The sequence below is a fragment of the Eucyclogobius newberryi genome, unplaced genomic scaffold, assembly GCF_026437365.1.
Source record: "Eucyclogobius newberryi isolate DKJ021-1_F unplaced genomic scaffold, fEucNew1.0.hap1 SCAF_10, whole genome shotgun sequence".
Taxonomy (NCBI): domain Eukaryota; kingdom Metazoa; phylum Chordata; class Actinopteri; order Gobiiformes; family Gobiidae; genus Eucyclogobius; species Eucyclogobius newberryi.
In genome coordinates, this window is record NW_027315724.1 from 23625267 (window position 1) to 23766439 (window position 141173).

General features: G+C 40.6%; 13 protein-coding genes across 16 annotated transcripts in view; 8 read left to right on the top strand and 5 right to left on the bottom strand.

Annotated features, from left to right (window-relative positions):
- Positions 1-2809: 2809 nt before the first annotated feature.
- LOC140378330 (SH2B adapter protein 2) lies at positions 2810-23233 on the top strand. The gene is made up of 9 exons (XM_072464100.1): positions 2810-2942; positions 9186-10139; positions 11803-11904; positions 11996-12087; positions 12364-12464; positions 18905-19066; positions 19135-19337; positions 19925-20099; positions 21521-23233. Exons 2-9 carry the CDS (start codon positions 9216-9218, stop codon positions 21835-21837), a joined length of 2076 nt encoding a protein of 691 aa, XP_072320201.1. The 5' UTR covers positions 2810-2942; positions 9186-9215; the 3' UTR covers positions 21838-23233.
- Positions 23234-24105: 872 nt separating this feature from the next.
- Positions 24106-25304, bottom strand: dnajc30b (DnaJ (Hsp40) homolog, subfamily C, member 30b). Its single transcript, XM_072464102.1, has 2 exons — positions 25094-25304; positions 24106-24994 (listed from the first exon to the last, which is right to left on the bottom strand). The coding sequence occupies exon 2, from the start codon at positions 24972-24974 to the stop codon at positions 24219-24221; it is 756 nt and encodes a 251-aa protein (XP_072320203.1). The 5' UTR covers positions 24975-24994; positions 25094-25304; the 3' UTR covers positions 24106-24218.
- Positions 25305-25526: 222 nt separating this feature from the next.
- bud23 (BUD23 rRNA methyltransferase and ribosome maturation factor) lies at positions 25527-28576 on the top strand. Its single transcript, XM_072464101.1, has 12 exons — positions 25527-25715; positions 25805-25842; positions 25985-26080; positions 26226-26308; positions 26450-26546; positions 26619-26715; positions 26782-26832; positions 26915-27000; positions 27772-27817; positions 27900-27961; positions 28217-28306; positions 28384-28576. The coding sequence occupies exons 1-12, from the start codon at positions 25671-25673 to the stop codon at positions 28436-28438; spliced, it is 846 nt and encodes a 281-aa protein (XP_072320202.1). The 5' UTR covers positions 25527-25670; the 3' UTR covers positions 28439-28576.
- Positions 28577-29241: 665 nt separating this feature from the next.
- Positions 29242-67813, top strand: stx1a (syntaxin 1A (brain)). 4 transcript variants are annotated; one of them, XM_072464106.1, is made up of 11 exons: positions 29242-29311; positions 38446-38523; positions 42532-42631; positions 58691-58765; positions 59058-59131; positions 59192-59300; positions 63360-63433; positions 63518-63652; positions 65733-65840; positions 65961-66071; positions 67448-67813. In XM_072464106.1, exons 1-11 carry the CDS (start codon positions 29282-29284, stop codon positions 67523-67525), a joined length of 972 nt encoding a protein of 323 aa, XP_072320207.1. In that variant the 5' UTR covers positions 29242-29281; the 3' UTR covers positions 67526-67813. The 4 variants fall into 4 exon arrangements, with proteins under 4 accessions (XP_072320207.1, XP_072320204.1, XP_072320205.1 ...); XM_072464103.1 differs by lacking the exon at positions 65733-65840; XM_072464104.1 differs by lacking the exons at positions 65961-66071; positions 67448-67813 and adding an exon at positions 66387-66550.
- Positions 67814-69184: 1371 nt separating this feature from the next.
- LOC140369581 (caspase-1-like) lies at positions 69185-75539 on the bottom strand. Its single transcript, XM_072456959.1, has 9 exons — positions 75488-75539; positions 74337-74618; positions 71096-71377; positions 70805-71013; positions 70556-70732; positions 70235-70484; positions 69753-69896; positions 69573-69682; positions 69185-69500 (listed from the first exon to the last, which is right to left on the bottom strand). The coding sequence occupies exons 1-9, from the start codon at positions 75489-75491 to the stop codon at positions 69387-69389; spliced, it is 1572 nt and encodes a 523-aa protein (XP_072313060.1). The 5' UTR covers positions 75492-75539; the 3' UTR covers positions 69185-69386.
- Positions 75540-85370: 9831 nt separating this feature from the next.
- rabgef1l (RAB guanine nucleotide exchange factor (GEF) 1, like) lies at positions 85371-90835 on the top strand. The gene is made up of 9 exons (XM_072464107.1): positions 85371-85516; positions 86624-86810; positions 87111-87286; positions 87880-88055; positions 88121-88202; positions 88276-88408; positions 88501-88592; positions 88675-88931; positions 89105-90835. Coding segments are annotated over exons 1-9 (1515 nt in total). The 5' UTR covers positions 85371-85515; the 3' UTR covers positions 89516-90835.
- A 369-nt stretch (positions 90836-91204) lies between these two features.
- Positions 91205-92642, top strand: LOC140371092 (high affinity immunoglobulin gamma Fc receptor I-like). Its single transcript, XM_072458393.1, has 5 exons — positions 91205-91266; positions 91342-91371; positions 91507-91800; positions 91962-92225; positions 92308-92642. Exons 1-5 carry the CDS (start codon positions 91242-91244, stop codon positions 92577-92579), a joined length of 885 nt encoding a protein of 294 aa, XP_072314494.1. The 5' UTR covers positions 91205-91241; the 3' UTR covers positions 92580-92642.
- A 672-nt stretch (positions 92643-93314) lies between these two features.
- otol1b (otolin 1b) lies at positions 93315-95360 on the bottom strand. Its single transcript, XM_072458405.1, has 5 exons — positions 95265-95360; positions 94652-95039; positions 94486-94575; positions 94335-94406; positions 93315-94269 (listed from the first exon to the last, which is right to left on the bottom strand). Exons 2-5 carry the CDS (start codon positions 95031-95033, stop codon positions 93386-93388), a joined length of 1428 nt encoding a protein of 475 aa, XP_072314506.1. The 5' UTR covers positions 95034-95039; positions 95265-95360; the 3' UTR covers positions 93315-93385.
- Positions 95361-101437: 6077 nt separating this feature from the next.
- Positions 101438-105036, bottom strand: sptssb (serine palmitoyltransferase, small subunit B). Its single transcript, XM_072458416.1, has 2 exons — positions 104874-105036; positions 101438-102653 (listed from the first exon to the last, which is right to left on the bottom strand). The coding sequence occupies exon 2, from the start codon at positions 102649-102651 to the stop codon at positions 102409-102411; it is 243 nt and encodes an 80-aa protein (XP_072314517.1). The 5' UTR covers positions 102652-102653; positions 104874-105036; the 3' UTR covers positions 101438-102408.
- Positions 105037-106245: 1209 nt separating this feature from the next.
- On the bottom strand, positions 106246-111558 carry nmd3 (NMD3 ribosome export adaptor). Its single transcript, XM_072464109.1, has 16 exons — positions 111484-111558; positions 111191-111272; positions 110947-111081; positions 110773-110869; positions 110608-110688; positions 109710-109838; positions 109254-109344; positions 109029-109107; positions 108843-108939; positions 108498-108615; positions 107851-107996; positions 107616-107728; positions 107460-107532; positions 106986-107092; positions 106772-106842; positions 106246-106660 (listed from the first exon to the last, which is right to left on the bottom strand). Exons 2-16 carry the CDS (start codon positions 111232-111234, stop codon positions 106527-106529), a joined length of 1515 nt encoding a protein of 504 aa, XP_072320210.1. The 5' UTR covers positions 111235-111272; positions 111484-111558; the 3' UTR covers positions 106246-106526.
- Positions 111559-112406: 848 nt separating this feature from the next.
- On the top strand, positions 112407-131174 carry ppm1lb (protein phosphatase, Mg2+/Mn2+ dependent, 1Lb). The gene is made up of 4 exons (XM_072464113.1): positions 112407-112855; positions 127717-127924; positions 129495-129656; positions 129924-131174. The coding sequence occupies exons 1-4, from the start codon at positions 112457-112459 to the stop codon at positions 130262-130264; spliced, it is 1110 nt and encodes a 369-aa protein (XP_072320214.1). The 5' UTR covers positions 112407-112456; the 3' UTR covers positions 130265-131174.
- Positions 131175-131720: 546 nt separating this feature from the next.
- Positions 131721-133340, top strand: LOC140371123 (ADP-ribosylation factor-like protein 14). The gene is made up of 2 exons (XM_072458421.1): positions 131721-132183; positions 132275-133340. Exons 1-2 carry the CDS (start codon positions 131869-131871, stop codon positions 132587-132589), a joined length of 630 nt encoding a protein of 209 aa, XP_072314522.1. The 5' UTR covers positions 131721-131868; the 3' UTR covers positions 132590-133340.
- A 602-nt stretch (positions 133341-133942) lies between these two features.
- kpna4 (karyopherin alpha 4 (importin alpha 3)) overlaps positions 133943-141173 on the top strand; it is a 7900-nt gene continuing 669 nt past the window's right edge. The window contains exons 1-17 of the mRNA XM_072464114.1: positions 133943-134172; positions 135169-135213; positions 135289-135378; positions 135669-135698; positions 135786-135838; positions 137074-137169; positions 137249-137334; positions 137574-137660; positions 137741-137910; positions 138001-138045; positions 138145-138276; positions 138360-138488; positions 138955-139059; positions 139133-139204; positions 139288-139450; positions 139527-139621; positions 139700-141173. The exon at positions 139700-141173 is cut by the window's right edge and continues 669 nt beyond it. Coding sequence (XP_072320215.1) covers positions 134104-134172; positions 135169-135213; positions 135289-135378; positions 135669-135698; positions 135786-135838; positions 137074-137169; positions 137249-137334; positions 137574-137660; positions 137741-137910; positions 138001-138045; positions 138145-138276; positions 138360-138488; positions 138955-139059; positions 139133-139204; positions 139288-139450; positions 139527-139621; positions 139700-139795 — 1563 coding nt within the window. The 5' untranslated portion in view covers positions 133943-134103 and the 3' untranslated portion in view covers positions 139796-141173. The remainder of the gene's footprint in view (positions 134173-135168; positions 135214-135288; positions 135379-135668; positions 135699-135785; positions 135839-137073; positions 137170-137248; positions 137335-137573; positions 137661-137740; positions 137911-138000; positions 138046-138144; positions 138277-138359; positions 138489-138954; positions 139060-139132; positions 139205-139287; positions 139451-139526; positions 139622-139699) is intronic.

Here is a 141173-nt window from a genome sequence, read left to right on the forward strand (position 1 = left end):
TTTGGTCCTCTAAAAACACTCACTGAGGGAGGATAAACAACTGTGTGTTTATTTTATCACGTCCCATTACCTTCACCGCCCCCTCTGTCGTTACCATGGAAACAGTTCTTTTGTCATGTGACCACAGGGGGAAGCGCCCCCGAACAACAACAACAACAACAACAACAACAGCAACAACAACAACAACAACAACAACAACAACAACAACAACAACAACAACAACAACAACAACAACAACAACAGCAACAGCAACAGCAACAGCAACAGCAACAGCAACAGCAACAACAACAACAACAACAACAACAACAACAACAACAACAACAACAACAACAACAACAACAACAACAACAACAACAGCAACAGCAACAGCAACAGCAACAACAACAACAACAACAACAACAACAACAACAACAACAACAACAACAACAACAGCAACAGCAACAGCAACAGCAACAGCAACAGCAACAGCAACAGCAACAGCAACAGCAACAGCAACAGCAACAACAACAACAACAACAACAACAACAACAACAACAGCAACAGCAACAGCAACAGCAACAGCAACAGCAACAGCAACAGCAACAGCAACAGCAACAGCAACAACGTGGAATTAACCACGTGACCCAGCATGCATGTCAGACGAGTCACCGTAGTTCAAAAGGCTTTTCAGGTCTAAAGAATAAAGTCTGGCAGTAATGTAACACTTGGATACCAGCCGCCATAAAACACCAAAGAAGAAGAAGAAGAAGGTATTTCTAGTATTATTTATTTATTTTTAGATTAATCAATGTATGGATTATTTGATACCTATTGGGTATTGCAAAGTTATTCAGTCTATTGGTTGTGTTATTTCTTTTATTTTTTTTAAACTATGTGTTCTTTAAGATTAATTTCACTTATTTTTTTATTATACGGGAATTAGAGCACCACCGATTCAATTTAAATAATTGATCAAGTGAAAGTTATAATTTTCATTCAACATCTGATTATGTTGTAGTAGCGTCATGTGCTGATTATAGTATTTAAAGAATAAACAAAGAATTCAAGTTTGAACAAGGAAGGATTAATTAATTTGCTTTAAGTAATAATTTAAGTTGCCTATTAATGTTACACTTTTAGTCCTCTTCATTTGACCCATCATTTCAACTGCTGGGGAAAGGAGTGTGTGACCGCTCATCAGATCTTTGTTTGCAACTTGTTATATCTTTGTACATGGGGAATATACCCAACAAGCAAGTCAAAATTGCACAACTTGATCTCTGAACATGTTGAAAAAATGTGTGTTCTCAATTCTCTGTAAGGCTTTAAGGGCCATGTGGAGCACAGGCCTGTACTTGGAAAGTGGTTACATGCTCCAGAGTTTTCCTGACACGGAGACGACGAGAGGCCGCTTCTATTAATGCCCATTGACACATTGACTCTCAAATGGCCCCATGAGGCCAATCTCCAAGTCCAGTTCTGTGAATGTGTTCAGCGGAAATCCACTCAAAAGCGTCTTTCTTGTCCACTTTGTCCCCAGGCCTCCTCCCTCCCACAGCTCACCCCTACCAAGTCTTAACCTGGGATATTTTTGAACTTGCAATCAATGCCCCCCCACGTCACTGGATGATGTTTGTGCTCCACCGCGATGGCTAGAATAGTGGGGGGTTATGGGACCAAAGCAGAGCCATGTAGAGACAAAAACATGAAACAAAGTGTGAATGAGCTGGAGACTGAAGTGGCCCCTGCCTCACAGGGCTCTGTCGATTCTTCCTTCCGACAGGAAATGTGTGGTGATCAATATAAGGTCTCAGAGGACAGTGTCGGACCTGTTCTGCCTCAGTTTCATTAGGAACCTCCTCACTGCATTTAGGCCTTGAGCTGACAATCACATATTTATCACACAATTGATTTGACTTTTTGTGAGAAAACAAGAGGTCTTCTTGAATAACTAATTTTGTAATATAATTAACTATACATCTCAACCCAGTCACAGTCACTGATAAAGTAGTAAATGAAAACAGTTGTGTCCCATATTGCCTCCTGTCCTGTAGCAGTGAAGTTATTACGTCAACCATCAGCCTTTGACCTTGTGTGTGGCCATAGAGTCAATCCATTCAAAGAGGATTATAGTAAAGGTGTTCACTATGCTGGGTGTTGTTTGGACGTGTGGGTGAAGCAGAAATATCACGGCTTATTATTATAATAAAACATCATCACTTTAGAGATAATAATGATATTTATAATATTTACACCGAGTGCTCAAACATATTTTTTTTTCAACGGTAGAACAATATGGGGACAATAAAAGGGTGTGGCTCCTTTAAGGTCAGTCGGATGCTGTTAAAAAGATCAGAACAAATGAACCACCGGAAGCTGAGATCAAGTCAGACTGCTATGGTCTTGCCTTCAAAATAAAAGCATTCTCACACTTACAGAAACATGCAAATTGTCGTCACCTTTTCTCTGGAAATCTGTCGTGTCACAACACAGATGTTAAGAAGGTCAGACATGTGGCCTCTGTCTAAAAATGCTCGCTTTTAGGTTGTTGGCCCATTTAACCAATCTCCTTATTCCTCTTTTAAATCACGATGGTCAAAATGTGAAAAGGCGGCTCATGTAAACAAACAGCCTTATTGAAATACATGTCCGCAGTATTCGAAGTATTGGTTAGGTATACTGTTAAAACATGGGAATTTGGCTCATTGCGAGTGCTTTTACTTTTGAAGTTCATACCGGAACCGCAGTCTGGGCTCACTTTGTTCTGCTTGTGTGTTGATTGGTTCACAACAGAAAGGAGGCAGCGGTGAGGCAGAAGCTGGGGGTCCAGAGCAGAGATGGAGGCACAGCTGACCACCCGACAGCGCGTCCAGAGCAGGTCCACGCGCACCAGCTGAGTGGCCCCGGAACCACGTCTGAGGAACACGAACCTGCCATGCTCGTCAAAACCGCGCCGTATTGAGGTGAGAAACCTGCTTCTGTGTGTGTGCTTTAATTTCTTTTTAAGGGAACATCTTTGTTTAATCGCACAATGTCAGCTCCGCCAGCAGCGTCGTTAGCCTTGTGTCCGTTTGTGATTGTGTTCGCGCTGCGCACAGTGATAGTGCGTGATGGGGACAGAGAGGTCCCGGTGCTGAGGAGAGAGGAGGCTGCGTGTGCCGTGCTCATCCCCCACTGTCTGCGTGCTAAAGTGCGCCTTCATTATGACAGGGATGTGCGCGTCTTCTGTCTCTGCTTTAACCTCCATTGGGTGGAGTCCGTTGGGAACATTGTGCCCTGAGCTCGTGCTTGGGCCTCTCCGATCATCTGTGTAATGGTCTTTGGGGAGTAGCCAGTGACAGTGACTTGGGGCCTTCGTCTGCGCTCGGGTGTGATGTAGCCACACTGTGTCTGCGTGGATGATCCAACAATGACACGGTACCGACGCACGCTCCATTCATTGGCCCTGTGCGGGGCTGGATGTGGGAGCCATTCAATAGCATTTCCATTCATGAAGTCCAGCACCAGACTGCACAACGAGACTCTGTTGCCTTCAAATAGGCCAAGCACCAGCTCTGTTTAGGCCTAATATTGACTTTTTCTCATATATCTCTTTATGATGCACACTGCACACTTCATGTATTTTGATAATGAAAGCTGATTTCACTTCCTATTGAATGACTGGAACTCACGAAACATTTGTATTAAAATTAGAGGCACAGATTTTCATGGCACGCTTTAAATATCAGTTTAAATATCAGATTGCTGTCTAAAAACTAAACAAATGTATTAAAGTGCATATGATGCAGAATTCAATTACAATAAAACAATAAAAAAATGACTCAGCAACTTGGAGCTAATGCAAAAATGTTTAATGGCAGGAGACTGCTTTGAAACAGTCTGGTTGTTATTTATTCATTACCATGCAATAATTTGATCCATCTATGTAGAAGCACTGTGTGTCTTTTTCTCTCAGCCAGACTAATGAGTATAGCCTAGTCTATCATTAATGCAACTGACAGGATAGAGTAATGCCTCCTTTTTACTCGGGAATTCTAAACCCAAAACATATGTCATATGGATCTAGAAAGTTTTAACCCAAGAAAGACAATGTGAGGAAATTCAAAGCGCAATCACAACTCCTGAGTTGATTAGTTTTATTTATCAGGGACAATGCACATAAAACATTGACCCACGTTATTGTAAAGTTTCTAATTTCTACCTGCAGTCTCTGAACAGGTTTGTGTAAAAAATATTAGTTCATTGAATCGAGTTAAAGGGAGGAAGAATGTATTATTTCGAACTTCATTAACATGACCTGTGTATGTCCCCAGATACAAGGTAAACATGTCCTAATCAAATATTTCTCAACTGTTATGTTCATTTATTCAACATCGGACATGATGTCCAAGTTGTTTATGTGTTCATTTAGTGTTGTGGTTCTCAAGATGATCATGTAATCAGAAGAGTGAGCCTCACACGAGTCTCTCTTATTTGTGTTGCCAGTTTCACTGCTGAAATCCAGTTGGTTTAAACCTGTGCGTCTCTCTGAGCTGAATGGTCACTACCTAAAGCCCAGAACCTGCAACAGTCATGAATAAGTTACACTTTGTCCATATACTGACAATAAGAAACACTTGTATGTGTCATTTATTGGCAAGTTAAGGTTCTGGCAACACAGTCAGTCACACGATCATTTGGGCACAGGCTACATTCCCTGCCCTCAAATCAAGTATTATCACGCTAATGAAACATGTAAGAATAACCTCAAAGGGTTATTAAAAAAATAATAATTAGTGACATAATAATAAGAATTGATTTGAGGGCAGTAACAAACATCAATATAATCATTAGAAAACATTAGCATCACAAGCACACTTGCCGCTCCTGTTGATGGCTCTGAGCGGGACCTGTGGTCGTCTGTAAAAGGAGTTAGACCTGGTGGTGGGTGAGAGACAGGAAATGGAACTCAGTGACGGAATGCACATCTCCCACGCGCTCCATCCTTTATCACTGGCTGCCATATGGATTTGTGGGCTCACACACTATTTACATGTTCACTGTTTAGCAGAGCTGGGGGACGAGCCACTGCTCTGAAGATGTGATTAAGGTCTTGAATATTTGTAAGCCCAAGTGACAAAACAATGATTTGTATATATGCAGATAATCCCATGCTGGCATCTCAACACATTTTCCATGCACGGTTTTATCATGCTTCTATAAATATTTGTATTGACAACATATTAATTATGCTGGCTATAGTTTTTGTTCTATACCTAAGTAGCAGTTTCAGTACAACTGAAAGCATAAACAACTCATATCACATGATACCTCACATGGTAAGTGAAATGACTTTCATTTCTGTTTTATTGGTTTTAAATATTTTTGGCTTATGTCCCATGATGTTTGAGTCATTAAGACAACAATGAAATGATCTTTAATTTATTAACATCACACGAGGAAGTAATTTTTAAGGGGCATATAATGTCTCAAACCAAGTATTTGCACTGTAGTATTAGCTATACTGTGTTCTGTAGCAGGGATAACTTTAGAAAACATGTGTCCAAAACTCCCAGGGGTGGGAACAAAGCATCACTAATGCTGGCACTGGCCAATCAGAACAAGCACACTGCTGTAGAGAAGAAAATAAGTCACATAGAAGTGTTTTTAGTGTAGGACACTGTGTAAACTACACAAAAAATGCAGTTTGTATACTGTAGCACTAGTTTATCCAGCATTCCTAGAGCTGTGATGGTATAAATGAAAAACAACAACATTATTTTCAACTGCCTTTATGTGTTTCTGATTGCAGCCAGTATATACTGAACATAGAACACAGAATTAACTGTCCATACACAGCTCCTGCTCAGCTCAGTCCCACACTGTGATATGATGTGTTTTGCAATCACTAACATCTCCTTCCCCAGTTTACTGTTACCATCAGAACCTCCAGCCATCTGACAGAGAAATCAACCCTGCTCCCCTGGGCCCTGTGCCGAGAGGGGGAAGTTAAGCATGGCGACTTTTATTTAAACCACAGATAGGACTAGATGCAGCACACACAAGAGCTTATGAGACCTAAAGAGCAGGGGTCTGTTTGGAGACATGATATACCGTCTTTATTCTGATTGTTTTAGCAGCTGCTCCAATAGGAGTAAAAACATCCCCAGGCATCCACTCGTTTACACACACCTACACAGTCCCTCCCTCCTCTTATGTCTGTCTTTTTGTTCATTCATTTCTTTGGTCTTGCCTTCACCCAGTTCCAGTGCAGCACTTTGCAGTTTGTACAGTAGAGAGACTGTGCTGAGCTCCAGAAAAGCCTGTCCACTTCCTCCCGTGTCCACGACTTAAGTTTCATGCTGACTTGGTGCTTGTGCCATGTATTTCTGTGTGTTAGCTCTGTGCGATATCCATGAAAAGACACATCCTCATCGTGAGAAGAAGGGTCACGTTTGAGACATGCACCTGTGTTGGTCCTTTTGCTGGATTTGTGTGGTGTGTTTCTGAATGGTTAATGACCTTAGAGTCACTGTGATTTTAAACAAATAATTATAGTTGTTGAATACATTTGGCTTTTATCACGTTTGTCTTTTATCAACAGTCAAGCTGTTTTTAATTTTAAGCACAAAGCAAATCATAATTGTATTGTTTGTTTTTAAAGCTTTGAACGAACTGGCCCAACAGTTAGAGGTGGGTGAAGTGAAGGGGAGCGTCCCGATAACTGATACTCATATTATGGCAATCCAACAGGAATATGTTAAAAGTGTCTTTAAAAGTATTAGTTGAGGTTGAGTGTTGACAAATGCTAAATTACACACAAAAGTACATGTACACGGTATTAAAAATGTGCATATTTTCAAAACAACATGTCACATATTACCAATATTTTGATAATCTACCCACCTCATAACACACAGATCCAAATTTACACACTACCATGTGCTCCATGGTCTGAGGGCCAGCTCCATGGTCTGAGGGCCAGCTCCATGGTCTGAGGGCCAGCTCATGATCTGAGGGCCAGCTCCATGGTCTGAGGGCCAGCTCCATGGTCTGAGGGCCAGCTCCATGGTCTGAGGGCCAGCTCCATGATCTGAGGGCCAGCTCCATGATCTGAGGGCCAGCTCCATGATCTGAGGGCCAGCTCCATGGTCTGAGGGCCAGCTCATGATCTGAGGGCCAGCTCCACGGTCTGAGGGCCAGCTCCATGGTCTGAGGGCCAGCTCCATGGTCTGAGGGCCAGCTCCATGGTCTGAGGGCCAGCTCCATGGTCTGAGGGCCAGCTCATGATCTGAGGGCCAGCTCCATGGTCTGAGGGCCAGCTCCATGTCTGAGGGCCAGCTCCATGATCTGAGGGCCAGCTCCATGATCTGAGGGCCAGCTGAGGCCAGCTCCATGGTCTGAGGCCAGCTCCACGGTCTGAGGCCAGCTCCATGGTCTGAGGGCCAGCTCCATGATCTGAGGGCCAGCTCCATGATCTGAGGGCCAGCTGAGGCCAGCTCCATGGTCTGAGGCCAGCTCCACGGTCTGAGGCCAGCTCCATGGTCTGAGGCCAGCTCAACGGTCTGAGGCCAGCTCCATGGTCTGAGGCCAGCTCCACGGTCTGAGGGCCAGCTCCATGGTCTGAGGCCAGCTCAACGGTCTGAGGGCCAGCTCCATGGTCTGAGGCCAGCTCCACGGTCTGAGGGCCAGCTCCATGGTCTGAGGCCAGCTCCACGGTCTGAGGGCCAGCTCCATGGTCTGAGGGCCAGCTCAACGGTCTGAGGGCCAGCTCCATGGTCTGAGGGCAGCTCCAGTTCGTGATGCTTAAGACTAAAAAACAGGGACTTTTAAAAATAATTTTAATACAGAATTGAGATATTTTATGTATCAATTTTATTGTTGATTCATTTATGAGGAATAGTAGATAAATTGTTTTGTTTTTAATTGTTTTGTGCAGTGCTTTGGAAATGTTCAGTTTGTAAAATGTGCTAGATATAAAGTGGACACGAGACATATGACCTAAGAAAGGACATGCACTAATAGATTTGGTTCTGCGACAAGTTGGCCACTGTCCAGGGTGTACCCCGCCTAAGGCCCGAAGTCACAGGGATAGGCTCCAGTCACCCGCGACCCCGAAAGGGACCAAGCGGTAGAAAATGGATGGATCTAATCAATTACAAGAGAGTCCCAACTTGTATATTCTATACTTTAAATGACGATTATAAATTAAAATATAAAAATTAGATTAGCATAGATCTGTCAGTAATGTCAGTTGAATGCGACACTAAACAATCTGTTCCAATTGGAGGACCTCCAGAATCCTGTACCATGTGTTTTACACACATGAGTAACTTCACATAGGGCTGTGAATATTTGATACTATTTCTAAGGCAAACAGGAGTTTGGGTTTCTAGATGTAGCTAATTGTGTTTTTAGTAGAATGACAAATAATATTCCTTTAAATCAAAGAGGTATTTACACATGAGACATACAGTACGTTGGCTTGCTTTCAAAGATTGTTGGGGGAACAAGTTTATAAAAAGTAAACAATAAAGACAACAGTGTTTCTCATAATCCACAATTCAGTTTGGAAGTCTACTTCAAGGATGTCTTTACACTGTCACATTTGATTGTCACAATGTTCTTACTTTATGGAGTGAGAATGTGGAATCTGTCACTTTGTTTGTTTTGTTTTCTTGGCAATGTGGCAACATTCAACATATTGCTCAATGAATTGACTTTATTTTATTTTATTTTAGGCTTTGTTAACCCTAAAATAAAACTGATTTCAAGCATGCAAAGTCTGTGCTTGCAAATACACACTACAGGATTAAGATAAGATAAGATAAGATATTCCTTTATTGTCCCACATGGGGAAATTTCATTGGTGCAACGCAGGTAGATACAGAGGTAGATACAGAAGAACAGATCACTTATAGGAAGTCTGAAAAACACTTTCAGTAGAAGATAATAAAAAAAAATAAAAACTCCCATAGACAAATAAATAAATAAATACCATTTCATGTGATCCCGACAGTAATTGCACATGAATATGTGTCACGACAGCACATAGATTGCACATGAATGACGGGTGAATTAATAAACACGAAACCAGTAATTGCGTTCTATTAAAATTAAATTAATTGCAGAAGCAGAGTTTGTTGCGTCTTGACACATTAACGTCTCCAAAAATCATGTACTTAATTGCTTATTACTTTCTAACAGATGTTTTTGTCTGTATGCAGCCTCTCCTGGTGGGTTGGCATGGCCCAGTGATGAACGGAGCCGTGGTGCCTGGTAGCCCGGAGCTTTCCTCCTCATGTCCACTGCCCGACTGGCGAGAATTCTGCGAGGTCCATGCACGTGCTTCTGCTGCAGATTTCGCTGACAAGTTTCAGCGCTTCCTTTCTGAGAACCCATGTTACGACTCGGTTGGTGCTGATGCCAGCTTCTCACAGCACTTTGCCCAACATTTCCTGGAGTGTTTCTCCTCAGCTCTGACCCAAGTCCGGGAAAACTCGACCTCCTCTCCAGGAGAAGACGGCTCCACCTCTGCTGCCAAATACAGCATTGTTCCCTTCCTGGGGATCCAGGGCTGTCCTCTGGCCTACGGCCAAGACCTTTATCAGAGACGCAAAGACGCTGGGGCCTCCAGTGAGTCCCTTGACAGTATGGACAGTGGGGGTGCAGGATTGGATTTAGGGGGAAGCACCAATACTCGAGGGTCCCAAATGACCCATAAAGTGTCTGCGTTGGGACAGTCGCGCAGCTCTGAAGATGTGTCAATCAGTCACCCAAAGGCCCGCTTCAAGAAAGGCTTCTCCCTGAGGAACATGAGTCTGTGTGTGGTGGACGGGGTCAAAGAGATGTGGCACAGACGAGCCTCTCCGGAACCGGATGCTCCCTCTGGGAACAGGAAGTCCAATGGGACAGTGGGAACAGGAGGAGCTGCTGGAGGAGTGGGTGAAGCCACTGGGGGTGAGAAATGGTCCCAGAAGTTACGTCTTCCTCGGGGCTCTCAGGGTCACAAAGCTGAACTGCTGGAGATTCAGAGAGAGGGTGCGCTCAAATACATGGTGGCCGATGACACAAACTGTATGGGGGCTGCACAGTGGCTGAAGTGTCGCCTGCTGCTCAGGAAGACCAAACGAGAAGAGGGAGGAGAGAAATTTCTGCTGGAGTTCTATGTCCCACCAAAGGTATTCTATAGGTTTGATTTGTTTTATTTGTTTGTGTTTTTTGCTGATGAACACAATTGCAATCAAACAGTGTTGATACATTCTTTCATAAAAAGCAGAATATACTGTCCTGTTAGGGGCTGTATCCAGCTGAGTGTGATAACTCTGTGACCCAGTATGCCTCACTCCGGAGCACTCCGCACTTGTCCGGATGAAGTTTCCAGATCAGTGCCTTGACCTTAAGGAGTTCATGCGGCTGTTCAGCTGAGTGTGTATAAATCTGCCACCGCACTTTGATCACGGTTGGTGGGAATGTGAGGATGAGTCTTTCGAGTGGGAGATACAGGTAGAGAGCAGGCTTTGAATGGAGGAGGGGCACAGGAAGTCAATGGGAAGTAGGAAGAAAGGAAAATATATTGATTTCTGTTTAAGCGAACCAATCACAGTTATCTCCTTTCAGACACTAAAAATAAATATTGATTAGTTCCCCTTATCTTTGACTAAATGACCACAGCAACAAACCGAAGTGGTTCAGCAAATCAAGAAACAAGAAATAAATGTCCACCACCAGAGAACGCACACAGTGCTGCTTTACTTGCAGATATGATTAATTGCTTTAATTTTGTTCAGAATATGTTCCATTGCCTTAAACGTTTGTGGTTCAATACATCACATATATCTCAGTGGCGGATAGTGCCCACTGCAGCGCTGTAACTGTCTGCATTATGACACAGCAGCACTGAACTCACAGCGAGCTTCAAACAACTGCAACTGCTGCACTCACACGAGCCTCATTATGACACAGCATCCTGTTATAAGCCACCACCGGACCATGACCACTAAGACCAGCAGACTGAGTGACATACTTCAAGCAAATAAAAAATATCATCACAAGATCATTGATTATTAAATTACAAATATTGTGGTGGTGGTGTTGTTGTCACATTTTAACTTTTTTCTTTCTCCCTGCTGTTGGACATGTGATCTGTTCAGCTCCAGGAAATGGTCAAACGGTTGAATACAAGAAGTGGTTTTTGACATCTGATCCTGGGAAAGGAGCGATGGGCGTGGACGGCAGCCAACACAGCAGTGTTACTCCAGACAGATGAGCTGATAAGTCTGGCCCAGAGCATCAGTTAGCTCCTGTCTCGCATATACAACAGTCTGAGGCGAACATCCAGTGGCACTCATTGGATTGGCTGAGGGCACGTAGGGGTCAGGCAGATTTTCACACAGGAAACACTTCTTCATCAACCACATTTTGTTTATACTTCATGGTCAAACTTTATCTTAACAAGTGATTCAAAACACTGTATTTAAGTCTAAGATAAGATAGTAGAAGATAAGCCTTTATTTGTCCCACAGTGAGGAAATCCCACTGTTGAAACACAAAATAGGTACAGAAATGAATAACAGAATAACAGATAACTTATAAAAACGTATTAAAAACACTCTTGTAGAAAAGCTTTATGAGAAAGTGTTTGGATCAACATTGTTATACGGTAGTCACACATCAATATATGAATGGTATAATATGCTATGACGTGACGGTAAAAGTGAATGCGTCTGAAGCCTTGTGATTAACTGAGCTTTTTTTCAGCAGTCCAGGCACATATTTACCCCTCTGTTATAATTTATTTATGTAGGATTTATATTGAAACTAAGATTTGTTGTTTTCCTTTAGTCTTCGAAGCCCAAAGTCAGCATACCACTGTCAGCCATTGTGGAAGTGCGGACCACTATGCCGCTGGAGATGCCTGACAAAGACAACACATTTGTACTTAAGGTAAACCTTTATCGTTTTCACACTATTTAGTTTGAATATGTATGCCGTGTTTCTGATGTGCAGTGCCATCACAGTCCGTTGTATCCTCTAGGTGGAAAACGGGTGCGAGTATATTATGGAAACCATCGACTCTTTGCAGAAGAACTCGTGGGTTGCCGACATTCAGGACTGCATAGACCCAGGGTAAACTCACTCATAAATATTTGCTGTTGGTTTTTGATGGGTGGAAAGAAGGGGGGGGACTGGGTGGGAAGGAGGCCTAACACACACAGTCATTAATCATTCAATTAGTGGATTTTTTGACAGGTTACTTTGCACAAACGCATCGACTGCTGACATTCCATCCCAGTTTTCCCAGAGATCATTGGTGAAACTTGTGGATGTAAACAGCTTATGTGTAGAGAGTGTTTGGCTGTGATGTTTGTTTGTGGTTCCTCTAACTGACTTATTTGTGTACAGGGACAGCGGTGACGACATAGAGCTGGCGTCCTGTCCCCATGGCCCGGCATCCAAGAACTGCTCCATGGTGGCCTCCTGCAGCTGTGAACTGCTGTCTGAAGGCAAGACTCTTGTTTTTACAGGCAGTAACTAACCTTTAACTAAAAGGAAACAATGTGTCAGACTATTGCCCTTTGCTTTCTGTAATTAGATAAAATCATTCAAACAATGGACTATGGGGTGACAGTGGTTGTTGATTAAAATTGCTTTTAGAGCCTATTTTGGTACTCACTCAAGGCCCATGCTGTCGTTATCAATAAGGCAGGGCCTTCGCAGGTTTGGCCTTCCCAAATTTAGCTTGCTGAACCCTGGTCCCTCCCTCTACCCCTTTGACTGTACCCATTAAAACTCCACATACCAACTATTAAGTACATAATAATAATAACAACAACAACAACAACAACAACAACAACAATAATAACAATAATAATAATAATAACAATAATAATAATAACAACAACAATAATAAATATAGCCGCAAGCGGCAATGATCGGCCCTCGCCACGCCGCCGCCACACCGCCGCCACGCCGCAAGAGGAGGGGGCGCTAACGCGCCCCAATTGTCCTTTTATTACGCCTACTGCTGAATCTGTGACGCTGTCACATCTTCTCCCCTTTGTTTTACCATCAAAAAGCTATTTTATTTTGAATTCTTGGCAAAATGTGCGGCTTTGCCGCACAGACACCGTGACTCTTTGAATGAAAATGTCGATAACTTTTGATGGTCCACCCCTGAAGATGAGTCCCACCAAATTTCAGGTTAATAGGGCTGACGCCCTGGGAGGAGTTTGTGAAAGTCTAAAGTGTAAACATGTTCTGGCGATTTCCCCATTGGAATAACATGAAAGGTTTCGGTCATCGTTGGGCAACGCCATAACAATTATGACATGGGTCTCATTGACTTTTTTGATGGGGATGCTAAAATTGAGTTGTGTGTCAAATTTCATATAATTTCGCAAAACTAAACATTTAACCTCCATATAAAATCTGTAGGGGGCGCTGTGGCGCCAAATGAATTTATTTCACTTCAAGTAGGTTTAGGGCAAAGAGTTTAACAACTGATTCTAATTTGACGCAATTCGGACTTTATCTGCGCAAACGGCAGAAATTTTAAATATGGGAGATTTCTGAAATTTTAGTTACAGTTTGCGGCTTCGCCGCACAGAGACCGTGAGAGGTATCAATGTAATTTGGATAACTTTTGATGTCCCACTCCTCAGTAGCATTTTCACCAAATTTCAGCTTTTTAGGGCCAACGCCCTGGGAGGAGTTCGTAAAAGTACGACGTTTGGAAAAACTCCGAAGTCATGTTTAGCCATTTTTGAAGCAATATGGCCGACATTTGGTTCGGGGGACGGCGTTGCCGTAATAATATTTTTTACTTCTCTTGTCACCATCTACCTCTGCGCCAAATTTCATGATTCTACGATCAGATTTTTTTTGGGTCATTTCCCATCTCTCAATGCATTTTTGGTACATTTGGTGGCGCTGACGCGCCAATTTTTTTTATTTTAGAAAAGGGAAATAGCCAGAATGTAGAGAGGCACGATTTTTAGAGGTGTGAACATTTTTGTGACTTTTCGTCAATGTTCACTGGGTGAAAAATAGGGGGGTTGGTCCCGAGAAGAAGAAAGAAAGAAAGAAAGAAAGAATAATATTCCGATGCGAAAACAATGTTTCCCATTTTTCAAATATCATAAACTATACATTTTCGGAAAGCGCTCGCGCTTTCCTACCTCATGGTGTGGGTCCCTGGTCACTGACGGGTACTTTCGATAATTTTGAGTGGGCTCCGCCCACTTTGTGTTTTTGGCCCTCTATACAGTAATAATGTTCAATTTTTGCATTACATGCTTATATGCACGGAACATGCAAGAGATGGGGAACGTATTCGTGAGCTACTTAGCGCAAATGAGTGCTTTATATGGGGATGACGACCGCGAAGTGTAAAGTGCTCGTTTAGTGCGAACTTTTGCACGGGCTTCGCCCGTTTACAACGGTAATGTTCCATTTTCCTACAACTAATTAGTATGCACGGGGCGTGCATGAGTGGAGGAGTGCGTTAGTGAGTGTTTGGAAGTGGGCGAGCGCTTCGCGCTCGATTTCGTGCGCACTACGTGCGCACTTTCGCAGCCGTGCTTCGCACGGCCTTACGAGATTAATAGGCCTCTCGCCAGCTTGTGGCGCTCGGGCCTAATAATAACAATAATAATAATAATAACAATAATAATAACAATAATAATAATAACAATAATAAATATAGCCGCAAGCGGCAATGATCGGCCCTCGCCACGCCGCCGCCACACCGCCGCCACGCCGCAAGAGGAGGGGGCGCTAACGCGCCCCAATTGTCCTTTTATTACGCCTACTGCTGAATCTGTGACGCTGTCACATCTTCTCCCCTTTGTTTTACCATCAAAAAGCTATTTTATTTTGAATTCTTGGCAAAATGTGCGGCTTTGCCGCACAGACACCGTGACTCTTTGAATGAAAATGTGGATAACTTTTGATGGTCCTGAAGATGAGTCTCACCAAATTTCATGTTGATAGGGCTAACGCCCTAAGAGGAGTTTGTGAAAGTCTAAAGTGTAAACATGTTCTGGCGATTTCCCCATTGGAATAACATGAAAGGTTTCGGTCATCGTTACGGCAACGCCATAACAATTATGACATGGGTCTCATTGACTTTTTTGATGGGGATGCCAAAATTGAGTCATTTAACCTCCATATAAAATCTGTAGGGGGCGCTGTGGCGCCAAATGAATTTATTTCACTTCAAGTAGGTTTAGGGCAAAGAGTTTAACAACTGATTCTAATTTGACGCAATTCGGACTTTATCTGCGCAAACGGCAGAAATTTTAAATATGGGAGATTTCTGAAATTCTAGCTACAGTTTGCGGCTTCGCCGCACAGAGACCGTGAGAGGTATCAATGTAATTTGGATAACTTTTGATGTCCCACTCCTCAGTAGCATTTTCACCAAATTTCAGCTTTTTAGGGCCAACGCCCTGGGAGGAGTTTGTAAAAGTACGACGTTTGGAAAAACTCCGAAGTCATGTTTAGCCATATTTGAAGCAATATGGCCGACATTTGGTTGGGCGGACGGCGTTGCCGTAATAATATTTTTTACTTCTCTTGTCACCATCTACCTCGGCGCCAAATTTCATGATTCTACGATCAGATTTTTTTTGGGTCATTTCCCATCTCTCAATGCATTTTTGGTACATTTGGGGGCGCTGACGCGCCAATTTTTTTTATTTTAGAAAAGGTAAATAGCCAGAATGTAGAGAGGCACGATTTTTAGAGGTGTGAACAATTTTGTGACTTTTCGTCAATGTTCACTGGGTGAAAAATAGGGGGGTTGGTCCCGAGAAGAAGAAAGAAGAAAGAATTAAAGCCGCAAGCGGCATCCAACGGCCCTCGCGGGCCGCCGGCCTTCCGACTCTGCGCTTTCGACTTGATAAAGATGGCGCCCTTATTGTGTGTTGAATAAAAAAAGAACTTGACAGACGGCGACACATTGGACATGGCCAATCCAGTGCAAATGAACACAAGTGTCAGTCAAATTTGCTGCGCCGCCGCACAGAGACCGTAGCACTTGGAATAAAAATATGGATAACTTTTGATGCCCCGCTTGTGTAGATGATATTTCCCAAAGTAAAGCTTGATCGAGCTATTGCCCACGGAGGAGTTTGTTAAAGTGTGAAGCGTAAATGTGAACATTTCAAGGATTTGGCGTTTTTCCCATTTGTGACAGTATATTTGCAGCTCCACGGCACAGAGACCGTACCACTTAAAATCAAAATATGGATAACTTTTGATGCCCCGTTTGTGTAGATGATTTTCCCCAAATATGAGCTTGATCGGGCAATCGGCCTAGGAGGAGTTCGTTAAAGTGTGAAGCGTAAAAATGTGGTGATTTTAGAGATTTCGCTGTTTTCCCATTTCTGACATATATTTGCGGGTCCGCCACACAGAGACCGTAGCACTTAGAATCAAAATATGGGTAAGTTTTGATGCCCCGCTTGTGTAGATGATATTCTCCAAATATGAACTTGATCGGACAATCGCCCTAGGAGGAGTTTGTTAAAGTGTGAAGCGTAAAAATGTGGTGATTTGAGCGATTCTACGATTTTCCCATAAGGATAACATGGGATGTTTCTGTCAACGCTACGGTTACGCCGTACAAAATATGACTTTGGCTCTCATACTTTTATGATCAGGATGGCAAATTAGAATTTTGTTCAAAATATCATGTCATTTGGAAAAACTCTATTGTTTATAGGCCACTCTGAAGGCCAAATAGTCAGAATTCTGGGAAACGTTTGCGGCTCCGTCGCACAAAGACCGTAAAAGTTATCCTTAAAATTTGGATAACTTTAGATACACCACTTGTCTAGAGGACGTACACCGATTTTGAGGTTGGTGGGCAAAACGCACTAGGAGGACTTCGTTAAAGTGTAAAACATAAAAATGTGGTAATTTGAGAGATTTTGTGGTTTTCCCATAGGAATAACATGGGAGGTTTCTGTCATCGCTACGACTACGGCGTAAAAATTTAGGCATTTTTGTGATTGGCTTTTGTGATCGGGACGGCAAAATAGAATTTTGGGTAAAGTTTAGACAATTTTGGTAAAACTAATTTTTGACCTTCAATGTTAATTTAAAGGTCACTCTGTAGGGGGCGCTATCACTGCCATTTCAATTTTGTCAGCCTAAACTGGTCCAAACTAGAAAGTTTAACAACTGATTCAAATTTGGTCCTAATCGGACTGGTTTTGATCAAATGGGAGCAATTTTTAGACCTGCAATATTCCAAAATAAGTTGTCCAACTTTGCGGCTGCGCCGCACACAGACCGTAAAAGGTATCTCAAAAAATTTAATAACTTTAGATGCCCCACTTGTCCAGAGGATGTACGCCGATTTTGAAGTCGGTGGGCAAAACGCCCTAGGAGGAGTTCGTCAAAGTTTGACGTAAACAAAATGGCTAACTCAGCTTGTTTTCATTTTCAAAGGAAGATGGCGGCCATAGGGTAAGTTTGGGGGCGTGGCCACAATGATTTTTTTTGTTTATCCTCACGAGAGGAATGTGTGTCCCGAATTTCGTAGCTTTACGCCAAAGTTGACCTCGGGGCGTCTCCCATAGGCGCAATGTATTTTGACTTTTGTCGGTGGCGCTGTCGCGCCATTTTTTAACGAAAAAAAAAATGGCCCAGAAAAAATAAAATTTTTCGCCGATTCTGAATTTTGGGCAAAGTTTGGTGAGTTTTTGAGCATGTTCAGGGGGTCAAATTAGAGATCAAAGCGCTGAAGAAGAACAAGAAAAATAATAAAAATAATAATATTTTTAGCAAAAACAATATAGCCGTTTCCACTATAACAACAAATTATACATCGTTTGAAAGCTCTAAGCCTTCCCGATGCCGCCATGGGGTGGAATCATCATTACGAGCGCTTACGCGCTCGTCACTCCCTATTCCGTCGGGATGCCCCGCCCACTCCCCATAGACTTCCATTGATTTGAGCAGATACAAGCATGGCCCATGTCTGCGGCATGGATTCTCGCGTACGGGACGATGCCAGGAGGGTTTTTGAAGGAATGCAGCGCTTCGCGCTGCTGTTGTCAACAATTAGTGAATGGGCTACGCCCATTCACTAATTGTTGACTATTTCTGTCATAGCAGGAGTAAGTATGCATGATCCATGCCTTCGGCATGGGCTAGTTCACTGTACTTGCCATGGGCGACGGGGCACCAAACATGCGGGCTGCGCCCGCATGTTTGGTAAGACAGTTGCAACGCTGCCTTCCGCAGCGTTGCGGGAGCAATAGGCCCTCCGCCCTGCTGGGGCTCGGGCCTAATAATATTCCGATGCGAAAACAATGTTTCCCATTTTTCAAATATCATAAACTATACATTTTCGGAAAGCGCTCGCGCTTTCCTACCTCATGGTGTGGGTCCCTGGTCACTGACGGGTACTTTCGTTAATTTTGAGTGGGCTCCGCCCACTTTGTGTTTTTGGCCCTCTATACAGTAATAATGTTCAATTTTTGCATTACATGCTTATATGCACGGAACATGCAAGAGATGGGGAACGTATTCGTGAGCTACTTAGCGCAAATGAGTGCTTTATATGGGGATGACGACCGCTTCGCGGTCGTCATCTCAATGTAAAGTGCTCGTTTAGTGCGCACTTTTGCACGGGCTTCGCCCGTTTACAACGGTAATGTTCCATTTTCCTACTACTAATTAGTATGCACGGGGCGTGCATGAGTGAAGGAGTGCGTTAGTGAGTGTTTGGAAGTGGGCGAGCGCTTCGCGCTCGATTTCGTGCGCACTACGTGCGCACTTTCGCAGCCGTGCTTCGCACGGCCTTACGAGATTAATAGGCCTCTCGCCAGCTTGTGGCGCTCGGGCCTAATAACAATAATAACAATAGTTGTTGTTATTGTTATTGTTATTATTAAGGATAAATTTATTTAAATGTGTGTTTCTGTACTAGGTATCTACCGTGCCCCAGAGAGAGCTTGTTCAACAGCTGCGGAGCACTACAGCGCCCCCTCTGTCAGATGCAGGGAACCCCCATTCACCCAGCACCCGTCACACGTGCCTTTAGAGCGCTTCCTCCAGTCCCCAGAGGCACAAAGCTCTCATAACGCTGCAGGTATGACAATCAAACTGTTATAGGTCCCTCACTAAACTGAATTTACTGATGAATCATGCGCTGTGTAGGTGGCAGTGAAGGAGCAAAAGAGTCTGAGGGGGATGCCAGTCTGGTGGGGTACCCCTGGTTTCATGGGACACTGTCTCGTGTTCGTGCGGCGCAGCTGGTTTTGGCAGGTGGAGCCAGAAGCCATGGGCTTTTTGTGATTCGACAAAGTGAAACCAGACCAGGAGAGTATGTTCTCACCTTCAACTTCCAGGGAAAAGCTAAGGTGAGTTAAATTAATAAATACATCAAAATCAGCTCTTTTTTTTTAACCATCACCTCCATCATTTGACTCTAACTTGCCCAAACTTCTATCATACTCTAATGTAATATTAGGCAACAATAAAAGCATTTTAATCGAAATGACACACCACTCACAAGATGTTAATCTAATAAAATGTTTTTTTTTTAATTCATCACTTAATAACACTTATCACCTAATATTCAACTTGTCTACTCATGTTTTATGAGATCATAAATCATAAGTCATTATCATTTCTGTGTCAACCAAGATATAACTTTCCTTAACGGTATGGGAAATGGCCATTTTAAATTAAGTAAAAGCAGTGTTTTGTAAGTAGTATAATTAAAGTAATTTTCTATGTATGCTCCACATCACATCCTGGAAGGGCTGTGCAGAGAAAGTGTCATCTCCCACCTCTTCCTCCGGTGTCAGCCTTGGCATTCATTCCCACAGAGAGAGGACCTTGAGAAGAGCCGACCTCTCACTGTTTTTTGTGTTTGGATTATTTCAACCTTCACAAAATCACAAGCTGTTCCTACCACGTCTCTTATTTACTGTCTCCTTTTCAGCATTTGCGCTTGTCAGTGAACGATAACGGCCAGTGTCACGTTCACCATTTGTGGTTTCACACGGTGTCGGACATGCTGAGGCACTTCCACGCCCATCCCATCCCCCTCGAGTCCGGAGGCTCCGCTGACATCACCCTACGCTCCTACGTGCAGGTGCAGAGGAGCAACAACACAGGTACGTGAGGTAATGCACAACAACCTAACCTAAATATACTCTACATTTGTTTATTTTAGTCATTATTTATTGGTGAATATTGTTGCATCTGATGAATATTTTTTTTGTTTTTTTATGTTTTTCTTGATGATGTGTTTTAAGGCTATATTCTGATTATACTGACAACAAAAGTATTTGTAGTATTAGTAGTGGTAGTGGTAGTAGTAGTAGTAGTCGTAGTCGTAGTAGTAGTAGCTATATATATTTGGACATAACAAAATAGTTTTTAATTTAAAAAAAAGCTAAACACAATAAATATTGAGTCCCAAAAAGTATTGTTCCGTCTTTGATTTATTGAACAATAGGTTGATAAACGACGTAGTTGTAGTAGTAGCAGGTTCAGTAGTAGTAGTGATAGTAGTAGTAGTAGTTGGCAATCATTTTTAAGTATGAGACCGTTACTCAATACAACTTCAAAATAGGAGAACATTTTAGGAAGAGTGCTGGCATGTAATGAATGCCGTCCTGTACAGGGGAGTGAGGGGGCGATTATACCACCACAATTTAGCATGCAGGCCCTGGAACTGGCCACAACCCACCCACAACCGCCCTGCCGGTCACAAAGAGCCCCTGTGTGCATGACCGCTGGACCTACACATTCACATGAGCATATAGCCTACGCATTTGATTCTGAGCTTAAAAGGCTTTTATTGATACACTTATGGCTTGACATTGACTTGCAATTTCCCATTCGGGGGAGATGGGACCAACAAAAATATGTTTGTACTTGTAAAAACATTTGAGTTGCATAATCTGTAGGGATGAAAAGCAAGCTCCGTTGCCATAGAAATGAACAATTCAAAATATATATTTTAAATGGCAAAAGTCCTCAACTTTTCAACAATAACTTTTTTTTAGTTATACCGTATTTTCCGGACTATAAGTCGCACCGGAGTATAAGTCGCACCTGCCAAAAAAATACATAATAGAGAAGGAAAAAACATAACATATAAGTTGCACTGGAGTATGAAATGCGGTTGCAAGTGTGAAAATAACAAATATCACATATAAGTCACTCCAGAGTATAAGTATAGATATATAAATAGTAATATATAAGTATAAGTGACACCCCGGCCAAAACTATGAAAAAACGTGTAGTCCGGAAAATACGGTAGTTTATATTTTTAGTGTTTAGTTAGTAGATAGTGGAATCTTATGCCTGTGTGATTCAACTAATTAAACTATTATATTCAAATGTTGTCACTTTTTTTTTTTTAATAATCCGGAAGCCATTGTAAATTTGCTATATCTTTTTTTTTTTACTTATTAATTCTTTTTAGAGCTACTTTTTACTTGAGTCAGTTAATTTTGCTGTAAAAGTTCTTGTATATTTTCGGCGACTCAACTTTACATTACTAAGGTGCCATTATTTCCTGCTACAGATGTCCTGACAACTACAGCCCCCGCTCCCCCCAGAGAGGCCCACTGCAGGACGGAATCATCTCAGTCAGCTGTCCACCTGTCCACCATCTCTACGGGACCGCCCCAGGACACTCCACTGTCTTCGAGCACCACTTCGTCGCCCACTGCCCACCCTTCTCTGTCCCGCAGCGACCCAGGGACAGGAGGGGGGCTCCAGAGTCGCAGCAACAGCTCAGAGCGCCTCCTGGATGGCTCTAGTGGGGGGTCCGACGACTATCACGACTCAGATGGGACACGCAGGGCCCGGGCAGTGGAGAACCAGTACTCTTTCTACTAAATATCTCACTGGCCGGAGGCTCTCACTTTACTCCCCTACTTGCTTTGTTTATTTGCTTGTGTTTATGTCAAGGCATTTCCTGTTTCTCTTATCGCAGAGTGAGGGCCACGCTGATAGATCACAATGTAGTGGGAGTTTAAAGAGAAGGGTACTTTAGAACGCTTTAACTTTAGATTTAGGAAGTTCATTTGTTGGGACATATGGATTTGATTCACTTGTCCGACCACTTCCTGTTCATTCTTACCCAGAATTCCCTGAGAGCATGAGCCTATGTCGCCACACATATCAAGGATCAAGAGTTCAAAGACTGTCTGTGCTCAGAAAGAGGATAAATGTTTAGAAAGCTGCTTCAAGTCTTTTACCGGATATCTTAAGTGTCCCTATAAGGCGTCCCTGCTCTCGTTCTGATGTCCACTAGCATCACTACCGCAATTGTTATCACGATAATGTTAGTTTCTTAAACATGTACAGCCTAAAATGTCCCAGTGCCTGTCAATTACCTCTGGACTTTGAAAGGACGAAGGCTTCGGTCCAATGAATATAATGTGGAAACGGCCCGTGATCAAATGCAGGGGATAATTTGTGATCAGTTTCCACCCACATTTAACTCTCTAAAATGGTTTAGTTCTCACCTTCGACGGTTGCAAGAGTGACATGGGTTCTCGGACGGTGTTACTCTTCAGAATGAGCGTATGAATGCCAAACTGTTTGTGTTGAGGGTGTTTGGTGTAGCAAAAGGTTTTGTTACCAAATCCAGCATTTATTAGCGGAACTGACTAGGGATCTTTGGTTATTTTAGATAGCAGTGTTTTAAACTGTAGATTCAAGTTTGTATCGCAGTAAATTAAAGGGCGGTGAATGGCCATGCTTGATAGGCTGATGTTCAGTTAACCTCGACTGAACTGATTTAAAAGTAAAATCACAGATAAACCATTATTTAGCAAGCAAACACAACACTTTTCTGCCTCCACATGAGCTGCAACAATGCCATTATCTGGAGAAACATAAACATATCCTATACATTGAGGTAGCACCTTTTGTCCCTACAAGCATGGCCATTGGTCCTAAAATGAGCTGATGTTTTCTGTTGAGGAGTAGAAGGAGCTAATGTGCCAATCTAAATCCTATTTTTAAATATGTTTATTTCAGTCGTTGTAAATTACATTTTCCTGTTGAATCTTATTTATGTACAAAATGGTTCTTGTTTATAAAGCCCCTCTGTAGACTCGTGAGTGTTGCTAAAGCCCATCTCACATATCAGCATTTGCTCTTTTATCCCTTGGACTTATTTTCCTGTTGTCTGGCTGAGTTTTGAAGAGTCTGTGCAATTTTGTACAAAGTGATGTACTTGACATACTACTTTATATTTCTGTCAATAAAACGTGAATAAATTGAACAGCCTGCAGTCAATATTATTTCATATGTAAAAACCATACTGTTTTTGGTTTATACTATATAACCACACCGAAAATAACAGAGAGAACAACTCTGCCACAGGAAAGTTAAACGGATAAAAACTATTCCCCCGAAGATAATAAAACTTGATTTGAAACGTTCAGTACATATACAGACTGGGTCATTAAGGTGATTTAGGCTGCCTCCTAGTGGTCAAATGTTCAACATTTTATGGCATTTTATATACATGTGCATCAGAGGTTCTGGATCTTTGTCTCACACTCCTGATTTGAGACTGTACCCCCTTATCTTGTGTAATAGGATCCGCAAATGTTTTTTTTTTATCAATTATTATTATTGTTGTATTTTCTTGTTTGAACCATTGTCCAAGTCCAAATCATCTTACAAAACATTCTTAAGGATGTAAATAGTCCTACAAAGTACATTTTAAAAGCTTACTTCAATTCACACATTATATGTACATGTAAATTGACATTGCCAATTCCATTTTAAACACTGTTTGCACAAATGAATACAATGCACAGCATTGTATTCATTTGTTTATAGCTTACAATATTCACCATTTTGCTTGGACTTGAGCCTTCACTCTTTGTAGTGAGCTTCTCACTCTCTACAGTAGCTATTGTTTTTTCACATCTGCTTTGAGGATGACTGAGAGACACACCACTAAGTCCAGTCATCACTCACTCACGCCACATTCACACAATGGCCTGTCCAAAGACTGTAGCAGGTTTGAACCAGCTCCCAATTGTAGAATATGAATCTGATATTGATCATATATATGACAATTTCCTACTGGTTAAACTTTAGCAATTGTTTATGAATGTATATAAAGGGTGTAAAAGGAACTGGATTATACATTTACTTTAATTCAAATGTGCATTAACTTAACATGTCACAGCACACAACTCAATTAAAGTTGAATAATCTGAATATTGAATTAGCTAAACCTAAATAAAATGATATCAGGAATTCTTAATGTTATAGATGATGAGCCCGGCTGATGCGAACAATGCAGTCACAAGAATTTCAAAAATCTTTTGCTCCTGCCATGCCTTCTTGTTCTTCTCTTGCATTTCTTCCATGCGCTGCTTCCTGGCTCTCATTTCTTGCTCCCTTTGCAGCTGTTCTCCATAGTGAGCTTTATAAAAGGCATCAAAATCAAAAAAGACCTTTCCTCTTCGTTGGGTAAACTGCCTGGCCCTCTGGTGTGATGTAGGTCCTGTCTGCCTACTGCTGGGACTGTCTTTGGACGGTTTACCTGGACTTCGAAGATCAGAATCACTCAGGATGCCCCGATCATATTTCCTTCTCAGGGTGAGGTTTCCCAGTACACTGTAGGCCTCGCTGATCTGTGAGAAAATCTGCGTTGCCTCCACGTTGCCTGGGTTCTTGTCAGGATGGTATATGAAGGACTGTTTGTAGTAAGCTGTTTTGATCTGAGACTGTGTGGCATGAGGGGTCACTTTGAGGACATCATAATAGGCAGTCCTGGTATTCTGTGGAAAAGCAGCATCCCTGTTGTGGCTGTCTCTTCCTCTCCAGTTGTAGTGCCTGGTGCCGCTGCAGGACTGTAATTTAGTAAAGAGCAGCACTCTTGGAGGTGTCTTGAACTTTTGCTCTGGCAGAAGAAATGCAAACGTGCAGAAAGCTTTGACCTGCTGGGTGTACCTGAAGGTGTCTGGACAGGCACAAACAACTCCTCTTGCCCAGGGTGTCATTCTGCCAGATATAGGCTAAGCTGAAAAATACAAGCCAATTTCATTTCCAGAAAAGCAAATCTACAATAAATGAGTGAAATAAGCAAGTGTCGTTTCCACTTCCCCGTTGAATTGCTTACAGTGGTTGGACTTGAGGTTGATTCCTTGTCGATTATTCTTCATTATATGTGCTGTGAGTCTGCAATGGACCCACACCTCGAGCAGGAGTAAAAACATGTGTCGTGTCTCTGCTTCTGAACGCTAACAACGAACAAATGCTCTGCTGTTCAGCCTGTCACCGACCTCTGCCATTTTACCGGAGACAGGAGAACTCGGTGAGGACGGAAGCTTATCTACGTAACTCAAAGAAGAACCAATCACATCCTTTGTTTACAGAAAGTAAAGAGACACGCGTTTGTTTACAACATTTTCAACCCACCAAATATTGTAGGCAGTTGACATACAGCCATAAAACATGATTTATTATATTTATTTTGAACCCACTGTTGTAAGTTTGAATGTTAGAGATTTCATAACTTGTATTTCTTTTATTGAACAGTAGGCGGCGATGTAGGCAAAGGTCCCCATAGAAGAAGAAACTCTAAAGTCGCGTGTTTTTGACGTCATATTTCTGCACGTGTAACAGCGAACAACATTTGTTTTTTAAACTTTGTTGGTGAATTTCTCTGCTTTTATTTCATCTCTCAGCACAGAGTCATGTCCAGTAGTCGCCGCCCTGAGCACACGGCTCCCCCTGAAGTGGTAAAGGCGTCTTTTGTCTGACAAGCCTAAACTGTACAGCACTGTACTGTAAACGCCTTGTGTAATGTTTTCTATTATATTTCCAACAGTTTTACAATGACGAAGAGGCAAAGAAATATTCTCAAAAGTGAGTGCAGACATGCAAATTATACCAAATCTCCGTGTTGTTTTCCATCATCACGACACCTTTACAAGATGCTGTTATTACATTATTGTTTGTTCCAACGTGCATTGTATAAATAAATATTTTACATTTTTGTTTCACTCAGCTCTCGCATGATAGAGATCCAAACACAAATGTCAGAGCGAGCTGTGGAGCTCTTGAACCTGCCAGAAGAACAGCCCTGTTACCTGCTGGATGTGGGGTAAGGTTTATCTTTTAAACGGCTGAGTGATCGTGGAAAAAATGGGCACAAGATCATTACAATAACACACAAGGCCATGGATGCTTCGGTACTTATATTTTACACACACCTAATTCATCTTTGAGGTTTATTTTGTGTGTGACAGGTGTGGCTCTGGACTCAGTGGAGATTACCTCTCAGAAGAGGGACACTATTGGGTTGGAGTTGACATCAGTACATCAATGCTTGGTGAGTGAAAGTATGTTCAGGATAAAAGACAAACATGAAGAAAAATAATTTTGTGTAAGTGTATCCATGTTTAGGTGCACTATCATTCTTCAGATAAATAAGTAAAGCAGTTAAAATGGTAAAAATGTTCTATGTTTTCAGATGTTGCTCTTGATCGAGATGTTGAAGGGGACCTCTTGGTGGGAGATATGGGGGAGGGAATGCCTTTCAGACCTGGCACCTTTGATGGATGTATTAGGTAAAGAATACTTTTACTTGAAACAAAACCTTGTATTATACATTATTAAGAATGTAATCTCTTCCCTGTCAGTATTTCTGCTCTTCAATGGCTCTGCAATGCTGACAAGAGGACACACAGTCCTCCAAAGAGATTATACACCTTCTTCAGCACCTTGTATTCCTCTCTGGTAAGTCTGAATGTTTGAATATGGTGAGTAAATGCATTCTAAATATATGTTAACTTTATCTGTCAGTCGAGGGGAGGTCGTGCAGTTTTTCAGCTTTATCCTGAGAACTCGGAGCAGGTAAAAACATATCTTGATGTGATGATTGTTTTTAACTGACATATTAACGTAAAATAACAAAGGTTTTCTTCCTTTTCTAAAGCTTGAACTGATCACGACACAGGCCATGAAGGCGGGATTTAGTGGAGGCATCGTGGTCGATTACCCCAACAGCAGCAAAGCCAAAAAGTCAGTTTTCTACCAAACATATTTTTCAACTATTTAAATATGTTTAATAATAATGTAAAAGGGTGAAGGTTACGCGTCTTCAAGGCTTGAGTGCTAAACCCCAAAAAGATAACCACTATTATTATTATTTAACAATATAAAATTGGGCAAGATACGTAACTTTTTTTTTTTTTTGGCTACAAAAACTGCTAATGTGTTTTGGCAATCGCTCTGAGGAAGGCTTCATGTGAGATAATCTTTTTTTAAAAGATGTGCAACCCCTAAATATTTGTAATAACTGTTTAATAGTTACTAATTGTTTTATCCCACCAAGTAATAATTAAGATAAGATATTCCTTTATTGTCCACACATGGGGAAATGTCATAAATTATAATACTTACAAAAAGTCCCTCCTAATCAGGAAGATGTTATGTAACAAAACTCATGAATATAACCAGCGTTCACTGCCCGTTTTATTATGACTGATGGGTCAAAATGTTATGTTGTGATATGTTTACATCTCTATACTAACTGGGCCTATCCACATGAAACAAACTGGCCCAAAGTTCAATGTCTTCTCTGTAAGCACAAACAAACTAATGGTATTTTAGTCAGTTGAAAGGACTAGGATTAATATGGCAAATTTATGTAGTCAATACCCAAGAAATATTGTGGATCTTAATTCTCTTTTCTTTCCAAAATAGTAAATTTGTAATAATCTACCATGTCTATCAAGCACTCAGTTTAATATATGTTTTCTTAGTTTGTCTTTTCATTAATGTCTTTTACAGATTCTTTTTGTGTCTGTTTGCTGGAGTGTCAGGAGTCCTTCCCAAGGTAAGAAAGAGCCCACACATTCTAAATACATGATATTTATGCTCCGCGCTGAATATGTGAAGTCTGGTTTATTCATTTTTAGGGTTTGGGAACAGAAACGTCAGATAAAACGGTGCCAAACCAAGTTCAGTTCACAGGACAAAGGTAACCGCTTTCATTCATCATTTAAAATAATTTTCACCTTGTTTTTACCATATTATACAAAGGTCTTGGTTTAAACAAAGTGCAGATTATTACTTATCCCTGCCTTTGGTGAGCCAGATGACCAAACATAAAACAAAGGAAAATCGTCCTGTCTGATTCAAAACCCTAACAGACGGGTTTTCCTGCCTTGAACATTTAAGATTCATTTTGAGTTTTCGGAGTTATGTTATTCTCACAAATTAATGTTTCACACAGGAACCGCTTCAAAAATATGAAGGGGAAATCAGCAAAAAAGGGTAAAGATTGGATCTTAGAGAAAAAGGAGAGGAGAAGAAGACAAGGACGGTTTGTATATTTTAGTAATACCGTTTTAAATATTTCATGGATGTTATTAATTGCTAATGTCTATTTTTCTCTTTCAGGGGTGTTCGGGCAGATACAAAGTACACCGGACGTCAGAGAAGACCTCATTTCTAGCTTCTACTCAGCTTTGCCTTTTTTTTTTTTTTTTTTTTTTAATAACTTATCCTTGCCAAGTGCGAAAGGCTGTAGAGTCAAACCATCTTCACTTCATTCTGTCAAGAAGTTATATAGGCCAAATAAATATTCAGGAAAATAATGTTTGCCATCTATATTAAAGTTCATCCAATGTACAGTGGCTTTTGTAGATTTCATGTGAACATTTTCAACATTTCAACATCAAAAGCAGCCATGCAAACTACTTTTTCTTAATCATACACTTGTCTTGTATTTATGTAACTTTTTGTGTGTGTGTCTGTGGCGTTTTTATAGCCTGTAGTTTTCACTTTGTCTCTGCTTTTGAACACCAGGGGGCGCCAGAGCCTGTGCATTTCCCATGAACACCGGGGCGTATCTGCTCTGAACCATCTGAACCTGTTTAATCGATAAACCCACCAGCAGTAGATCTGTGCAGTCGACCAATCAATTTCACTTTTACTCTTTTTAGTATTTGCTCGGTTTACACTTTATCTCAACGAGAGTGCAATGCATAGACTTAAATATATATATGTATATGAGCTTTTTGGAAAGAATCAGCCTCTGTTGTAAATTAAGAGGAAGTTGGCGGTGTGTCATGGGTTAAACCGCGGAAGGCGCCTCACCTTTCAGCACGCACGTCACCGGCGGCGCGAAGCTGCGTGAAGCGTCTCCAGCCTCATCCGCTGCATCCAGACCCCGCTCATCCAGACCCGCGGAGAGGAGGCGCAACACCGGGGGAAACAGCCGCGTCTCCAGCATCACGCCATCCTCCTCCACGCTCCTGGGAAATAAACGATCGAGGAGAGAAGAGTAGGGACAGACATGAAGGACCGTATGCAAGAACTTCGACAGGTAAGTTGCGGTAAACGCGCATTTTAACTTCAGCGAACTTGTGGCTTTCGCAAATCAAGAGGGAAAAAGAAGGACGTGTTCTGGATCAATTGGGTTTCAAATGATCCGAGACTAAGGCGGTTCATGCGCTGAGCAACAGTTGTGATTTGATTTGGCTTTGATGTTGGTGTTGGCGAATTAAAGGCATCAAGCATCTGGTTACTTTACATTTAGTGTCTGAGTATCATCAAATTAAAATAGTCTCATTTGTACCTGACTGACACAGTAAAACTTGCAAAAAACACGAGACACAGTTTGAGGTTTAGTGCTCGTGTCATTAAAGAGCAATTGTCTTAAGTGTCAGTTATTTATAGGCTTCAGATGTTCGGATTTAGACAGAAACGATGTGGGCGACGGGGAATCGATCTGTCCAAATATACTTGTTTGTTTATAGTCGGAGATCGGTCCCAGATGAGAAATGTCCCCTGTTCTGAGTGCGGGGTTATTTTTCTTTCCATGACAGGTGCATAAATAACCATAAATAAGAAGACCAAACTCGCTCATTATTCTCTATAGGAATTCCGGTGCGCCTGAGCGTGCAGTCTGACGTCTCGGATGCGCGTAATTGGCAATTAAGCTGCGAGAGGAGGAACAATTTACAGCTTCTCTGCTTTCAGTCAACTTCTATGAACGCGCCTCAAGGGAACAACTAAGCACTTATCCAACCTATAGCCTATATCCAACCCCACTCCACTTTTGATTTATTTCAATGTCTGCACAGATGTGTGGATCCTGTTTGACATCATGCCTTAGAGTTAAAATATTCCTTCATTTGCACATTGCTGTTTTATAAAACCAATTATTGAGCCACTCCCAAGCCAAGGTAATTGAAGAAGAATTTAACCCTGCCCTTTTTTTAATTCATTCACAGTTCTAAAAGGTCATTTCACTTCAAGATGAATCACCCTGGAAGCTAAATCGCAATTTCAAGCAGCAATTTTAGCAAATCGCCCCTGCGAACAACTAAACATGTATTAGTAATGTATTAAACCTGAGATACATGGGATTCTTGTGCTTGATATTTTAGTTCTCTCAGATGTTAATGCCACACTTAGTGCACTTTGAAATAGGGCTGGGTATTGCCCCACGATACAATACATTATGTCAACACACAGTCCACAATCTGGCATCCCACTCGGAGCTTAATAAACCTGAATTATGATTTGATCATGTAGAGAATAACTAAATATTTTTGAATTGTATGTCCACAGAATGTACCATTAGAATACAATTGTCCTGTGAATACGCCCTGCAAATTCAGCCCTAATGAAGCAGCCAGCAGATGAACAAGTGTATAACAATGTATAATTAATGTATGTTGTTTAAAGTATCACAAGTATCCTCTGTACTGATTTACATTTTACCATGAAGTCCATTGCTGTATTGTGACCTGAATAATGATATAAAATATTAAAAATCAATTAACCTGATAATCTTGCCTTCATTGAAACATGGATCACTAATCAAATTGTAGACACGATGCTTTTCAGATAAATAGAATGGCGCATAATTTATAGAAGGTAACAAATAATATCTGCAGGGAAATGTGTTGTGTGACCAGATGGCTCACTCACGGGTTATGGAAGGGCGGTGGTCCCAGGAGGGTCTCAATCAGGACCCATCATGGTCCAATTGATGCATTGTAAATTAAACATGTTTTCGCCAATTTGGATGGATATTTCTTTGAGCGTTTCATGTCGGACAGGCTGTGAGGATTCCCAAGGTAGTAGGCTCTTTTATTTGATGCAGTCTGATTGAAAGAGTTACATAATATCCACACAGCTCCCAGATAATATTCACAGCTCCGTCATCTCGTCTCAACACAAACACCTCTTCACGGTTATGGATGTGAACACACTGGATGACACTCAATCCAACAATATCAAATCTGAAGTTGCTCATTTTCAGCGAATGAACGCTGGTGTGTCCGTGAACGCTGGTGTGTCCGTGAACGCTGGTGTGTCCATGAACGCTGGTGGTGTCCATGAACGCTGGTGGTGTCCATGAACGCTGGTGTGTCCATGAACGCTGGTGGTGTCCATGAACGCTGGTGTGTCCATGAACGCTGGTGGTGTCCATGAACGCTGGTGTGTCCATGAACGCTGGTGGTGTCCATGAACGCTGGTGGTGTCCATGAACGCTGGTGGTGTCCATGAACGCTGGTGGTGTCCATGAACGCTGGTGTGTCCATGAACGCTGGTGTGTCCGTGAACGCTGGTGTGTCCATGAACGCTGGTGGTGTCCATGAACGCTGGTGGTGTCCATGAACGCTGGTGTGTCCATGAACGCTGGTGGTGTCCATGAACGCTGGTGTGTCCATGAACGCTGGTGGTGTCCATGAACGCTGGTGTGTCCATGAACGCTGGTGGTGTCCATGAACGCTGGTGGTGTCCATGAACGCTGGTGGTGTCCATGAACGCTGGTGGTGTCCATGAACGCTGGTGTGTCCATGAACGCTGGTGGTGTCCATGAACGCTGGTGGTGTCCATGAACGCTGGTGGTGTCCATGAACGCTGGTGTGTCCATGAACGCTGGTGGTGTCCATGAACGCTGGTGGTGTCCATGAACGCTGGTTTGTCCATGAACGCTGGTGTCCTTGAACGCTGGTGTGTCCATGAACGCTGGTGTCCATGAATGCTGCTGGTGTCCATGAATGCTGCTGGTGTCAGTAAACGCTGGTGTCCATGAATTTGATTAGAGCCTTACAAAATGTTAAATGTTTAAATATTAACAAAGATAACCTTGTCTTTTTTTTTTAAAAGAGTAAAAAATTGTTAACTTGGTATTTATTTATTTATTCGTCTATGGGAGTTTTTATTTATTTATAGGAGATCTTCTACTGAAAGTGTTTTTCAGACTTCCTATAACTGATCTGTTCTTCTGTATCTACCTCTGTATCTACCTGCGTTGCACCAATGAAATTTCCCCATGTGGGACAATAAAGGAATATCTTATCTTATCTTAGTGTATTTGATTTGATATTTTCATGCATGCACTTTGCTTTTATTTACATATTCGCTCTCTTGTTACATCATTGTGTACATTTGATTTTTATAATGATTTTTTTTAAATCGTATCCACCCGCTATATCTCATCTTCCTAAATAAGACCTCAGTATTGTGAAAGTGGGAAGACGAGGGCAAATATGGGATGTAATTTTATTGGTGATGCGTTGCCCGTGTGTATTCGTGGTCTGACAGGATATTGGGCCATACTGAGATATAATAATGTGAGTGCGGGTTTGTCACCTGCGCTGCCCATGTGCACATAAAGCCGCTTTATGAGCTGTGCACCTGCCCATGTCTGAGCACCTCCAACTGCTCATTAAGCGCTCCCATAGCTGCGCTCTCCAGAAGTCCACTCTGCTCGTGCACTGCATTCCCAGTTGAGAGAACACTGATTTACTGACAGATGGCACTGATCTGATGTTTGTCAGCTTCATCCACCTCTGAACCCAGAGGGAAAGTCACTGATGAGGCCATTTCACAATTCACACGTCACTGAGGGTCACGTTCATCTATCGCATGTTGTGTCCAGACCATTCCAAAAGTTTAGTCTCTATAATATCTGTTCTTCTGTTTCTACCTCTGTATCTACCTGCGTTGCACCAATGAAATTTCCCCATGTGGGACAATAAAGGAATATCTTATCTTATCTTATCTTATAAATCTTCCATTTGCAAACAAACATGGGTGATTGGCTTGAAAAAATAGGATAGATTTTGAATAATGAACTTTGAGATTATTCAGTTAATTGGTAATCAAGCTTATTCAGAGCACTAGATAATAAGATAAGATAGGCCTTTATTGTCCGCACATGGGGAAATGTTGGTGTTACAACGCAGTAGATACAGGGGGAAAGGACAGATAACTTATAGGAAGTTTAAAAAAACACTTAATAGAAGAACTCTTATTAACAAAAACTCCTGTAAACAGGTCATCTCATATCTTGGTAGGGAATGGAGGGAAGAAAACAAAATAAAAATAAAAAATAAGATACAATAAAATAATAATAATAATTAAAAAAATTAAAATTTAAAAATAGCTGGCATAAGACAAATAATACTAATAATAATGGTAAAGTAAACACTCTTATTTACATCAGTTGTATGCACATGAATGACATTAATTGCGTGTGAGTATGACAGTATGACAGTAATCGTAAGCACTAAACAATCGTGATCATTTTAGAAACTTGCATAAGTCATCTCAAGTGAACCTGTTCTTCAAAACGTAGGTCCAGTCGTGTTTTATGTCTGTCTGTTTCTTTACGATATCCTCCAGAAGCTATTGATTTTATATAGTCACATAGTAATGGTGATTTATTAGACCATATGAGTGAAAGAGAATTAAGGAGTCATTTTGAGGGCAGTTATCACAAAATCCGTTCAGCCTTCATTGAATAATCTGCTGGTCGTTCCTGGGCAGTGTTGCCGGGTGCAGTTAGTTGTGAGACTGTGTGTATGTTTGTGGTGAACTCTGTGTCACTGTGTGTTACTGAGAGTGACACATTAACTAATCGGCTGAAGCTCTCGTTCAAGGCCTGTAAGTGTGTGTGTTTGTTTTCTCCTTTCCATTTTCCTCTTTGTTTCCATTCAACCATGCCATATTTTCACTTTATTTATATGTAGTTTGATATTTCCTGCTAATGTCCTTATTGAGGACCAAGGGTTAAAGGTTATATTTAACGTCAAACTTCAAGCTTCTGTAAACAGTACTGGAGAAGTCCTTATAATTACAATATAATAAGTGTTTGCACCCATTTACTACTTCGTTGCTTAACAAATTAAAGACAAGTCTTTGTAAATTAAGAGTGTTTTTATAAGAGTTTTGTTTATAAGAGTTCTTCTATTTTTTAAACTTCCTATAAGTGATCTGTCCTTTTTCTCTGTATCTACCTGCGTTGCAACAATGAAATTTCCCCATGTGTGGACAATAAAGGATTATCTTATCTTATCTTAAATAGCTGGAAAATAATAGAAAATGTACTGACTGTCGTGTTTGCAGACACGACGTGATCCACCTTTACTCTGCAAAATTTACTCTCAAATCCTTCTCAGATTATGTTTTATACAAAAATATATTGTATTTCATAACTTTCTGTTGCCTATAAGACGGATCACAGAAAGTGTCAAGGTGTAACTTAAGTGAAATAAAAAGTTATTGTTTTATTTAAGGTTAAGTTACAATTAATCAAATAGGAACCATGTCAGGATTACCCAGATTGGTGATTACTCCACGACATGTTTAAAATAGTTTAATCATGTTTAAATGAGCGTTATAATATAATCTGATGGGTCCGAGGGATTGAGTGCGATTTACTGGTCATTAAACCCACGTAGCAGAATGTTTCGCTTTGCCGTGTGTGGAGAAAACACTGAGATGTCTTTTTCTTGCTCGTGTCTGTGGCACGGATGCATCTGTGGTGGTCTGCAGACTTGACAGCTGTGTGTGTATTGTGTGGGAAAGATGTATTAATGAGTGGAGGAGGCGAGCGGATGATGGACAGGTGAAAAAATGAAGATGATTAAAGAGGGTGGACACAGAGCCAGGCGATCAGGGAGAAACTTCATACACTCACACTGCAGTATCTATCACTCCCATTCTGAAAGTTACAAAGTGCCGTGTGGATTATATGTGTTACTGTCCTCTGAGCCATTGCTGAAAATCCTCTATATGTAATAACTTGTCACTTTACCTGTTGATTAGCATCTTGGTTCTCTCCATTTTTCAGAACATTGTGCGATATTATAATTCATTTGATTGTTTCATCACTATATTGATTTCAACCTCTCTCATTGGCATTATATTTCAGTCGGGAAATCCAAAGTCACAATCAGGGCTTTAAAAAGATACATCCATCCTTGTGCGTTGTAGGAATTCCCATACATCAAATTGTACTGTTATGGCAAAAATAAGGCAAGGAAGCGAGTTGCTTTGTCTCAATGTTAAGGTGATTTAATCAGGCGTTTCTCTCTCTCTGGTACATTATATGCTCAGTTCTGCCTCTCCCAGGTCCTCCTTATTTATACACATTAGTCACATGACCCAACACACACGGAAAGTTCCCGATCACTGGTCTCTCAGGTACAGAGGGACAAAGGAGCAAAAGGAGAGGAGGACAGTATATAACATTTGCATTAATTCAATTCACATGTCTTGCTGGCTTTGTCCTAGTGTGAAACAAAACGGGGAACTTCCTAGTCACTCCAGGAGGTCCGGACATGTACATTTTCAGGCTAAGAGGAGTTGTATCAGGCTGTTGACTGTGTGAACTAAATCCAACTGAAATGGAATTGAAAATCAAAAAGGAAAGGACCAGGTTATATTTTTCCACAACAGTACCTTGCTGTAATATCATAATTATAAACATATAAGTAATTATCCTATCTGACACACATTTTATGAGTCATTTCTGAAGGGAATGGAGGAAGCTGTATTAGCTGCTGTGTTGAGATAGAAGAAAAGTCTTTGCTTTAATATAGGAACACAGAAGGACAATAAAAGAGTTTCCCACTTGAGTTTATATCTTCTTGACCTGTCTCATTCCTTTAAAACATAGTCTGTGCCTGAAACCTTTGCTGACACACTTAAACCAACTGTTACCACGGCACTTTTTCTGTCTGTGTTGATTCTTTTATTTGTTTTGTACGCCCAAGACTGTTCGTTTTTGGAGGTTCACTGTCCGGACTGAGGACAACTCTCTTAATGGAGATTTAATTGTATAACCAAGCCAAGGGCAGACAAATACAGTATGAGCTCCAGGGGAAAATGTGTGTTGAAGGGTTGTGTCCCGATGATGACACACTGTGGTTAAGATGCTTGTGTCTACTCTTTACTAGATATGACAACCGTGGATCATTATTTTATACTTTGGACAGTTTAAATAGCTTAAATTGACCTTTAACAACGTAATTAAATAAACAACTCTGTGTAGACGCTTGTCATATAGGTAGATTCCATAGCAAAGAAAAGAAACAAGTTGAAAGCTTTAGGGCGGGTGGTCCATGTGTAGCCGCCTGCACTGGTTTTGCTGCGTGTCGTCCCTTCTCTCTCATCCCCATTTCACGCTAGGCTGTCCTGTCTAGTAAAGCCTACATGCCAAAAAAAGCAGTAGGTGGTAGGGGTGGGAACAATCGAGTCTTGAATACAGAAGAATAGTGATGACTCAAACGTGCTCGAATCACTCTAACTATAAATTCAACTGGGTAAATGAGAAGGGAAAACAATTATGACACAGTTAAAAGCTGCATTACATTTCTCCTTTATTAACCGCCCTGTAACATATACTGATAATCTATTCAGTTATAATCAAAAAGCGCTTGCCTGTTTAAGTACAAGCTATATTATTACGATCTAAAATGCACTTATTTTATCGAATGAATTCAACCCAGTCACAATTTAACCCCCGAGTACCCCTACATGCCCTTATAATCCGCCAGTGTCCATCGAATGCATTGCCTTTGACTTCCAGTGCGCCCGCTGTGTTTGTGAGCAGAAAAGAGCACAGAGGAAGAACGACCCGGAGTGGCGTTTGGTGCTCTTTGTGCAGACTCTACTTTCGATGTGTCTGAAGTCAAGCCTCTGCCCGTCTCCTGCGTTGCTGTGTGACCGCTCCACGGGAACACTCTTGAGGGCCGGAGCTTTTTCTGTCCTCCTCCACTCTCTATTCTTTTTCTGGTCCGTACTTTCCTGTGATCTCCAGTGTAACGCCAGCTCCCTGTGCTGCAATCCCACATGGTGTTGCAAAATAAAACACCCACTTTCAGCTGCTTGTAACGATTAACATGTGGGTTATTTACTCTACTTGCATCTCGCCGTATGGTGTACTTGGATGTGTAAAATGTGTGAGTGAATATGCAAAAGCAATTAAACCGTTCCTTTGTGACGCGTTCTCTGTTGTTCATTTTGATTTGGCCTTTTACTTTACAGCTGCATTACCCAATTCCTGCCTTGTAAATGTGTAAATGTTTCCCTATAAAGTGTATTGTAAAAGTAATCAGAGTAGCTCATCCCTATCCTTTGTTTTGGGCCTATTATTCATAAATACTGGCCTGAGATTAGTGAGGCACAGTCTTCAACACCGACATTCCATTTTACTTTAAAATAATGTACCTGTAAAACTCCCACAATGCAAAAACTAGATGGATACCTGTGGAATGTAGCTTTAGGGGGCAGGGACAAGGCTGGACAGAAATAACATTTGACATTTATAAAGTGGAAAGACCGACGTTTACAGTGAATTTCAAAATGGAGAAATGGGTACTTAACTGCGGACTGCTCTTGTTATTTTTAGTATTTTCATGTTCTTTTTCTGTTTATTTTTGGTTTGTTTTGTAAAAAAACTATAAATGGAGATAAAATGTATAAATGATGTAATTGTGAAACATGTGATCAATCAGAAACGCTATATAAGGCATTGGAATGAGAGCTGATTGGCTGTGCGTTGGTGGTCCTCCCGATTTCATTTTCCAAAAAACTTGTTCTAAAGCTGTGAATACTGCTGTGCCAAAGGGTTTATGAAGAACTAGTCAAACCGATTGAAATCCTTCCTCTTTTCACAAAAATAAATTAGCAAATCAGACACATCAGCTTTAAAACCTTGACTTACCTTTAGTGATTGGTTGGATTTTTTGAAAAGCTTGCATCCAAACAAGTCCCTTTGATCAAGTGCAACAGCATCGCACCATCAGAGTATTCATCATTTCTCTCTCTCTGCTTTATGCTAATGTCTATTACTGCTATCGCTAGTGTAAAGGCAATCGCACGTTTTCCTGCATATAATTAATTATCATGTGTGCGTTTGTGGAATGCGTTGCTTAAATGTCACTTTCTCCACGGTCCAAATTCAATAACAAGTCCTTAATCACTCGACCTGTGGATTTAATTACAATTGTGGTTTAAGTGTTTTTCTGTTTCTAATCCGCTGATGGGGGGGAGGTGAAACGGAGGGGCACGAATGCTGCTTTATTTAACCTTGAAGGAACCTCTTGTGAAATTCTGATACTTCTCTGATTTGCATTCTCTAATTGAAATTCATACGGATTTTCTCATGAGCTTGTTTTCCTTAATGCTTGTGGTTTGTTTTCTATCCAGGGGAAGGAGACGGCAGAGGAAGAGGATGAAGTCGCTGTGGGGATGGAGAAAGCCTTCATGGACGAGTTCTTTGACCAGGTAAAAAAGGCTTTATTTCCATCCATACATGAGGTCGAGATGATGCATTTATTATTAGTGCTGGGACTACTTTGGGCTTGAGACAATACTAAGGTCAAAAAGTAGCAAGATTTTTTGTGCAATCTCCAGAGCTGCAAAGATAAATCAATTCTCCAACATTATACTTTTAACATCCGCTCGAAAACTTTAAATATTGATGATAACATTAACCAGCGGAAAGAATTATTGCATTCTATGTTCTTTTTGATTTGGATTCAGACACAGGATGCAGCTTGTGGCAGATAGAGTTAGGCTGCCTGCAGTGCATTATATTTGATTCAGCACAGAATTCAATTGTATGTGGTTTTCACGATTGTTAAACAACATTTCATACAGATGATGATGATGATGATGATGATGATGATGATGATGATGATTAATGAATGTCTAATTATGCTTTGGAAGTGAAAAAGTGTAATATATAAAAGAAGTATCCGAACAGAAATCCTGTTAGAATCATCCTGTGAGGTTGAATGGCAGTTGCACTTTAATATGGCAATTATCCAAGGCAAGTTGTATTTGTAGAGCACATTTTGTACACAAGGCAATTCAAACAGGAAGGAAAAATACAATAAAATCACAAAGACATGACCAAAGTGTGACCTGTGAAGCAGATAAAACAATGGAATGTGTCAATAGGAGTGACACGTTTTGTTGCACTTCTCACCATTTAAAAACAATTGAAAGGAGCAATAGCTTTTTCATGTAATAAAGTCAAATCTCTATTAGAGTCGAAATAAGACTCGGCGGTTGGAAACAGGTTAAAACTGTGGAGAGCATTTTAGATTGTACACCTTTATACACTGGGTCTTATCCAAGTGTGTGGAGGACGGCCTAATGCCATGTGACGAGGAGGCTCTCACTCCAACTGTGTTGTTAATTACATTCTCAGTGAATGACTGACCACTACTGCAGCCACTGTCCTGGCTTTATTATGCATCAAGCTCATGAAGATGGCAGATAGGGCCAATTTGTTACTGATATGGAATGTATAGCATAACTACATCCTTATCATTTCAATTACAGACTATGCACTTTTTTACATTTGTTAAACCTTGTAGTTCAAATTCTTCTATAAGTTTAGTGTTATAGAAACAAACAAAATAATTCCTGTCTTGTATGATACATCTCCAATTGTGTTGCCTTTAGTCTCAAATCTGACATACCAAAGCTATCTTACAGTGGAAGAGAACGTGTGAATGACACTTTTAAAATGATGTAATAAGAGGTTGAAGTCTGATTTACAGTATCACAGTAATTTAAAAACTCACTGGTGATGTCATTCCTTCATGCAGACATTATTATGGACATAAAGCTCCACAGATGGAACCATAATAAACTCTTTTCTTGTGTCAGGGTGTTCAACAGTAGGTATGACATCTGATGGACCTGTTTACCTCTCAGCCTCCTGTCTGCATGTGTATAGGCATGACTTGGTACCATATGTTGTATGTTTACTTCACAGCTTTGAGCGGCAAGTGTGTGCGTGGACTTGTGTCTGTGTTGAGCAATATGTGCTGATCTGAGACCTTAATGAGTATAATGAATACTCAAGCTGTTGCACAAAGAATCAGAACACATGGCCTCTTTATTAAGGTGACATTCTGGCTTGTCAGTGGTTAAAATAGCATGCTGTTCTAAAGATAAAAGTGCTTCTATAATGTGTTCCTGTTATTAGTCTCATTTATCATCTCTTATGAAGCTTTTGAAGGCTCTTAAATGTTTCAGCTGATGATGCAAGTGTGAACAGAGCAGAAGCAAGCCACATTTTCCGTGGGCTCTTGTCCCAGGTTTGGAACTTTCAGAGCAGAACAACATGTACACATGCTACTCCCTTAAACAAAACAGTGTTGTATATATGACAATGTGACAAACTTGCATCATAAATGTGGATTTGACTGCAACACTCATTGAATAACTTGGTTTTGTGGTACTTTTTGACTGCATAGCTCACTCGTTGTCGTCTTCAAAGTGTCACGTGATGTTACTGTGACGTGTCTTGTCAGCTTATTTACAGAGATTTTGGTGCTGTCTTCCTTTTTTATTTCAATTGGCGCCCACATCACCAAATTAACCTCATTGGACCCAGTGTAAATACTTGTTGATGACCTTCCACTGTCCTAACTCCCTCACATATTTGATAGATTTTACACTCCTCTTAAATGTCTCTTAATATGATTTCTTCCACAGCAATAGAATTAGCCTGAAAAAGACTCTCCCACACTTTGCTCATTTACCATCTCTTCTCGTTGTATCTCTGCTGCTATATCTGCCGCTCCAACTTCGAATGCCATATGTTGTAGCTTGCGGCCCGCCACAGGGGTCTGTACGGTGCCCTACGTTATTCCTGACTGCATCCTGAAGTAAATTATGTTATTAAAAACGGATCCGATCAGTGGTTAATTTAAATTATTATGAGACAATAATGAGAAGGGATTGGCCGGCGGGTTTGAAGATACAGATGGAGCAGCGCTGAAGAGGATGTGGATACAGCTGGAGCAGGTGCAGAGGAGGAGACGGTGATAGTGAGTTATGTGGAGATGGATGGAGACGGATGTGTCCTACTGTTTGTCCAGATGTTTAACCTGGGACAAAATCAGCAGCTGGAGCAAGAAGGGGAAGAATGGTTAGTGGAAGAATAAGTCTTAAAAGTGGGTAAAACAGACCTGAGCATTATGCGACACAAGGAATACAGAAAATACCAACTAAAATAATATTATTCAAATAGAAGTACAAAGTAGTATAGAATAGTATAGTATAATCTGGTATTTTAAAAAGATGGACACAAAAATGAGATAAGCTAAATCATATCTGAAGGAGCTGTGCAAGAGAAACAAATCATTTCATTTTGTCAACCTAACGTTTTAGTAGGAGTAAAAGTATATTGTCAAAAAGTTATTCCAAGGATAATTTATTGAAAAAGTTACTCAAGTGAATGGGTAAATGTAACTGAGTACTGCCCACCTCTGGTCTGTCCCTCCGTCACGGCCTGGATTTGAATATGGGCCATATTCGAAGAGGAGGAAAAATATTGCCCTCCCACCCCTGATGTAAAGGATATCTTAGAATTAAAGTAAATTATGACATTATGACAGACATTTACACATTACCACAGGTATTACCAATTTCATCATTTTTGACAACCCTAAAACGTAATCAGGATACATACCATTTGCATGCACATATAATTATTATAACATTCCAAAATTCCATTGCCAGTTACAAAAATAAAGCATTATTTGACTCGGTTTTGTTTTGTTTTTTCTTTTGTTCTCAAGCATAATTCAGAAGCAAATTTGAAGTCTTGAGAAAATGATGTACATACTTTACATTCTAAAACAAGCTTTACTTTTTGCATTTACTTCAGCTGTAATTTAGTTCTTTTTTCACATAGAGATCCATACGTGGATATTTGTTTCATATAGAGGTGATGGCTGTCTTCACTGACCTTGATATGAGCCATGTTACGTTAGGCAGTGGATCATAGTAACACTTTGGCCGCTGAGTGGGAGCTGACCTGCTGCTTGGACTGTGCCTGTTAATGCCATGCACTCACTTCCTGTCATCATCTGAGGGCCTCGCACCTGTCGCTCCATCTCAACCCGTCAGTCAGTGTAAACAGACGCAGGTCAATGGGCTGAGAGACGAACTAACATGCGAATTTAAGGAACTTCATGACGTAAGGGATCACAGCTGTTCTTAATCCTTTTACTTGTGTGATGGGGTCAATATTTTGGTTTCCTGGCCGTTTCCTCCTCGTCAAGTGCTTATCAATGAACACTGTAAAAAAGGAATTGGTTATTGGCTTCGTGCCATTTTCAGAAAACCACTTTGCTTTGCAGCTCTTCCTCTAATATGATAATGACATCCTCACTTCAGTGCCAGTCGACTTAATCGCTGCTTCCAGTCTCAGAAACGTGACGCACAAGGGGTCTCTTAATGCTTTCTACGTGGGTCTCTTGTCGACAGGTGGAGGAGATCCGAGGGTTCATCGAGTCTTTGGCAGAGAAAGTGGAGGAAGTAAAGAGGCAGCACAGTGCGATCCTCGCCTCGCCCAACCCAGATGAGAGTAAGTACACTCACAATAGATATTCAAATTGTGTCAAAAAGCGTCTTGATTGATGGGGAACATGGTGCACTAAACGAACCAATTGTTTTACTTTTTACAATTTTAGAATCTTTGCGTTTTTGAGATATGAATGCTCTGTAGCTCATTTGATAAATCATTTTAACCTTGAAGTAAAAGATGACCAAAGTTTCTGATGGTTTGCAGTTGTGGATATATAAATGCTCCACCTGGAATGTTCCACTGCATTGCATTAAACTTGTCTATCTTAATGAATTCTATGCATGTTTATTTCTCAAATATACCTTGAAACACATGCAGTCTTGGTGTGACCAGGGTGGCCTCTCCACAGATCTGTCGACTTGTCTCCATGGAGATAGATAAGTTTAACGCCTTACTGTAGAACTTTCCAGACAAAGCAAGGAGATCTCCATACAGGACAAGCAGGAGGCCCCCAGAAAATGTACATAGAGCAACATTTAAGGCACCTCTGAAAGTGCTTTAATTTATTCTAAGTGTGGTTAGTAATTCGAGATTGCAGTTGGTATAATTCTGTTTTTGCACTTAATCAGAGGTGGGTAGTACTCAGTTGCATTTACTTGAATTAGAGTAGTTTCTGTCACTTTTGTCTCCAATTTATAATATTTTGTCAGAAGCTATGGTTTTGTAATTTTTGTGTGACATTCCTGAATGTGTTTGTATATATTTGGATTCCCATAAGCAACAGCAAAGCTTTAATTTAAAATGGCTTTCTATTATTGTTAAGTGTTTAGAAAGCAGATTCCATTGATATATATTCCCCTGTAATTGAAAGTGCATTTTTAATATAATTAGGCCCAAGCGCCACAAGCTGGCAAGAGGCCTATTAATCTCGTAAGGCCGCGAAAGTGCGCACGAAATCGAGCGCGAAGCGCTTGCCCACTTCCAAACACTCACTAACGCACTCCTTCACTCACGCACGCCCCTTGCATACTAATTAGTAGTAGGAAAATGGAACATTACCGTTGTAAACGGGCGAAGCCCGTGCAAAAGTGCACACTAAACGAGCACTTTCCATATAAAGCACTCATTTGCCCTAAGTAGCTCACGAATACGTTCCCCATCTCTTGTATGTTCCGTGCATATAAGCATGTAATGCAAAAATTGAACATTATTACTGTATAGAGGGGCAAAAACACAAAGTGGGCGGAGCCCACTCAAAATTAACAAAAGTACCCGTCAGTGACCAGGGACCCACACCATGAGGAAAATGTATAGTTTATGATATTTGAAAAATGGGAAACATTGTTTTCGCATCGGAATATTTAGGCCCGAGCCCCAGCAGGGCGGAGGGCCTATTGCTCCCGCAACGCTGCCTTTGGCAGCGTTGCAACTGTTTGACCAAACATGCGGGCTGCGCCCGCATGTTTGGTACCCCGTCGCCCCTGGCAAGTACAGTGAACTAGCCCATGCCGAAGGCATGGATCATGCATACTTACTCCTGCTATGACAGAAATAGTCAACAATTAGTGAATGGGCTACGCCCATTCACTAATTGTTGACAACAGCAGCGCGAAGCGCTGCATTCCTCCAAAAACCCTCCTGGCATCGTCCCGTACGCGAGAATCCATGCCGCAGGCATGGGCCATGCTTGTATCTGCTCAAATCAATGGAAGTCTATGGGGAGTGGGCGGGGCATCCCGACGGAATAGGGAGTGACGAGCGCGTAAGCGCTCGTAATGATGATTCCACCCCATGGCGGCATCGGGAAGGCTTAGAGCTTTCAAACGATGTATAATTTGTTGTTATAGTGGAAACGGCTATATTGTTTTTGCTAAAAATATTATTAGGCCCGAGCGCCACAAGCTGGCGAGAGGCCTATTAATCTCGTAAGGCCGTGCGAAGCACGGCTGCGAAAGTGCGCACGTAGTGCGCACGAAATCGAGCGCGAAGCGCTCACCCACTTCCAAACACTCACTAACGCACTCCTCCACTCATGCACGCCCCGTGCATACTAATTAGTTGTAGGAAAATGGAACATTACCGTTGTAAACGGGCGAAGCCCGTGCAAAAGTTCGCACTAAACGGGCACTTTACATTGGGATGACGACCGCGAAGCGGTCGTCATCCCCATATAAAGCACTCATTTGCGCTAAGTAGCTCACGAATACGTTCCCCATCTCTTGCATGTTCCGTGCATATAAGCATGTAATGCAAAAATTGAACATTATTACTGTATAGAGGGCCAAAAACACAAAGTGGGCGGAGCCCACTCAAAATTATCGAAAGTACCCGTCAGTGACCAGGGACCCACACCATGAGGTAGGAAAGCGCGAGCGCTTTCCGAAAATGTATAGTTTATGATATTTGAAAAATGGGAAACATTGTTTTCGCATCGGAATATTATTCTTTCTTTCTTTCTTCTTCTTCTTCTTCTTCTTCTTCTCGGGACCAACCCCCCTATTTTTCACCCAGTGAACATTGACGAAAAGTCACAAAAATTTGCACACCTCTAAAAATCGTGCCTCTCTACATTCTGGCTATTTCCCTTTTCTAAAATAAAAAAAATTGGCGCGTCAGCGCCCCCAAATGTACCAAAAATGCATTGAGAGATGGGAAATGACCCAAAATAAATCTGATCGTAGAATCATGAAATTTGGCGCAGAGGTAGATGGTGACAAGAGAAGTAAAAAATATTATTACGGCAACGCCGTCCCCCGAACCAAATGTCGGCCATATTGCTTCAAAAATGGCTAAACATGACTTCGGAGTTTTTCCAAACGTCGTACTTTTACGAACTCCTCCCAGGGCGTTGGCCCTAAAAAGCTGAAATTTGGTGAAAATGCTACTGAGGAGTGGGACATCAAAAGTTATCCAAATTACATTGATACCTCTCACGGTCTCTGTGCGGCGAAGCCGCAAACTGTAACTAAAATTTCAGAAATCTCCCATATTTAAAATTTCTGCCGTTTGCGCAGATAAAGTCCGAATTGCATCAAATTAGAATCAGTTGTTAAACTCTTTGCCCTAAACCTACTTGAAGTGAAATAAATTCATTTGGCGCCACAGCGCCCCCTACAGATTTTATATGGAGGTTAAATGTTTAGTTTTGCGAAATTATATGAAATTTGACACACAACTCAATTTTAGCATCCCCATCAAAAAAGTCAATGAGACCCATGTCATAATTGTTATGGCGTTGCCCAACGATGACCGAAACCTTTCATGTTATTCCAATGGGGAAATCGCCAGAACATGTTTACACTTTAGACTTTCTCAAACTCCTCCCAGGGCGTCAGCCCTATTAACCTGAAATTTGGTGGGACTCATCTTCAGGGGTGGACCATCAAAAGTTATCCACATTTTCATTCAAAGAGTCACGGTGTCTGTGCGGCAAAGCCGCACATTTTGCCAAGAATTCAAAATAAAATAGCTTTTTGATGGTAAAACAAAGGGGAGAAGATGTGACAGCGTCACAGATTCAGCAGTAGGCGTAATAAAAGGACAATTGGGGCGCGTTAGCGCCTCCTCCTCTTGCGGCGTGGCGGCGGTGTGGCGGCGGCGTGGCGAGGGCCGATCATTGCCGCTTGCGGCTATATTTAGGCCCGAGCGCCACAAGCTGGCGAGAGGCCTATTAATCTCGTAAGGCCGTGCGAAGCACGGCTGCGAAAGTGCGCACGTAGTGCGCACGAAATCGAGCGCGAAGCGCTCGCCCACTTCCAAACACTCACTAACGCACTCCTCCACTCATGCACGCCCCGTGCATACTAATTAGTTGTAGGAAAATGGAACATTACCGTTGTAAACGGGCGAAGCCCGTGCAAAAGTTCGCACTAAACGAGCACTTTACATTGGGATGACGACCGCGAAGCGGTCGTCATCCCCATATAAAGCACTCATTTGCGCTAAGTAGCTCACGAATACGTTCCCCATCTCTTGCATGTTCCATGCATATAAGCATGTAATGCAAAAATTGAACATTATTACTGTATAGAGGGCCAAAAACACAAAGTGGGCGGAGCCCACTCAAAATTATCGAAAGTACCCGTCAGTGACCAGGGACCCACACCATGAGGTAGGAAAGCGCGAGCGCTTTCCGAAAATGTATAGTTTATGATATTTGAAAAATGGGAAACATTGTTTTCGCATCGGAATATTATTCTTTCTTTCTTTCTTTCTTTCTTTCTTCTTCTTCTCGGGACCAACCCCCCTATTTTTCACCCAGTGAACATTGACGAAAAGTCACAAAAATTTGCACACCTCTAAAAATCGTGCCTCTCTACATTCTGGCTATTTCCCTTTTCTAAAATAAAAAAATTGGCGCGTCAGCGCCACCAAATGTACCAAAAATGCATTGAGAGATGGGAAATGACCCAAAAAAAATCTGATCGTAGAATCATGAAATTTGGCGCAGAGGTAGATGGTGACAAGAGAAGTAAAAAATATTATTACGGCAACGCCGTCCCCCGAACCAAATGTCGGCCATATTGCTTCAAAAATGGCTAAACATGACTTCGGAGTCTTTCCAAACGTCGTACTTTTGCGAACTCCTCCCAGGGCGTTGGCCCTAAAAAGCTGAAATTTGGTGAAAATGCTACTGAGGAGTGGGACATCAAAAGTTATCCAAATTACATTGATACCTCTCACGGTCTCTGTGCGGCGAAGCCGCAAACTGTAACTAAAATTTCAGAAATCTCCCATATTTAAAATTTCTGCCGTTTGCGCAGATAAAGTCCGAATTGCGTCAAATTAGAATCAGTTGTTAAACTCTTTGCCCTAAACCTACTTGAAGTGAAATAAATTCATTTGGCGCCACAGCGCCCCCTACAGATTTTATATGGAGGTTAAATGTTTAGTTTTGCGAAATTATATGAAATTTGACACACAACTCAATTTTAGCATCCCCATCAAAAAAGTCAATGAGACCCATGTCATAATTGTTATGGCGTTGCCGTAACGATGACCGAAACCTCCCATGTTATTCCAATGGGGCCAGAACATGTTTACACTTTAGACTTTCACAAACTCCTCCCAGGGCGTCAGCCCTATTAACCTGAAATTTGGTGAGACTCATCTTCAGGACCATCAAAAGTTATCCACATTTTCATTCAAAGAGTCACGGTGTCTGTGCGGCAAAGCCGCACATTTTGCCAAGAATTCAAAATAAAATTGCTTTTTGATGGTAAAACAAAGGGGAGAACATGTGACAGCGTCACAGATTCAGCAGTAGGCGTGATAAAAGGACAATTGGGGCGCGTTAGCGCCCCCTCCTCTTGCGGCGTGGCGGCGGTGTGGCGGCGGCGTGGCGAGGGCCGATCATTGCCGCTTGCGGCTATATATATTATTATTTTTCTTGTTCTTCATCGCTTTGAACTCTAATTTGACCCCCTGAACATGCTCAAAAACTCACCAAACTTTGCCCAAAATTCAGAATCGGCGAAAAATTTAGTTTTTTCTGGGCCATTTTTTTTTCCGTTAAAAAATGGCGCGACAGCGCCACCGACAAAAGTCAAAATACATTGCGCCTATGGGAGACGCCCCGAGGTCAACTTTGTCGTAGAGCTACGAAATTCGGAACACACATTCCTCTCGTGAGGACAAAAAAAAATATTATTGTGGCCACGCCCCCAGATTTACCCTATGGCCGCCATCTTCCTTTGAAAATGAAAACACCCTGTGTTAGCCATTTTGTTCACGTCAAACTTTGACGAACTCCTCCTAGGGCGTTTTGCCCACCAACTTCAAAATCGGCGGACGTCCTCTGGACAAGTGGGGCATCTAAAGTTATCCAATTTTTTGAGATACCTTTTACGGTCTGTGTGAGGCGCAGCCGCAAAGTTGGACAACTTATTCTGGAATATTGCAGATCTAAAAATTGCTCCCATTTGATCAAAACAAGTCCGATTAGGACCAAATTTGAATCAGTTGTTAAACTTTCTAGTTTGGACCAGTTTAGGCTGACAAAATTGAAATGGCCGCGATAGCGCCCCCTACAGAGTGACCTTTAAATTAACATTGAAGGTCAAAAATTAGTTTTACCAAAATTGTCTAAACTTTACCCAAAATTCTATTTTGCCGTCCCGATCACAAAAGCCAATCAGACAAATGCCTTAATTTTTACGGCGTAGTCGTAGCGATGACAGAAACATCCCATGTTATCCCTATGGGAAGACCACAAAATCTCTCAAATTACCACATTTTTATGTTTCACACTTTAACGAACTCCTCCTAGTGCGTTTTGCCCACCAACCTCAAAATCGGTGTACGTCCTCTAGACAAGTGGGGCATCTAAAGTTATCCAAATTTTAAGGATAACTTTTACGGTCTCTGTGCGACGGAGCCGCAAACGTTTCCCAGAATTCTGACTATTTGGCCTTCAGAGTAGCCTATAAACAATAGAGTTTTTCCAAATGACATGATATTTTGCACAAAATTCTAATTTGCCATCCTGATCATACAAGTATGAGAGCCAAAGTCATATTTTGTACGGCGTAACCGTAGCAATGACAGAAACATCCCATGTTATCCTTATGAGAAAATCGTAGAATCGCTCAAATCACCACATTTTTACGCTTCACACTTTAACGAACTCCTCCTAGGGCGATTGTCCGATCAAACTCATATTTGGGGAAAATCATCTACACAAGCGGGGCATCAAAACTTATCCATATTTTTATTCCAAGTGTCACGGTCTCTGTGCGGCGGACCCGCACATTTGACCGACATTTGTGTTCATTTCCACTGGATTGGCCATGTCCAATGTGTCGCCGTCTGTCAAGTTCTTTTTTAATTCAACAGACAATAAGGGCGCCATCTTTATCAAGTCGAAAGCGCAGAGTCGGAAGGCCGGCGGCCCGCGAGGGCCGTTGGATGCCGCTTGCGGCTTTAATATTCTTTCTTCTTCTTTCTTTCTTTCTTCTCGGGACCAACCCCCCTATTTTTCACCCAGTGAACATTGACGAAAAGTCACAAAAATTTGCACACCTCTAAAAGTCGTGCCTCTCTACATTCTGGCTATTTCCCTTTTCTAAAATAAAAAAAATTGGCGCGTCAGCGCTCCCAAATGTACCAAAAATGCATTGAGAGATAGGAAATGACCCAAAAAAAATCTGATCGTAGAATCATGAAATTTGGCGCAGAGGTACATGGTGACAAGAGAAGTAAAAAATATTATTACGGCAACGCCGTCCGCCCAACCAAATGTCGGCCATATTGGTTCAAAAATGGCTAAGCAGGACTCGGGAGTTTTTCCAAACGTCGTACTTTTACGAACTCCTCCCAGGGCGTTGGCTCTAAAAAGCTGAAATTTGGTGAAAATGCTACTGAGGAGTGGGACATCAAAAGTTATTAAAATTACATTGATACCTCTCACGGTCTCTGTGCGGCGAAGCCGCAAGCTTTAGCTAGAATTTCAGAAATCTCCCAAATTTAACATTTCTGCCGTTTGCGCAGATAAAGTCCGAATTGCGTCAAATTAGAATCAGTTGTTAAACTCTTTGCGCTAAACGTACTTGAAGTGAAATAAATTAATTTGGCGCTACAGCGCCCCCTACAGATTTTATATGGAGGTTAAATGTTTAGTTTTGCGAAATTTTATGAAATTTGACACACAACTCAATTTTGGCATCCCCATCAAAAAAGTCAATGAGACCCATGTCATAATTGTTATGGCGTTGCCGTAACGATGACCGAAACCTCCCATGTTATTCCAATGGGGAAATCGCCAGAACATGTTTACACTTTAGACTTTCACAAACTCCTCCCAGGGCGTTAGCCCTATTAACCTGAAATTTGGTGAGACTCATCTTCAGGGGTGGACCATTAAAAGTTATTCACATTTTTATTCAAAGAGTCACGGTGTCTGTGCGGCAAAGCACATTTTGCCAAGAATTCAAAATAAAATAGCTTTTTGATGGTAAAACAAAGGGGAGAAGATGTGACAGCGTCACAGATTCAGCAGTAGGCGTAATAAAAGGACAATTGGGGCGCGTTAGCGCCCCCTCCTCTTGCGGCGTGGTGGCGGCGGCGTGGCGAGGGCCGATCATTGCCGCTTGCGGCTATATTTGGTAGTTATTTTAGATAAATGTTTTGGCAGAAAAATGTCTATTAGTGTGTAAATGAATGTCTACACTAAACGTTAAATTATTATAAGTATTATTAAAGTGAGTCCGAAGAGTAGTATGTATGTTTTGACTCTTACTTGAGTTGTGTTAAAGTACCATTACTCTTTATTGAGAAAAGAAATGTAGCTGCTTAACTCACCTATGTTAATAACTGTTTCAAAGAAGCCACATAGAAAAGCTTAATATGTTTGTTTTTTTTTAACAGAAAATGAATCACGAATGAAAAGGGCACTATTGGAATGTCATCTGTGTCTTTTCTGATCTTCTAATATTTGTAATCCCTCTCTTAAACGTTTTACCTCGACAATAACACGCTAATGATGAGTCATGAAAGCAGAAAAGCACAAAAGAAAAATGTCAAACGTCACACTTTGCTGCATAATTTACACCTGTGGCGGAAAAGACCAGTAATGGAGGCACATTTTAGTGAACAAAGAAAGAGAAACGACTCTCCACTACATAAATCAAGGGAATCTATTTCAGTTTGACAGAGAAGTAAAAGCGTCTTATTGGATGCTGCGATTGAACTCGGAGACAGTTTATTGGCTCGTCTGTCTCTCATCAAACCGCTCTTCTTATCACAGCGGCTAACACCACATTCCCTTTCTCTAGTTTTTCATTTAGTTACATCCCTGGGTATCATTTCTTACTGAACACCTTCTGTCCATTCGCACCCTCCAATACCGTTCGTGGTAAGGTCTTAATATCCTTATGGTCTTCTTATGTGGCCAAGGTGCTGCATTTAAGATAGCCTTCTTTGTGTCCCAGATGGATTTAGCGTTAGCCTGTGTTGGCGCTGATAAATGCACATCAGTGAGTGGCCAATGTAAATGTCAGGGCCATTTATTACACGAAGGTCATCATGTTTGTCAGCCTGTTGCAAAGTGGCCACCAGCTAGCAACGGAGCTTTTAAATACCGCCGGGGTCCCTGTTATGTAACGTGACTCTGCATTAAACACCATCTATTAATACTATCCATTTTGTTTCATCGTGCTAATAGTGTATAAGCGCAATGAATGGTTTGTGTGTATGTTATGCCAGTAAATGCAGTGATTTTCAACCCGATCCAGGGCAAAATTAGGGAAATAATTTTGGAAATGTCAAACTCATGAAGCGTTCTGCAGACAGTTGTCGGACTTCAAATTGGTATTGTCGTTTTGGAGGTACCAATTGACCTTTTATCTTATGAGAATGGGGTTCACTTGTAATGTATAAAGTACAAGTTGTTTCATGACACACCGCTTAGCCTCGGGGCCCTGAATATATTTTTTCTGAGAGGAGATAATGGTGAGCTGTGTGTGGTACTTGTAGTATTACTTCCACTTTGAAGCCTTTAAATCAGTGAAATAATCTACCTACTAATTCTCAGACAATGTCCCTTTTGCTATACTTATTTAATTTTATGTTGATGATGACCATTGTTCTGTGGTTTAGGCATAATATTGTAGTGTGTTTCTTCTCGTATAAATAAAGCTGATATGGATTCGATACATCAGACATGTTTATGCGGCAAATAACTGGGCAAACCTTGACCCATCTTTGCAATATCTAAATTCACTAGTTTTGTGCACCAATAGCTCACTGAATAGATTTAAATATGTATGTATGTAACGGCTATCATCAGGCAAAACATTTTACAGTACATTTTCTTTAAACCATCTAACTGCTATTGCGTTGACCACTTGATGTGCTCACAAATTCAGATTCACCCATAAGAATCAGTATTTGAATCGGTACCGGAGGCTTGTCAGGCCCCAGACCAAAACCTATGGCTCCCGCAAACGAATGACAATAATTAATTCTAACAAGCAGTTATTTCAGACAATTAGAGGTATGTTTTTATGTCCCTTTACGCCCATTTTCCAATCATACGGAAAGCACTTTGAATCACTCTGCGTACAAATTGTGCTCTTGCTGTCTTTTTGCCATTTAATTTGCAGATATTATATTTCTGAGACCCCACGCAATCGCCGGAGCCCCCTCTAAGGTGTCCTGTGGCCCCCGTTTGTGAACCAGTGATTTAGTCCGAGTCAAGTGTTGACAAAGTAGCTAACAAGGAATTAGACTCACACTGGCAGTAAAGCATGTGCTGCTTCGGTCACGCTTTACGAGTTGCATAATGACATCTCTGCAGCCGCCCACTTGAGCAGCCTCTCGCACCTCCTCCTGACACAGGAGCTGTCTGTTTGCTGACTGGGCTCACCTTCAGTCGCCTCTGCACCACATTACCCCAATCACAGTTCAGTCCACCCACATAAATGTAGTGTGGCAAATCTCCACCAGTGAATAGTGCTACAGAATATACAGTATAATGTGTGAGTTCAGGATTACTGTCTGTGTGGGCTGTGTTTGAGAAGACGTAAAGTAGTAGCTCTGATAGTGATGATGTATTGGGTTATATGCCTCATGGAGTGTATCTAGTGCACAAGCGGTGGACAAAAAGTGTCTGCATTTAGAAACACGATTACTTTTATGGGTCCCATAAAATAGTTGTATTATTTTTCTTCTTTCTCTCATAGGTTTGTGTCCTGATGCTGCTCAATAAAAATATATTTGCTTTAATTTCTTAATAATTCATACATTTTTCTTTCTTGTGTCTTTTAATGAGCAATACTAAAGAACAATTTTGTGCAGGCATTTAAAAAAAATATTATATTATGATGAGACAATCACTCAGATACAGATATACAGTAAATGAGTTACTTCCATTTAAAGTTCACGTCCGTCTCTGTGCTAAAAAGTAAGTACTGAGGAAAGGCTCACTCCAATGACAATCTTTATACCCCAGTGATGGACTCAATTTTTCAAACAGAATGTCATTTTATTTTGTATTAGTTTCTTTACAATTGACATTTGGTCACAAAATAGTTCTGATGCTTTATTTGATACTTCAAATGAGTATCTTGTTTCAGTAGTAATCTGGGTGTTGATTATTTTGACAAACATACTCTCTGTAGCACACATTCACAATCGCAGTCAAACACATCACACAATTATGAGTTTTCATCAACACAATTATATCAAGGCTTTGTCAAATCATGCACATCCATCACGTTTATGTTGTACTTTTATGCTACTACACTATCAGTTGTTGAAATTAACTCGGTACAAAAGTATTGCACACATGAAGCCTGCGTAAATTCAGCCTGGAAGACCTAACTCCACCCATCTACGTCAAGGCCTCCATGGAAGGACCCCTCTCCCCAGCGCCATCATCGCACTCAAGCAGGCGCCCGCCTGTCCGTCTGTGAGAGTCAGATCCCTCACTTCACCATGGACTCTCCCAGGTTTCTGCTCTTATCCCAAAGAGGTTATGCAGTTTTTCCTGGCCAAGAAGTAGGGTGAAAGGTCAGGGGGCGTCTGTACCATGGCCCTCGCACCTGCTCCTCATCCCCAATCAACGCTCTCAAGTGACTCCTCCCCGCTCCAATCAGCGCACAGGCGGTCGCATTTAAGCCCTCAGGCAGATGGCTCAACCGCTCAAACCGTACTGCGACCCACCACCTCCCCAGCTCCTCCTTTACATTCCCCTCATCCTCTACCTTCTCTTCACATCTACCACCACCAGTCTCCAGGCTCCGGGGGGAGACATCTAATACAAATAGATCATGGAGTGGCCATGATTGCAACGTCTTCCGCCGGGGTCTGAGCGCCAAATAACTCACGAATAAAGCTTGCTAAACAGTCCATTCTCGTGGTCTCTTTGTCTCTCCAGGGTGAAATATTTTTAGGTATCTGCAATTGACTTCTTACTTTTACTTTATCACAACTTCACTAGATTTTGTATTTGATTTGTTTTATTTGATAGGGACATTGCATATTAATGAACATCTTTAACAGTTACAGTGTAAATATACCAGAGCAAAAAAGGCTATTTTCCATCTGTTTTTGAACTGCACTGAAAAGTAGAAAGTACATTTAATTTGGTTTGAGGGTTATTTTGAGCACGTATACACATCAGATTTGCTAGAAAAGTGTAGATGATGACCAAACATTGGCACAATTCTCTAACAAAATCTTTAATATTTTTTTAACGATGTTCTAATGTGCTACTTATACACATACATTACTTTTTTTTAAACTTGTGCATCTGTACTTTTACTGAAATCAAAAATGTAGTACTTCCTCAACCACTGCTTCATAATAAGACTCATAGTAACATCTGTTTTACTGTCTGCCATGGTGTATCTATATATGCTGCAAAGAGAAAGTAATATTACCATTACCACCATTATCTCCCTTCGAGTGATTGTTCAGAGTGCCAAGGCTAAGTGGTACGCAAGGGTCAATGCTCATGAAATAACATATCATAATCAATCTTTTACTGGATACCTCAGTGACCTTGACTCTCTGAAGTGAAGACATAGAATAGAGTTATAATAGAAATGTCAAGTGTTAAGAACCACAAAAAATAACAATACCAATTTGAAGTCAAGAAATTTCGAGTCGAAACTATGTCACCTACTTGTAAATAGAAGAAAGATAAATAAAGTTGTCCCACAGCGAGACCAGTTAAGAATGGCACGTGCAAAGCAAATATGTTCAGATGAGCTCACTGCTATGTTCTTGGACTCTAGACTATCAATAATGGTCTTATATTTACAGAGGGAGACTGTTTGTGGGGGAAACTGTGAGCTGAAGAGGAGCCTGTCACTCTTAACAGTACAGTGACATAGTGAGTGACACAAATACAAAGAACATGTATCAGCCTCAAGTACGGGTGGGCAATAAACCCAGCGGAAATGTGTTAAAATGTAGTTTCAAGTTTAATTATCAGTAGTTTCAAGTTTAATTATCAAACTTTCAAATGTGCAGAAATATCACCGTTCACTCTTATTTGAAAGTTTACCATTTTATTCTTAATCTGCTCTGTTTGCAGCATTTCTTTCACTATAAACAATATACTTGATGCACTCATATGTTACCCACCTCTAGCCTCAAGTGAATATAACACAGCTAATGGTTAAATGTACAAGGGGGCTTCCATTTCCACCAGGATGCATTTCCTCATCACATAATGCCTTTCACGTTGTGTTTCTCCTTGAGTGTTATAGGTAACATGAGCAGCCCACACATGTGTAAAAGTCTGATCGTAGTGGTCCGATTATAAATACAATTGTGACTCATAAACCCCCCTCACATCACAAGCCGGTATACAATTTGTCCGAAGACCAAGTAAAACAATGTATAGGGTCCTGCATGAATCCTTAAATCAATATTAAAGAGTCTATGGGATAGGCAATGTTATAAAAATGTGCGTACTTCCATTGATAACAATATTTTGGCAAAGGTTTTGTTTCTTTTACTTAAGACGTGACGAAATATACAGACTAAAGACTAAACAAGATTAAAGGATTTCATCCAGACTCACTCACACTATACAATGATAATGAGTTTGAAAGTTTATTTCCCTGTTTGACTTTGTGCCTCGTAGCGTCTCTCGCTCCTCCTCTAGCTCTCTTTCCCCCTCTCAACTGCACGTGTCGTCATGGCAACATGGTCCTAATGATGCCAACAAGCGTGACCTGAAGATTCCATTTGAGAGCATCTCAGGGAGAGAGAGGTTGAAAGAGAAATGGCGAATAAAACCACATACCGGTACTTTGAAGGCTGTACGTCTTCAAAGTATGAGGTAGGTGGCGGTAAATGCACCTTTCCAGTTGGCTGTCACCCGCCAGTAAAAGTAACACAACAACAACAACAACAACAACAACAACAGGTTTAAAGGGAGAAAGGAACAGTGTGACCGAGCCACAGCTCAATTGACTCTTCAGTTTTTGTCCTCTAATTTGCTTCACCTCTCACTTCTACTTATTCATCAGTGGCGCTTGTCTAGCTTTTCTGTGAGCCAATAATGACAATGAATACTTAATCGAGTAGGTTGACCCATTCATGAAGCTAATGAAGACGTACAATGTAATTCACGCAGGCAACAATGTTCATCTCCAAAAGTGTTTGTTTGTTTCCATAAATACAATAGAAATAGAGCAATTTAACTAAAGATTAACTGCTTTGTTGTCTGTATATAAGATTACTTTGTTAATCCATAAAGTTGTTTGGACTAAGCATAGGTTCCTGCCCAGTGTCTCTGACAAACTAATGTTCTCACCACAATTCTGTCAGAACGTACAAAGCAGAACATTGAATTGGACATCTGTATTATTTAGCCTAATCGCTTACAAGTATACATACTAAAAATATTAATAACCAGCCTTAGTTATTGACTGTAAGTGGCATTATTCTTGAGAAAGGTGAGTCTGTCTAAAATATGTCCCACCTCCAGTTTCTGATCAAATCTTGGTCATTATAAATAGGAAGTTGGTGATGTTGTAGGTAACTGATTCCATCTATAGAGCACACAGAGCACCACTTATCCCGTTCACCCTCTGGGCCTCAGCCTTCTACTTGAGATGGAAATCACTGTCCCTGACCCTGCAAACATGCGACTGTTATACCACCAGTTTCTCATGGCCATTTGCATTGGGTTTCTTATTATTACTCAGTATGTTTTGCTTTGTAGATTTTGTGCAGAGCTAATATCAGACAGCTCTTATTATTTAGTTGCGATACTATAGTAAATGCACATATTCCATTGTATCCAAAGGAAGTTTCACAAAGATAAAATGTACAAATTGTATAAAAAGATAAGCATTTGTAATCCTCACACAACAAAACCCATTGTGTTTTTTGTAATCACTGTCCCACCAGCGTTATCTCTGTACTGTTTGCTCATGCTTCCAGCTCCGGGCGAGAATCTGCTGATAATTAAACAGGAGGAAACGAAGGGCGCGTTCACACTTGGCCTGAGCCTAGTTTAATCCTGAGGTAGAATTGGTTTGGTCCTGTTCCAGCCCAGGTTAGTTTCAGGATTAGATCCAATTTTGGTGCAGTTTTTGTGTGAGTCTGAACCACACTAAGGCTTTTGTTAATTAATACAAGTAACTAGACGTAAAACATAACATTAAGTATTCATAAATTGACAGATAATTCAATAAGCATGTTTGCGTTAAGTGTGTACTAATTGATGTAAGGCTGTTCAAGAAGTGACAGTGGTATTTTGGCTCAGGTGATTGGTCGTCTTATAGAAAGGGCACTTTTTCCTGAACCCCGACAAGTACATACTGTTGTTGTGTCCTTGGGCAAAACCTTCCCACACCTTTCTCAATTCAGCCCACCGAAATGTATTTGTCTAGTTTAATTAAATACTCTGTTTGGATTATTTGAGTGTACCGGTACTTTTAACTTTGGCAACTTTTCCATATTCATGACTTATGGGCCTTGTGCTCATTAAAACGCGTACCATGCATGCAATATTCAAAGTCATTACTGTTGAGGAGGACTTGAGGCCGTGGAGAGACATCCCATCTTGATGAAATAGCCCAACTTATTTTCAGGCATGTTTATGTTTGTGGCTTCTCAAGGGGTGTTATTATGCAGATCTGTTTTCTATGACATTAAGATGATAAAGGTCCTCCGAGAGGCGTATGTCCTGTTTTTGACATTTATCATTAACAAATGTTTGGTTACAATGCATTTCAACAAGCCAGAGTGAGCAAATACATTTCAGTGTTAAACGAGACAAGTGGATGGTCCCTCATGTCGCTTTTGGTGCAGATAATGCATACTGTTACTGCAGCAGTAAAGGCATCTGTTGTAAACATAAATTACATATCGCAGCTGCCAAAAGAGGGACGTCACAAAGTTCCGACCATAAATCCTTTCAAATGCAACTGAAATACTCTCTCTCCCTCTTAGTTACTGTTAAAATCCTGTTATTGTCCTGTTATTATCTTGCCAAACAGTCAAACCAATCAATACAGCGGCAGCAGCAGCAGCAGCAGCAGCAGCACGCTGTTAGGTAATTGGTTGTTTTTGAGTTGTGAATGTGTTAAATATCCATTGCCAAAACCAGCTGTTTACTATTTGACTCTTAGCTGTTTTTTAAATTTTCTTTTACAGAAACTAAGGCTGATCTGGAGGATCTCATGACAGATATCAAGAAACTGGCCAACAAAATCCGCTCCAAACTAAAAAGTGAGTGAAGTGGTTCATTGTTTTTTTACAGTCAGAGCCTGGTACATGCAACATAAAAGCAATGTTCAAATGTCTCCTTACACTGTATGCTACTATACCAGGATTTGAGTCATTATAATAGAAGTTTACTCTCATTAATCGACAAGAACCAGGAAAAGTGTCTCGTGAATCCCCTTTTTGTCATTTGACCTTCACCTGTTTTTTTCTTTCTTAGTACTTTTAAATATTTTGCTCTTTCACTTGAATTTGAAAATGTATTTTTGCACATTGTCACCTTAACATCATATTACAGGTATCCAACAAACAATAGAACAAGAAGAAGGGCAAAACAGATCATCGGCAGATCTGAGAATACGCAAGACACAGGTATGAAACATGTGGACATTTGTGTTTAAAAACATCATCTCATAATGTTTCTGTGTCCAGCACTCCACACTGTCCCGTAAGTTTGTAGAAGTGATGTCGGAGTACAACACCACGCAGTCAGACTACAGAGAGCGCTGCAAAGGCCGCATCCAGAGACAACTGGAGATCAGTGAGTGGAAATATTGATTTAAGTCATTTCTAAATTTCTAGCTTTTTTATCATTTGTGTGTAATCAACTAAATTAAGAACTAGACTTAACTAAATTACAGTAAATGTCTGATTTCAATATCTGTGGATGTCTAATTCAGTGTCCGAAAATATAGATAAAGGTAGAACTACTATATATAAATATAGTTAAGTATATTTATTTTTAGGATTACTGTTCCAGCAGCGTGACTATCCCACATCCCACAAGACAGGTTGACTACATATTTCTCGTATACATAAACATGATTATATAAGATTTTAATTTTAGAAATCCCAGTTTTCCCAATTTTTTGAGGTGATATTTATAATTGTACTTTCTGGTTGGACATGAGCAGCAATACCATCATCTATATACACATATCTTGAATTTGACAAATAATAAGATCTAATAATAATAAATTAGTATTTTAAGTGTCGTAAAATTGTCTCCGTTGCGTGTAAATTGTACATGTCATCTTACACATTTATTTAATATTTTACCTCACAAACAGCAGCTTGGCTGATGTAAAACTATAATAAATATTTATTACGGAAACTATCTCACCAAACAAAGGAATAAAAAAACTAAAACATGATAACCTGTCACATGTACTTTAAAAATTCGTATATTTCTTCAGTGCAACTGGTTCAAGCTGTGTTCACCAAATCTATAACATTAGTACGGGTCGTTGGATATTTTAAGGAGTAACATACGGTATAGGGAACAGAATTCACTCTTTCCTTAAGGGCTCCTGTGTTTGGATTTGATTTGACAACTATCAAAGTCACAGAGGGGCTTTTGCTGATATTACCTGCCGTCTGGGAAGGGATCCAACAGAGAGTGTGAAGCGACAGGCAGAGAACAGGCAGAAGAAATTAAGTCTTTCCCTCCGCAAATTGTCTCCCCACGTATCTGTTGGTACTGAACTAACAGGATTTGTTCAAAAGAGCCATGTTCTGTCCGTGGCATCTTTTTCACTGTGGTGTAAATCAATAGGCTTGTATCACACACAGAGGGACACAATCTGTTCTGTCGAAAAGAATATCGATATTTCCTCTCCCACGTCTCTCTTGGCCTCGTATTTCAGACCTGCTCTGAGTGACAGATACATCCTGTTAACTCTCTGTAATCATTGTAACACAGTCCCCGAGCAATGAGTGTTATCACTGAGGACCTAATTTACCGTTACCATTTATATTCTTTTGTGCTTAACGGCACGTACTTTTACGTCTTAGAGGGCGCTTCATCCTCACAGCAAGAAGGCTATCATAGATTATGGCTCAATCTATAATAAATTAATAAAATAAATGTTTGTTTGTTCGTTCATATTAGTTAGTTTTGAATTTTTTTTAAAGAATCAAACTTGTGCAATAAAAGGTCACTTTCACGTCACAACAAAATTTTAAAAGTTACTTCTCATTCAAGATTCATTAATTTACATATTTATTATTATTTTTTCCCGGAAAGTAACAGACACATGCACTCATTTTATTTTATTTCATCTATCTTTGGGCTGTAGTGGTTATTATTATTACTATTTCTAAGAGTCAGTTGGGAGTCGAGACTGGAATAGTTTTGGAGCTTGTTGCTGTAAAATGGTTTCCTGCTGCTTTTTGAAATCACACCATGTGAATGAGTGCAGAAACGTGCCATCACTGAATATCGCACCACTGTGTTCAGTAGGTCTAACAGCAGAGCATAGCAACAGTTGCATGTAAAAAAAATCCCTTAGTAAACCATTTATAATGCATTAATGAGCATAGTTATTTGTTTGTAAGCACTTATAAGGCATTTACTGGCATTTATTACTTGTTATTTAAAACCATTTAATAAGCAGCTTATTAATGCTCTTACAAACATTTTGCTAATTTTTCTGGTTAATGTTTTATTAACATTTATAAGGTATTATGAGCATCTAGTAAATGCTTGTAATTAAGTGCTTATAAACAAATAACTAGTGCTTATTATAGTGCCTGACAATAATGTAATAACAGTTTAGAACCTCATAATAAAGCATTACTCTATTTAAATTTATAATATATTACATATTTACATATTAATATTTACATGGCCATAGACTGAAATCAGACATTTTATTCAAGATTCATGAATTATTGTATTTATGACAATTAAGTTCACACACACATGACCAATTATTGTGGTAATGTCAGTTTGTATTTGTCTGTAAACTTGACATGATCTAAACAAACCATTCTTGGTTGTAATTGCACATTACAACCAAGTCCAGCCTGAAACTGATTTGCATTTGCTTTAGCTCTTCAGTGCATCCCTCTGAGGTCTCACTTCCTTTGTGTTACATAACAATGGGAATTAAATAATCCTGTTACTGGTAGCAACATAGTATGAATGATTTAACAGCCCATGAGCACGCCGGTGAAGTACGACTTTCTTGCCTTTGTCTTTCTCGGGGTTTGGGTCTCCATGGTAACCAATAAGAGCCTCCCCCGGCGCCTGTCAGGAAAAATAAGAGCCTTGTGTGTCTATGTATGTGGGATGTGAGATGAATTGAGTGAAGTGGCACCAAATTCCCCTTTATCTAGATGATATGTGTAATGGCCGCTCTGTCCTCTCCTCACCACTCACCTTTGAACTCGTTTAATGTCACTCTGGCTTAATGAAGACACATTATTTATCAGTGACAGCCCAGTCCAATATCAAATCGATCTGGTACCCTCTCACAATGCCCTGTAACCTTCATCTTGCACACCCTCATCGTTCTGATTTGACAGAAATGTCATAGATTCACATTTGAAGTGTTGATAGGATTCACAGCTTTAATATGTTGGAAGTGACCAAATGTGTTGATCAGAATGAGGAAGTTGCTGGTCCATATTCTGTTGATGTAAACGATCATTGGCCATCACTCTAGACCTGTGCAATCAGAAAGACACAAACTGCACTCTGTTTCGTGCCACGGAGGTCTAGGGGGGTGACACGTAAATTAAAGATGGTATTTTAGAGAAACAAAAAAGGTGGGGATTTAAGATTGAATAAGAACTAATTTATTCTAACCGAAAATATAACAAATGTGCTACAAAAGTGAATTGTGTAAACTTAATGCAAACAACAACTAAAACAAATGAAAAATCAAGGATGCTGCAGCGAGGACCCAGCGGTCACCTTGTGCTGGCTCCAGTCTTCTCCAGCTGTTTAACCGCTGGGCAGGTGCGATTGGCTGGGAGGGACCTGAGGGCGGAGACAAGGCAAACTACTATCCGTAACAAGCTCTATGGCAAGAGCTGGAATTAGATCCAATGTGCTAATAAGTCAAAACAGAATAAGCAACATTTGCATAATACATATGTACACTTGAAGTATTCCTTCACTCACTTTGGGACGTGTTGTTGTGTCTTGAATGTTCCACAATATGGTATTACTGTACAATTATCCATCTCCACCAAGCTGGTGACGCCACCAGGCCAAGTTACAAGTCAGATCTGTGGACAAGTGAACCTGCACTTTAAAATTAATCAATTCAAGATCGATAAGTTTAATGCCCCACTGTAGAACTTTCCAGCCAAAGCTATAACAGCTCCATGGTGACAAGTGGGTGGCTCCTCCACAAACATGACATATACAGTGCACCTTTAAGACTTCCCTCACCTCCCACACGTCCTCCAGCTTGTCCTTTGATCATGGCCTTAAGAACAGACTGACCAGTGAAGTGAGACTGGTATGTTCACTGCCTCGCTGCAAACGCTGCAAACGCTGCTCTGATTCTATGTTGTTGGAGAATAAACACATTTAATCCTCTCACGTGAAACCATAAGGTCTTTTTTGTGCTGCAATGTCACTATAGAGGAAAGAACGGTAGCGTCAGGAGCTTATCAGGTGCACATCAGGTGCAAAGGTTAATATATCCATAAGGCCACATATATCACCAGTAAGACTTAAGCCTGGTTTTACAAATTGCTCTTACAAACGAATTATAAAAAGTGGTGGGAGACTGTAGACACAGATGGACAGAGTTAAGACTTTCATAGTGCTCCTTATGTGCTAATAACCTAATATGTTTTGTAGCCGGACGAAACACAACAAATGAGGAGCTGGAGAGCATGTTAGAAAGTGACAACCCAGCTATCTTCACCTCCGGAGTGAGTGGCACAATGTTTGACTTAAGTTTCAGATTGAAATGAAGTCCTCCTACTTACTCTACCCTGTTTGTTACGCTTTTACAGATCATTATGGACAACATCACTGAGCAGGCCATGAATGAAATTGAGACGCGACACAACGAAATAATCAAACTGGAGAACAGCATCCGAGAGTTGCATGACATGTTCATGGACATGGCAATGCTGGTGGAAAGTCAGGTAAAAAGAAATGTGGCTGTGTTGGATATTTGCAACATCTAATACAACAAGAGAAATATTTAAGTGTGGAGACGTGAAAGACTGGCAAACATAAATTGCTAAATTGTGATATTTAGACTTCTAGATTGGACAAATATCACAACCATTATTAAATCAACGATATATATAATGATAAGGGATGATAACATGATCGAAAATGTGCTTAAACTTAACAGAAAATGAATGAATGAATGGACTCTGAAAATATTACAAAGATTACATTGAGTTATTTTAATTTTGAAAAATACTAAATTATATAATTTTGTACAAACATTTTTTTTTAAACTTTGATTGATTGGTTCCATCCAGCTGATGATTTCAATTTCACAATTTTAAACACCAAAACACAGGGGAAAAAAACTGTTACTGTAAAACTGTAAAATGTAATCCAACAATGTAAAATTTGTTCGCCATATAAGTCCCATTTTGTCCAAATTCTGTCCTAATTCTGTCAATTTTCAAATAAGTCTGAATGTCATTGTTTTCTAGTATTTGAATGTCAGTTAATCTGTGAAAATCAGTTAATTTTGTTTCATCCCTTTTGCCGTAATGGCCTTCTTCCCCGCTGCTCCAAAGGTATCCATTTATTGTGTCCATGGCAGGAGTTTTTAGGCCCAACTACATAGTTCTTAAATCAAGTGAGATGCCAATGCCAAAAACAATCCACAGTGTTTTATTAACCGCAGTCCAATATTTCTGAACAGTGTGACATTCCCATGATTTAGGGGTCCAATCACTGACAAGGATCTTTCAGTGTAGAGTTTGAAGGTTCTCCACCATCAGAGTAGTAAAATGTGCAGTAAAATGTGCATGAAGGACATCAGCTCTGGCCATGAATGCTCAAGACCTGTTCAAGTATAAGTTTTTACTATAGAGCACTAGCAGATAGTGGATAAACCAATGAACAGTCATTTTATGCAATGAAAAATGCACATTCTAAACAAAAGCTTGTATCAAATTCCAAACTCTGTCTCTGAATCATCACAAACTGTTATTCTTTTGCAACCTTTAGATGGGCCTCTGTCAGATGCTGCCTCATTTTACTATTCCTGTGTTGTGACAAAAATACAAAATAACAACCAAATCTGATGTTATGAAGTTAATATTAAATGATGAATGTAATCTTAGCCAAAGGAGTTGGAAGGATAAATGTTTTCAGCTCCGTCTGGATCCCCATTTGCAAAATATGTTGGTAAAAATAGACTGGGACCAATTTGTTTGGTTGGCCCGTGGTGGAGTGGGCTTGAGAATGTAATGTTTTCCTGCTTCTCACATTTCCATTCGACACGTTGGACATATCTCTGTCCATATGTCTCCTTTAATGCATCGGTGCCGTGTAGCCTGAGGTAATGCTGGGGCCTGCGGGTTGTGATTGTGAATATGATTGTGTGGGCTGGAGCCCCACTGAGAACCATTGGCTTTATCAGAAATATTCACTTTGAGAGCAAGGACACGTATGAATGATAGAATATCTGAAAGGGTCATATTTAATGCATTGTTTGTATTGATTGCCTTATTAATTCTTGCATCTAACCTGTTGTGTGTGTAATTACTTTGATCAACTAACAATTTATTTTCAGTAAGGGTGCCAACAACGCGAATGGGCTGGTGTATTTAATTTGTCTGTCCTTACCTGCTTCTTTAAAAAATATTTTTTCCATTCACAAATACACACCGAGCACAAGAACGAAAGCATTTGGCAAGGTAATATCTTGTTTTAATGTCCATACACAATATAGTAGATCAGCAATTTGCAAGCACTGTGCAATAGTCTATAGGATTTGTAATATGAGCAACAAACTATCTCTCAATTGCAATAATATATCTCCTCCTGCAATTAAACTAAAAAGTCCCCAAATTCAGTGGTAAATGCTTGTTTGATAAGAGCAGCAATCCTTATGGCCACCACTACCTTTTGCATGTAGAATTCCATAAATCACACTTGACTAGCAAGATGCTTATCAGATGTTACTTGGACATTCATTTTTATTCATTTTTGTTTTGTTTTTTAATAAACTAATTATTTCCCCGTTTTATGCAGGGTGACCTGGTGAACAACATTGAGCACTGTGTTTCAGGAGCCCAGAACTATGTGGAAAATGCAAAGGAGAACATTCCTAAATGCAAAAAGTTTAAAAAGCCTAAAAAGGTGGGACAGCGCTCGAACATTATTACTACTAACAATTCTCTTTCCTCCTTTTTTCCCCCCACTGCTGCCCATATTTTCTTCTCCATCTTAATCTGGATGCTCCAACTTCCTCTTGGAAAGGGTGAAATGATAGATCGCATAGAGTATAACGTGGAGCACTCAGTAGACTATGTGGAAAGGGCAGTATCAGACACTAAGAAGGCAGTTAAATACCAGAGTAAAGCGCGGAGGGTGAGTCATAATAAGCCCGCTCACACATGCATGTTTGAACTAAAAGCATGGCCTGTGTCTGTGACTGTGTGACATGTAAAGTGTATGCTGCCTGTCTGCTTAATGCCATCGAGTTCATTTGGGGGAGAAACATGTTCATAATTGATGGTCTGGCCTAAAGTGGAGCGAGTCTGCCCCCTCTTGGTCAATGATAGTAACAGCAAACACTTTGAGAAACGCGTCTCTTCTGCGTTTTCATTTCCCCTCATTGCAATTTTGACACCTTTTAAAGCAAAGTTAGCAATGTCTTACACCGTCTCCTATCTCTCCTTGCAGAAAGTGTTCATTATTGGAGGATGCATTGCTGTTTGTCTGGCCATTGTCATCATTTCCCTGACAGTGGGTCTTACCTGAGTCATAAGAAATGTGTGGGATGAAAGTTGTTAATTGCAATTATTATATTTATTTAAAGAACACCGCAGTAGGTAAGACTGCCATTAATGCACACTACACACTATCATCTTTTATGATCACCCCAATGAAAGGTGCAATAGATAACTTTCCTTTTCCAGATCTTTGGAGAAGGAACAATGTTTTTCAAGGTACAGAAAAGAAAAAAACAACAGAAAAGTTATTGTGAAACTTTCAATATGTGCCACCTTTTTCGGTTTCTATTTTTGAGTGTATGATGATGAGCTGTAGAATCACGAAGACAAAGTAAACTCAAAGTGAACTCTGTGCTGTAGATGCATGCGCCTTTGTGTCCCGACGCATGCTGCTGCTCATCTGTTTATATGAAGGTGCCATTTGTAAAAGGTATTTCATTTTACAGACACAAAATCATTTTTCCTGGACTATGAATTTTAAAAGGTTGACTTAACAGTTACGTAAAATAAATGATCTGCCGCAGGAGCTCATATTTATGATAACTTTTGTGGCCTTTGTGGTTTGGTTTTGTGTTTAATTTACAATACAATGAAGCACAAACATACTGTATTTCCCATGTTATTGGTAAATATGCAGATCTATATGATGTATTATTTTAAAATATCAAGGGTGGAGAATTAAAAGGGCATAAGTGACATTTGGGTAGCTATAAGACAGAAAATAAATCATAAAAGTGTCACAAAGACGGCAAAGCACTTCAACAGCAATTGTTTTCCCATATATAATGTTTTAAATTTGTATTATTTACTACAACAACAATTATACATCTACAGCAATTATTTATAAGAGTTAGGACAGAGTTATAACTTATCATTGTATATATTTTGACCAAAATGTCACCACGTCCTTTTGATTTTCAGAGCATATGAATAATCTTGCCAATATTAACACGCTCCTTTCTGTCCCTATAATGCTGCTTTGGATGCTCTTCACTTGTTTACACTGAACAGAAGAAAATCATGATCATTATATGCTGTGTGATCCTGGGCATTGTCATTGCCTCTGTAGTCGGAGGAACACTGGGCTAGAGACGCACAACAGCAACTGCACAAGACAAGCAAAAACACACTACACTTTTAACAGTTTCCTGCTCGAATCCGTGTCCGATACACATGATGTACAATACGTTTTACTCACTGGATTCAGGCTGAAGGTGTTTTTTGCATGAGTTGCTAATTTGTAAACCTGTGGTGCTGCAAACGGTTGATCTTGAGTATTGTAAAGTCATGTCGTTTTGAAAAGTGAATGGCACATTCTGATACATTCCACCTGTAAAGGCAAAGTTACAGGCCAAAATTCAATAGTAATGTTTTCATTTTGTTGTCTGTTTGTAGTGTTGTTTTATACACTATTTGTTCAATATTAGTTTTTATCTTGTCCTACGTTGCAATTTGGAAAAACATTATTGCTGCCAGGTCAGTTTAAAAAAAAGAAATCTGCACTAAATTATATAAAGGCTTTTGTTTTAATGTTTTACACAGTTGGCAGAAAGTTTGACCCACTAAACAGTTTGTCCCTGTCCCCTGTTTAGGAGCAAGACATTTCACCTTGTCTGTTTGTCTGCTGGAAGGATGAGTCTGTGTTTGGTGTTGATAACTAGTGCAGCTGGTGGGTCTATAGTCTGGGTTGAACTCGTCTGACAGATGCATCATTTTATGGAAGATGTGATGAAAAAATAATAATATACTTGCTCGTTCACCTGGCAAATGACTGTCCAGTAATTACAAAGTCAGGTGACCTGGTTTTGCAAGCTCACTGCTTTTCTCACTTTGGCGAGTGAGAGCAAACAGGATGTTTTATGTCAATGTATTTGACTCCGTTAAGTTCTGTGATAAAAAAATAAAAAAAGAGTGATCCACTTCTCCTTGTTTTGTAAGTATATGCTGATAAATAAGTCTCTAACACTGCCAGTATGTTCAAATTAAATAAGCTGTTTAAACATCGTTTGTACTGTAAGTTTTTATTTCCAAATTGCAAGTTTTGATATGTTGTCTGTCACTATTTTAGACAAGAAACTGTGCGCATGATTGACTGGCAACATAAACAAAACTACAATGTTTACCATGTTGCCTATACAACCTGTTGCCTTGTATTGTATTGTGAATATGGCATCTTTCTGTTGAGTGTTTTATTTTATTTTTTTCCAATTAAAGTTTGTCTGAAAAACTAAAAACACACTTTCTGTTTGTTTTCACACCATAAACAAACTGGACACAAGAGTTCAAGACTATATTAACTACTAAATAAAACCTATTTCTGAGGTCAATAGAACCGTGTCAAATCCTGATCATCATTAAGTCAAGCTGCATCATCATTGTCTTTTCTTTTTTCACAATTACCAACCATTTAACGTAAAAGAATGATTATCTGGGACGTCATCATAGTAATGCAAACGAGAATTCTGAAAGAAGTGCTGATGTGAAAAGCAGTATTTGACATTAGGTACAACTAGAACGAGCTCAACTTGCACACGGTTTGTATTGTAAGTTCAAAGGACATTGTTCTGAAGTAAATAAACTTTATGTAATCCACTTTTCACAGATACAAATCACACAAGTAATAAAATGATGATAAAACCGGAGTGATATGGGACAGAGTTTTGCACAAGTCTTTAAAGAGCGGTTTAATAAAAAAACAAGTAAAAAACAGAGTAAGAGCAATCAAGCCGTGATGAAATAAAAGCATGAATAGTCTTTCCAAATCAGACATAAAAAAAAAAAATTGGCCTGGTCAAATATAACAGGTTTCTGAGGCTGGTTATGACCGTGGAGCCCAGAGAACCAAGACGTTATTTAATCTGAGTTCTGTTTGCATTTAAGTGAAGATAGTTTTCAGTTAGCCACTTAAAATTTTACCACAAAATAAAGTAGCTATCTGGAATAATGAATTTTAGCTGAAGTGATTTACACCAGGGAATAGATAGAATTTACGAGTTAAAGTACATCTCTCTTTAGTTGGCATCTGCCTAATCCGAAGAGATCGATTTTCAAATTCCTTCATGACCTGCATTCATAAGAGTTCTGTTATAAAACCATGACACCAGAATTAACTTATTACAAAGTAAATACAACCAACCTTTCGGAAGAGCTCCTCGATGTCACAGTCGTGTGCAAAGGTATTCCAAACCTGAACAATGACCTGGATAAGAAGAGAGCCTTCTGATGGGTCTCTGTATGAAACATTACCTATAAAAAAAGAATGTAATTGTTGTATTATGACCCATAATTATGATAGATTATATATCATTTGACTGACCAGGAGTAGAAGAGAGAAGAGCAATGAAGTCTTTCTCTATATGTTCAGGACGAATTGTATCCTCCTGAAGGTCTTCTTCTCTTGCAGACTCAGAAACATCATCTGCCTTCACACAGTCAGACACTAACACTCTCCCACTTTTCTCTGGAAATCAAATCATATCAGAAATTCTAACTTTGTTTTGCCTGAATATGAAATTATAATAACAGACGGCCTTCGTTTTTTGGCTTCTGTTCCTTGTAATGTCATAAAGATTTGTTTGGTTTTGCATACGTCATCTGTCATTGAAAAGGCAGGTAACACTTTTCTTTACACTACTATTAAACAACATGAGGTTCAGTACTGTAAATGTGACCAAATACATACCTTATCTATAAATAATATTTTTAGCAGGGGTGTGAATGAAACAAAAACAGGAATGTATATTTTGCATAAGAAAACCACACAGAATCTTAAGTTATGTCTTGTAGAATTAGACTCGCCTCCTCTGCAGGCCTGGATGATGACGATCTTGGGTTTATTCAGCAGATCTGGGCAGTTTTCTGTATTCAGATGACTAAAAATGTTGTCGATGGGCAGTTCATCTGGTTCCTCTCCTGAAGAAGCGTCTGATTTGTAGTTGACACCGAGGACAAAGCCTCGTTTGCCGTGGGACATGATGACCACAATCACGCTGTCCGTCTCTTTGAGCTTCGGAAGCTTGGAGAACTTAACCAGGGCCTCATCCATTTGCTTTGAAAATAGTAGCAATTATAAACAAAAATAAACTACACTTCACTTAATGTGCCTCTATATAAAGTTACCTTCGCAGTGAGGTCTGTGTGTTTGAACACTTCATATCCCAGATCAGTGAGTAATATACTCATATTCTCTTCATCTTTCTCTGCTCCAGCTCTGTTTAGCTTCTCATCCGCAAAAGTGATATTAGTGATGAGCAGAGCCACGCGGTTCTTTGACGCCTTTAAGGTCACAGGATATATCTATAAAGAATGATAATAATAAATGAATAAATACAGGCTAATTACATTTATTTTGTTTGAAGAAAGGCCTACATCTTGATTGTTTTCATTTTTTCTCCAAAATGTCTCTGTGGTTTTTTTAAGTGTGGAGGACCAGTTCTGGGACTCCTGCTGGACCTGGGACTCCTGCTGGACCTGGGACTCCGGCTGGACCTGGGACTCCTGCTGGACCTGGGACTCCTGCTGGACCTGGGACTCGTGCTGGACCCGGGACTCCTGCTGGACCTGGGACTCCTGTGTAGCTGCAACACAGTTTTTACAGAGACGTGTCATTTATGTCCAATATAAAAACAAGTCTGTGCACATGATGAGGCTAAAACCTACCACATCGTACAGTGAGACCACAGGACTCACACAGCTCTTCGTAGAGAGTCTCATCACGCTCTTTGAGATGATTGAGCAGCTTCTTACTGGCTTTATCTCCTTTATTCTTCACTGTGTCTATAAGTTTCCTTGCTTTGTCAGACGTTGATGGATTCTCTTCAATTATTGAGTTTTTCTCTCCAGAGTTGATGATTTTATCCTCCAGCAGGTCGTCAAGGAGTTGCTTAACTAGTTCCGGTGACACTTTCTCTACAAACTTAGTCCTCAGCTTTGCAAGATCTTCTATAAAAGAAAACAAATATGTTGAGTTAGGTAAGGTCAAAGAAAGTGTGCTCAATGGCTAAGGAACAGAGTGGATATGCTTGACTTCAGCTGAGAGATTCTAGGTTCAAGCCAACGTACTCACGCCTTTTAATACATGCAAAAATACTGATGGACAATGTTTTTGAATGTGCAAAGGATTTTTTTCCCACGAAAACAGAAAATATGTAACCATTAAATCTTGATTTCGCCACTAAAACAACTCAAATAGTAACCATATATAGCAGGATAAATAAATGTACTGTATATACCCAAAATGAAATAAGTACCACATAATATAAACAAATCCTCAAATGAATATGAAAGTACAAAGTCCCCAAATACATGTAAATTAAATAAAAATGAATGTTAAATAAAATGAAAGTGAAAGTAAAAGACAGTAAAAAAAAGCGCACATTAACATTAATTTATCCCCACACCAGTTAGACCTACATTCTCACCAGTTAGACCTACATTCTCACCAGTTAGACCTACATTCTCACCAGTTAGACCTACATTCTCACCAGTTAGACCAACATTCTCATGCCAATCAGTGCCAAACTTACCCATTTTCAGTCAAGAGCCGACAGCGCCGAACACAAAGTTTTAAAAATGCGCTTCCTTTTCCTTCTGTGACGTATGATCCGTATGATTAGAAAAAGTGGGATGGTTTTCCTATTTCACCTCAATGATTTTCTCCAGTGTATAAGTTTAATTTAAAGTTAAAAAGTCAACTTTTAGTTTAAACGTGAAAAAATTTACATTAATCGTCAGAATTTCGAGTTTTATTGTAATATTTCCAGTGTTGCAGTCGTCATTTCGAGTTTTAATCTCATATTTTTGAGTTCACATGGAACAATGGCGAACAAACGCTCCTTTGAGCGGATTGTAAGAAAGAAGTGTCTCCGCCGCTGTTGGAGTTCCTTTGTTCTCCAGAGGAACCCTCGTTTGACCTTCGTCTCCTCTCTTCCCGATTCTTTTGGTTCCTGTGGTTCCTGTTCTAAAATGAAGGCTGAACTCAGATGTTTTTCTGTATTTAATAAAGTTCAAGAATCCAGGTAGTTTACAATCTCACCTCTGACCTCTGACCTTTACATTACAAAAGTTCCTATGTGGATCAGTCTGCTATGTGTCTGTAATCCGACACTCGCCTGACCTCTGTGTGTATGTGTGTGTGTGTGTGTGTGTGTGCGTGCGTGTGTGCGTGTGTGTGTGTGTGTGTGTGTGTGTGTGTGTGTGTGTGTGCGTGCGTGCGTGTGTGTGTGTGTGTGTACAAACAATATAATAGTAGGCAATATTATCTTAATTATCTCAACAGCAAAAAAATCTAAATTATCTCAACACTGCGTGGAAATGAACCAGATGTTGAGAGTCAGCATTTATGGAGCAGCAGCTTGACACATCTGGTCAGTGCCATGGCTATGATGGATGCACCAGAAATGTCTCCTGACCAGCCAGTCGGGTAACCAATAATGCCGGGTAAAGCATATTATGACGGACAGACAGACTATTTGTGTTTTACTACGATTATTGAATAGTGAAGGTGTTGATCTGCATTCAAGAAACAGACTACAAAGACAAATATATCACAGTCGGGGTTCAACCTAAGTCTGGCACATAGATGGCTCCGACAAACTTATGACATTTGAAGATGATTTGGCTGGAAGTCTACAAAAAAAACTATGTTATGGATGCTGTGATGACTGCTGGAGGCTGTCCTGCCAGAGACAGGCTTGAACTGAGCCATATTGCAGAATTTCTGCGCTTTTTGCATTTTAGTGGAAATCAAGCTGAGGCCGACCCAGTGTCGTTAGGTCCAAACAGGAAACCAGCGAATCAAAATCAGAAAAGGTTTATTGCCATTGCTAATGAACAGAATTCACAAATATCAGAACTTGCTTTGGTGATTCGGTGCAACATGAAACAATGAACACGAAACAACATATATAAAATAAAAACTATTTAAATCTGCTATAGGATAAAAAAATTAAATAGGCTTGTACTTGTTGCCTTGTATAGTATTGTGAATATGGCATCTTTCTAAAAACACACTTTCTGTTTGTTTTCACACCATAAACAAACTGGACACACACAAGAGTTCAAGACTATATTAACTACTAAATAAACCTATTTCTAAGGTCAATAGAACCGTGTCAAATCCTGATCATCATTACGTCAAGCTGCATCATCATTGTCTTTTCTTTTTTCATAATTACCTACCATTTAACATAAAAGAATGATTATCTGGGACGTCATCATAGTGATGCAAACAGGAATTCTGAAAGAAGTGCTGATGTGAAAAGCAGTATTTGACATTAGGTACAACTAGAACGAGTTCAACTTGCACACGGTTTGTATTGTAAGTTCAAAGGACATTGTTCTGAAGTAAATAAACGTTATGTAATGCACTTTTCACAGATACAAATCACATAAGTAATAAAATGATGATAAAACCGGAGTGATATGGGACAGAGTTTTGCACAAGTCTTTAAAGAGCGGTTTAATAAAAAAAAACAAGTAAAACACACATCTAATGGCACGGCCTGATAAAATATAACAGGTTTCTGAGGCTGGTTATGGCCGTGGAGCCCAGAGAACCAAGATGTTACTTAATCTGAGTTCTGTTTGCATTTAAGTGATGATAGTTTTCAGTTAGCCACTTAAAATTTTACCACAAAATAAAGTACCTATTTTTAGCAATGATGGGTAGACCAAAAATGTCTCCTGACCAGCCAGCAACAGAATGCAGGAGGGACTTTCCAAATCAGACATAAAAAACATTTTTGCACCTTGCACACCATCAGGAAGAATGACTTGAAAGTTAATGTCTTTCTTGTTGTTCCTGGGACTCCTGTGTAGCTGCAACACAGTTATTACAGAGACGTGTCATTTATGTCCAATATAAAAACAAGTCTGTGCACATGATGAGGCTAAAACCTACCACATCGTACAGTGAGACCACAGGACTCACACAGCTCTTCGTAGAGAGTCTCATCACGCTCTTTGAGATGATTGAGCAGCTTCTTACTGGCTTTATCTCCTTTATTCTTCACTGTGTCTATAAGTTTCCTTGCTTTGTCAGACGTTGATGGATTCTCTTCAATTATTGAGTTTTTCTCTCCAGAGTTGATGATTTTATCCTCCAGCAGGTCGTCAAGAAGTTGCTTAACTAGTTCCGGTGACACTTTCTCTACAAACTTAGTCCTCAGCTTTGCAAGAGCTTCTATAAAAGAAAACAAATATGTTGAGTTAGGTAAGGTCAAAGAAAGTGTGCTCAATGGCTAAGGAACAGAGTGGATATGCTTAACTTCAGCTGAGAGATTCTCGGTTCAAGCCAACGTACTCACGCCTTTTAATACATGCAAAAATACTGATGGACAATGTTTTTGAACGTGCAAATGATTCTTTTCCACGAAAACAGAAAATATTTAACCATTAAATCTTGATTTCGCCACTAAAACAACTCAAATAGTAACCAGATATAGCAGGATAAATTAATGTACTGTATAATAAGAGTGTTTACTTTACCACTATTATTAATATTATTTTGTCTTATGTTAGCTCATTTTTATTTTATCTTTTTCTTTTTTTTCTTTTCTCTATTTCTTATTAAGAATATGAGAGGTTCTGTCCATAGGAGTTTTGTTTATTTGTTTATTTTTGTTTTTAAGAGTTTTTCTATTAAGAGTGTTATTTAAAACTTCCTTTAAGTTATCTGTTCTTTTCTTCTGTATCTCATTGCGTTGCAACACTGGAATTTCCCCATTGTGTGAACAAATAAAGGCATTTCTTATCTTATACCCAAAATATAAACAAATCCTCAAATTAATATCACAGTACAAAGTCCCCAAATGCATGTACATCAAATAAAAATGAATGTTAAATAAAGACCAAAATGAAAGTGAAAGTAAAAGAAAGGCAAAACGCTTTTCTTTAGAGCACATTAACATTAATTTATCCCCGCACTAGTTAGACCTACATTCTCACCAGTTAGACCTACATTCTCACCAGTAAGACCTACATTCTCACCAGTTAGACCTACATTCTCACCAGTTAGACCAACGTTCTCATGCCAATCAGTGCCAAACTTACCCATTTTCAGTCAAGAGCCGACAGTGCCGTTCGAACACAAAGTTTTAAAAATGCGCTTCCTTTTCCTTCTGTGACGTATGATTTGAAAAAGTGGGATGGTTTTCCTATTTCACCTCAATGATTTTCTCCAGTGTATAAGTTTAATTTCAAGTTGAAAAGACAACTTTTAGTTTAAATGTAAAAAAATGTACATTAATCGTTAGAATTTCGAGTTTTAATGTAATATTTCGAGTGTTAAATTCGTCATTTCGAGTTTTAATCTTTTTGAGTTCATATGGAACAATGGCGAGCGGATTGTAAGAAAGAAGTGTGTCCGCCGCTGTTGGAGTTCCTCGTTTGACTTTTTGTCATCACCCAGAGTCTTCGTCTCCTCTCTTCTCGATTCTTTTGGTTCCTGTGGTTCCTGTTCTAAAATGATGACTGAACTGAGATCTTTTTCTGTATTTAAGAAAGTTCAAGAATCCAGGTAGTTTACAAGGGAGGCATGTCATTACGTCTGTTTGTCACCTCCGCAATCTCACCTCTGACCTCTGACCTTTACAGTACAAAAGTTCCACAAAACCCCCAATCTTTGGCCGAGCCCCCCCACAAGAGGCAGGGCTCCATCCTCTGTGTCAGTCTGCTATGTGTGTGTGTTCGCCGGACCTATCTGCTTTACAACCATTGTTTCAAGCACGCACACACACACACACACACGCGCACACACACGCGCACACACACGCGCGCACACACACACACACACACACACACACACGCACACACATACACACACACACACACACACACACAAACAAACACACACACACACACACACAAACACACACACACACACACAAACACACACACACACACACAAACAAACACACACACACACACACACACAAACACACACACACACACACACACGAAATTTAGGGCTTATTATTAGCTGCATTGTCCACAGCTAATAACAAATAATTAGTGACTTTAACTAGCGTGGTTTCAGTGTGTGGTGGATTCTGAGCCCTGACTGGAAAACTTCAAATAAGTCATTGTCCTGTAGATGGCGACAAAGCTGTTTAACTGCAACTTTTTCAAGGATTTTAGAGCAATAGGTCTGTAGTTTACCAATAATATAAGTCAGGCTCTAGGTTAGACTTTTTCAAAAGCGGTTTAATGACTGCATGTTTGAAGGATTGTGGAATCTAACCATTTTCTAGTGAAGTGTTCATTATATTAAGAATAGAGTCTATAATTAGGGGGAGAATGTCTTTGAGGAGTCTGCTTGGAATGGGGTCTAGGACACAAGTTGAGGTTTTAGAGGACATAATGGTTGAAGTTATCTCTGCTTGATCAACAGCTGTGAACCTTCTAAATTTACTGATGGATTGAAAGGGACACTAGTTTTACAGCTTGGGCTTGTTCAGGGCTAATAATGGGAGTAATTTCATCTCATTTAACTCTGATTGTTTTTATTTTATTGTTAGAAAATAGAAGGAAAACATCAGAGCTGAGAGAAGCTGGGATTGAGGGCTCTACTGCGCTGTGACAGTTTGTTACCATGGCTACAGTGCTTTTTCCATACTTTTGGGGATTCTTCTGTGTGAGAGCGACGAAATGATCCTTCTAACTTTATATCTCTTTGTTTATGTGAACGCAGTTATTCGTTGTACCATGGGGAGGCGCACTTTAGCCTAATGACCTTCGGTTTTAACGGAGCTGCAACATCAGGCGCAGACTTCAGGGAATTCATGGTCAAGTCAACAAATTGGTCACTTACCCTGGGACTAAAGCTGTTCTCAGTAGGATCACATGACATGTCACTGAATATTGGCTTGGTTCTTTGAACTTTGAGATAGATTTTTTGAATATTGTCCTTTTCATTACAACTTTATTCCGTGGGGCAGGATAATCTTTAAGAATAAACTGAAAGGTAATTCGGAAATTCAAATGCTTATGACTGTGATTCGGTTTATTTACATTTTGAGCAATATCAATGCTATCCAACAGGGTGCTGAAGGCATTACTCAGAGAGTTATAACTCACGTTCACGTGGATATTGAAGTCTCCAGCTATAACTACTTTATCCCAGGCTAACACTATGTTTGATATAAAGTCAGAAAACTGTTATAAACTCTGAATAGGGACCAGTAGGTCGGTAGATTACTATGAACAAAACTCCTTGGTTTCTCCAATTTGGACGTGTGGTTGAGGCTTTCAAATGAGTGAAATGTATTGTTAATTTTAGGACCTGTGAGTAGGCTTGTGTCATGTGTGAGATCACTGCCACATAACCACCTCGGCCTGTGCTCCTGGCGGTCTGAAAGTTAACATGGGTGGGTGGGGTGAACTCATTTAGACTGACATAATCATCTTGTCGAAGCCAAGTTTCCGTTAGAGCTAGAAGATCTATGTTATAATCACTAATTAATTAATTTACTAAAAGCGATTTGGAGGAAATTGACCTAATGTTTAGCAGTCCACATTTTATATGCTTATGTATTTGTTTATTTGTATCATTTGTAAGTGATATTTTTCTTAGGTTATTTGGTCTGACGCCTGAAATAGTTTTTCTGAGATTCGATTTTTTGGCATTATTTGCACGAGGGACACACACATTTAAAGGTCATTTATTGTTAAATGTGTTTTAAATGCACAATTTAATTATAGTTTTTTAAATGTTTTAACAATTCGAAATTATGATTTACATTTAATAAATATTGATTTATTTTACATTTGAAACCTTATCTAAATGTTATTTTAGTAAATGCTTTATTATTACTTCAGAGCAGAGCTTCTCAAAGTGTGGGGCATGTCCATATGGGGGGGCACAGAGCTGTGCCAAGGGGGGCGTGAGACATTTGAAGAAATGTGGACAGTTTAAACTGTCCGTACAGAAGTCTCAAGTGATTTGTTTCTTCAATGGGCATAGGGACGTCTCCCTTAGACTGCATGGGCAAGTACTCGAACAGGTCAGGGAAGTGAGGTTCTTGGGGGTCACCTTTGACAAGAGGCTTAGTTGGCGACAGCACATTGATAAGGTCAGTGGTAAATGCGACAAGGTGAATAACTTGATTTGTTGTCTATCCGACCAGGACTGGGGGGCCAGCAGAAGGTTGCTCCTGAATATTTATCGGGCTATAATGAGGGCAGCTATTGATTATAGCTGTATTGCCTACATGTCTGCAGCTGAGACTAACTTAAAGAAGCTTGATGTAGAACAAGCACAAGCCTTGCTTTGGGGCTTTTAGGACCTCCCCTGTCTCGATGCTGCAGGTTGACTTGGGAGAATTGCCGTTACGGCTCCGGAGATTAGAACTTCTGTTGGCTTACTGGGTGAATGTGCAAGGTCATACAAGCTTGCACCCTGTAAGGGAATTTCTCAGAGACAATGGGGGACAGAATGAGACTGACAGTATGGTTATTTGCTGGGAAGGAAATGCGAAAGCGCGACTTGCTGGGGTTGGTGATCTAAGTGTGGCTTTGTCTACTATAGCTCCTTGGAAGTTTGTTCCGGCTCCTGTTGATATTAGCTTGCATCGCAAACTTAAAGGAGTCACTGGGAGGGCGCCGCAGTTTGTTGTTCAAGAGCTCATCGATAGGCATTCAGATGATGTATTTATTTATACCGATGGGTCTAGGGATCCTGAGAGTGGGCGTACTGGCGCTGCTTATTTCGTGCCTGACCTGGAGGTGGCGGTCAAGAAGAGGTTAACAGATCGCCTTTCTGTTTTCACCTTGGAACTCATAGCGATACGGTTAGCGTTGGAATGGGCGGAATCTACTTTAAAGTTGTTGTTGTTGTTGTTTTATGGCGGTTGGCATCCAAGCGTTGCATTACCGCCAGACTTTATTCCTCAGAAAGTGTTGCGGCATTGCGGTGGCCTCTGACAGCCTTTCTGCATTGCAAAGCATTAAATCTGGGAAGTCGGATTGCAGACAGGATGTTTTGTATGGCATCTTCTGTCAGATACTCTCCCTGTCCAAGAAGGATGTGAGAGTTTCCTTCATTTGGGTTCCTGCTTATGTGGGGGTGGATGGTAACGAAATGGCTGATTCGCTGGCTAAACGTTCCCTTAGGCGGCCATCAATTGATGTGACGGTTGAGTTAAGCAAATCTGAAATCAAGCCTATTATCAAGAGTCACGTGTATGGCCTTTGGCAGGAATTTTGGAGTCATTGTGATACTGAACGGCATCTTTATCACATACAGGGTAGTGTTGGTCCTTGCAGATCCATGGGCAGGAACGCGGGGGAGGAAAGGGCCTTTGCTGGGATGGGCCATACTGGACTCAATTGGTCACTGAGAAGGATAGGCAAACATCCGACCGGTCTGTGTAATCACTGTCAGGTGCCAGAGACTGTCGAGCATGTGCTGATTCGCTGTGCGGCCTATGAAAGAGAAAGGACTGGGTTGGCGTTGTGATTTCGGAATAATGGGCGGGAGTTCAATCTGCGGAACGTTCTTACATTCCAGTCACAGGGTTTGTGTGAGGCTGTAGTTGCTTACTTGTTGTTGTTGTTTTATGGCGGTTGGCATCCGAGTGTTGCATTACCGCCAGACTTTATTCCTCAGACGTTTCGTAGTCCTCAGACTCTGTCGTAGTCCGTAAAAGTACTCCTCCCATCGCTTTGGCGTTACAAAGCCCATGAGGTCATGATGTGTTGCTTACTTGTTGTTGTTGTTGTTGTTGTTGTTTTATGGCGGTTGACATCCGAGTGTTGCATTACCGCCAGACTTTATTCCTTAGACTTTGTCGTAGTCCTAAAAGTTCTTCTTCCAGTGCCTTGACTTCCAGTGCTTTGTCCTCAGACTCTGTCGTAGTCCGTTGTTGTTGTTGTTGTTGTTGTTTTATGGCGGTTGGCATCCAAGTGTTGCATTACCGCCAGACTTTATTCCTCAGACTTTGTCGTAGTCCTCAGACTCTGTCGTAGTCCGTAAAAGTACTCCTTCCATTGCTTTGGCGTTACAAAGCCCATGAGGTCACGACACGTCCTTGTGACTAGAACAGCTGTTGCTGCTTCAGAGACCAACCGGCTTTATTCCAGGGAGACTCTTCTTCATCTTCCTCTCCTTCTTTGACGTTCGGTGCTTCCACCGTACAGCTTTATTCTTTAGGCTTCATTCTATAGGCTTTAATATTTCCACTGATGTCGCTGCTTGGTAGCCGTGCGTCTACGAGACTGGGCGAGGACAGGAGTCCACCCCCACCCCCATCTCGTCACTCTGATCACTCTGACTCCCCACAAGCAGACCCCCATCACTCCGACTCCCATTTAGCGCCTTTAGCCTGTTTTCTATATCTGCCCAATCAAGCTCCTTTGTTCCAAGGAATCTCCCTGCAGCTTTAGCAATGATCCTGATCCTTTCAGTTCTGCTTTGAGTCTGAGCAGCACAGTTTACAACATCCACCATAAAGAGTACAAAATCCTCTCTATCCACAACCAGGGTATTCTCATTAATTCTGGAACCTGCACACTTGGGACCTCCACTCTTGAAACCTTCACACTTCTTGGGAGCCACGCTGGCCTTTCTCATTTCGCCCTGGCTGGGAGCAGCGCTGGCTCCTCTCTCTGTATTTACTCTAAACTCGTTACTTGAAACTTTCTTGACTGCATCTGCATAGGATATACCTTGAGAGACCTTTATTTTCTGCACCTCAGCAGCTCTTTTGCTAAACCTGCATCCCCCGAAGGCAGAGCTATGTTCTTCCCCACAGTTACAGCACTTCAGTTTTGCACCCACGTCACACTTCCCATACTCGTGGTCTCCTGCACATTTACCACATCTTTGCTTCCCTCTACAGACCGCTGCAATATGCCCAAAGCGCTGGCACTTAAAGCAACGCAGGGGCGGCGGAACATATGGCCTGACGCTATAGCACATGTACCCAATGAACACCTTACTAGGCAGGCACCTCCCTTCAAGTGTTACCATTACCGACAAGCTGTCACATCTTACCCCAAACCGGGTCACCTTCAAACGCCTAGCGTCCACCACCGTAACTCCAGTCAAATTCTCCTTAACTTCATCCACAGACGTCGCCGTAGGGACACCTACGATAACTCCTCTGACCGTGTTTCTTTCAGCATCAGACACAAGAATGTCCTTTCCACCCAGACGTTTAGCTCCAATCGCCTTCCGTTGCTGAGCCGCGTCCTTGCACACGACCAGCAGCGAGCCATCTCTAAGGACACTCACACTCTTGATCACTCCCACAGCTACAGTTAGGCTCTTTGACAATGCCACTGAATTCCACTCCTTAAAGGATGCACTATCCTGTGCAAGCTTTATGATCACCTTACAGTCTCTGCTCTCACCCCGGATATCAATAGCTTCAGCCTCATCCTGCTGCTCATTCCCAGAACCCTCGGACGAGCTAAGGGACTTTTTACGTTTCCGGGCACGTGCAGGCAGAAAAGGCTGCTCCTCCACGCCGTCCAGAACGTCTTCCATCCCCGATCCACATTTAATAAATATTGATTTATTTTACATTTGAAACCTTATCTAAATGTTATTTTAGTAAATGCTTTATTATTACTTCAGAGCAGAGCTTCTCAAAGTGTGGGGCATGTCCATATGGGGGGGCACAGAGCTGTGCCAAGGGGGGCGTGAGACATTTGAAGAAATGTGGACAGTTTAAACTGTCCGTACAGAAGTCTCAAGTGATTTGTTTCTTCAATGGGCATAGGGACGTCTCCCTTAGACTGCATGGGCAAGTACTCGAACAGGTCAGGGAAGTGAGGTTCTTGGGGGTCACCTTTGACAAGAGGCTTAGTTGGCGACAGCACATTGATAAGGTCAGTGGTAAATGCGACAAGGTGAATAACTTGATTTGTTGTCTATCCGACCAGGACTGGGGGGCCAGCAGAAGGTTGCTCCTGAATATTTATCGGGCTATAATGAGGGCAGCTATTGATTATAGCTGTATTGCCTACATGTCTGCAGCTGAGACTAACTTAAAGAAGCTTGATGTAGAACAAGCACAAGCCTTGCTTTGGGGCTTTTAGGACCTCCCCTGTCTCGATGCTGCAGGTTGACTTGGGAGAATTGCCGTTACGGCTCCGGAGATTAGAACTTCTGTTGGCTTACTGGGTGAATGTGCAAGGTCATACAAGCTTGCACCCTGTAAGGGAATTTCTCAGAGACAATGGGGGACAGAATGAGACTGACAGTATGGTTATTTGCTGGGAAGGAAATGCGAAAGCGCGACTTGCTGGGGTTGGTGATCTTAGTGTGGCTTTGTCTACTATAGCTCCTTGGAAGTTTGTTCCGGCTCCTGTCCCCACATAAGCAGGAACCCAAATGAAGGAAACTCTCACATCCTTCTTGGACAGGGAGAGTATCTGACAGAAGATGCCATACAAAACATCCTGTCTGCAATCCGACTTCCCAGATTTAATGCTTTGCAATGCAGAAAGGCTGTCAGAGGCCACCGCAATGCCGCAACACTTTAAAGTAGATTCCGCCCATTCCAACGCTAACCGTATCGCTATGAGTTCCAAGGTGAAAACAGAAAGGCGATCTGTTAACCTCTTCTTGACCGCCACCTCCAGGTCAGGCACGAAATAAGCAGCGCCAGTACGCCCACTCTCAGGATCCCTAGACCCATCGGTATAAATAAATACATCATCTGAATGCCTATCGATGAGCTCTTGAACAACAAACTGCGGCGCCCTCCCAGTGACTCCTTTAAGTTTGCGATGCAAGCTAATATCAACTTGTTGTTGTTGTTGTTGTTGTTGTTTTATGGCGGTTGGCATCCGAGTGTTGCATTACCGCCAGACTTTATTCCTCAGACGTTTCGTAGTCCTCAGACTCTGTCGTAGTCCGTAAAAGTACTCCTCCCATCGCTTTGGCGTTACAAAGCCCATGAGGTCATGATGTGTTTTTGTGACTAGAATAGTTGTTGTGTCAGAGACCAACCGGCTTTATTCCAGGGAGACTCTTCTTCACCTTCCTCGCCCTCTTTGACGTTCGGTGCTTTGGAAGTACACTAATATCAACTTATACAGCACAGGGTGTTGGGTAGGCGTTTATATAGGATGTTCTAATGTGCTCTGAACTTGTGGGCTTTGAAACTCCAAAGTAATGGAAGAAGAACTTCTAAAGAATACAGTCTGGCATGATAGAATGCCAGCTGGAATAAGGTCTGGTGAATACAGGATCTGGCGGTGGTGTGGCATTTAGATGCCAACCGCCATAAAACGGCAACGGCAACGGCGACAACAACAACAACAACAACAACATCTAAAGGATAAAGTCTGAAGAATAAAGTCTGGCGGCAATGTAACACTTGGATACCAGCCGCCAAAAAACAACATGAAACCATGGATAACAGCTGCCATAAAACACCATAGAAGAAGAAGATATGTGTTTTCTTTTTAATACAGTATAGCATAAAACACACACTTTGAAGACGTACAACTACAGTAAGTGGCGGTAAATGTACCTTTTCAGTTGGCTTCATGCTAGATTGCCCCCTGGTGGCCGTTTGCCAGTAAAAATCTATATATTAGGCGCACCGCTATAATGACCGCAGCAGGGTTCAAAGCGTGGGGGGAAAGTAGCGGTTTGAAGTCTGAAAAGTACGGTAGTCATTGTTTTATGTTGCACCTTAATGCCGCAAGGGGAGAGAGACAAGGCTTTCTTTCTCATTTTACGTACAACTACAGTAGGTGGCTTGCCTGACCAGCCATTCCCAACACGTTTTGGCTAACTACTTATCAAAACTGTGTGTGGGTCTGGGGCTCGACAGCTGCGTTTCAATTTCTAGGGCGGAGTTTAGAGAGCAGAGACAGAACCAATCACATAAACCCAGAAGGGACGCAAAAACCGCAACACGCTTAACCGGATATTACGTAGCCCATGTCAACAAGGCGTGTTCAGCGTTATCCGTCCCCGAACACAGGAAATGTCTCCTGAATCGCGATGACACCCTTCGTATAACCGCATCTAACGCACGTTCATCACGGTGAGTAGAGCGGACTTTCCTGATTGTTCAAACCGAAGCAAGAGCAGAAGTAAACACTCCGTCACGAGCCGGGTCCGCCATCTTGAATGTTTTGGAAAGGGGGTGGAAAGCGCTAATTCCGTATTCTCAGTGTGACGCGTTAAAACCTCCGACTGGGATTGGCCGATAAATGGATTACTGACGATTTCATTGGCTCTGACTCCGATTCCAGACCCTCAGGCATTCGAACAGAATGTGGGCGGGGCTGGCGGGTCAGGCAAGTAGGTGGCAGTAAATGCACCTTTTCATTTGGCTGCCAACCGCCATATAAAGTAACAGAAGAAGCAAATCCTATGTTTGCGAACTTTGTTCAACGACACCTTTTCTGATTCTGATTCAATGCTTTGTCATCAACTTTGATTCAACAAAAAACCCTAACACAATATCAATGTTGAACCAATGTCCTTTGCAATGAAAGGTGAAGGTTTAAAAAAAAAAAAAAAGAGAGAGATAAGGAGGGAACACACATTTCAAACACACAATCCTACATGAGTTCAAAACTATTACCACGCCAATTACATTCCAATTCGGCCCAAAACTTACATGCCATTTTCAAGTGCCCCTATGTAGTTAATGTGCCACAGCCACTGTGTCATCCGTCCACTTGTGTGAAGTTGAGCGTAAAAATCTTCAATCCAAAGGTCTTCATATTTAAATGACTTTGTCTGGGCTAGGCTGCAAATAGAACTTTGTACTTTCGCAAAGACACTAATCATTGTGAAATTCATATGCGTAGTATTTTTATAAAAATAATTAATTTATAATATTATAGCCCACTTAATGTTTGATTTGGTGTGGGTTTTTACTGTTGTGGACAAGAAATATCATGTGAGGAGCTGTTATTAAACAGGAGGTTACACCGCTAGGGGGCAGCAGCACACAGTGCTATGTAAAACCATCGAGAAAACGATCTGGGACAAAATGGTAGTGGATAGGAGCTAGCCGCCTGGCTAATGTAAACACCCACCCAAACGGGACTGGAGCCGAGACAAACACCAAGAATCCCCTATATCATCTCCAAACTGCAAAAAGAAGAGTACGTACAATCAAATCCAACACTGAATGATTACGATTGTCGGCCACAACCCACATTATCGCGTAAATCTGCTAGCTCACCAATTAGCTAACGTTAGCTAACCTAGCTCCAAGGATGATAGTCATCGTATGTTACCCATAGCACTGTTACAGCACAGGGTGCGGAATGTTACTGTCAGCAACCTACACTGCAGGATATTGGTTAAAGCAACAAATATATATTTGGAGGTTTTCTGCTACTTCTGCGTTCGTAGCTTGTGTTGCCCTCGTCTTGTTTTGGCTAATCCTTGTTCAGCACTAATTACGGTGCTACATTTGCATTTATCCCTCATCAGTCCAACCCTGCAATCTCCAAACTACTCTGACCTTATTGCATACTTTATCTGGGGTTGTTTTGTATTTTTGGAACACTTTGTATTTATGTGCAGGGAAATCTGAATAGCTGAGAAGGTTTGACAGCACAGGACAAGATAAGAATCTTTATCTGGGGAAATTTCAGTTGCAATGTACAAATCAAGAACATCGGGAGAATAAAAACTAGATGTACTACACTAAACTAAAATCTTACTTAATATCTTAGTAGATAAGTGCAGATATAGCAAAAATATAAATACGATCTCTTATGTTCAGTAAGCGGCTGTTTTGTACAGTGCAGCATATGTGCGGAATAAATAGCAGATGAACAGTATGAAGTATTATAAATTGATATACACTAAGTGACTATGGCTATAATTATTTACAGTGCAGCATATGGAATAAAGTGGCTTCAGTAATGATTGCACCAGAAATGGCATTAAGTTACAGTAATGCACATGATTATAACAGATGGATAACACATATTCAGATCATACAGGGTTAGCAGTATTATCGTACAATCTGACAATAACAGGAAGGAAAGACCTGTGAAACCTTTCCTTCACACAGAGAGAGCGTGTCACTGAAGCTGCTCTCCAAAGTCAAAGAATAACTTTTTGATACTTTCTGAGCACACACAATATGAACACACTCTAATTTATATTCATTTTTATAATTAAAGGCCTCACCTTTGTCTTCTTATTACCAAGAGATGGTAATGATATTTATTGTGCTCATGTTTGCCCATTTTTAGTGAACACAATGAGTCAGCGAACTGAACGGCGTGGGATCCATTTGGACCAATCGGAGCTGCTCTGCAAAAAAGGATGTGGTTATTTTGGCAATAACGCTTGGCAGGGCCTCTGCTCCAAGTGTTGGAGAGAGGAGAACCAGCGAGAAAGACAAAAACAAATTCAAGAGGACTGGGCACTTGCTGAAAGGTGGGATTAAAGTCTCAGTCTCCTGTGAATTGCAAAGATTTTTTTTGTAGAGTTAGCATTAGCCTTATTTTCCTGTGCTTTTTTGCTTTATTTATTGCTAAAACAAAAATATTATTAATCACACCAAATTGATTATTTAAATAATTGTCAATCGATTTAGTTTAGTTTATTTGGGTACTTCCATTGGGTATTGATTTACAGGGCAGAAATTAAAATCACAATTTAATTTAATAAAACGATTTAAAATAATAATTAGTTTGCAGCCATACTGTATTCTATATGTTATATAATTATTTACAGACTGCAGCGAGAAGAAGAAGAAGCTTATGCAAGTAGACATCAGAAGCCGCCACAATCCCAACCAGCAATCACACCCTTCAGCAAGTTTGAAGAAAGAAAGACAAAAGAAAAATCCAGCAAAGTGAACACAGTCACAAAGTTTTTTACTCCTTCAACCAAGACCCCACCAAAAAAAGGTACACTTTGAGCTTTATGGTGTTTTCACACATTAGTGGAGCAGGCCCTGTGCGCACTAGATGTAGATCTGGTTTGATTTATTTCACTTTCTTGTTCACACACATTAGAAGAAATCAACGTGCTTAAAGCAAACACAGTCCAGTTAAAAGTGGACACATGTACGCCCACTGGCACTTTTCATTTTTCTTTTACTCGTGGCACTCTGTGAGGGTGATGTGCACTAACAAACAGCACAGAGGTTTTACCACACACACAGATTGATATGCAATTAATCTAAGGGCTTGCTCCAGACTGCGACAGGAGCCCCTCTGAGACCACCGGTTTGGAGTGGTCTGAGAGAGCAGAGTGCGGCTGTCGTGTTCACACTGACCCAGGCACCGCACTGTCCTCGGATCAAGAGCTTTTTTATGTCAACCTAAATAGGCACTGTGAAAACAAGCTTCATGAATTTGTACTGTTTTGTTTTTGGTGCTCTATATTTTCATACATATATACAGTCATACATATATATACATACATATACATGTATATGTATATGTATTTCCCCCCTTATTATTATATATTTCACAATGTATAACTTCTATGTTTACAGATAATGCCTTTGACTCTCAGTCCACTCCAAGTCCTAGTTTTTCATCAAGCCGTCATCCTTCAGCTGACACAGACCATGCAACACGAGAGTTCATAGACTTTCTTAAGCCACTAAAGTCCGGCAGGGAGATTTTTAAACAATGCCGGGCTTTCACTGAAAGCATGGTGTATAAGCGAGTAAGTACCATTTTTTTTGTGTGTCTCTGTGTTTTGTGCAAATACTGTATAGTTTATCCGTACAGGAAATGGGTGTTGATGAACTGTCAGAGTGTGTCCAGGACTTTTACCAAAATCTATCTGACCGCCTGCACACACAATTTAAAGGTATGCCTTTGCTGTCACTTTGTAAAAGCAAGTTTAGTTGTATTATGTAATTTAATTGTGTGTATTTCACAAGGTTCCACTGAACATGTTGACAGTGTTATGGATGCAGTTGAAAAATATATGATGACTCGACTGTACAAAGAGGTTTTCTGTCCTGAGACCACTGATGATGAAAAGAAGGATTTGGCAATTCAGAAAAGAATTAGGTCAGAATAAAAAATGCATGACTTGTATAAACTTTAGCCATATATTTATGTTTCATCTTTTAGTTCATCGGCTTTTGCTGTTTTTCTCATAGAGCCTTGCATTGGGTCACCATTGAGATGCTGTGTGTTCCTGTAGATGAGGAGATCCCTGAAGTTTCAGACAGTGTGGTCAAAGCGATCACAGGTTAGGCATACTAGGACTCCTTGGAGCCCATAACATTACATGTTTTAAAAGTACAATTTAAGGAAAATAATTTCTTCCTCAGATGTCATTGAAATGGATTCCAAGCGTGTTCCGAAAGACAAGCTCGGTTGCATAACTCGCTGCAGCAAGCATATCTTTAATGCAATTAAAATCAGCAAAAAGGAGGCAGCATCAGCAGATGACTTTCTCCCGACGCTCATTTATATTGTACTCAAGGCAAACCCTCCACGACTGCAGTCCAACATCCAATACATTACTCGCTTCTGCATCCCTAGCCGGCTCATGACTGGAGAAGATGGATACTACTTCACTAACCTGGTAATACAAATGATGACACAGTGACAGTAAACTAAATATAAACAAATACAAAATACTGGTTAAAATATAATGTGTTTTATTTAAATCATTAATTAAAAACTATATTGATACAATTCTTATCCTCGTTCTTTGATGTTAGACATGTGTAGTAACATGTTGTCATCTCTCCCCAGTGCTGTGCAGTGGCCTTTATTGAAAAGCTGGATGGCCAGTCTCTGAATCTGAGTACTGAAGAGTTTGAGCTCTACATGTCCGGTCAGGCCTCTCCTCACTGGACACAAGGAGCCAGTGGCTCCACCGACTCCCCAGACAGCTCAGCCCTCAGCCAGGTCCACAAACGGCTGGATCTTTTAACTGGTTTAGGGGAAAGGCAGGACAGTGTCATAGAGAAGGCACGGCAGCTAGAGAGCGACCTTATCGATTGGACAGATGAGGTAGAGCAAAAAGTGCAGAGTGTTTTGGAAAGTTTTCCACCAGACCTCCCAAATCCAGCCACTTCCAACTCTGCATCTGCCATTGACTCTGAAAATGTAGAGAACGAGCTCCTGCCCCCACCGCTACAGCCACAAGTGTTTGCTGGTTAATGTTTGGAGATCCACTCTGCATCATCCTACTTCTTCCACCTCAATGTCCAAGAACATTAGGCATTTGATTTTAAATATACCGTCACCGTCCCCATAATAAAGATGGGCTTTTAGGATCCACGGAACACCAATGATAATATCGAACACAGCTATTGGTATACTAATAATATTAACCTTAATTTTATTTTATTTATGATACCACACTTATAACAGCATTAGAATTTTAAAATTGAAACAGGTCCAACTGCTTTTTATGTATTTAAACACACAACAATAACAACAATAATAATTTATACTACATCTGATAACACACAGGCTAACCTTTTGGTTTTGGGTTTATGTCAATTAGTGTAATTAATACATAGTATAACGTGTATAGTTTTCTCTCATGCAGTAAATCCTTTTATAGGACATGCTACTTTTAAAAGCTCTTCCAGAATTGTATTTATTCACCGCAGTTACACTCAACAGTGATTCAGATTGAAAATGATTTATTTTCTGTTGCTTTACGTGGAAATGTTTGATGCAAGTCATCTGCATTTCTTTCTTTCTTTTCTTCTTTCATTTCTTTTTTCTAAGAATGAAGAAGTTCCAGTTCTCTGTAACTTCCTTTGTTTCAAAAAAGAAGTTCTTTATGCTTATGACGTTTTGATCAACTCATTGTTTTAGATGGCAACGGTTTGTGTTATGGTGCATTTGTTGTATAGATATTTTCCTGTTCATGACTCCATAAGAACTCCAATGTATGACTGTTGTCTTGGTAATACCAGACCTTCTACTCCAGTCCTAAATGGGTGTTTTAAAATGTATTTTATTTTTCTATGAGGTGTAGGTTATTGATTCTCCTGGGTGCACTGAGTGTCAGTTGTATAGCATCGTTGAATGTGCTCTAGACCTCACATTTCCGTTATCGTTTGGTTGTACAAAATACCATTTATTTAATCAGAGGCACATTCTCTTGTTTGAGATCTATGTTAAATGAAGGAACCTTAGCAGATTCTCATTCTTAATGGGAGAGCAGTGCTGTTAACTTGTGTTACATTTATTTCATGACGTTTTGTCAGTATATGTGTAATTGTTCACTTTTAATTTTGGCAATAAGCTTTTAATCTGGATTTTAACAATGGCTTGAATAACTGCATTGCACTGTATGAAGTCATTTATGTAATGTTTTAGGTTTTGAACATTATCTTGGCAACCTTATAGGTTTGTGTCATGGAAAAACAATACTGTCTTCTATTTAAATGTAACTTATTGGGCAGTATTGGTTTATTTGCATCTATGGGTGTGTGCTGACAATTATTAAAAAGTAAAATGGTATCGGATTATATTTCACGGAGTATTCTTTTTAATTAGGTCCCATTACATTCCAACTTGCAGACATATTGAAGAATTGCATTATTTTTGCTAAGCTTGTATATAGGTTTGCTTTTTAAATTACTGCAGAAAACAAGGTTTACACTTCACTTCACACTTAAATCCACCTGTCACACAGAGTCACAGAAGGAGTGAGCATAGAGCTGCATTTAACAAGCAATGAATCACAGTACAATATGACCAATCAAATATCATGTAGCCCAGCCCTAGTTAGAAATAAGTGAATTATTTGTGGACTTGCATAAATTGGGCGGACCTTGATTAAACAAAGGAAGTGAATGAGGATGTGACCACTTTCACTTCTCTCAGCATCATACAGAACAGCACAACAGAACAGCAGAACATTACTATGGATCGGATGTTTTCACTTTTCGGTGAGTTTGGCTTACTTTACGTTCCATATACATCATTTTTGCATGATAACTAACTTTCAACTATTTTTGATTTAGTGTTGGCTACATTGATGCTCGTACACTTGAGTGAGTCCCACACCGTTTACGCTGAAAAGCGCATTCGCAGAAAAACAAACTTCTATGGCATTCTATTCATCAGCTTTATTATTTAAATGTTTTGATTCAATGCGTGGCGTGTTTGTGTGGGTTTTCTTCTTACAGATCCTTTAACATATGCATCTCAGCCCGCATTGGAGATTGTCACGGGACATTCAAAGGTCTTCACTGGTCAGACGGTGAGACTCAAATGCGTGGCTCCTGCTACTCAGTACAAATCAATCTGGACCTACACATGGCATTGTGGACACAAACGACTCCCATATGCCGGTGAAGAACTGGTTTTGTTGAACATCAAGACCAAAGATAATGGGAATTACTCTTGCAAAGGTATTCGACATACAAGCGTTCAAGACATACCTACTTCCGAAAGTGTGGCAGTAGACATAAGCGTACATGGTAAGTAGTGACAATTTACTCTTGCCAATGAAGTTAGACAAAACGTGATGTTTGCATTTAGCCAAAGTATCATTTTGCATTCGCTTGGAAAACTGAATGTACTATTATTACCTTCATTTGACCATAACCTTTTAACCTCCTATACCTTTTTCTTTGTGTAGGTGGATGGGCTATCTTAGACGCCCCGTCCAAGGGTGTGGTTGGGTTCCCGATAGAGATGACGTGTCATGTTCGAGGCAACCATCCCATCCATCAGGTGATCCTGTATAGAAATGGGGTGGAAGTTTTAGAACAAAATGACCCCAAGTTTGTCCTGAACAATTTGACTCTTGAGGACGGGGGCGAGCATACTTGCAGAGCATCTTGGAATCAAAATGGACGCACAATGTCGGTCATTTCAGCTCAAGTGTCAGTCCAAGTTGTAGGTAAGATAAATAATATATTGGAATGGGAAAAGTTTCTACTCTATCTACTGTATTTTCTTAATTGTTTCCCTTTCTCTCTTAGAACCTCTGACGCAGCCCACTTTGAGTATTGTTAAAGATGCACTGTTGAATTCTTTGTCTAAACTTAAGCTTAAATGTGCACTTGAGTACAATGTTCCTGACCCTGCCCCTCGAGTCCTCTACTCTTTCTACATCAACGGCAGCCGCTATGGAACCCCAACTTTTGACAACTTCTATGTAATTCCGAGGTCAAATGGCCCATTCAAATGCAATGCTAAGGTGTCTCAGCTAGGCCTGTCCCAGTGGAGTGAATCTGAAATGTACCAAAATTGAGATGAAACATTGTCATGCCAGTTGATGAAAAACATTGAATAAATGACAAACTTGAGTTTAAAACGGCATTGTTTTTCCTTTCAAATCAAAACATACTTTCATACTCATTTGGTAAAGGTATAAGCTGTTTTTCATTTAAATAAGATGATCAATTAATTTATCCACGCTTGGGACCTGCACAAACACTACAGCCTGATTAGAGTTGAATAGAAAATTCAAACTCTGAGTCAGTCCAACAATAAAAACAAAATAAAAAGAATATCCCTGCTTGTTCTGGTGAGTTCACTATGAAAAGGCTCAGTTCTGCCGTTTTGAACAGTACGTCAATGACTGTTTCTAGTGTTAAGCCTTTTTAGATCAATATTGTGGCTATTAACAAAATGTAAAATTATTATCTATGCAGGCTATTTAAAATAAAGTCTTAAGTCTTGTCAAGTGAAGACAATAATAAATAAACACCACAAAATATCTATTATATAATACAAACACTACACACTTTGAAAAACCCCAAACAATACTATTGGGGAGTGATGCAACAAGAGAACTACTCATTATTCACTGTCAGCAAATATTGTCTTTTCAATTAAAAGAGAAGTGTCACAAGATTCGAGTTGGTGAAATACGACAAACTCAGTGTTTTGTTGAATGGTTTTATGGAATTGTACATTTTACTGTAAAAGTACAGAATAGAAAAAAAAAAACCCTTTCATCTAAACATTAGGTATCATAAAAAAAATCACAGTGTTGACAGATCTTGATGGTAAAATTATATTCATGTGTACAAAACAAGTCAGTAAAACAGATGTTCAGACACTCTTTGGATAAAGCAGGAAACCAGAGAAGATGCTGTCGTCCTCAGTGCTGGCATAGACCCCGTTCCAGTCCCTGAGCGTCTCCACCCACACCTGGTCCCCCTCATTCAGCTGCTGCACCACCAGAGTGGAGGCTTGGTCAATGTCCTGCCCATACAGGGAGTCCCGGATCCGCACCCTCCGAGAGCCATTCACCACCAGTGTGGCCCTCAGGGGCTGGTTGCGGACAGTGATATGAAAAGAGAACACATAGACCCCAGCGAAGACACACGTGAAGCTGTTAGTAGTTATGTTGAAGTGATTTTCGTCATTGTAAAAGACTTTGTCAAATCGAATGGGGAATCCAGAGGGAGGAAAGGACTTTCTGGGAGAGATGCCCACACTGAAGGCTGAGTGTCTCTGGATTATACTTGTGCCTTTTGTTCCTTTAAAGCCTCTCATTCCTCGCTCTCCTCTCATGCCAGGATAACCTCTGTCACCCTTGGGCCCAGGAAACCTCATCCCTGGTGGCCCTTGGGGACCGCTCAACCCTGGTTCACCTTTGGGTCCAGGGATTCCTGGATCTCCTCTGACGCCGACAGTACCGGGGATACCATGCTTACCATTGGTTCCTGGTATGCCCATGGGACCCTGAACCCCAGCAGGCCCTAGGTCGCCCCTTTCACCTTTAGAACCTCTTTCTCCAAATGTGCCACATTCACCCCTGTCTCCTTTCTCTCCTTTAAGCCCAGGCCCGACGGGTCTTGGTGGACCGTCTTTGCCTGGCTCTCCTTTCTCTCCTGCTGTCCCATTCACACCTGGCTCGCCTTTTGCTCCAACTTCACCTTTGATCCCGTGTAGTCCAAAATCACCCTTTACACCTTTTGAGCCAATATCTCCTATGGACAAAGAACAATGTCAAACATGTTATTTATTTATTTTAAAGAAAGAAACAAAAATCTACCCTTTTGTCCTGGTTTCCCTAGAATCCCAGGTGACCCTGCTGGACCATTGTTCCCTCTGTCACCTTTATCCCCTAAAAAGAGAGCAAATTTACAATATACAATACAACAACACTATTTACTCCTATGAACACATGTGCTAGAAAAGACCACCTTTGTCTCCTTTAAGCCCGATGGGACCACTTAGACCAGGTGGTCCAAGTAAACCGGGTGATCCTGCAAGTCCCCGGTCACCAGGTGCACCTATATTAAATTATAGGAAGTATAAAATACTGTGCTAAAAATTCTGTGAAAGTAACTAAAACTGTACTTGTAGTACCTGTCAGGCCTCTGTCTCCCTGTGGCCCCCTGGGACCTGGTTCAGGAGGACAACATTCACAAAAGTTAAAGTAGCACTCATTATAGTCCAGTGTGTAGTTGTCCGGGATCGCCCCGAGGCCGTTATAGTCTGGAGGATAAGCATGGCTGGGATAGGTGGTCCCCTCTACGATGGGCGGTGGCTGGGCTGGTGCGGGGCTGGGAGTCACCACTATTTTCAGGGTCTTGGGCTTGCTGGTAGTGACGGAGCTGTGCATGGTCACCTGTGGAGCTGGCTTTTTGGTGTACTGGTATTTGGGCTTTGGTGTAGTTTTAGCTTCAACACAGAAGCCCACTGAGAGAATGACCAGAAAAACCACAAGTGTGGATCGAACAATCCTCATGGTTCACTGCAGTTAGACAGCAGAATAACATTACTGGCCACATCATTGTCATTTGTCAATGTACATACATTTACTGTTCCGTGCATAGCTCAGCTCCTTACTCAATTTGGTTAATAATGATCTTTCCCATTCCAAACAACGACATTATATTTAAAAACTCTATCCATTCATTTAACAGAGCAACAGTAGAACGAAACTTAAAATACATAACTATGTGTACGTTTAACTCACCCTCCGATGCATAAGTGCCACAGTCATTTATCCTCTTTAGTGGTGGTGCCTGAAGCTCCTCGTCCCACTGATATTTCTTCCAGACTTGGGCTACCTGCACATGTCCACCAATGAGCGTCTGCTGGAGGTGCAGGGGGAGGTCTGAAACCCAACTACAGGTGACTGGAGCTGACCCGGGGAGAATCAGTGTGCTGTGGCCCGCTCTCTCAGGCCTTGTTGTGTAGAAAGGTGCTTTTGTGATACAGGATACAGCAGCCGCCAGGAGCTCTCTCTCACTCACAGCAGGTGAGGTGCAAAGGCCGCGGGGCAATGGGTCACCTGATACTCCCCAAACTTTCAACTGACTGGCCACAGTGCCCAGCAGCCTCTCGCCATGCTGTGAGCCAGGCAAAGATGGATCAGTGCTGAAGTAGGCTACTACAGCTTTCAGCTAAGTTTAACCAGAATGATGCACACTGCAGAGCATAAAAGTGGAAATCTAAGTTAGTCAGAGATCATCAAAGACTTGAAAAAGTAAATAAAAAGTGCACTTTTTAAACGTTTCTGGAGGAGGGTCTGCCTGTCTAATTGGAGATGCAAATTATTTGACTGGAATGTTCTACAGTATTTAACTTATTCATCTCTTTGGAGACACATGGGTGGCGCCACCAGGCCAAGTGACTGTACATGCCAGCTCTGTGGAACAGCGAGCCCTTTCACAATTAGAACGAATTTTTTAAGGAGTCTTTTTATCAATCTAAAGTTTAATGCCATACTGTGGAACATGCCAGGCATCTCAATGGAGACAAGCATTAGACATTGACATTCGTTCAAAAGACATATGATATAATATTTGCAGCATGTCTTATAAGCCAAACCAACCACCAGATCTGGGATGTTTGCAGAAGCAGAGATGTGGTGTAAAAAAGATTATCCTCTTTCTCACCAAAGCCTGGGTGTGTTTGTAACGCTTCCCTGACCACTGCCTGCAGTCACATTTCTCTATGATCCATGCTGTGCCACAGGACAATGACCCTCTCTCATGAACGGTGTAACAAGATAGTATCAGATTTTAGAGCAGAAGTGATTTTCTGCTCGCTGTCTGATCTGCACTCTCGACTTGTCCGTGACAATGAAGGTTTGAGTAGTGGACATGCCTGGGTTGTCAAAGACCCCACTCCCTCAGAGAGATCCATGTCCAGCTTTGAGTGAGCAGGAAGAAGAGAGGAAATGAGAACTGTGAACTCGAATCAGAAGCATCGGTACGTTAGGTGAGCAGATTTTTCCTTTAATATAGACTTATAGCGGCATATAGGTTAGCTGTCTGTCTGTACCCCACCTTTAACGGCGGGTGTGGTTAAACTTTGACTCTATTGGCCATTCCTATCCAGTAGATAGGTCTCACAGCACAATTTGGGCTGAAATATCTGCAAAGCCAAAAAATGCACTGTAGTCATATATATCATACATAGTTGTAGATGTGGTGTGTAATCGTATGCGTAGAGTATAGTTCCTACAGGGGGCTTCCAGACTCGACCCTGTTGCCTCTGCTGCATTCAGACCACACAACAGCAGCGCTTATCTTACAGTGGACCCAGGCCCCATTCGGCTGTCTGTTCATTCAACACTGGCACCAGGCCGAACATCATCCACACACATTGCACACTCAAGGAGCGCAGCGGAGCCCAGAGCTGCATTATCTTACATTTACCCCTGTTCCCATAAAGAGAGGGTCTATAGTGAATGAGAGGTGAGAAAGCCACAATGTAAAGAACTGACAGCCCACTTGCATCTTCAATTGACTGACTGTCTGAATCTGTGTCTTTCACAATGAGACTTAACATTAGATTTAAGGAGGCTGTTGAATTAGAAATGAATGACTTTTGCAGAGACTGTTGCCCAGAACCATGCAATCAACCAACGTCTCTAAAAAAGTATTTTATCTTTCAAATTATCTCAAAGGTGCAGTATGTACATTTTTTTGCGTTGTCTGGATGTTCTACAGTGTGGCTTTAAATGTATCGGTCTAAATGGAGACACAGAGAAGAACACAGTAAGAAAACCTGTTTGCCCTTGTTATTGAAGCACTAGATTAATGCCCTACAGGTTTAATGCCCTACAGTAGGCTAGAACGTTTCCAATGGAGACAGGCAGATGGTGGACCCTACATACATACAAGTTACATGAAGGATTTTTACACATAACAGTACCAATTACTCCCAATAATTACACCCTTTTCCCATTTGCTCACACAGCAACATCAGCCTCTAACTGACTTTACAATTAGAACATTTAAATATTAAATTAGGTTAGGCATACAGAAGTATTTTCCTTCATCCCACTCATATATTATAGAACACTTTAAACCTGCACATTAAAAGTAAAAAAAGTTTAAACAAATTAAAATACCAATAAAACACATATATACACAGTTATTTTTAATTAAGACTTTTACTTTTGGAGCTACTGTGTCCAAGAAAATTCTCTTGTGGATCAAAAAAAGTTTGTCTAAGTTAAACAATGAATGAAACATACTTAAAAATAAAATGATTGTTATGTACTTTTATTAACAAAAAGGTTCCTCAGCAGGAATGTCTCCAAAGAGTGGCCCCAGTCCCTACTTCCTACAAATGGGGACTAGAACAGAAAAAAAAGTACCAGGAACAGTATTTTTCCAGTGTGAAAACAGTCCCTATTTAGTTAGTCCCCCTTCGCTCACATCCACAGAGCAACAGTGGTGGCTGGCGTTAGCATTGATGATTCTGGGGTATGCAAATTAGCATGAGGTAGGCTACGCTAATACTGAGGTGGGTCATAGCATCTGTAGGCCTGTAGTGTGGAATATTTAGATATGGTTATGAAAGAGGTTATATATACACATACATAAAACTCTGATTCTCAAAACAAGCTCAAACAAACAATGAAATGAACAATAAAACACAGATTTTTTTTACAATTTACAAATTAAGAATTTTATTTTTGAAGTCCAAGAAATTCTTGTTTCAAAAGTTTGTGATCTGATTTTAAATTTAAGACATTTACCAACAGAGGCAGTATAGAACATGGGTTCTAACATGGGTGTTATCCAAAAGTTCGTATTCAGACTGGAAAGTACCTGCCCCTGTGCAGGCACTAAAAGATGAACTCAGTCCTGATAGTTCCTGTACTCAGTGCAAACATGCATCTTATGGTGACTGGAACTACAACAAAAATGTTCCTAGTTCCTACAGTGTGAAAACCCCTTTTGATTGGATTTTGATTCTCAGTAAATTCACGAGTTCTTTCTTCCGAACAGCTTAAATGGTTTGCAAACTAACTTTATTACTTGCTGTGACACATTTGAAAAGCAGTGGCCTAGATCTACAAAACAACATTTGACAAACCCACACTAGTTTCAATTCTAACATATATGACTTCTCCTTGCCACCAGCATAAGAAGAAACTCTTCTTTTTCATACACAAGGACAGTGCGTTTCTCCAGTCTGTCCTTATAATGTGTCTGAGCGGGGGCTTTGTGTCTTGTGCCACCTGATATGTCCCTCCACAGACAAAGCTCGACCTCTATATGTAATGCACTGACTGTCCTGACATGACCCCGACTCACTGGCCACTGTGAAAGCACAAGTAAAGATCCTTTCACTTTGCGTTCCCCGTGCGATTGAGTGTCCATTTTGTACGGCATATAAATAAAAGATGTACATCTCCTCAGTTTCCTGCCACTTTGTCAATGATTCCTTCACAGTGGCTTGTCACCCCCTCAGTAATACATTAGTGGACAAAATAGATGTAATAATTAGGTCCATGGGTCTAATGTAGCATACAGTTGTTACAATGAAATGTGATGTCTGGTCCAAAATGAAAGTATAACTAAAATCTCTCAAATCTCTCAAATTAAGTGTGTAAGAAATCAACAAAGAAACAAGTCTCAAATTCAAGCGCAAGTCTGAAGTTCAACTCAAAGTAAAGAAAAAGGATAAAGATGCAAATCTAACTTCAATGTCATCACAAAATGTATTCCACAGAGCAAGACAAGTTCGACCATATAAAAGCATGTGTCTTTATCAGCGGTATATCATTTAATATTACGTTGGCTAGTCAATGCTACTTGATTTTAAAGCAATACACAAGGAAAACTCAAAACTATCAGCCAAAATCTGAAGCAAAAATAAATTAAAAATAAATAAAATCAGCCCCACTGACAGGGAGAATATGTGACGTTATTTTTTCCCCTTTCCTCAACAACAACAACAACAACAACAACAACAACAACAACAGTGCTGCGCTGCCTCTCAGGGCGTTGCAGTGTTATTATTTTACCACTAGAGGGCGTCCTTGGTGTATAGTCCATGCCTGTTTTGCGTCTCACTCACGGATGTAGCACTTTATTCTTGCGGAACTCTATAAACTTCATCCTCACACTGCGTTGGGCTACTTATATTTCAGAATCTTAAATAAATATCTGACAGATAATATAATGCTCCAGCCAAGCAAAGTGCAAGGACAATTCTACAATGCCAATTTAAAGAAGCATATTTTGAGAAGGTGTGCCTATATGTGTAACTTGTTGGGTTGTAAAGGTTTTTTATGCGTAACTAGGCTAATTTAGTTTATTTTATTTTTTTATCAGAACAGCCACTCCTCGGCTCATATTGACTGATAGTTCACTCTGATACTGCATTGTGAGCTGAAAACCATGCCTCCGGGTCATGCTCCTTCTGAACAAACAACAACATATTAAATGCAGAGTTATTTTAAATAGCCAGCCACAGTCTTGTAATAATTTGATTACCTTGCAAATCATGTCACCATCAAGTGGCATTAAACCCTATTCATAGTTAACATCTTGTTTGGTACATGTGTGCAGGGCATTTGCCTGGCAAGCTTTCTTTTCTATTTGTCTTGTAAATTGTGGCAATTCAATCACAACAATAACCTAAAATATTTTTTTATTTGGTTTGCCAGTAACAGTGAAACATACTGTATGGACAATAAAAGTGTCTTTGAGAGCGAGGCTGAACCAAAAACACAAACTGCACACGCCCAGCAAAGCAAACAGTGTCTCACACAAGTCAGACAAGACTCGTGTGAGCTTCAAGTCATTTTTAGTGACCATGTAGTATGTACGTGTATGTAGGCTATGTATCACGTATGTACAGTATGTCATGGGCTAAAAAATCCTGGTTCACTGGACGGTGACATGTGGCAGATGAATGTTTTTAGGATAAGAGAGAGTGTCTGGATGAATGCAGCTCTTTGGATCCAGGCTTTAGTGATCAATATCTAACAAAGACGATATCAGGTCAGAGTGTCATCGTGTACATAAGTGGGGTTTAAGTTAGAACTAATAAAAAGCTGCTGCTGGCAATGATCAAAATGAAAAGTTATGCCTAAGAATGAGAATAAATATATAAAGAACCCATGTTTATGGCATTGTGATGTGGTACATACACACGGTGAGGCCCAAAGGAAAAGGGTTCTGTTCGGTCTCATCATTTCATTCAGCCTTTTCTGGATTTCCCTTGTCAGATGACTCTGTTTATCCCGTCACTCAGGAGATGACCTTTGACCTCTAACTTCACGGGACACAGACTTACATGAGAAGTGTAAACACAGGATGTTAGGGCAAGCTTTATCTTCTAACTGTAATTAACCGTAGGAACAAACTCCACAAATACTATGTGGAATGTGAGCTTTATCTGCTATTGTCCTACATCCTGGATACTAAAACAGGGGTGTAGGTTTACAAGTTATTACATTACTTTGCTCCTACTCACGTGATGATGAGCTCAGGTATTGTGTGATTACCAGTGACATTTCTATTAAAGATATAACAAAACATATGGTTATGATAATAACTGACTGGGGGCAGTCTGTTCGAGGCAGCTCTGTTTCTTTTGGAGAAACCGAATCCTTTGGGGATTTGTTATGGTGTCTGACCAGAACTGGTTTTGTAGCTTCGCTTTTTCATTGTCCAGTCAAGTCCCATTTCAAATGCATCAAAAGCCTTCGTTTCATGTGGTCTTCTCTTTCATAAAACTAGTCCCTGTACTTTATGGAAGGACAGAATAACAAACAAACAATGTTTTCCAGGGTTTTCATTTTTATTTTTTCTGAGGGTGAAAAGTTCTACTTTATAACTTACAGAGTTTAAAGAGTGTTTTTTATTACAAAAATATAAAACTAGATGTGCATATCATTTAGAATGTGGAAATTATATGTTCAAGAAGCAGATATTTGTTTTAGCCACCAGAAAAAAAACACACAAACATACAACAATTATTTTTGGTAATTGACATTGTAACCAGCCAAGCATTTACCAGTTTATAAATATTTGAATCCATATAAATAAAGTTAACTTACTCAACATTATGAGCAACAGAGTAAAAAAAACAGAACACAACTAGAATTAAAAGATTGCTCAATACTAAATTTACATCAGTTGGCTCCATATGTACCTATAGATCAACTATAGGAAGTAATTCCTGTTGTTATCCACAATAATCTTTCAAAAAAAGTGTATGTGCTAAAGGTGTGGTGTATAAATATTTGCTATAGCTGAGCACACTTTCCCAACATACCAAGACTTTAACAATCACAGATAAAGAGGGCTCGGCACGGCACAAATTAATGTGATTTCTATGGGCTATTTCTCTCTTTGAACACCGAAACAGTTTAGGCTTGGGATAAACTTTTTCAGAGAGTTTCTCAGAAATCCCTTATCTAGATGCATTTGTGATCTTTGCTTAGCAACAATCTTTAGTCCACTATTTTGAATAAACCACAAAACAATTACGCATGGGCAGGTGTGGCCTCCCTGTTTAACTGCAGTGCTGTAAGTATTTTTGATACAAAAACATTTACTCAGTAATGTAAGTGAGTGGTAGATAGTGGGATTATGTGTTATCACAGTCATTCATACACAGACGACTTATACACAGGAGACAACAGCCTCAGACATCAAGCTGAAATACAAATGTGTCCTACAAAGGACAGAGCAAGATGTGTGTCTAAACAGAAACGTGTCCGGAGGTTGTAGAGAAATTGCAATTCTTCATGGCTTTAGTTTTGATTGCAGAGGAAGAAACACGTTGTGTTCAAGGGCTTTGTCATAATACAGGGTAGTTTACATGTGTAAGTCATTTATTCATGTGTTCTCGTTGTAGTTTTAATTCATAAGTGCCATTGTGCTTTCTGGCTGACCTCCAATAATACCTGAGAAAAACTCCAGTGCCAGCCGCACATGGATGGGCACAAAGACATACGAAGTGTAGATCACCATGGCGATGGCGAAGAAGAGGACAGAGTTGAATATAGATTTTTCCCACGGCTCCAGGACATAAATACCAGTAATGAGGAGGTACTGGTAGTACAGCCAAGCCAGGTACTCCCTCAGGTGCTTGAACGTCATTGCTGCAACATCACACAAAAAAGTCAGTCTGATCTCAGGAAAAAGTATGCAAAGATTGCATTAGCCAAAGTTGGTTATTATATAATAACATATTTGGCTCACACATGATCATAGAATTGGTATGATCTGTCTTTGCATGACTGACGTGTTTTGAGCAACAGAAACCCCTGTACCAACACAGGGTTCATCTCTAAATACAGAGAGCAGCAGAGGACACAGTCTGCCTCTGTGCCCCTCACAGATGTCTGTCTCTGTGCCCCTCACAGATGTCTGTCTCTGTTCTCCTCACAGATGTCTGTCTCTGTGCCCCTCACAGATGTCTGTCTCTGTGCCCCTCACAGATGTCTGTCTCTGTTCTCCTCACAGATGTCTGTCTCTGTGCCCCTCACAGATGTCTGTCTCTGTGCCCCTCACCGATCTCTGTCTCTGTTCTCCTCACCGATGTCTGTCTCTGTGCCCCTCACCGATGTCTGTCTCTGTGCCCCTCACCGATGTCTGTCTCTGTTCTCCTCATAGATGTTTGTCTCTGTGCCCCTCACAGATGTCTGTCTCTGTTCTCCTCACCGATGTCTGTCTCTGTGCCCCTCACCGATGTCTGTCTCTGTGCCCCTCACCGATGTCTGTCTCTGTTCTCCTCACAGATGTTTGTCTCTGTGCCCCTCACCGATGTCTGTCTCTGTTCTCCTCACAGATGTTTGTCTCTGTGCCCCTCACAGATGCCTGTCTCTGTTCTCCTCACAGATGTCTGTCTCTGTGCCCCTCACCGATGTCTGTCTCTGTTCTCCTCACAGATGTTTGTCTCTGTGCCCCTCACCGATGTCTGTCTCTGTTCTCCTCACAGATGTCTGTCTCTGTGCCCCTCACAGATGTCTGTCTCTGTTCTCCTCACCGATGTCTGTCTCTGTGCCCCTCACCGATGTCTGTCTCTGTGCCCCTCACCGATGTCTGTCTCTGTTCTCCTCACAGATGTTTGTCTCTGTGCCCCTCACCGATGTCTGTCTCTGTTCTCCTCACAGATGTTTGTCTCTGTGCCCCTCACAGATGCCTGTCTCTGTTCTCCTCACAGATGTTTGTCTCTATGCCCCTCACAGATGTCTGTCTCTGTGCCCCTCACAGATGTCTGTCTCTGTGCCCCTCACCGATGTCTGTCTCTGTTCTCCTCACAGATGTTTGTCTCTGTGCCCCTCACCGATGTCTGTCTCTGTTCTCCTCACAGATGTTTGTCTCTGTGCCCCTCACAGATGTCTGTCTCTGTTCTCCTCACAGATGTTTGTCTCTGTGCCCCTCACCGATGTCTGTCTCTGTGCCCCTCACAGATGTCTGTCTCTGTTCTCCTCACAGATGTTTGTCTCTGTGCCCCTCACCGATGTCTGTCTCTGTGCCCCTCACCGATGTTTTCCGCTGCATTTGTTTATTTCTGTTCAGAGGTGGAGAGAGCAATAGCAAGCCATAATTAAGGGTAGGACATCCCTCCTCCAACACACATTACACAGAACATTGGGAACAATCATAGGTCCAGGGGATGTGAGTATGAGAAAATGCGTAGGAAATCTATAATGAAATGAAACCCAGGGGTTCAACTGGATCTAGTGCATAAAACAAACCCTTCTTTAAGTGAGCAACAATTATTCCCCACACATGACTCACACAGCCTGCTTGAAATGTCGAGGGTTGTATAGTAAACATGAATGAGAACTGTTTGTCCACTTAAGGTACACTTTGGTATCAAGCCCATGTGTAAAATCAGTGGCTCAATTGTATACAAAGAGAGTATATGCCAATTATCAGTTATAGTTGCTTAACCTACAATATTTTAGTGACTTTGAAATTATAGCAAGCACTTTTAAACTATTTACATACAGTCATGATTAAGTTATCTCATTTAGGTTTTGATTTGCGTAGCCGCGGGTCACAGCGGGGCGGAGTCCACAGGTGCGCAAGGTGTTCGCTTTCCAGAAGTTTCCCACTTTCATCATGTCTTATTACACTACCATCGGTGGACAGTATCTTTACATAATTATCTCAGTATTCAAAACATAGTACAACGTTGGCTACTTAAGGATTTAGTTCAAAAGGCAAGTCTTAATAGCCCTTTCGTTCCATGGCAAACATCCCTCTTAACAGCCCACAATTAAGTCTCCCATCTGTCAATATCGCCTCTCACTGGCTTTGCCTATATTAAATTAATTTTGCCGTCTGCCTGGATGCGTTTATTGACTCACCTCAGTCGACGCAAGGTCCCTGGCTGTGAAATGGTGATGACAGCAGCCCGTTCAGGCGTCACTGTTGCTCCCCTGCTTTTTGTACACCAAAAGCTGCCTCGCCAGTTTGTTGTGGCCTATAAGTAGTGACCTACAGCCCGACAGTAGTGACACAGCACGACACACCCACTGCTCGTGCTGTCACTCACCCGCTGTTCACACACTGTTGACGCAGGTGGACGGTCAGACCGACGCACGGCGCGGAGTCCACATTCCATGCAGCCGGTGTGCGCGCATTGGCATGTTTTCAGCCGCACATTTTGCCCTCATGGTCTAAACATCTTGCAGTGTTGGTGGTCCCCAGTCGCATCCGCCAGTCCCGCGTGCTGGAGCCAGTGTCCCGCGTGCTGGAGCCAGTGTCCCGCGTGCTGGAGCCAGTGTCCCGCGTGCTGGAGCCAGTGTCCCGCGTGCTGGAGCCAGTGTCCCGCGTGCTGGAGCCAGTGTCCCGCGTGCTGGAGCCAGTGTCCCGCGCGCGCCGCAGTTTCATCTGGTCTGACGTAAACCGCAGCAGTGCTCTTTGTGTCAAAGCGCATGTCTCATTTGTGTTCAAAACCGAGATTTACTACTGCACTTTTAGCGGTTATGGTTAATTGGAAATAAATTGATAGGTTACTGCATCATTTAGCCCCACTTAATGAGCCAATTACAGAAATGTGTTGTAATTGTGTGTAAACATTTTATTGTCCCCAGTGTCTGCTGACCTGCTCAGTTCACTCTTGATAAGCTGTGCATTATTTATGTGTAAACATGGGCAGCGCCACCATAGCTCTGAGGTAATCCCTGGACACACGGCTGTGTTAAGCAATGTGAGCAAAGGAAAACAATTCATGTATCATACAGGTACTCATCAAATTACCCCTGGAAGCCTGTGGTCTTTTCATTTTAATTAAAAAGGGTTGAGTTCGGTCTTTTGAAATGTTGAGAATAGGTAGGTCAGGGGGTAAGGAGAATCCCATCTTCACATTGATTCCCACTGACACACCCACCCAAGGGACCAACTTGACTCAGTTTCCAAAGTAGACCTGATCACAAGACCCTGACACATGGCTACACAGCCAACAAATGCCTTTACTTTTGTCAAGCAAAATGAACAATTCAAAAGAATTTGGATTGTTGAGAGCTTTCAGATTCGTTGTAGGCTATGAAAGTACAGGAACATGCCAGAATACATTACAACGTAATAGCTCAATAAAAACACTCTAATAAACTTAATTGTTTGAACTTGCCTGTGACTTAATCTCATTTTTAATACGATCAGACATCTTAAGTGCCCTGGCACATTTATTAATGCAGATCTTAGGGAGGCCTTGTCCAGGTGACTAGCTCCCCCTCCTGATTTCAATTCTAATTTCATATCAAGGAAAAGTACAAGAGGACCCCAGAGACTGTTTGAAGAATGTTCTATTATATCAAGCAAAGAAATAGAAATATAGCAAATAAGAATATTGCGAATATATCAAGTTTGGCTAATGGGTACACTATAAATTACAGACTTTTACCTGTAGACAGAAGCAGAACAATGTTAATAGCTCTGCCCATGCTAAAAGTCCCATTCCTGAAAGCAATTACAGAGCCTTTGTCAGTGTTGATGTGGGCACTGGCCAGTATGACCCTCTAGTCCATCATCATGTCAGCTCCCTCTCCTCCTGTCGCATCATTCAGGCTCAGCTCCTCCAACATCTCTGCCAGGGACACGCGTGGCGCTCCATCATCATCGGTGTCGCTTTCAACCGCAATCTTTGAAGCATCTAAAATGTAACAAATTAAAATTACTTACCACCTTGTTAAAGACAATGAAAAATAAATGTAGCTTGTCACACATTTGTACATAATTAATATAAATTACAATAGTTTCCCACCTTTGTATATGTTAATATTCTTTCTCAGTGCTTCATCCTCTTCAAGGTCCTCCAGGAAGTCTTGGTATTGTCTAAAAATAAAAAGGTTCAAAATGATCTTTAAAAAGCTGCCTAACCAATCTTATTTCTGTTTGATTGAAGACCATTTTGGAGCAATATATAATTAGCACGTGTACTAAAACATGAATATGCACATGCTCAGTTTATTTCTTACCGCTCATCATCGGTGTCCATGCCCTCTCGGTCTTTAGGCATCTCTTGAAGCTTCCAGTTCCTGCGTTTAACCCTTCTTGTACGATCATAGCTCTTCTTTATCAACACCTAAGACAAAAGGTATAAGGATTAACACTTTAAAAAGGCGCTGAAGGGTGCTCAGCTACCAGCTTGACTCCATAAAAGATGTTATTGCTTTGCATGGAATGTCCCACAGTATGGCATTTATCTTATCCAACTCTATGGAGATACGGCCGGGTTAAGTTAAAGGTCAGATCTGTGGAGAGGGGACCCCGCTCTCGGTATGTAATGATTTTCTTTATAACAGCAAAGTTTTATGCCTTACTGTGGAACAATCAAGCAAAAAACTTTCCATGGAGGAGAGTAGGTGAGTGACCAAAATGTTACATGGCCAAGTTTTAAAATGCACACTAATGTTCAAATAGCAACTCTGGATCAAACAATTAATCCTTACCACATCTGGAACATGATGGGGGTTCATTTTATTTAAATACTCATCATTAACGTTGGAATTTGCAAAGTCATGCCTAGAATAGGAAAACATTTCATTGTAACTATCTGCAAAGTCAAATCTGAACTCCACCAAATCATGAATGCACACTACATTTACCCCAGAACGAGATCTCCAATGTTCAGCAGGTGGCCCAGGAAAGTGCGGCAATGGTACTGCTGACTGGTATCCATCTCTGAGGTTTTCTGAACCCAAACTTCAGCCAAAGTGTGCTATATGGCATAGACATGCAATAAATTATGACTTCAGTGTATTATTTGACCTTTGATTTGCACACAGGTTCAATAAAAGATTTTTTAAATTTTAAAACAAATCTTTCTCAAAGGATACTTACTTTATTAGACCTCATGCCAGCCCCAGAGCCCAACTTTTGGTTTCTGATAATGTCGATGTCCATAACAATAAACTCCTCCAGCTGTCGTCGGTTACAGAGGCTGTTGAAAGGGTACCTCCAGTATGTGCTCCCATCCACCTCAGCAACTAGAAGAGGTTTAGGTAATTATTGCATTTGTACACTCCACTGAATTCCCCATATCAGTAAATCTGATTTTCTGACCCCTCAGGAGTCATGAAATAGGCTTTCAGAGACCGTCTTTGTGCATGAAGACATGCACTGGTGCAACACTCTGCACATACAGTACACAGAGTGCTTCTCAAACCCTTTGCCTCCTCACAGGATCAAAGCGGAAAGGAGTCAATAAAAATGTACATGCAACATATTCTTCAGCCAGCCAAATGAGCGGTTAATAATTTAAACTCAGAAAGGGGGAGAGGAAACGAGCGTGGAGGAGCAGAGGTACAGGGAGGGAGAAAAGTCGCGGAAGAGGCAGACGTGAGAGATCGGATTAACCATGTGTTGCTGCTGGGTGTTTACCCGTTATAAAAACATGTCTACCACACCTAATATGCACACATTTCCCCAATTTTCTGACCTATGCATCTCTACTCTGCACTATATTTTAATAATTAACAAGCACTTACTCTGCAGGGTGTTGGGGTCAATCAAATGAATAGTGCTGGTGACTCGAACGCAGACACACACTTGACCAAAGTTTCCCAAGCTCTGTGCCAGTCTTGGTGAAAGGCACACCACGTTGTCCTAGTGAACACACAAGGGATGTTAATTTACATAAGGCATCCTCCAAAAGACTAGCCCTCCTGATGACCATAAATCTGGAAATAATCAATATAGTTAATATAAGTTACCCAGTAAAACAATGTCCAACCTAAGCAATTTATTTCAGAGACAGTTGAAAAGATCGGTGTTTGTGGGTGCAATGCTGGGCAGAAGACAAAATATGTATAAAAAGGTCCAACATAACATACCTTGCAAACTGGTACAATCTCAATAGAGTAAGTGCTCTTGTAGTTGTACGTGTTTGAATGTATATCATGAGAGATGAGCCGCTGGGAGGTTTTTGATCTGTAAAGTTGAAAAAGAAAATTTAAACAATCCATTCTAGAAAGTATAGAATATGTAAAAACTTTAAGTAGACACTAGGCTTTGCTCACCGGCATGGTACAGTGCACTGGAGGAAGTCGACCATCTTCTGTGCGTGCTGCTTTGTGCTATAGTAAAAATCAATTCCATCTGTGGTACAGTAGAAACATATCCACAAATGATACTTGCATTTCAGGCATTCATTTCAGAGATTTGCAATTGAAAAAACAAAACAAAATCAAGACTACTTATTGCCTATAAAAATATTTTCCATGCAGTACATCTAATAAACCTACCATGCATTTCCTTGATGTTTAGGGCAGTCTGGTGAAGTTTGTGTTTGAGAAGCAATTGTTCCAGATAGTAGAAGGTCTTCTTATGTTGTGTCTATAATCAGAAGATACTGAAAATGAAATCTGGGCTTTATCAGACACTTGATGTATTTTTGAGCTTTAATCTCTTTTTTTTTATTTATTTTTTTTTTTAAACCAAGTAATCCAAGGTCCAGAGGCAACAAGTAGCAAAATTAGTGTATGCGATTCTCCTATTGATTGTAAAAGACTTCAGTGCTTTCCCCGTGTTCATTTTCATTAAATTCATTAATGGTGTATTTTGTCTTAAAGGTTGTAATTAGTGGAGGGGCGATATTTAGACAATGTATTATAAAAGCACATTAATTCATGATTACAGACATGGTCCTGAAGTGAAGTTTGCCCTTTACAGATGCAGACTATTCAATTAAAAACTCCAACCTTCTGTCGCACTTGAACCACAGCCTTCCAGAAATCCTTGGCTTCCACACGATGGCAGTCATCACACATCTGATACTGGACGACAAACTCCACCACAAAAATCTGCTGCAGAATGGCTCCATTCATCACCTGGAAAAGGCAGTTAGACAGTCGTGAGACAGGTTAGTTTTACCTTACTGATGAGGTGTTGTCGCAATAGTAATTCTTGGCAGATTCTTGGTCTTGAAAACAGTTTTAAGACAAAGAATCTAGAAAACACTTAAAAAATATCAGGCCAAGGCGGGTGCCACCCGGAGGCCCAAACAAAAGCAAGACACATTAACCAGTCAGTCCTAAATGTTCATTTGTTCATTCATTCTCTACCGCTTGTTCCCTTTAGGGGTCGCGGATGACTGGCGCCTATCCCATTGACTTTTGGGCCTTGGGCAAGGTTCAACCTGGACAGTGACCAGCTCGTTGCAATGTCCACATCTTGAAGTCATTAAAGAATAATACTACGTTTTCCCTAGTACTAAACTACAACATAAACAGATCATAATTTTACATTGTATGTGGGACCCGTTACTTCTTGTTCAATACCGGTATTACAACATGTTTATACAGTATAAATGGGGGGTAGGTGAAAACAGACATTATCTGAGCAATTAAACCTTGAATGATCATGTATTAAAAAAAACTACATCGAGTACGGGAAGCTAATGTTGAGGGAGAACCATGTATATATAATTCATAAAAGTTGACTCTGGCATATTATGCCAGAGTCTGGTCCAAGTAAAGTAATTTACAAAATAAGGGTGAAATGACCGACAGACCGACCGCTTGCCACTACATGAGCCTCAATGTTTTGGTTTGAGTGCTATACATGTGCCTAAAACAGGGATAGATTATTGCGTTTGACCTCTTTCTGGATAGTCAATTTTGTCTTAATTCTCTTGGAGTGTGGTTCTGTCCAGAGAAATCCAGCATCAATCAGACGCACCTGTAACAGTGAAAGCATCACATGTAAGAATACTGCCACATTTTAAAAAACATTTTGATTGGATTTAAAACTAAAAACAATTACTTTGCTCATGGACCCTTTCAGTTTTTTAAGGCAAAGCGTCAGTAGCTCCCTTGACTCAAGGGCACACTGCATCCATGTACCAGGAGGCTGCAAGTACCTAATGATAGACCACAAAATTAATCATTGACATTTAACTGGCCTTATATTGTCCTTTTAAACATTATATTGACAAACCTTTCACACTGTTTGCAGAAATGCACTGTAACTTGCTTGGGAATTCCTTCTGATATGTCCACTTGAGACCTCAGACAAGCCACACACATGTTGGCAGGGTTTGGAGGTATAGCCACACCACAAGTACAGCAGAGTCTGAGATAAATAATAAACAATAAACAATAATCGTTATCATAACTGTAGTTCACAGGTACCAGTTGAGCAGAGGGCACAGAGTAGCATTTGGAAATTCTGAAGTACGTACATGTGTCCCTGGCTGCTTGTGGCAGGGGCTTGTATGTACTCCATTGTCAATGGCAAGAGGAAACTTCAAAAGCAGAAACAACCTGTTGCAGACATTAAAATAAGAATAACACTTGAAAAGCAATCGTTGTCGTTAGCCTCAGTTAGCCCAACTACTAGTATTTAACAACGATGCATGCTTAAGGGACACGAGCCAAAATCCGATCAGGCATAAACAATCGACTAAACTGTGCATACGTCTGTAACATATTGTACGTAACAACGCTGAGTTAAAAGTTAAAACTGGATACTCACTTAACTAGACCCACGTTTTTCCACCATTATTTCACATCCATGTTTTCCACGCAGAAGACCGGTGCGCATGCGTACTCACAAAGTAAAGGACCACAAATGTATATCCGCTTCTGCCTGCATAAAATCAGTCGAGAAAAGAAGACTGTTGTCAAACAACACAATGTTTACATTTATGACTTATATGTCCCAAGTCGAACACGTCTAATTAATTTTATATGCTTTTAATACAACTGAAGAGTGCCTCACCTTCTAATGTCACAGAAATAATGCACCTGTAGTGGAGGATTTTGTTGATGCGTTCAAGTTTTACAGGAGACATAAGCTACATAAAAAATAAAGTAAGCTATACAATACACAGGCAAATAGTATAGTAATTGTTTCCCGCAATAATTTAGCTTTGACGATACAAGCTTGCAATGTTAATAATAAATCCAAATCACAGTTCAGAGTTCACCCTTCACAAATCAGCTCAGTTCGGTTTTCACGCGGAGGTGCGTAAAATAACCACGGGAGCGCGAACGCAGCACGGTGGTGTTCCGTCGTCCAGCGGCGGCGGTGCGGAGTCGCAGTGAATGGCAGCTGAGAATGTGGGATTTGTCGCTAACTGACCGCTATTTCGGGGGGACTGGAGCTGGACGAGGCTCGGTACCTTAAGTCAACACGGTGATCAGTGAAGTATAAAAGCTTTTGGCCTCCCCCTTGGCCGTGCAGTGTGCCCAGGCTGGTGGTCGGACCGCTGCTCGCTCCTTGGAGGCTCCGCCGTGCAGGGGCAAAAAGCCAATGGACCGCGTTTAGTCCCAAAACCCCTTAAGAACTCATCCGCGGAAACGACTGTTAAGATGCAGTGAAGCGTCGGGGCCTGCACTGGACGTTTGCTCTGGGTTAAATGTGCCCGCTTCATCATCCTCTCCCCGCACGCCGACGACGACCATGCTCTAGGAACCGCGCGGAACCTGCCGAGACGATACATTAAATGCTACGGGATACCATGACCCTGCTGTCTTTGTTAGGTCGGATAATGCGCTATTTTCTGCTCAGACCGGAGACTTTGTTCTTGCTGTGCATAAGTCTGGCTCTGTGGAGTTACTTCTTCCACACGGACGAAGTGAAGACCATCGTCAAGTCCAGCCGGGATGCGGTCAAGATGGTCAAGGGGAAAGTGGCGGAGATGATGCAGAACGAGCGCTTCGGCGGGCTGGACATCCTGGATGCGGAGTTCTCCAAGACCTGGGAGTTAAAGGGCAACAACGTGGCCGTGTACTCCATCCAAGGCCGGAGGGACCACATGGAGGACCGGTTTGAGGTGCTCGCGGACGTGGTCAACAAAAGCCATCCGTCTATTTTCGGCGTCTTTGATGGTCACGGAGGCGAGGTGAGGATATGGTTTTGTGTGCATGTTTTTTTTTTAATGGTTTTCCCAATTTCATCTCTTATTTTAGCATATGCAACTCTAAAAGTAGATTAGGAGGAGGTGTAAGTGCATATAGTGTTGCTCTGTTTTGATCCATTTTGATACAGAAAAGTTCAAACCCGAACAGTTGAACATCAAATGGTGATTCATGTTGTGTTCAGCTTAAAATCTATCTGTATCAAGGCCCTTACCAAAGGTCAAGTGTAACTTTTACATGATGTTTTTTTTTTTTACTGATTACTAATCTGGATCACTGTTTTAGGAAGTTTTAGTTGAAGGCTAAGACTTCTCTTCAATAACCTTGTTTTCCCTGAGTGTAAAGTGCAGTCTCTTCCTCCTTCTCTAAAACACAAGGTTATGTTTTTGATTTGTGTACTTATTACTGCCACATTTTCAGTCTCAGTTTGACTGTTTTTGTGAATAGCTTAAGAGAGAGATGACTATCTAAAAATACATTGTGGCTCCCATAGTGAATTTGTTTTTAGAGTGCTGACCTCTGCTGCTATTGACCAAAAGGAGGCAAGTGGATTGTGGACTTCACTGTAAGTGGTGAAGCTCATTTCTTTGCTTTTTTTCTCCATTTTTCTTCTGTTTTTGTATCCCCTGATCCCAGCTTCAGCATCATTGAATGTGAGAGCAGCATACATACTGCAAGTGTGAATAAGTAAATCAGTGTGAGAGCATCAGAAGTTGCTTGAACAGAAGACTTTACAGTATGTGTACAATTTTTATAGTTTGATTCCCTCACCCTGTTCTTACTTGTTGTGAGTCAGAGCCCTATGGCTGCATCAGCTCTGAAGTGACAGTGAGGTGTCAGCTTCTTCCAGACCGCACTCATTACAACCATCTCCAACTTTTCTCCAAGATCTCTTACATTTTGGATATGTTTATTGTATCGATAAAAGGACATTTGACAATATGTCCTTTAATGCAGCGGTTCGGGACCCCCATGAAGGTCGCATAATGATTTCAGGGAGTGCCCAGATCATATGGGGAATATTTGAAAAGTTAAGCAATAATCTTAAACAAGGTTTAGCACCCTTCAATATGCAGTGGTAAATGTATTTGCTGTTACTAAACAGTTACTAAAGTAACTATTCTAGGCCTGAATCTTGAAAATTAAATCAAACATTAGACATTAATTGGTGCTGCTGGGTGATCGAGTGGTTAAGGCAGTAGCACATATGCCAGGCCGCAGTATTGAGAGATCGAATCCTGGCTCTGACTATTTTCTGCATGTCCTCCCTTCTCTCGTCCCCATTTCATGAGCTGTCCTGTCTAATAAAGCCTATGGGTCAAATAATATATAATTGTGCGGTTTAGCCTACTTTTGCGACCGCCAAACGCACAAAATAGACCACACAAAGTGATAAAGTAGTGTGTCGATGATTGACTTTATTTTCAGGGCATAGGTCTAGATAGATTAATTTGGTTGGTAAACTGGAATCTACATTTACAACTGCATTTAAAGGGTGTCAAGCCTTATTTAAGACATTTTCAATATTCCCCACATCATCTGGGCACCCCTGAAATCATGTCTGACCCCCAGGTTGAGAACCACCGGCTGAGCAGCATCTTCATAGTCCAGTATATCTGTGTATGTGTTGTTTGACATTAGAGACTGGTTCAGCTATACATTAGGACATGTATTTTTGGTTGACACATACTTTAGAATAACCTGCAGAGTGCACAAGACTTTTTATTTATTTATTGTGTGTGTGTTGCAGACTGTACTTTACTCGTTCTACTTCTTTTGAGCAACTGGAACATAAAACTGAATGGACTTCATGGTAATTCCTGCTGAGTTTGTGAAGCTTTTGAACTATCCTCATCGTGCCCTTGCTTGACTTTTCCACATAGATGCCTTTATATTTTCTCTATTAAATTGCAAATGAGACACAGTATATGAGAGCAGCTCTGTGCTTCTGACATGGTTCACTTGGTTCCTTCTTCTCCTTTTCTTATCAGAGAGTTCACTTTATGCTTTTCATATTCACAGTGTTAGTTTCCTCAGCACTCAGAGATATGAGTAGATACGAGCAGTTTACGATTATTCTTGAGCAGGCTTGCGCTCAAAACATCAAAGATAGAAGTGGTATGTCACTAATTGCACTGTTGGTATTACAGGATCAGCAAGTGAGCGTACGACTCTAGAACTGCAGCATGTGTCTATCAATGTGTTTTCAATGTTCAATGAAGTTTGATGAAGTCTGCTTCTTTTTAACATGCTTTTATGACTTGCTGGTTGGGTTCTCTGCATCTTGTTGGGTTCTCTGGATATTGTGCCTCCTGGCACACAAATTAACTTCCAGACAGAACCATGAATTTGGCTGTTGTTGCTTAGTATGCAGCCTCATCAACAAACCTTTAATTGTCCAGCCAAGGAAATTCCATCATTGTAACGTCTTACTTAGCAGTGTGTTTTTGTTCTGAGGGATTATCCTCTTTAAATCCAATCACATGATTGGAAACGAGTGGTCTTTCCTAAACACTTTTCAAAAGAGCTGCATTTTTCAGCTTGAACTTAATTGTGGACATAAGTATGTGAATATATGTGACTATATGTTAAAAAGGATACGTAGTAGTATTGAAAATATGGAAATGCTCCTAAAATACAGGCCCCAAAAATACAGGCCACTACAGATAGTTCAAAAATATTTTTACTTATCCAATTATGTAAGTCAAAGTAGCCCGAAGCTCTAATCAATCTAATCTAATCAAGTAAAATGTTATTCTTAATTTGAAAAATGTCCCACCGAACTTTAGCCTTTGCGCCAATGCCATATTTGTTTATGTGCTGACTGGCATGTTTGGGGTCAGGTGCAGTCGAGTTAAACTCTCATGGCTCAAACTCCATCTTAATTATTGTGAATTTGAGCATGCACTCCAAATTGAAAAAAGCCAGTACAAACCTATTGTTTCTATTTTGGATATAAGCATTTCTCTTTGCCACGTTGCTGCATGTGTTTAATGTCATCACGCTGAAGCTGGTCTGCTGCACATGTGTGCTCTGCTTTCTTCCAGAGGAATGCCTCTGATATGAAGCTCCACTGTTTGCACATGGTCTCTATATTCTACAAATAGTTTTAAACCAAATATACTTTGCAGTAAAACAGGCAGAGCTGAGTATACAATATAATAACTGTAAACCTGGTTGAGGCATTACCATAGACGGTATGGGGCGGTTATTTGGTACTTTTGTGTCTATGCATTTTACTACTTGTTGTGTAGAGAGTGAAGCCCAAATCATCATTCACACAGGACAGTGACTCTATTTTACAATTAATAAAATTAGCTATGTTTTGCCATGTTCCAAGTTTTCAACATACAGTCAGTGTGCCTATAGCTATAGATATACAGTTTCATGATGTCATAAGTTGATTTGCTCTTTATAATAACCTTTCAAGAACTGCTTGCTTTCCCCGGTAGTTCTTTGCAACAATTGCCTGTTATAGCGATGAACCTCACCATCTGTGAAGTCACAAAACAAAATAATATAGACTTATATTTACCTGAGTGCGCATAAATAAGCGCCAGTGACAGGTAAACATGAGCAAATATGTAAACCTTGCTTGTGCTTGGTGGTACATACTAGGGCTGGGCCTAGTACCTCGCGATACAATATGTATACCAATACAGGGTCCACGATACGATACGAATGCCGATACTCGGAACTTCATACGACACCTGTCCTGATACACAAATATGCCTCAAAACCAATGTTAAAAGTTTACTAAAAATATTATGTTTTGATTTTGTAGAATCAGAAAATGTATTGCAGTTTCATGTGCACAATGTCATCAATATCAGAATACAACGGTCCTATGATTAAGTCACATTGTCAGCTCCTCAGATTCAGCCTTGATGCAGCAGTCTGTAGGTTCAGAAGTGTAGAACTCAACAATTTATAATTACTTGATGTTGTTTAAAAGCATCACAATGCAAATCTTTGTATCGATACACCTATTGCCAAGAAATCTGTTATATCACAATATCGATATATTGAGTACAGCCTTAGCACATACCTTTTTATCAATTAGAGGGAATGGATATGATTGTGCAGATACTTGTAAGTAGCATGTTGGTAATTGATTTGTGTGACACAGAAGAAGCTTACTGCCATAAGAGCTTATGCGGCCCGCTTCTATCCCGCTCTCTCTCCTTCTTGGAGCACCTCTAAACTAGACATGGGGCCAGATTGCGTACACTAAATCCTAAATCCCACTGCAACATTCTCACTGAATGGAGACTCAGCATGTCCTTATTGTCTGTTTAGTCAGTGCTTGCTCTTGGTTTGTTAAATCTGTATATTTGACTTTCCTCATAGAGTAGAGATCACCTCTTTGCATTCCTGAGGTGATTCACTGAAGCTTTAATGAGCTCTGTGCTTCCAGCTGCTCACACACTGGAGAGAAAAAGATGTTGAGGGTGAAAAGGAGCATGGCGTTGGGCAGACGGGCAGAATCTCTGAACACTTTGTAAATATTCTATTACACCGATAAACTAAAAAGAGGCACCTTTATCCCTGCTCCATGTTAGCAAACCTCGTGTTAAAAGCCTCGTCTTTAGTGCAGCGGGCTCCCAATGTGTAACCAAAATGCAGGTAATAATACTGGCGTGTGCCCGCGTCAAGACCAGACATGTTAATCGTCTACCTTTTGTTGGGCACTCAAAAGTTTAAAATGCTTTACACCAAAGACCCATTGACTCTCATTGAATGGTGTCATTTCCAATCAACTTTCAACATAGTTGGAGATTTACTGTTTTATTGAGCAAGTTCAAATACTGACATCCTCTGTACTCCTTACAGTTCAACACAAAAAGTGAGTGCATTTTGATTGTAACTGAGTGCCTCCCTAGAGCACCCATGACATACTTCTGCCCCTCTTTTCTCTGTTCTCTCCCTCCTCACACTGGCTCCTCTCTCTGCTGACCTTTACCTACTCTACCCTACTAACTTTCTGTTTTTCTCTATTTTATCTATGACTAAATAAGGCCTGGAAAAAGACATTGGTGACTTTTGAATATTTGTGCAGTCCCTGATAGGTGAGAGGTTTGAGATGTGTGAGTGCTTTAGATCTGTCTATTGGTTGATTTTTATTCAAGTCCAGATTGTGCATCTGTATTTCCGTACCATTGTGGATAAGAAAATGCACATAACGTAACCCAAATGGACATCATTTCATTGGTTGGGACTTGAGACTGAGACAATGATTGCTAGCAATGGTTGAGGTAAATTTGAAAAAAAAAAATGGACTCTGGCTAGCCACAATATGTGCTCCATTTATTTTTATTTTATTATTTCACAGTGCTACTCTGTCCTTGACTGAAATTGATTGTCCTCCCTTCCTATGTGTTGTGAATGATGGCTCTCCACATGCTATTCCTTTTATAGTCAAGTCGTTTATGACTTTCAGTTTTCCTCATGTCTTCTTTTGCTCCATCGGCTCTTTACTATTTCCCTTCAGCACAGCTCGCCGTATCCATTCCCCCGCTGCTGTGCCTCATCCTCTTTGCAGTCACCTTATCTCTTAGTCTGTCTGACTTATTTATCAGCCTGTGAAATATTAAAGAGTCTGCTGCCTCCAGTCCTACGCGGAGCCCACCATTTTGCTCACATCACATACAAATGTGCACATCCACAAAGGGAAACTTTGTCTTCTTAGGAAAGTGACAAAAGAAGAGTTTCTTTTATTGTTGTTCCTGGTTCATGCTAGACGTGGGCTTTATGCTTCTATTACACTTGCACACCATGCAACATAGCTAGTCGCATCTTCTTTAAATGTTGAATAGATGTGGAACAGAACTCTACAGCATTTTTCGTTATCTTTCAAATCTGACAAAGCTAAACACATTGACTTTTGAATGTGGTCATCCATTATTTTTCTATGATAAGAATTTTGTAACTAATTTGCTTGGTGGGTGTGGTTTATTGGAAAAACACTGACCTAATTGCCCAATTATTGCTATTAAATTTGTAATATGGATTTTGCAGCACTACTCATGCATCATTTTACTGAAGCAAACCGTTTGGAACAGTGATTAGTGCATTAGATATGAGGCCATCTATCCAAAACTGTAGGTAAAAATCCTCCAGCTAGAGATGGGTCCATGGACGCTCCGCTGTGGCGCCCACTGCTCTTGAAAGGTTACCCCAGCGGCATTGAAGACTGGGTCAAATGCAGAGGACACATTTTCCACAATAAAGGGAACAATAAAGTGCACCTCACCTAATATTAATGTAACTTGTATTTTTCGGTCGTGCAGCCATAGCAGACAGACCAAGAGTCGTACAGATGCACAGGAGCAGGACTCCTCCTGCTTTGTCTTTTTTTAGCAGCTGGTTCTTCGGGGGTGTTGTGCCTGAGACTGGAAATAGTGAGCAGGTCAGAGCGGGGTGGCTTAGCTCTGTGATGGCCCTGCACCTGCCGTGGAAACTGGGCTGCCTCAGACAACCATGGCCCAGTGCCCGTTGGACCTTCTTCTACTGTATGCCAATGGCTCTGCTTTTCCACTCTGCCATCACAACAAATGAAGAAGCAGTCAAAAGGTTGTAAACAATATTTTATTTTTGTTGCAATGGTCATATAATTAGAACAATGTGTTCCTTAAAGGAGTTTGTTATGAGCAACAGATCATGGAGCATTATCTTTGCATGTGTGCACCGTGCCCACATGAGTTTGAATCCGAAAAGGTTTATTGCCAAAATGTGCTCCACTGTCCAGTTTGAGCTATTGCAGTTCTATCTACAGCTTACGTTCATCAAAACAGAATGCTGTTTCACTTTACACAAAATGGCAGGCTTTCATCACTCATTTTTCTTGCAATGTGCACAAGCTATAGTTTAGATTGCTGGACAAGAGCGGGGTCAGAGCTTAAAACCCACTCCAATGAACCCGGAGGAAGCCAGCACCATGGAGAAAGCCAGACTACATTGTACCGAACGTCTGTCTGTTATGTAAGGTTTCATATTTCCCCATTAGGACACGTTTCCTTTCAGTGTGTTGTGGAAATCTAGCAAGAAGGCTGTATTGTGGCTCTCGTGTGTTGACCTTTCATTTAGTTTTTTTTTCTGCCATCCATTTTGCACTGCCAGTATGTAGTTAATGCCATATATTGAGCTGCATGAACACAAACTTGCATGACTCACACTTCTCCTACTCATCTCTGTCCTGCTCCACCGAAACACAGCAGCTTTGTCCTTATGTGCTCTTTATATTCCTACTCTTATACGCACTTCATATACTCAACCGATCAATACTTGCCCAGCAAAGCAGCACAGCAGCCTACACACGCAAGCTTTTATTTTCCAGTTCATGGGAGCTATGGCAGATGGTAAAAAATAATATTGATTTGTTTGTGAATGTGTTGCTTTTGGATTATGACACAAAAGGGCAGTGAATTGATTGTGTATTCTATTTCTGTTTCTCAGAATAGAAATGCAGAATGTAGGAGGTAGTGGGAAACCAGCATTTGGACTGTAGAGAGAATAGTTGAGTGATGGATATACACCACTTTTCTTTTTTTGGTCTAAAACTTTTATACTGTCCGCTTTTGCTGAGTAATTTATGGTGCTTGCTAATCAGAGACAAGCAGGCTGGTTATAATTTATGTGATCAATGCAATATGAAGCTCTAGCGAAGGTTCCTTTTGCCTCACCTACGGTGCTATGGTAGATTCCGGTAGGCCTATCATCTCAGCTAACATAGCCCTCCACTCCTCCATTCAGCAGTTCAGCTCACGCAGCCCTTCTCCAAATCAGCACCACTTTTGCATCACTGCACCTCCTGCACATCACGTATCATCCCTGCCATGGTCTAACCCTCATTATCATTATTTTCATAATCATGATTCGTTCGCTACCTCATTTTGTCTTTATTTGAGTGACACCAGGTTGAACTCCAGAGTAACGGTTTATAAATACTTAATTTCATTCATCCCTGGGCTAATGATAGATTTATGACGGAAATGTATATTCCATATGATTCAGAACAGAAGAAGAATGACTGTGACTATGATTCAAGATAACATTTTAATTGATAATTGATTCCACTTATACCTGTTTGGGGGTGTTCACCTGTTTTCTTAAATACTGGACAATGGCCAACTTGTAACAAGGCAAACAGACAAATTACTTTCATGCACTCACTGTTGAAAACCCTTTAAGGAGCATTTAGACCTGTCCTCCCACTTGCATTGGATAGTAGGAGGTACAAACATTCAGATACTGCTCTATGAAATCAGACATGTGCATGTGAAATATGGAATAGTCCTAGACGACACATGTCACACTTAACTGCTTCTAACTCTCTTGTGTGGCACTGGCACATAGTTTGTTGACAGTGTTGTGTTTACCAAGTGGGGCCAGCTGTATGGAGATGAGGTGGACTCTGAATGGATGGACACAGGAAGGGCTGAATGAAGAGCAGGAAGTTGTTGACTCAGGATGGAGGAAGTAAATCTTGGCAGAGGGTGCAAACCCCAGTCTGCATTTATATCTGCCACACACATCACTGCAGTGTATAACTAAGATGGTTAAATGTTTATTTATTTATTTACCTTTTTTATTATTTATTCTGTAGGATGAAGGTGGCACAGCTCCATGTTTTATCTTCAAATATTATGGCAAAATGGCAGTACTTTTAGTAGTTTTCAGTCCCTGACACATCAGCAGACTCCTTCTCTCTTTCACTGCAGTTCTCCTTAAGGTTTCTCTTTTTCCCCCACCATTTTTTGTTTTGTTTTGAGGTGTTCCTTGCTGAGAAGGGCACTTATCCATTATCCATCCTTGTTTCCTGTGAACAAGAGTGTATGCTGTTCATTTGTATTTGCAGTCCTTGTTTTATTTTATTTGAAGGTTAAAGTACATGATGTTAGACTTTTAAAGCAAACTAAAAATACATACAGTGGCAGATTAGTCATTCCCCTCGAACCTTTCCACATTTTTCCACCCCAAACTTTGAGTAGAAGCAACACGCTTCAGACTGAATTTTTTGCCCACTCAAGCTTAGTCAGAGTTGATGGAGAGCGTTTGTGAACAGCAGTTTTCAGATCTGGCCACAGATTCTCAATTGGATTTAGGTCTGGACTTTGACTGGACCATTCCAACACGGTTGCTGTGTCACTCACATGGTTACTAGAAAACTTCAAACTGTTTTTCATCAATGGCTTCTTCTTTCCACTTTTTCATAAAGGTCAGATTTGTGTAGTGCACAGTGATGAAACATTGTCCTATGGACAGCTTCCCTGTCCACCTGAGCTGTGGATCTCTGCAGTTCCTCCAGAATTACCCTGGGCCTCTTGGCTGCTTCTCTGATCATTGCTCTCCCTGTTCAGCCTACATTTTGGTGGACGGCCATGTCTTGGTAGGTTTGTAGTAACTCTTATAAAATATCTAGTAGCATTCCACATTACAATGTTCAAAACCTTAACTTGATACTGAAAGTACCAAATATGAAAAACAGATGAATATGGAAGAACTTTTTTGAGAAACAGTACCTTGACATGAGTTTAGTAAAGCTTCAAAGCACATATGTAGTTGCATGTACTGTAAAAGCTACCCACTGCTTTCATGGCTGAATGTATAAATATGCATGCAGTTGATGCCAGAGAGGGGAGGCTCCTATCACAGAATACAAATAAGAGCTGCAGCCACCAGCGTCTGATGTGTGTGGGCACAGAGGCAGATTGTAGGTTAGAGGAGGATGTTTGTGTGTGTGTGTGTGTGAGAGAGGGGTGACATTTACTTAGCTCTACTCCTCCAGGCATTCTGTGGCCCACATTCTAAAAAGACAGGGCTGCACTAGTTGTCTGAGGAAACTTTTTGCTGACAGTTGTTTAATGCGTCACTCAAGTCTACTTCATTCTGGTTGACCATCTTCCTACTATTTCCATTGGACAAAATGTTCACATGGTTTATAAGGTGCTATTTAAAGACCAATCTTGTAATTATCCAGTATCTTGTTTACATCATGATCGTCAAACGACACATTATCTGTTTTGCCTCAACTTCATCGAAATAACAGCTGTTGTTTTGTGTGATATGATGACTAAATAATATTTTCAGGCTCTATGTTAAAGTGTCTGTATTTGAATAGACATATATGCTTACACAGTATTTTTGTGAGAAACTAACAGCAACACATAATTAACATATACTTTTATCGGATAAAGCAGCTCTACACTGGGATTAGTGAGACATTCTTTAATTGTTTTCAAAACATAAGACTTCTGATTATTGTTATGTCTCTGTCCTCTGTAGAAGGGCATCTTTACAGCTGGATGTGTGAGAAGTGCTTAGCCAAACCCCAGGGGCCCAAATGCATCGCTCATCATTTTTCTTACATCTGTTCACATCTTAAAAATGCAAATTTGCAAAAACTAATATATATATATAGTACACCTTCCTGACATGAAATTGCAGCAATGTAGACTAAAGCTTGCATCTTTTCAGTGAGCGTTCTAAATTATTAGACATGATAGTGCAGCGGTTAGCTTTTGCTTCACAAGGTCCAGGGATCGATTCCCGGGTGGTGCAGGGCGGTGCTGTGTGGAGTTTACATGTTCTTCCCTGTGTAGGTTTTCTCTGGGTACTCCGATCCCCTACCACTAAAAACATGTTGGTATAACAGATGGAAATTAGCCCATGGCTACAACATGTATTTCATGTATGTTCAATAACATGCACTGTCCAAACTAAAGAAAGAAAACAAACACAAACAGATTGTTGGACATTATCTGTCATTTCTCTCAATAACCCCTTCATGATGTGTCAACAGTTAAGACATGTACAGATTCTGTCATTTTAACAGATTTGCAGCCTACAGACTCATTCCTTTGGGCTGAACAACTTTTGAAAAATATCTTGTGATTAGATTTGTGATTTATGATTTTTAATATTTAATAGTTTAACGGGCACATTTAAACATGTCCCGCAGCGTTAGCATTTGAGAGAAGATTGAATGAAATATGCCCTGAATAAACATATGCAAGAATCGCATGCATTTCAGAACAGTTTGTTCAGGTCCAAACTGCAGAATTGGCAGGATTAAATTTGACATAATGAGATGGGATATGAAGTTATTTGGAGAGGAGACTGTGTTAAATAATTGCATTATTTTGTGATCGATTTGATCTGTATAAATCTTGCAGCTCTACTTTGCACTTACCAGGTAAAGATGAACCTATAGGGTGCATCACTACACTCTTTTGCTGTGCGGGGATCTAAGTGTTGTACATCAAGGCCTTAATCGATCCTGTTGTAAACCAAGGAGTTCAAATCACACACTCCCCACTTGTATTAATTATCCTCTGGTAAATCAATTTGCGCTGGGAATAGCAGTTGGCATTCAACTGAAAAGGTGCATTCATACCTACTGTAGCTGTACGTCTTGTAAGTATGTGTTTAACATTATACTGTAAAAAAATAGAGAGGAAGCAAGAGAAAGAGAGACCAGATTGGTTGTGTGTGTGTTAGAGTCCTTGATAGCTTCCTCTGTTTGACTGCTAGCTTAGTCAATACCATACTATGGATCAACTGTAGCCTTCGTTTCCCTAACAGACTGCGTAGTGAGGTTTCCGCTCATCTAATTGACTCTGCTGTCACCACAAGGACAATGGGAGAGATCCTCCGCACTGTGTTTGGTGAGCAGAAACTGATTACTCAAGTGTGTGCCCTGCTTGTATAAGAATCCCCTCCACAATTGTTCATTTTTACGAGAGAAAGTCACGGTGCTATTGTTTGTGAGTCACTCTGAACTTTTTTATGGCGGCAGACGGTCACCTTTGATGTAAACTTCAACAAAGTGAGTGAGCCAGCTTCTATTCTATTTTTCTTGGAAGTGTTTTTCAGTGCAAGGGATGGGTATAATGCTACATGCACCTGCTTTATTGGGGTTATATTAGGTCAGTTCATTTTATTATTAGTCTCCTTTTTAAATATACTTTTGAAACTGAGCACGGACAGGAATCCATTTGACCAGTAAACTTGAGTAGAAGGTTTTCCTCTCATCCAACATAAGCAGTGGGCTGAGAGCATCTACAGCATTTGCTTTTGTCAATTAAAACAGAGATTCATCAAGGGAGGACACAGTATATCTTTTTCTCAATGAGATCCACCTTGCCGCAATTGTCAGCACTTGACTTTCTTGCTCTTTTTCATAAAATTCACACTTTTATTTGATCACGTTTTCAGACCATGGCCGTGAACCAATAGTATGCCTAGTATTGGAACCAATCGGTGAGCAGGATTCACTCACAACACAAACAAACCGTAGTCATAATGGCCGCAGTGTCTTTATATCCATCTGCCTGTGACTGACGAGCTTCCTAGTAACTCATTAGATCCATGTAGTGAAATATACAAAATATAAACCATCATTATCCAAATCCATATACATTTTTTCACATAATTTAAATAACCATTACTTTCATTATTACAGTATTGGACACAGTGTATTTTTATTTATTCAATGTTTTTTTTCAATACAGATACAATTCAAAGCTCTACCCAATGTAACCATGGTGATCAGATGTTCTTATCACACCACTCTCACGCCTCTCACCCCTTTGTATCCAGAGATGAGGAAAAGAAATGACTCTCACTCTGTTATGCCAAGAGCATGTCTTTCAGACGGATGAAGGCACTGAAGCATTTCCAGACATTTTTAATGGACTTCTATTCAATGTTCCTGTCTCTCTCCAGTTTTATTGCTCTACCTTTTTGAAATCCTTCGTTTTGCTCAATCCAATTTCTGTTGTTTTGTGCTTGACGGCCAAACGACTGCCATGCTACCGACTTTAAAAACCCTCCACAAGATGACTTTTACCACAACTTTAATTGGCACTGACTCCAAACTCCAGAAATCTGTGACAACAATCAACAGTCACCTTTTAACCACACTAAGGAGTGGAAAATAATTCTTGGAAATGTTTCCAAAATCTCCCATGGGAACTTAAGCCAAGGAATTCGGAGTATTTTCAGAAAGGCTTGTGAAACATTATATATTTTGCTAAATGTCTATCACTGACCGGTATACCAGTTTTTTATATTTCATCCCCTAACCCTCAATTAAACTCAATCAATACAATAAGTCCCCCTTCCTATTTACTGTGTGAAACTACAGTATTCCTCAAGTGTTTTAATGCTAGATTTTCTTGTCGGGTCAGGGTGACATAAATCCTACTCTTCACAGGTCAACTGTTTTGGTTGAGATCCCAAAGACATGATCATGTGTGCTCAGATGTGACTGATCTTCCGTTTGAGGATGTTTGAGGTCACTGCACCTGAGACACAGATATATCACCAGGTGACACTTGAGTGAACAATTTTATCCCCTTAAATGGCATAGTTGTTAGCCATGATCCCTAAAACTTGTTGTGATTACACTTTTGATAACAACTTTTTGATGCTGTGACTCTCCCGGCTGGGATTTGGAAATTACAAATATTAAAGTGTATTTGCATGAAATCCAGTTGTTATGCTTCCGTATATCACTCTTTGTAAGCAGTTAAAAGTCTTAATACTAGGGCTGTGGTTGACTAAATGTATCCACCTAGTTAATTCTCTTTTTATTTGCATTCTTTCCTGAATATGGACCAGTGGATTCACTCTGTCACTGCATCCAACAGATCAGTGTGTGGATGCAAAACAACATTCTCCAGCTGAACTCAGACAAGACTGAAATCATTGTCTTTGGCCCACAGAAACAAAGAGAAAGTGTTAGTGTTCACCTCCAGAGTCTCGCTCTAAAACCTACAAATCAAGTTAGAAATGTGGGGGTAATAAAAAAACAGCCACGTCAAATTAATAACATCAGCTTTTTACCATCTAAAAAACATTGCCAAAATCAAAAGTATTGTGTCTAAACCAGATTTGGAGAGACTTATCCATGCGTTTGTCTCCCGTAGATTAGACTACTTTAATGGTCTGCTCACTGGGCTCTCCAAACAAGCTGTAAAACAGCAACAACTTTTTTATATATAGAAAAAAACACAATTTTGTTTTTCCTCAATGCTCAGAATTCAAATAATGCAGGTGTGCTATTCCTGTGCAATGTGTCACAGGATCATTCCTATTCATTCATTTTATTGTACACAAGTGACATTTTTAGTATTTTTTAAAATGTGTGCATTTTTTTCTTACTTTACCAATAATCTGTAGTGTTAAACTTCCTTGAGATGCAGACCTTCTTGTATGATGGTAGTAGACTTGTCCATTGTGGTTTTCCAAAGAGTATATTTGTCAAATAGTCCGAATATTTCATGCAGTTTCACCGTGAGTATTTGAAGAATCGTCTACCAGTGACAGTTGTTGTAAATGGAAATGGCAGCTCTACCGATGAGATCTAAAAGAGAGCGCTTGTGATGTGTTTTGAGTGGAGAGCCCGGAGGAAGCCCCCCGAGACTCTTCTGAGTAATTTCCTTGAGCTGAATTAGATCCAGACAGAGGAGTGACTGGTGTGCAAGGTGTGAACCTCAGATAATTAGAATGAACTTTTCACTCTTCAACTTCGTTATGTCAATCTTTTCTTGGGATTAACCAAGTGAAGTGTGGGGTTGTGAATGTGTTGATTCCCAAGAGCAAGTTCACTTTTTTTTATCTGTGGCAAAAGGGTTTGGTGCCACTGCCACTTGATCAATTTAAACTATTTGTAGTAATGCATTACAGTGTTTGACTTTGAAATCATATTAAATGTGTGTGTTTTGATACAAAATACAACTATGTACTCTCTCATCTCATAGATTGTTATAGTATGTAACAGACCAAAGCTGATCATTGACAACTGTTTTGTTTCCCTTTGTTCCTCCTTCTCCTTCCTCAGGCGGCTGCTGACTTTGCCAAAGCCCATTTGCCCGAGGCTCTGCGCCAAAGGCTGCAGGCCTATGAGCGGGACAAAGAGCGCGACCGAGACAAGGAGAGAAACGAGAAGGAGAGAGGTGGACCTTCCTATGCTTCGATATTGGAACAGCAGATCTTAAACTTAGACAGAGACATGCTGGAGAAACTCTCTGCTACTTACAATGAAGCAGGTGGGTGTGGCGCATCATAGGGATCCATCTATTTGATTAATATTTAAATGTGAAACGTTGCCAATAAATTGTGCAAACAACATGGTATTTTCGTCTCTGCTGTGTCTGCTGGTGAACAGTGACTGTCAGCCGCCCGAGCCTTGCTTATTCAGCTTTTTAAATACAGGCTGATCTTCACAGGACATGTTGTAATTATCTCTAGAGGGAACTCGAGAGGGAAGGCGAGGAGAGGAGGAGGAGCACTTATGGGGGAAGATTTGGGATGAGGGTCAAAGTGCCAAGATGTAAGGGGGAAATGAGGACATGGTATTAAAGAAAACATCCTATTGTCTTGACACAGAGGTGGATAGTACTGTTACATTTACTCAGTTAGATTTTACTTATCAAGTACTTTTCTAGCAGCATACTTTTACTCCTACTTGAGTCATATTTTTAATTGAAGTAACAGTACTCTTCTTACTTACTACGTTTTGGATGGTGTTCTAATTGCGTAAAGATGGCGCGAGAGTTAAAAAATATTGAATCCAGAGCAACTGAACAAGAATGTGCGTTTGACATTAAATCATGTTCCCAAATTACATGATATGAAATTTCTATACATATTGTACACACATGCACTTCTCTACATAAGAAAAGTATATTTACAGATGTATTTTTTATCAGTGGTTTCTAGACCTCCACAGCCTTTAAAGAGGGCAGTCTAGTCACATTTTGTGCAGCCCTCTTCCTACTGAAGTGTTCAAAAAAAGCTGCTTTAGTGCAGTTTAATATCTCTAATTACATCTGACTTATATTTTACTTTTCACAAGATGGTATACAAAAGTATTATCTATAATGTTATAATCTGATTTTATACTACTTTTGATATATATATCAAGACCATACTAAAACTATTCAGAATGACCAATTTTCTTCAGTATTGATACCTGCTCATATTAGTATCTATGTCATTGCATATGTTTGTTTTTATTTACTTTTTGACTATCCCAGCACTGACTAGACTAGTGAGCAAAGCTATGTGAAATGTTATTACAATTAATACATGTGCTGTGATGTTAATCTTATTGCATCAGTGAAGGTGTGTCTGAGCAGATTAATTAGCAAGAGCTTAGCGATCAGGCTTTCCACTGGTGCCATTTTAATTGGGAGCAGGGAGTCTATGCTTGGCAAGACTGGGTTAATTGAGCTAGAGAGTGCTATCTAGGCACCCTAGTCCATTATTCCCTTGCCATGGGAAGCAGATATAGATAATTAGCTGGACACGGGCATGGCAAACTGCAGAGGCAGCTATAGACAGCATTGCAGACAAGATTAGCGATGCATATAATGCAACTAATCAAAATGGATATTTCACAATGTGTTGAAGATTTAGCTTTTATTACCACTCACAGCAATCTTTCCTTTTGTACATCCAACAAATGCTCCAATTAAAGGGGCTTGTGTTTACCAATGAGGTTATTAAACTGTACTGGACACCGATGATACGTAGAAATAGAAATGTATTGTAAAGTTTGCAAATTTGTAGAGTTGGATAATTTTGTGTAATATTTGTCCTTTTCTTTTGTGGAAGGTACAACGTGTCTAGTGGCCTTGTTGTCTGACAAGGAGCTAATCGTGTCCAATGTTGGGGACTCGCGGGGAGTTCTGTGCGATCAAAACGGTAATGCCATTCCTCTGTCACACGACCACAAACCTTACCAGCTCAAGGAACGCAAAAGGATCAAGAAGGCTGGTAAGTGTTTCCCACTTGGTATTACCAGATTTTTTTTCCCCACAATAATAATAAGTGAGAATGCCACTTTATATACAATAGATGAGATTGTTTTGGAAGTTTAATTTTTCATACAACATGTCGTTTTAATCTTGTCATACCTTGCAGTCTTCAATATGACCCATACACGCCCTCTAGTGGTGTAAATGTAGAAAGTAAAAATATTGACTGGTTCATTATATGGGATGGCTGATTGTTTTGTGTTTTAATGTGTTTGTTCTTGCACAGGTGGCTTTATCAGTTTCAATGGCTCGTGGCGTGTTCAAGGCATCCTGGCCATGTCACGCTCTCTGGGAGATTACCCCTTGAAGAATCTCAATGTTGTCGTCCCGGATCCCGACATCATCTCGTTTGACCTGGACAAGCTTCAGCCTGAATTTATGATCCTGGCATCAGACGGGCTGTGGGACATCTTTAGCAATGAGGAGGCGGTGCGTTTTATCAGGGATCGACTGGATGAGCCACATTTTGGTGCAAAGAGCATTGTCCTGCAGTCCTTCTATAGGGGCTGCCCTGACAACATCACCGTTATGGTTGTCAAGTTCAAAGGCAAGTCTACTGAGAAGTAAACGTACATAGAAAACAGGAGAGGCAGAATAGCAACTCAATCAATCGAAAGGTACAAACCCTTCTCTTATGTAAAAAATTATATTATAATTTTGCAAATACAGTATGTGAATGTAAGTTGGCCAATTATTTTTTGTTGTCATTGTTATTATGCAGTTCTAAGAGCATATTTGTGCTTAAAATACTTTAAGTGAGAAAAAAGATGAAAGTATATATTTTTTGTCCATTAGTAACTTAAAGTTGCTTTTAAGTGTCATTTTTTTATATTTGATTCAACTGAATTGAGATAGTTCTTTTTCAGACTCATTCCCATAATGTTACACATATAAATGTTGACTTACTTTCTCTTCATAATTGCTCAGGCTCATTTGTCCAAAAACATGTATTGCCCTTATTAAATAATGAAATGATAATATGCATATTTATTTAAGTATGCATATTCTTGTTGTACAGCAATAGAAGCATTGGCATTGATAATAATTTGAATGCCTTTTTGATGATTGTAATTGAAATGCCTTGTTCAGAGTATGTTTGTAAGCAAAGATGAATATGCCACTCATGCATAAGTGTATATAAATATAGTTCAATACTGTGACAAATCATGAACAGCTGTAAATGTAAAAGAATGATCCCTTTCTGAAGGTTTTGATTGATAATAACATTTAAATCTTAACATTGCAAATGTAAGCCTTGAATGGTAGATGTTTTTAATGCCTTAATTTTTTTTACTGTGCTACCAAGACCATTTCATGCTCATAACATGACTTTGGTGGTGTAAAGCGAATCAGACCACCTCAAAGTTCAAAACGTGTGCCCACTTTATTGTTTTTGTAAATAAAAAAGCTACACATACCTGCTCATATATATTTGTTTGAAAATGTACATGTTCAGAATAAATATGAGACACTTGGATTTGTTTTTGTTGACTGGCTTTTAATCACTGGTAATAGTATTACAATAATGAAGAGCAGTTCTCGTTCACCAAAAATTGGATGAAAGCTGATTACATAATATTTTACATTATTACTGGTTATCACTGCATACTTCCTGACATAAAAAATGGACTAGCCATACAATAAACATACATTTGCCATAATAATTAAACCTTTGCTTCATGACATCAAAATCTTCTTGAGTTTTGTCAACTTGGAAACATAGTTTCACAGGCTACCCGTTAAATTCTTATCCTAAATCTTTTTCTTTTTTTTACACAGTACTGCATTGCCATCTGGTTGGTGATAGTTGCAGTTTAGCAAAGAAGGGTAAAGCAAAAAGAAGTACGAATTTAAAAATGTGGATATTCAAAATCGTAACAATGCAGATTACAGCAAATGAAAATACAATGTTAGTGCAAAATCAATGTTGTATATGGTTACATGCACACAATAGACCAAGAAGGAAAACACTATAGGCTGTGTGTTTACTTGTATGACGCAAAATGCTATTTCCGTGATGTATTGGGGCAGGTGGTGGCCTCTGCTCTGTCACTGTATTATAAATAGTTTTTGAGAGCTCCAGTCGACTGAGGGCTAGGCTCTTGAGTCTCGCTCTTTGAAGACTGAGCTGGTCAGAAATATCAATAGATTTTTGTTTAAAGTGTGGGAGCATGGGAACTCACAGCACCAAGCCTCAAAGGCAGGCTCATGTTTTGATGCTCGGACTCGATGGGTCAGGAAAAACGACAATGTTGTACAAACTGAAATTCAACGAGAGAGTGTGGACAGTGCAGACTGTCGGTTTTAACGTGGAGAACCTGGACACAGACCGTAACTGCCTGGCACTGACTCTCTGGGACATCGGTGGCCAGAGGAAGATGAGACCTTACTGGAAACATTTTTATCCTGATGCAGCTGGGGTGCTCTTTGTGGTTGACAGCTGGGAGCAAAAACGAATAGAGGAAGCTCGTAAGGAACTTCATCGGGTAAGCAACCATTTTAAGCACAAAACGTCAAGTTTATGGCAGAGTGATTATTTCTTCTTGTTTGTTTGTTTGTTTGTTTGTTTTTTTACAGACCCTGCGTAACGAGAGCCTAAGGGGCATTCCATTGGTGGTCCTGGCCAATAAACAGGACCTTGTTGGGGCACTGAGTGCAGGAGCCCTCTGTGAGAAGCTCGAACTCCGTAGAGTGTGTGAGGGCAGAGCCTGGTTTATTCAGCCATGCTCAGCTGCTACAGGCATGGGACTCACAGAAGGGTTCAGAAAAATAGTCTATCTAATGAAGACACCACTGAGACAGACAAAAGAGGACATAAAGATCAAGATGCAGTTAAATTGCCCTAGTTTGTTTAGAATAAAGAAAGCTTTAGCCTGTGGACATACAAGCTAAGCCAAATTGTTTTATGTTTTTTTTAAGGACAAAGAAAGGACAAACTGATGTATATTTTTTGTTTCATATTTTTTATATTTCTAGAGTGGTAAGGCTAACATCATCTAAATTATCAAACATATTTCAATTGTTGATTATTACAACAACAGGACCCAGAATACAGCATGTTACGGCTATAGATAAAAAATACTGCAAAAATACTCCTCATGGCCTTTGAGTTCTTTAAAACAAATAATGGATTTTAAGCCTCTCAAATAGTCTATATAAGTTGTTTTGGACCCTGTATTCAGTTATTATTCAGTCTTTCAATGCAATTTTTAATAAGACTAAATAGTCTAAATCCATGTCAATATGTTATGCAAATGTAATAAAATGCAATATGTACATTTATTTCATCCAAAATGTTAATGCTTTCTGTATTACCACTTTTAAATTGTCAAATTTGAAAAAGTATTAAGTTTGTACATGACTTTTTTTTGTAAATTAGTGAATTTTGTGTTTACCCCAAAGACTATGATGTAAAAACAGCACTTTGTGACAGACTGAGACTATTGTGTGCTGTCTGTAGCTTCCCCGTCCACTTATGAGAGCTATGGATGACTTGGGTTTAAATTCCTGATTCGTCCTGTGTCAAAATAAGGAACCCCGGCTTTAAGACTGAATAATCAATTATTCTTTTATTACAATGTTACAATGTAAAATGTTTTCTTATTTGCAAAATAAATGCATATCTAAATTTCCAGTTGATAATAAAGGGTCACAAACATTTCCACAATAGCTCAAATCGTCATTTTCTTTTGTGCATATCAGCTGTAGAGTACACAATGCCTGTCTCTTTGTAGCCACTGAGTAAGACTATAGACTAACCTTGGGATTGAGACCCAAATCTGGGTCCCCAAAGATTTTCAGGGGGTCCCCAATGATTTTCAGGGGGTCCCCAATGTTTTTAGACAAAAGAGGTTCATACTAGATTATTTGAATTTTAATGAAGGGATGGCGTGTTAATTTCTTCTTTTTTCTCTCATTACAAGGCAGTAGCATCTCAGGTAAGAGAAGGATGTTGGGGTTGTCAACATATCCTCGTGTAATAGGGTTCAGTGGGTGAAAAAGGTTGGGGGCCACTACTAGACCATGCACAGCACAAAAGTGTCATGCTTGATGTTATAATAAAATAGATACATTTTATTATAATAGGCTGTTGACCAATTAAACGTGCCGTGGTCCTAATAGCTACACAGAGAAAATAACTGTGGCAGTGAAGCCCCCGGACAGAGACCAACGTGAGCCGGGGAATCCCACCCTTCCTGTACGTGTACCGACACTATCAATGACGTGTACGTGAGCGCGAGCCCCCCCCCCTCCTCGTGCTGCACCCGCCCGCCCGGCATTCCCAGTATGCACTGCGGACACAGCGGCAGAAAATAGTCCGCTAACGAAGACCGAGGAAGGGAACGGGAAAGGGCCAACTTATCTGCTCATTTTACGATTAGCGTTGTAAAAACACGACTGCGAATATGGCCGATAACGAGAAACTGGACAACCAGCGGCTGAAGAACTTCAAGAACAAGGGCCGAGATTTGGAGGTAATTTTTGGCCTTGATGTCCCTCACTGCGCTGCAGGCTTTGCTCACGGACAGCTTTCACTGTGACGTCGTTATAATTTCCACTTCTCAAAAAGCCCTCATTGTCTCAACCAACATCTTCACGTATTATCCACGGATATTAAAGACCGAGTGTTCTGTTTGGATTATTGTTTTGTGAGTCTTGGGTTAGTAAAGCCTGTTAGACCGGCTAACAGCGCGCTTACGGACGTGTCCCGTTAGCTTAGCTTTGTGCTCCGGTGCTAACAGGCCAAACGGGCTAACTTCAGTCAAGATGATCGTCCAACAAGAATATTTAGCAACACTTCGACGTTAAAGTTAACCACCGGGGTCAGACTTTCGTCTGTTGCCATGGTCTTTATATCAGTATTTATATTAGAGAAGTGTCTGATTGTGACATGATTGCACTGTTACATGGGTGTTTTGATACAGGTGTGGGCACGGCTAACTGTTAGCTTCCTGAAAGCTAAACATGGGCTTGGTGCTTGTTGCACGTCACCCATCCCCCGTCTTTATCACCAATAAACAAAAGCCGACCACGTAGAGTTTGTAAAACACTTGGTTTTGTGGCCCAAAGACGAAATTATGGGATGCATGCTATTTGCAATGCCAAAATATGTTTTAACACGCCGGGGTCTCTTCCACCTCGGACAGAAGGACGCTTCGTGATGTGTAAGCTGTCCGTCTCCACAGAGGGTTATTCATCCCCTTTCTGGGTCACTGGCAATATTATAATTATTTAGTTGAAGTGATTTGAAATATAAGAACGTATCCGGTGTCTGTCAAGCTGCTCATGAATGCCACCAGGCAACAAATGTGCCTGCCTACGCGTAGAAACCTGTCCAGGACCGAGGCAACACTAGAATGCGTTTGATTAAATAAGATCACAACTGCAACTAATTGCATTTAGAATTAATGTATATGCATTTTAAAAACCGTTCTGCTCTGCAAGTGCTCAACCTTTCATGTTCTCCACAGTCTATGAGAAGACAGAGGACTGAAGTCGTGGTGGAACTACGAAAGGTAAAGGTTTTCTGTACTTTGTGTTTGTTTGATGGAGTATGATCGCTAATGTATCATTCTTATTTATTCTAACAGGTCAAACGAGATGAACATCTTTTAAAAAGAAGAAATGTACCTCATGAAGATATGTGTGAGGACTGTGATCTTGATGGGGATTTCAGATCGGTATGTTTAATTTCTGCATATCCTTTTTAGGTTAACTATTTTCCAATGGTCTAATAAACTCATTTTATAATTCAACAACTAGCACTTGTTAAAGACTGCCTGCATGATTCAGTTTGTGTTTATAATTTGCTGTTATGAATAATACTTCACAGCAGTAAGCATGTTTAAGCCCCCCCTCTTTTAATTTTACTTATTTGATTGAAATATGTGTGTGTCCATACTATGTCCTAAATGCTCTCATTTGAATAAACAGACAAAAGTTTTTAATGTCTTATTGTCTTTAATTTTAGCAAAACACCTCACTTGAAGCAATAGTGGAAGTAAGTTTGCTCTTTTCACCTCATTCTTATCAAGTATGTCTTCTTGAACAGAGTGATTGTTAATGTACATTTTATGTTTAATTATAGAATGCCAACAGCAATAACCAGGGTATCCAGCTGAGTGCTGTGCAGGCTGCCAGGTCAGTAACTCATTCAGTTTCAAGTATGCACAACACAATACGCTGTCTTACATTAAATGTTCGTTTGACTTGTGCTAAATTACATCAATTTTAAAATAGTGCTTCACATTGTCCAGAAGTTGCTATATGTGGTAAATATTGAAAAAAATACATTTAATTCCAATTACAATATTCAGATGACATCCTGGCAATCCAACAAAATTGAGATGAATCGAGGTCAGGGCTGTACGAACGATTACTAATTTAAAAAAAATGCGGATGTCCAAATCAATTTGCCTACAGTGTTTATAGAAAATATAAAATTTGAAAAATCTAGGTTTACAATCTTCAAAACCAAAATTGGTACGTACATTTTTCAATGCATCTCCCACCTTGTAAGGTGCTGATATTTACAGTACATCACAAACTTTGGGCCTCATTTATAAAGCTTTTTTTCATTGTAAGAACAACTACAAATATTCAGGAGCACTCTGACACACATAACTTCTGCTGTTATAAATGATTTATCACTTGTATTGCAACCAAACATTCTAAATTGTCCTACTTTGTTGTTTTAAATTTACAAATTATTTTATATTATACAGTAAAAGTACTACTAAAATCTTTATGATCAGATGCAATATAGAGCATAAGCAAAAAATTACTTGGCCGTCCTAGCTTCTGTCCCAGCCCCAGTGCCTCTGTTTGGCCACAAGACTCAACTGTCCCCCCCTCAGGACCAGAGGCACTCGTCTCTGCAATGCATCGTCTCCTGTGATAAAACCATTAAAGCTCTGGTTTATTTCTTGACTTAAATGTGCTTCCTCTTGCGTTTGTACATTTTTAATCGCTGCTGAGGAAGTTGTAGAAGTGTGACTTCCTCATTCACTTTCTTTCCTCCTCGTTCCATCTCAGTGTCACATGTTTGGAGTCTATATTTGGACGTTTAAAGGGCGTTTCTTAGCAAATGCATATTCATTTTTATGTTCTTGAATTTGGCGCAACACTTAATTAAGAAGGAATTTGACTTGTCATGAATCTTAGAGTTCTATCAGCATCTTAAAGTGGAAGTTACAAGCATTTTCTAAGAACATTGAACTTGAATGAAGCTCATTGTTCAAAATCCAGAAAAGATTTTGGTCAGATTTTGTTAGTTGCCAGGTCTTATCACAGACCGTACAATAGAATCATATTGGGAAACCTTGAAGTTTTGTTTGTTTGGTTTCACTGAAGCAAAGTTTGAAATGGCCGTTTAGGAAGTTGCTGTCCAGTGATCGGAACCCTCCCATTGATGACCTGCTAAAGTCTGGGATTCTTCCCATATTAGTGCGGTGCTTGGACAGGGATGACAAGTAAGCCATATTAACAATTTATTATTGCCATCAACTATTTATATAGCCTGTTAACTCTTGCTACAATTTTCCCACTCAGCCCATCTCTTCAGTTCGAGGCAGCCTGGGCCCTCACAAATATAGCATCAGGAACCTCAGAGCAAACTCAAGCAGTGGTTCAAGCCAGTAAGTATACCAGTTTCTGCTTTACCTTTCAACTGTTTACCCCTGCAGACCAGCCTCTTCTGCAGAGGCTTGTTTTTCAAATGCCTTGCAGTTTGTGGACGACAATAGTAACAGCGTTAGGCACTTTACCTGTCACATTTTAGTAAAACACTTTAGCAGGCATGATATTCTTTTCAGAATACTATGCAACAGGGGATTCTGTATGGCGCAAATGTAATGATTTTTTTTTCTTGAATAAGATGCTGTCCCACGCTTCCTGAGACTACTTGAATCTTCTCATCAGAATGTGTGTGAACAGGCAGTGTGGGCATTGGGCAACATCATTGGTAAGTTGGCAATCTTGAGCAAGATGTTCAAGACAAACTACACGTCATGTCAAAGTGAAACATGTTCTCCCTTTTCTTAGGCGATGGCCCTCAGTGCAGAGACTATGTCATCGACTTGGGAGTGGTGAGGCCTCTGCTGGGTTTCATAAGTCCCTCCATTCCCATCACCTTTCTTCGCAATGTGACTTGGGTTATGGTTAATCTCTGTCGCCACAAGGACCCCCCGCCATCCATGGAAACGATCCAAGAGGTGTGTTTGTCAAATTGAGATGATAATTTCTGTTGCAAACTTGCATGGCAAGGCTGGTTTTAAAGTAGAGTGTATTATTTTGTCTTCCAGATTCTGCCTGCCCTGTTCAGGTTAATCCGCCACTCGGATGTCAGTGTGGGTATCATTTTGATTTTAATTTCTTTGCATCCACACATAACGTGTTCATGATATACATGTAAACTAAATTGTATAAATAAACCTTTTTTTGTTCAGATCCTGGTTGACACTGTATGGGCTTTGTCGTACCTGACTGATGCTGGCAATGAGCAGATCCAAATGGTCATTGACTCTGGCATTGTTCCGCTTTTGGTTCCACTGCTCAGTCATCAGGAAGTCAAAGTTCAGGTAATGATAATTGTTGTACTGGAGCTTAGTTATGGTGGTGTTTTTCCTTCTGCATTTGATGCAACAACATATGTGTCCTTCAGACGGCTGCTCTCAGAGCTGTGGGAAACATCGTGACCGGAACAGATGAACAGACCCAGGTTGTGCTCAACTGTCAAGCCCTCGGTCACTTTTCTGCCCTCCTCACTCACCCCAAAGAGAAGATCAACAAGGTATTTTTTTCTGCAAATGGCATTCTCTCAGGAAAGTTCACCGGACTTGATGAAATTGGAGACTTGGTGCTTGAGTGATGTGTGAAAAGCTTAAGATTTTAGGGACATTTAGCAAGAAGAAAGAAGAGGACGCTGAAGATATAGATGGTCTACAGTTAGATATGTTTGAATGAGAATCTGAATGTGTTTTAAGTGGTTGGTGTCAAACGGGTGCCAAGACTACAAGTCTTTGCTGATAAAGGAGTGCATCTGAGCTCTGTCATGCAAAAATGAGGCTTCATTATTGACAGAAGCGATGATTAGAGCCTCTAGTTCACCCATGCCCCTCCCACAGCACCCTGGCTCTGTCTTAGATGACATTTTATAGTCTTCTAAGTTCTGATCCAATCACCACAAACCTTTGACAAATGTGTATATATATGTTTAAATGTCCACTTTGCTGTAAACTAATACTTCTGTCCTTTAGGAGGCAGTGTGGTTCCTGTCAAACATAACGGCTGGAAACCAGCAGCAGGTGCAGGCTGTTATTGATGCCAAGCTCGTTCCTATGATCATCCAACTACTTGACAAGGTTTGTCTATGTCCTTTTTACATTTTCTGTCAACTTTAAGAGTTTAAAACAAAAGGTCTGTGTTTTTTACTAGGGCGACTTTGGCACTCAAAAAGAAGCGGCTTGGGCTATAAGCAACCTGACAATTAGTGGACGGAAAGATCAAGTATGTGCTCCACTATTAAGTCTTATAGATGTTATAAAGTGTTCTAACCAACCAAAACACATGTTTGTCATGTTCATCAATAGGTGGAACACTTGATTGATATGGATGTAATTCCACCGTTCTGCAACCTGCTAACTGTGAAGGATGCCCAGGTCGTACAGGTGGTCCTTGATGGGCTAAGCAATATTCTGAAAATGTTTGATGACGAGGCAGACACGATTGCTGGTCTCATTGAGCAGTGTGGAGGTAAATTAACTTCTTGTTTTGTTTCTATAAACTAATGTTTGGTGTGGAAATTGAGCTTCTCTTTCTGTTTTGACAGGTTTACAGAAAGTGGAAGCACTGCAAAATCATGAAAATGAGGACATCTACAAATTGGCATATGAAATTATTGACCAGTTTTTCTCATCTGATGATGTGAGTTATTTTGATTTGTTTTACTTGAATGGTGTTTTGAATTTAGCAGAAATTTAAAATGCCCCTTTTTTCATTTAGATCGATGACGACGCCAGTCGTGTTCCAGAAGCCATCCAAGGTGGAACCTTTGGCTTCAACCCTGCCAACGTGCCTGCTCAGGGATTCCAGTTCTAGAAGGCATCTGGGGTATTCTGGAGTTTTGTTCACGATGCAGCACTCAGTTCAACATAAAAAATTAGAGCGAGAGAGAGCGAGAGTGTGAGAAACTTGATCCATTGTGCTTGGCTCGTGGGATCTATGGTTGCATCTTATTTGACAGGAAAATGAATGGATTTCATTTGGCATTCCCGAGGAACTGGCCCAAATGAAGTTTGAGATGGCGAGTGGGTGCGAATGAGAATGAGTGGCTACATGTTGCAAAAATGCAAAACGTCTACATTGAATGCGTTGAGAGTCATGCTGACATAACGTCTGTTATTGGAGCAGCCGTCACTGGAAATCTACGTCAAATGAAATGAGAAACTCCTTCCTGTGAGAATCGTGAACTTTCAACTATAGAAATCAAGAGTTCTTTAAATATCAGTACAAGAAAAAGCAGAGATGAAAATGAGCTGAACCATGAACAATTCACAATTCTGCGGTCCTCCGACTAAATAGGGCTTAAATGAGCCCTTCCCCCAATCGGCCACGCTATCAGACACGTGTGTGAATGGACCCATTGTGTACGAATGTCTGGACTCAATGCTGAGGAGCCAGGTTCATCTGCTCCAACGAAACGCCCTCACCGGGTGAAGTCTTCTTCCCATGGGGGCCAGGCCAAGAGTCCGGCTGCGCAAGTTGCGTGAACGAATATGGACAAATGAGTGGTGTACGCTTGGCTATGTGTATGACTGGGGAGTATGCAAGGATGCTAAAACGCATGCAAAGAGAAGAAAGAAACTAATACAAGAGAAGAGTAACAAAGCTAAATGAGGTTAGCAAAGGTTTTGGACACAAAATTCTACTTTGGAAAAGAGAGGCTAATCCTCAAGCCCATTATAACACGATTATTAGATATTGAAAAAGAAATGTCATTTTTGTTGTTTTGAATTAAGTTGGTATTAATGACACTGGACAGTGCTATCGGCAGATGTAAGCAGCAGTGCATTTTTTCAAGATGCATTTGGTGGCTTTTTGGGGTTTTGTTTTACCTCCAGTGTATTCCTTTTATTATTCTTTTATTTTCAGCTTTTATTTTGCTTCTGTAAAGACGATTGACAAAGATTTATATTACACCATCATAATTAACCTACTCTCCAGACATGGGCTGGATGCTGTGAAACTCACTGTTGACATCTCTATAGTAACCAAAACATCTGTTCCCTTGTGACATGTCTTTACTTTTCTTCAGTTACAGCGAAGTTGCTGCTCTGCAGTAATGTTGCCATAGTTTTGACTTATCGCTAAGGGAGATGAGAACAAGGGCCATTAAATGTAGGATTGTGAATCGTAACCTTTGCATGAACTAAACTATAGCACAGTTTATTTTTTAGGCTATATTAGTTTCCTTAGG

Coding starts and splice junctions, on each gene's coding strand:
- LOC140378330 (XM_072464100.1), top strand. CDS start 9,216: ATGAACGGAGCCGTGGTGCCTGGTAGCCCGGAGCTTTCCTCCTCATGT. Junction 12,088..12,363: donor CAGGACTGCATAGACCCAGG/GTAAACTCACTC, acceptor ATTTGTGTACAG/GGACAGCGGTGACGACATAG. Junction 20,100..21,520: donor GCAGAGGAGCAACAACACAG/GTACGTGAGGTA, acceptor TTCCTGCTACAG/ATGTCCTGACAACTACAGCC.
- dnajc30b (XM_072464102.1), bottom strand. CDS start 24,974: ATGACACCCTGGGCAAGAGGAGTTGTTTGTGCCTGTCCAGACACCTTC.
- bud23 (XM_072464101.1), top strand. CDS start 25,671: ATGTCCAGTAGTCGCCGCCCTGAGCACACGGCTCCCCCTGAAGTG. Junction 26,716..26,781: donor GCACCTTGTATTCCTCTCTG/GTAAGTCTGAAT, acceptor TTTATCTGTCAG/TCGAGGGGAGGTCGTGCAGT. Junction 27,001..27,771: donor AACAGCAGCAAAGCCAAAAA/GTCAGTTTTCTA, acceptor TGTCTTTTACAG/ATTCTTTTTGTGTCTGTTTG.
- stx1a (XM_072464106.1), top strand. CDS start 29,282: ATGAAGGACCGTATGCAAGAACTTCGACAG. Junction 38,524..42,531: donor TGGACGAGTTCTTTGACCAG/GTAAAAAAGGCT, acceptor TCTTGTCGACAG/GTGGAGGAGATCCGAGGGTT. Junction 59,301..63,359: donor CCAGAGACAACTGGAGATCA/GTGAGTGGAAAT, acceptor TATGTTTTGTAG/CCGGACGAAACACAACAAAT.
- LOC140369581 (XM_072456959.1), bottom strand. Junction 71,378..74,336: donor TGGTCTCACTGTACGATGTG/GTAGGTTTTAGC, acceptor TTTCTTTTATAG/AAGATCTTGCAAAGCTGAGG. Junction 70,485..70,555: donor ACACAGACCTCACTGCGAAG/GTAACTTTATAT, acceptor CTATTTTCAAAG/CAAATGGATGAGGCCCTGGT.
- rabgef1l (XM_072464107.1), top strand. Junction 88,056..88,120: donor AAAGCATGGTGTATAAGCGA/GTAAGTACCATT, acceptor TTATCCGTACAG/GAAATGGGTGTTGATGAACT. Junction 88,593..88,674: donor TGTGGTCAAAGCGATCACAG/GTTAGGCATACT, acceptor TTTCTTCCTCAG/ATGTCATTGAAATGGATTCC.
- LOC140371092 (XM_072458393.1), top strand. CDS start 91,242: ATGGATCGGATGTTTTCACTTTTCG. Junction 91,267..91,341: donor TCGGATGTTTTCACTTTTCG/GTGAGTTTGGCT, acceptor TTTTTGATTTAG/TGTTGGCTACATTGATGCTC. Junction 91,372..91,506: donor ATTGATGCTCGTACACTTGA/GTGAGTCCCACA, acceptor TTCTTCTTACAG/ATCCTTTAACATATGCATCT.
- otol1b (XM_072458405.1), bottom strand. CDS start 95,033: ATGAGGATTGTTCGATCCACACTTGTGGTTTTTCTGGTCATTCTCTCA. Junction 94,576..94,651: donor GGGAGACAGAGGCCTGACAG/GTACTACAAGTA, acceptor AATTTAATATAG/GTGCACCTGGTGACCGGGGA. Junction 94,270..94,334: donor AGGGAAACCAGGACAAAAGG/GTAGATTTTTGT, acceptor CTTTGTCCATAG/GAGATATTGGCTCAAAAGGT.
- sptssb (XM_072458416.1), bottom strand. CDS start 102,651: ATGACGTTCAAGCACCTGAGGGAGTACCTGGCTTGGCTGTACTACCAG.
- nmd3 (XM_072464109.1), bottom strand. CDS start 111,234: ATGGAGTACATACAAGCCCCTGCCACAAGCAGCCAGGGACACAT. Junction 109,345..109,709: donor TGGTTCAAGTGCGACAGAAG/GTTGGAGTTTTT, acceptor TTCTGATTATAG/ACACAACATAAGAAGACCTT. Junction 108,616..108,842: donor AGATTGTACCAGTTTGCAAG/GTATGTTATGTT, acceptor TGTGTTCACTAG/GACAACGTGGTGTGCCTTTC.
- ppm1lb (XM_072464113.1), top strand. CDS start 112,457: ATGCTACGGGATACCATGACCCTGCTGTCTTTGTTAGGTCGGATAATG. Junction 112,856..127,716: donor TTGATGGTCACGGAGGCGAG/GTGAGGATATGG, acceptor CTCCTTCCTCAG/GCGGCTGCTGACTTTGCCAA. Junction 129,657..129,923: donor CAAAAGGATCAAGAAGGCTG/GTAAGTGTTTCC, acceptor GTTCTTGCACAG/GTGGCTTTATCAGTTTCAAT.
- LOC140371123 (XM_072458421.1), top strand. CDS start 131,869: ATGGGAACTCACAGCACCAAGCCTCAAAGGCAGGCTCATGTTTTGATG. Junction 132,184..132,274: donor CTCGTAAGGAACTTCATCGG/GTAAGCAACCAT, acceptor GTTTTTTTACAG/ACCCTGCGTAACGAGAGCCT.